At 32.8% G+C, this 121,896-nt stretch overlaps 1 protein-coding gene across 1 annotated transcript; it reads right to left on the bottom strand.

Moving 5' to 3' along the window:
- Positions 1 to 2,066: 2,066 nt before the first annotated feature.
- On the bottom strand, positions 2,067 to 78,409 carry LOC149414815 (protein obstructor-E-like). The gene is made up of 6 exons (XM_089643581.1): positions 78,045 to 78,409; positions 30,428 to 30,664; positions 19,779 to 19,967; positions 18,507 to 18,627; positions 4,866 to 4,971; positions 2,067 to 3,084 (listed from the first exon to the last, which is right to left on the bottom strand). The coding sequence occupies exons 1-6, from the start codon at positions 78,085 to 78,087 to the stop codon at positions 2,929 to 2,931; spliced, it is 852 nt and encodes a 283-aa protein (XP_089499707.1). The 5' UTR covers positions 78,088 to 78,409; the 3' UTR covers positions 2,067 to 2,928.
- Positions 78,410 to 121,896: the final 43,487 nt, after the last annotated feature.

Below are 121,896 nucleotides of genomic sequence, written 5' to 3'. Positions count from 1 at the left end.
ATAGTACACACCTGTTTATACAATTCATTGATTTACTGTTGAGTTTGTATGCCATTGCACGATAATTTCGGCAACTAAGCAAAATCGATACGACTAACTAAGCTGTCGACGTTGGTTGATTAATATCGCTAGAACGCATGGAGAGGCGTGTAATGTAATACACTAGGCATTACAGAAATTGCACATCTTCGATAATTAGTTCCGAGCGTAAGTTTATCTGAGGCAATACATGTAACCGAAGAATATTGACATCAATATTTGAAAGTATATTGAACGACCGCTTTTAAGACAATAGTTTCATTTCATAAACGATACATATTTTCTTGAAGGGGGCGTTAAAAAAATGTTGCGCTTATGCTCTTTAAAGGTGACACAAATGTAGGTAATTCAATATTCTTTGAAGAGGACACAAATGAATAATTAGCATTAGAAAACAACCTCGTAAATTGGACACCACTGCTGACGAAGCCGCTAAAGTGGTGGTGGCACTACTGCAAACAGTGTGATGTTACTCGGCAACTATTTGAATTTCGTCATTATATGTTGTCACGGCAAAACAAACACGTGCTCCGATATAGGTATTAGGATTTTACTAAAAAATTATCAGGATCCGGCCTGCAATCCCGTTTTTTCTTATTAGGAGATTCTCAATAAATTAGCTATACTCCTTTTTCTCCGAGTTTATTCTTTTATATTTTAGTCGATTTCAACTGCCAAATAAATGTCATTGATAATTTGTGGTCATGCTAGGGAGAGTCGTCTAATCACATTTGATTAAACCTTTATTTTGTCAATGTTCACAAATTATTATGGTTTTCTCATGTGAATACTGCAAAAGAGTCCAATCGCTCCAAACTGTATGGAGCCAGTGGGACTATGGCATCTCCAATTGAGGTATGTTGCGAGGCTGAAGATAGTGGGAGAGCAAGAAGAGGAGGAAAAGGAAGTTGGGGGAGTACTTGGCTACTCATATCTGGCCACAAAACACAGCCATTTCAACAACGTTTCACCTGGGCGATGCTGGGAGTATCTTCTACTCTGAAACGTGCCCCAAGTCTTCCCGGGTTACGAATAACCTGACAATATTTGAAAATCTCCAACTACCACCACATTAAGCGGAAAACATTGCTTGTGTTGCGATGGAGGACTTAGCCAGCCCAAGAATTGAACACACTACGCCTGGGTGGGAAATAAAAACGCGATGCTAACTCAGCCACTAACCGACAAGTATGCTATATATTATTTTAAATGAATAAATTGTGTAATAACACAAATTCATGAAATAAAATTTACATGTGTGTTTTGAAGTAAGAGCTTCACAGATGCACTTATAGAGGGCAGTGCATAGAGCTTGCGTGGAAGTCCGCAAGATGGCAGCTAGCAGCCAGTAGTCGCCAGAACCAGTTAGAATGCTCCCAGACAAACGAAGGACGGGTTATTTCGGGGAATTTGAACAATTAATCAAATTTCAACGTTCATTTACGGGTTCTGTGAAAGTCCTATTCAAATTCTGTTATTATATAATTATAGGCTAGTTGCTTGAAAGAACTGAAATAAAAACAGAACTTAAAAATATCTTTCACAGAACTTGAAAATAAACTTTGAAATTTGAAGAATTGTTCAAGTTCTCCGAAACAACCCGTCCTTAGTGTTCTCAGATCTCATTTAGCCAGCTTCTAGCTAGGTCGACTATCGAGACACCAATGTAATACGCGGTGTTAATAAATCCCTGATTTAACACAAAGAACCTATTATTTAAAATCTCTTCCCATGACGAGTTGGAGAACTGTTTGTGGGAACACAACAATGTGCAAGGCGGGATTTGAACCCGCGACCTCCACTTTACTAGTCGACAGCCTTGCCCCTCGGCCACGGAGGCGGTCATAAATATATATTTTTTTTAAATATTTTGTTATAAAACTATATTTGTTTATTTTTAAAGGAACCGGCAAACGCCTACATATTATTATGTAATGAGTACATGAAAAAAAATAGCGACACATGGTTCTGATCTACTAAGATGACAAATAAAACACTCACAAAGGATTTTAATTGAAACTGTATTTCACAAAATTTCACTTACACTAGGATACAGGTAATCTGTGATTTATTTTATTCAACCTTACAAAACTAACAAACTCCTTTTGTAAAATAGATTAAAAATAAAATACTGAACAAAAATCTAAAACTAGGAATAATGAATGATTGATATTTTGAATTATCAGCATTTTAGTTCAATAAATAACTTCTCGTATTTATATTCTTTGAAATACTGAATAACAATATTTTATTTAAAAGTTGCACATTCAAAATATTGCTATCTTCAAAAGATGGCAGTGAAGGACTATTTTATCGGTTTCAACATTTAAAGACATTTTTTTTCTTATTAAACGATTAGTAGATTGTACAATTTGTATCAATCAACTCTATCTATCTATTTGTATCTATCAACCTTTATCTCTTGGATAAATTATGATTATTTAGTGTATATACCTACTATATGGGAATAGCAGAAAAAATAATGGTCAAAAATTTCAAAGTTTACCTTTTACCAACGACATGTAATTTATACTAACGTTTAATTGATCATATACTTTCAACTCTATCAATTACCTCGTGAATCACAGTTGCGATATTTTTATGAGGTTAAAGGTATGTTTTTGAGGTTATAGTTATGGTTACGAACCTTACAATTTTTAACATCATTATGTAAATTATTAAATCACAAGTCGATAGCATAACGAAATATTAAAAAAAAATATTTTAAGTCTCATGTGATCTGCGCAAATGCGGAAAAATTTTCTAAATCAAAAATTTAAATGTTCTGCTCTTTCCCATTCGAGATGTGATTGTTTGTGATGATGAAAAATGAAAATTAAAATTTATGGGCTGATGATGCTAAGATATAATTATTGAATGAGGACATGTTTAGTTCCTTGTCCTCGTGCCTTGAGGACCGACGTATTCTTCCTCGTTTTTCTGTTGCTGTCTCTCTTGCTGTTGTTGCTGTCTCTCTTGAGCTTGCTGTCTCTCGTGCTGTCTCTCCTGCTGTCTTTCTTGGGAACTTTTCTTACTGGGCCTGTTCTAGAAGATGGAAAAAGATTGAGTTAGAAACATCGGACAATATAAAAAAAATCATAAAATTGAATGTTTTTCTTTATTCTGAACGATATACCTATTTGAGATTTTAATAGTGATTTATTTTTTGGGGTAACCCTACATCCTTCCTTATCCAACGTTTCGGATAGCATTACAGAGTCCATCATCAGGGCAGATGTGTAGTTTTACAGATGTGTAGAGTACTGTAGTTTTTATTTTTACTATTTTTTTATTATTTTATTTTATCTGTTTTATTTATTATTTTATTTTATTTTTATTTTATTATATTATTTATTTTAATTCTGTTCAGTTTATTTCCTGATTTTTAAAATTCGTGTAATTAAACATATTTTCAATAGTCTATTTTATTTAAACCCACAATTGTCACATATAATTGTATAATTGGAGCCTCAGCACGAGGCTCAAATTACCAAATAATATTTTATAAAAAAATATTTCTATTTGTGCCAATAAAACAATTTTAAAATGTTGTCCGAAACGTTAGCTAAAGAAGAGGAACCGCAACACGGAATAATACCTCAAAAACAAACCACTATAATGAAAATAAAAATTCACCATATAAGTCTCATAACTTGATTATTCACAATTGTGATCAAACGTGTAACTGCAACCCTTAAGAAAATGTAGACAACATCAAATACCCAGGGGGAAAAAAAGATACATTTTTCAGATGGAATGATCATGTCAAAATGTTGGTTAAATAATATTAGGAGACTTGTCTATATTTTGTTAGATCTCAAACATTAAAAAGAGTTGGTTTTACTATAATTCACTTTCGTATAATATAGTATGCTGGGGTTCCTGCCTGAAGATTGTAATAGAATCACTTAATATTGCCCAAAAACTGATTCAAAGTTATGTACAAGAAAAAAATCGGATATCGCACTCAGTTACTATACAAGGAATGCAATATTATGAATTTAAAACAACTATTTCTCACACAAACGCTTTGCCGATTTTTTAACAATATTAGTTTTGAGAAAAGAACGCACAAATTTGTACTGTAAGAATTGACTCTGATCTGAACTTTATGGCAATTCACACATAATCTTCATTTGGGCAAAAACATTATTTGTACCAGGCTCCACTTCTATTTAATAGCAGAACAGAATAAAATAAATCGTCAAATTCCTTGTGTACTTTTAAAAAGAATGTTAAATTATTTTTGCTAGCCGAGGATTTCCAACTTTTTAAAAAATCTTTGTCCTTTTAAATTATGGCATAATATGTTGTTAAAAGATATTTTTTCATCATTTTCCTTTTATAATGTTACTTTTTTTTCTTCTCTCCTTTTTAAAATATTATTTTACTATTTTTTTTGCAATTAAATATCAATGTATATCATGGGCACCCTATATGTTTACTACATTAAACTGTAATAAATTGGCTGGAATTAGATTAAAAGGTACCATGTAGGTACCCAATTCGTAGAAACGTTAATGTAACAATATTGTTCTCTTAATACGTAATCTTTGTGTTATTTTTATTATTTTGTAAAATGATCAACCTCAACACAGACTTGTCCTAGTGAGTTTAAAAATTCTAACGTAAAAAAGATACAATGTAGAATGAAATCAAAGAAAGTATAAACAATAAAATTAATTGTTGAAAGTGCTTTGCCACCCTTCAAAATCAACAAGTTTCTTGAATAGATCAAGCAAGGTTTTTCCCATCAACATATTCAAATCCAAAATGTTAACTCAAGATAAAATGTAATCACCCAACAGAAGTAGAAGTATTATTACCTGGGGGACATTCTGATTCTCTTGCAGCTCATCTTCTGGCGGGGGAGGCAGAGTTGTGGGGACATCGCAATCTTCCGTTGGTGGAACTACACATCTCAGCGATTGTCTGCAAAACAAAACATTCAAGTTATAAGACCTTGCTACGGACGTAAATAGAACGGTCATACTTGACCTGAGGTTGGGTTACTATGACAATGGCAATGCTCTAATTACGTAGAGTTACCTGCGGGACCGGATGATATCCCTACAAACCTTATCAAAGAAATTATATATATCAAAGTAATTGCTCTTCTTTTAACAAAACTTTTTAATATCTCTTTATCTGGTGGATTTTTTTCCTGAGAAGTAGAAAAGTAATTATTCACTCTAATTTTCAAAAAGGGTAACAAAAGTGATGTTTGTAATAATAACAGCTATATGTACTCAATCCACCTCTTTGAGAGTCTAATACTGGTCAAACTTTTTAAACAAAAAAACCTAACCTAACCTTACCAGTTAGATTTATGCCAGGTAAATTTCTAACTTGATTATTTATGAAAATTATATAACCAATGCTTTTAAAGAAGAAAAAAAACAATTAGACTCTGTTAATACTGATTTTATAAAAAAATGACGACCACAGAAGTATTTAATAATAGAGTTGTCAGGTCCATACTAAACTTGTTTTATTTCAAAACCCGTTCCAATTTATTTGTTATTGGAAGATGCTTTGTGAGGGAAGGGATCCATAGATTAGGTAATTTTCCTATATCCGGCTCGGTCATCTGGAATAAGCTTCCCCCAAATATTTTCACCCCTATTATCCGAGCGATGAATTCAAGCGGGTCTTAAAAAATAAATTGTTAAATAATCTCATATAAAACAGAATTTCACGTAAGTATGTAGAAATAAAATGTAAGCAATTTTAACCTCTATAACCTATTTAGTTGCGGTTTTGCTATCACGTGTGTGCCTAATATCCAACGCCCTTACTATCTAATGAACAACATACACGTAGTCATCAATATTACCTTAATAATTTTTTTTTGTTTTTATGCGAAAAAAAAAGTTCAATAAAATCACTTATTATTAATAATTGCCTGTTAGTATTTAACAATTTTATATTGATTTATTGTTATCCCTCTTGTCATTGTCAGTATGGTCACCCTATGATTGTGACTGATAAGCCAAACGCTGGTACTTTGTAATACTTACTTAATTAGTAAAATGTTATTGTTGCCAACTTTAAACTGAATTTTAGTTTGAATCACTGTAGTGTTTATTTTGTAGGTTAATACGAGTATTATCAATATTATATTGAGTTTACATGTATTTTTCATTATCTAATATATATTGATTGTTTGTTTTTGGTGGGTTGCCGGGATTTGAATTGCATACAAATCTACAGTTTTATCTCGAGGTTGATGAAAATTTGCACACTTGACCTTCAAAACAATATAGGAAGGTCACTGTTTACACGAGATTATAAAAACCAATCTGTTCCACCCCTTAAAACAATTGACTTTTTTATTTAATTTTGCACGTCGGACGTTCAAAATAAGAAGAAAATTGCTATCTCCATCTTGTTTCAAAATACTGCATAAAGTTCGGGCAACGCCGGGGATATCAGATGCACATTATTAATATCCACATTAACATAAAAAAATTAAGTTTTTTTTGTACACATCTACAGTTTAGAGTTTGATGAAATTCAGCACACTTGAACTTCAAAATACAGAAAAGATCGTTGTCCGCGTGATAATTCTAAAAACTACACCCATCCTCTGTCACCCCTGAATGCAGAATTTTAATACTTCTCGATGATTTTTTCAACATTTGACATTCAAAATCAGGGACTTAAGCTATGTATCTATCGCATTTTTCACAAAAACGACGCTATACAATTTATCCAGTTATTATTATCATTTTTATGTGTAAGTGCTTAAACTGACAAGTGTTTCCGAACAATCTTTGCCTTAAATCATAAGTAACACGATAGAATGTACTGAAAAGTTTAAGTACCGCTCAAAGGGTATTAAATAATGAAAGTTTGAATAAAACACTTGAATTAATATTACAGACACTTGCTGAACGTATAAAAGGTTTTGTTTCAAAGCTCCCTTGCTTTGTTTTACAAAACCCCTAAAATCCTTGAGCAGTAATTGGGTGTGGGAATTACATACAACTAATCTTTATTAAGTATGATGGAAATTTCAGAGCAGTTGATATAATCTTTGAGAAAATATTGGTAACCAATTTTCATTCCCTTTTAATTATTATAATACATACTTCAACCCTTAAAAACAAAGTATGTTTTATTACGACCGGTCAGTGGTTGAGTGGGCATAGCGCTTGGGTCTCACCCGAGCGTCGCGTGTTCGATTCCTCGGCTGGCTAAGTCCTCCGTCACAACACAAGCAACATTTTCGGCTTTCTGTGGTGGTAGTAGGAGATTTTCAAACATTGTTGTGTTATTCGTAACCCGGGAATGTTTGTCTTTCTTTAAAAAAAAAAAAAAAAAAATTATAACTATTTTAAATTGCATTTAAAAAACGAAAAAATAGTGATAAAAATTAGGTTTGACTGGGGATTGAACCTTCCTACTCAGGAACTGGAGTCGATAATTCTAATAACCTTGCCAAATTCGGATTGGGTAGGACCTAAACTTATTTCTAGTATTAACTGCAGTAATTTCATTCAATTTCCGAGAAATACGTATATGTGCGTCTGCGTGTGCGTGATTGCCACCAAAAGATGACAGAATGCATTGTCCTACACTCATTCATCATTCACCGAAAACCAAAGTTACTAACCTTCCATAAACCATGTGTATTTATTTCTGTGGTAGAGAGTAAGTTCTTTGGCTCTGGTCCTAGAGTTATATGGGAATACACCAGGAGGAAGATTACTGAATTTAAATTGGTCAATTCATGCATTGAAATTGTTGGGGACGGAACAGCACCGTCGCAACGCGGAATGCAATACGAATGGGAAGTTTGGATATGCCGACTTACCTTTTTCTATTCTTCCACGGTTTTCTATCTTTTGCGCTGGTTCATACACAAATCACAAAATTTCACCATAATGCGCGAGCTCACGATGGCTTTTTATTTTCGATACGGTCGATAAAGGGGGCTCCGTAATCAAACGCTGTTGACAGGACGATTTTTTCCACTCAACTAACGTTCAACTAAGTCGGCATAGGAAGAGGTAGGAGTTGGGTCGGTGGGCAACAATAATTTTGTAAAGGAGATTAAAAGGAAAGGTGTAGGTAACACAACAGAAATAATACAGTTTATTTATTGTATTATGTTTATTTCTTTGTTCTACAGGTATTTTAATGAAAAATCTAAAAACTAGGGTCATTGATCCATTCAGCCAAGGTGCGTTGTCAGGAAATACTGCAAATGCGTGCCCAACATTATATCACATGGGAACTGGTCGTTTCCACGTTCAACAGCTCGGATTTACCCGCCTCTATGTTTCCTCCGTACTTGTCTTCAAGAATCATGTCCACTCCTTATTCTCCTCAAAAGACCCTCTACACAGCATCTCCAAATATGACGTCAAAAAAAATTAACTCCACCAATATTCGCGCCTCATTCCAAGGTGGAACGTACCGATTCTATAAAGAAGCTTTTGTGTGAAACCATAAGATATAACATTGACTGAAACGACTTTAGCTATTTTAAGTGACATGATGCTTATCAACCTTTTTCTGAATATTCTTACCCTCAAAACTTCCTTTACTTTCACAACTGTCCTCAAATTGGGAACGCAATGCTTTTCTTTGTTGTGATCTTGGTGATTAAACATAGCTAAAGTCACAAAAAAGTTTTCTTTCCAACCTGCGCCTTTTAACCTTTCACTTGACTAAGAATCTATAAATATTAAATACAAAGTCTGAAAAATCTATCTTTTTAATATCGAGAGCTTCCTACCAAAAATAACGAGCTGGAATTACAAGCCGAACCGGAAAAGATTGTATTATTACTATTATTAGAAAAGAACAAAGCGGAAGAACCTACAGGAAATGATTTTCCAATATTAAGGTGGATTAGTTGAGTTTGCCCAAGCGTAATGAACTGTTTTTCAAAGGATTTTACGGTTCAGTATAAAATTGTCAGTTTTACCGCATTCGTGCCCAAAACGCATTTTAATTTATTTACGGTACAAGTTACCTTTAAGTATAGAATAAAATGCTTTTTACAAAAAAAAGATTACAAAACAATTACACAGGGTTACTATATCTATCAATTTGATAACTAAATTTAAAACTAAAATTTTCAATCAGGTTAAATAAAATGGTACAAGAAAATATAATTTTTTTTTCACATGTACGAGTATCAAATACTTTTTATAATAATTAGAATAAAATTGCTTTGTTTTTAATACGGCTTTATTAAGTATTTTTTAATATATAAAACCAACCGGTTTCGGTTCTTCCTGAACCGTTATATAAAAACATATTGTTATTTTTGTATAACCCTGATAAAGGTTCGCGGAAAACCGAAACCGATTGGTTTTATTTATTAAAATGTGTACAAAAAAGTGGCACTAAAAAAAAACTTATATTATTAGTATTAAAAGTATTATCCAAAAACAAGCACCAAAAGAAAAGGCAATTAACTGTGAACATTTTAAAATTTTGGCAAAGTCTTTAGAATTAGAAAATGATTTATAGTAAAATTCTCGTGTAATTAGATGTCAGATTCATTGTATTTTCAAAAAAGTAAAAAAGGCATTTCCTCTAAAATTCTTACATTTAATTTCGTAACACAATTTATTAATATATTGTTTAACGTATGCCTTATGTTTATTTTACAAGAATTATCGTTACGTTACTTTCTGCAAACCTTATTATTCCGTCAACACGTCATTTATAACTAGGTTAACGAGACATTTCAACAATATAAAGTGTATTAAACTGTTATATTTTGCCTTTGTTAGTGTTCTCTAGTCAATTCTCTCGTCTGGAATCCACATTACAATATTCGTGTACAAGCTATTAAGAACGAATACAAAAAAAAAATTCTTACGTTTTCTAAGTTTTAAAATCGGTATAACTACAACACTCTTTTAAATTAAATGAATATACTTAAGGCGATGCACTACGTCGTGTAATATTTTAAATTGAGCTGCTATCAATAACAACCCTTACGTAGATAGCGATAAGGTTTAAATTCCCGCTCAACACCATCCGCCTGTTTTGATTTATGCAAGAAAAAAACATGGCCAAAAAGTGCCTTTTATTTTATTTTGTGGATGTTCAGGCATAAATATTTAAAATTTTTTTCGATCATTTTATAAATAACTTAATTTTCCACACTATACAATAAAATCATAACCAAAAATGGGTTCGTAAGTAGGAGATTTTGAACTTTAAAACAGTTTTTATAGGCCTTTACATTATTTTTTTCTGGGCTTATAAAAAGACTTATCTAAAAAATACTCTACTTAAAAAAGTATTCCTAGTAAAGAAAAATTACATTTTAAAAATGTGAATTATTCATTCATTGGGACACAAAACTTTTTAAGCATCAATTTAAATCCTGGCGCTCATGAAATGAACGTGAGTATTTTAAATTCATTTCATCAACTTGGTAAATGTTATTTATTTTCTCGCAAACAGTTCAGTGCACGATAGTTAAAATGCAAATATTCTCAATAATTCAGAAACTCCTTCTTCCCATAAAGAATATAAAAATAAAACACAAACTAAAAGGGGAAACTCTTTACTTATCAAAACAGTGCTCAGCGAGTCGAGTAGCCCCTTGAGACCATCTGCCTCGACTTCCCCGTTTCTCAAGAAGCGAATAATAACAGAACCTTACTAATGGGAGCTACAGACTATTCAATTTTGTTGTGCGGTTGTATCAATATGGTTTTAGTTGAACGTACAATTGTGGAGATGCGTTGTATGCGATAAGAGGTCGTAGCTATTATGTTGAACGGTTGCACCGCCAGAGCATTCAACCACCATCCAACCACCCAACCGCCAACCAAGTTGGATCGTCTGTAGCGTGGTTGAGCGTTTGAATCATCTTTACTCGGTCTGTCTAGGGAGCTGTTGTGCTAAGTTTTCTGTGAGCGTACATTTAACATTTAAAAATATAATGATCGTGAAGTTTCGACGGGATTCTTTTTACATTATATGAAGGTTAAACTTGGTTGTGGGATACTACAAGCAAGCTGTACGCTGATAGAGATACCAGGAATAACGTTCTTGTTACCCGTTTGAAGCAGTTGTGGGACTACTTTATTTCCTCCCACATGTGCCAATACTAACGCGAATTAATCCGCTGCTATACGCAAGCGAGCATGAGAAGAGAAATCTCCATTCCTGTTTCAACGTTCGATCCAACCGCCACTATCTCTACTCTTTCTGCCACCGTCTTCGCGTCCTGTAAAATTGTAATATTCGTCCTCACGAATAAACTAAATTAATTGTGCAGACACTCGTTTCAATCTCCCATCTCCTGAACACAATTTACGGTTCGGGCAGCCGCCGTAAATTACAAATAAGTATAGCTCTCATACATACTACACGCTGCCACACAGTTAAAATGTGTTGAAAAGAAATGAATCCGTAAAAAGCTAAAATTTACGTATGACTGATTTTTTGTTTGTTCTTTGTTTCGTCTTTTTTTTCATGTTAAAAGAAAAATATGCTACTAGAGCGATCGCAATTTTTTTTAGCGAAATACATTGGTTGAACCAACCAAATTGAGTGGTCCGTATGGGGTTTAAGACTGTTCCTCTATAACACGTTGGTAGTATGGCAAAGTTCGTTGCGTCTGCCTCACTCTGAAGGAAGGTTGAGGGAAGTTTGCCAAGTTTTATGAATCAGAAAATGCAATTAAAATATTGTAGAAATGAGAACAAAATGCTGTTTGCTGAGTTTATGCAGTTTTTTTAATGTTTTTCTTTGTTGTTAACACTACAACGACCACAATTATAAATTTTTGGTGTGGCATAAAATAAATTAAACAAAAGTTATTGAAATTGATTACTTTACTTAATTAGGTACACATTTTGTATAATATAGTCTACACAAACACAAATGAAATTAATATTCGGCGACTTGAAATACGTGCGCAAAGATCAACATGAGATACAAAACTGACACCAAAAGACAGTGACCAATCAACGTACAGATCGATCTTAACCCTCTGTCTGCTGTACACTGATGATTTTACTTCTAGAAATGTGTATTATTTGTTATCACATAAAAAAAATATCGAGTTTGAATGATATGCGATACCTAAAGACAGATACAAATTAATACTGTCATTCTGCGAAGTGGAATGAGTATGTTGTAAACCTGAAGGAAAATGTTGTAAACAAACTCAGTTTAATAGCCCTAACCGTCACATTGACGGCGGCGGTCACTGAAGGTATAAATCAATTTATTTCAAAAAGTAAATAACCTACGTACCTGTTTTTTAATTAAATCAAGAATCATGAAAAGTAGAAAAATATCGAATGAATACAATACTCTAAGAAAAATAAGTCACATTCCATTGGGCAGCCGTCAAAATGACGGCTAGGGTCTTTTTAGTAGGATCAACAAAGTTGATATATATCTATAAGTTTTCTGACGAAGATTAAATATTATTTCTTTCGAATAAACTCACTCTGGTTCACATAGTGAGGACTGAAACGTAATTTTTTTTTCGAATTACTTCAAAATCTTTACTTTAAAACGGACATCTATAATGAATTTCGACTTTAATACGGACATGTGTCTAGTGTAGTAGTCGAAAAGCGTGTAAAAAACTGTATATAAATATATTTTAAGAATAAAAGAAAGAAAAAAATAAATATATCGGAATGGTGAACTCAATAATACCTTTTTTTTCAATACACTTTGTTTCAGCCTACAACGCAATTTCCATTATAAGCTATTGCTACGCTTTGAAACATCCATCTAACACTATAAAAATAAGGCAAGTTGCCATTTTTATGGCTATGTTATACAATTTAATGAACGTATTAAAAACACGGCAAGAAATTCTAGTAAAACCGGGCACTAGCTGCTGAGATTATATAAATATTTGAACTTAATTTTTATACATTTTGAAAACATATATACCTGTATTTTCATCAGTTCTCCACTGGGTTAATTTAGATATAATAAAATGATTATTTAATCCAATTAAAAAAATCCTAATTCGTATAATTTTATTACTTCCACCAAAAAGAAAGGGTATTGTTTGATATTGTTTGAAAGTTCGCGTTCTGTGATGGTGTCCATCCACAAAATTGCATTTTCATGTAAATTCTCTGGCATAAAAAAGAAAACATTAAAAAATAATACGAAAAGTTCATAGAGCTTTTCACAAACGGCGGAATTAATTTTATTCACGAAAAGGCACTGGCGTTAAATATTACTTGGAAAAAGTTCACAACGCTTACTGAAGTAGTAATTTGTACTGAACATTCGCTGTAAAATGAAAAATATTTTGAAACGGTTATCGTAAGTTACAATCTGCGATTTCTCAATTAGAATAACTGTGACAAAATCACAAATATTAAAACGTAAGAGAAGAAGTCATGTACAAAAATTTGCGACGCGCGGCCCTTGTGTATTGGATAGACCTATGGTTGAATTTGCCCTAGCAAGTCTTCAAAATAAATTGGGAATCTTAACGACCAGTGATGAAGTCGTGAACAAAACAATATTCATCAATACAAAGGGTTTATTTTAATTATTTCTGATGAATGTATTACTAAAATCTCAGATATTTCTAGAGAAATCTCTTGGAAAGTTACTAATTCATCGTCTAGAAAAATAAAATCTGGTGTTTAGCGCTAATTTTATAGTTGAAAAACGTTTTATATAATTTTAAAAAGGTTTTACATAAAATATTTCTATTTATTGTTAAAATATAGTGTGGTAAGTATTAGACATTCATTTATTATATTTAGATGAGACATGAAGCGAAAAAATGGGTTCATCCACTGAATCCGCTCTACGCGCAAAGCTTATCGTATTCTAATAGTGGAACCACGCCTCTAATTGTATAGTTCTATGGATTAAGAGGGATTTAATGAATAGTGCATTGACAACCGGCAAAATAAATACTATACAAAATAAGTTGAATTCTCGCATATAGCACCATACGATTGAAGTGGGGGACACAGTGTCAAAATTCAACATGTAAATGAAACATTTTTTTTTTTTTTGAGTTTTGATAATGGCCTCAAAAGCCGAAACATCTGTCACATTAAAAACTGTAAAAATAACAGAAATACTTGCAGAAATTAATAATTATTATTACATTATTAAATTTGGTTTATTTTAAATTTATTTAAAAAATTAAATGGAGTTCTACGAATTAAACGCCAAAAAACAATAAATAAATGAAACATCGTTGTTATGTTTTGCAAAGAAAAAAGAAACACGTTGTTCTAATAAAATCATGGACAAAACGTGTAATATCGGTGATATCTACGCTTACGACATTATAATATAGGGAATATGTGCTGAGTAACGTTAAGCTTGGCATAACCAAGTCGAGCTCAAAAGCTACTGATCTGCTTTCTTACGGAGCAATCTAAATTGAACTTTGACAATTTTGTGACCTCTGACAGTCTGTGTAAAATATATTTTATCTATGTGCAATTCCTATTGCTGGTATTAATTGTACTCCCAGAAAAAGTATAATTCTCAGTTTAATAATATTACTTACGTCAGCGACATTACATATTTTTGCTGGATACAATAATTATTAAGAGCTAACCTTTAAATACACAAGTCTTTAAATAATCGTTGTAGCAATTTAAAGTGATAGAGTTCGATATTGTAATATAAGAATTATCTGTTTATTTTGTGCACAAGACGCCTGACGAGTTGAAAGGTTCCAAGGGAATAATACAGGGCTTTCTTGGGGTCTGTTTTCAAGGTGGAAAATACAGGCATTTCAAGTCCACCCCGTCTCTTCCCCCTCTTCATGAATACCCTACTCCACCCTTCGATATAAATAAATGTGTACTATTGCTGTTCTCCGTACAACCCTCAACCCTTTGATCAATTTGAAATAAATTTATCAGTAACTCATAAGAAACCTTCTGTAAATCATGCACACCCTATTTCTTTCCCTCCTTCCGAATTGCAAATAGAAGAACCATAAAAATAAATTCCTCCTTCAAAACTAATGCCAGATTTTGACTTCTGCTCTGTGAAGTTTTGCACTCTGTTTTTCCGTATTTAATTTCCGAGAAATATTGTTGTTTACCCTTCTTTCTACCCTTGTACTGCACCCTACCCCCCTTAAGGCTTCTAGTTACTCAGCCCGCCCAACGCCAGGCACGTGCGGTCAGTTATTAGTAAAATAATTCATACAATCATACTGATAGAAAAATCATAACATACTCAAAATAAGAATACAATAGCAATGGGACTCTTTTGCGCTATTCAAATGAATTTTGACTACAGAAGGCTTATAAAAATAAAAAATACGATAACTAACTAACCTTACCATTAATACATATTTTACGATTACCTATTAAAAATATTTTATTATTGAATACAGTTTTAGGGATTCCTAAACGAAAATCTGAAACAGATGAATCTGAAAAAGATATGGTCGCATCTAGCACTCGAACCCAGGACACTTGCCTTGCCGGGGCACCGCTCTACCAACTGAGCTAATCTTTTTCCAATTTTTCTGTTTCAGATTTTCGTTTAGGAATCGCTAATATGGTCTTCAATAATTAAATATTACAATTTGAGGTTATACTCACTAAGTTATTCCAAAAAATAAATATTCATCCTAGACTTGCAGAAAAAAGTCAATAGATGTCACACATTAAAATTAAAATAAGACATGTTTATTTAAAGACACTGTCTAGATTGCATTTAGTTCGGGTTGAATCTTGCGATCATAAATAAAGATAGTTGCCAATTAAAATGTGCGTTGAGAAAAATGAAGACAATGTTGGTAGTTCTGATTCAATGTATTATACAGTTAAATATGACCGAAGGAGATAGGGTCCCATTAGCTCAGTTGGTAGAGCGGTGCCCCGGCAAGGCAAGGGTCCTGAGTTCGAGTCCTAGATGTGACAGTATCTTTTTCTGATTTTTCTGTTTCAGATTTTCGTTTAGGAATCGCTAATATTGTCTTCAATAATTAAATATTACAATTTGAGATTTTACTCACTAAGTTATTCCAAAAAAAAAATCTATTAAAAAACTTATCGACAAGAAGATAAGTCAACAAAATCGAACACTTGAATTGAAAAATGGCATCTTGAAAAACGGATTATTTTTAACGTTTACTTTTGAGGTAAAAATTCAAAATAATGGGAAAAAAATCTGTGTAAAATGTTCAAGGGCAAGAAACTGAATTATTATGCTTTCATTCGATAATACATCTTAAGTGCTTACCTTGTAAACGATGATATTTTAACTGAATGAACGTAAATTACATCGACGTAAACATCGTATCGATCCACTCTGACCTTTTAAATTATTATTTTCGTACGGTGTGGACGCAGATCAGTCAATCTCAAAGATAGAAAATTTTAAGAGGAACATAAAGTATTTTTTGCTACGTTCTGTGACTAAAACTAGTAGTTCTGTAAACGGTAGATCTTACGTCCAAAAAAGTATGTTAAGACTCGTATAATCAAACATAAGATTTGTAAGCAGATGGATTTTTTTGTTGTTTCAAATACGGAATAATACAATTTGTGGAAAGAAACGTCATTATCTCCAGGATTCTAAAGACAATTCTTCTATCAAACTTTCTTCTGGTAGTTAGGCAATGTGAATAAGAGTGTTAAAATAATCGCAACAATTTCACATTTGAAAAAAAGGATCTTTACTATACCATTAAAACGGCCACCATCTTGAAATGCAGACGGAACATACAAATAAATTTATAGACAGGCGAAATACAACACGGTCGAGTAAAAACAATAAATTTTGTCATTTCATCTTGCATTTCATTTGCACTTTTTACAGAAGAAAGCATAGATAATAGAAACAAGGGAGAGAGGCCATACACCATTTTAGCATGAAGTAGCCCGCACAAAAGTGTCACCAACAATGTTCATCCATACCATAGCAAAACGCATCTATGCATACCAAACGCATAACTTTCATTGGCTCTGCCACGTGGATTGTGCGAAGGAAAGATAGCGTTGTTGCAAAGTCCTCCAAAGAGTTGATTTTGTTGTTTGTTGCTCCCTTTGTTGTTAAAATTGGCTATAAACAACTAATAGTTTTGAAGTTACTAAAAACGTTAAATCCATTGCATATGAACGGAGACAACTTAAAGTTATTGCGTTTTAAAGCCAATGAATCCACGTCTCTTTCATCGTTTATTCCATATATTTTTAGGTTCAATAAATTTGGCACATGATGGCAAGCCATCATTCAAAACATTTTGCAAACTTTGCGTGATATGCCAAAAATCACTCGAGTGAACACAAAGTATTGCTAATTTATTAAGAATCTTATCGAAACGAATAATAAGACCAGATTTTTAATAAATTAAGAGTATTTCATATTAGTAAGTTTTCGCATTGTACTTTGGTTACTAAATCTGTTAATGGTTTGTTAAGGATGCTTACAAAGGCGCACAAATTCCCGTAACTTTGTTTTTAATCCTTTAAAATTTTCGCGAACAAGCGATATCCTATTCTCTTGTAATTCCGCAGTTCTGTGTTTGTATTTTGGTTCGTTGTCTTATTATAGCCTTCCAAGTTTGTAGAATATTCTGAAATAAAATCAAGCAAGGCTCTATTCGTAGATTTGATCATCGAAATTTTATGAAACACTTTTGAAACCATTTATGATATGCTTTGATGTCAAATTTTCGGCGAGCTTAGAAAATATTCAGTAACACTTTAAAAATCAAATGTTAACATTATTAATATAAAAATCTTAACTAAGAAACAAAGAAAGAATTTGGAAATTTGTGATGCAGCAGAAATTCTTGATAGAACACTAGTTTAGAATAGAGAATGGGTTTGGTTATGTGTGAAGTAACAAAAATTCTAGATAGAAATTTAGTTTAGAACAGAGAATGGGTTTAGTTTTGTGTGAAGCAGGAGAAATTTTAGATATACCATTAGTTTAGAAGAGAGAATTGGTTTGGTTTTGTGTGAAGCAGCAGAAACTCCATATATAACATTAGATTAGTATAGAGGATGGGTTTGGTTATTTATGAAGCAGCAGAAACTTTAGATAGACCATTAGTTTAGAACAGATAATTGGTTTGGTTTTGTGTGAAGCAGCAGAAACTCTAGATAGAACATTACTTTAGAATAGAGGATGGGTTTGGTTGTGTGTGAAGCAGCAGAAATTCTAGATAGAACATTAGTTAGTAATTTGCATTGAATTCAATTGTCATTTTCAAATTGTTCAGAAAAGCGATAAAGTAGGTTGGTACTAAAATGCAATTATTTTTACTATTGCAAAAAAGTGTATTTCTTTTGTTTAAATTATGATAGATTTATCTGACCGATGAACAAGGACACCCTAGTTCCGGACATATAATATATTATTTGTACACTCCTACACATCGGTAATCAGCTGCTTCTAACGCTCTCCATTTTGCCATTGACCATGGGTGGCACCAGGTGTGAGTTCTCAGTTTGGCGTACAAGGAAGAAGATAGCCGTATAAGAATCAAGGGTATGATATCTCACCTGTCGAACACAAGCATAGCAGGACACCTCTGCAGACGCGGGTATCCACCTTGACACTGCCAGTAGCGGTTGCAGGACTTGCCCAGTGGTACATTTCCATTAGCGTCTTCGTTGCAGAGGGCTGTAAAATAGAAAATCAGATCAGGATGGGTAGTATAGGTAGTATAAGAAACTTTATTCACCCCTTAAATTGAATATCAGTTTTTTTTAAATTTTAGCATTAAATGAAAATAACAAACTTTGGTGTCACTATTTTTAATAAAAAATACCAAAATGTTTTAAAGCAAAATGTCTTCACTAGGATACAAAGTAAACTGAAAATTGCGACATGAGAACTAGAGACATAAATATAACAATACGCAGTGGAAGAATGTAAATAATCAGTTAAAATTATTCAGTAACGTAACAATTATAGTGATTTATTTTTTGGGCGTTATGCCGTGTTGCGCTACCTCTTTCTTTAGCCAACATTTCAGACAGCATTACAGTGTTCATCATCAGCGCAGATGTGTGACGTCCAGATGATGGACACTGTAATGCTGTCCGAAATGTTGGCTAAAGAAGGAGGAAGCGCAATACGGCATAAAACCCCAAAAATAAATCACTGTAATACTTATAACCGTTAAAATCTGAAATCACATCTGTTCCATAAGAATGTTTGATTATTTTGATTTCATTTAAATGATTGCTGAAAGTGAATTTTAAAGTCTGTCAAAACGATTAAAATCTATGGCAGGTCGGGCGTGACGTCACATAGAGGCATTTTAAAGTCTGTCAAAACGATTCAAATCTATGGCAGGTCGGGCGTGACGTCACAAAGAGGCATTTTAAAGTCTGTCAAAACGATTAAAATCTATGGCAGGTCGGGCGTGACGTCACATAGAGGCATTTTAAAGTCTGTCAAAACGATTAAAATCTATGGCAGGTCGGGCGTGACGTCACAAAGAGGCATTTTAAAGTCTGTCAAAACGATTCAAAACTATGGCAGGTCGGGCGTGACGTCACATAGGGGCATTTTAAAGTCTGTCGAAACGATTTAAATCTATGGCAAGTCAGGCGTGAAGCCACATAGAGGCATTTTTAAGTTTGTCAAAACGATTCAAATCTATGGCAGGTCGGGCGTGACGTCACATAGAGCATTATGCATTTTTATTGTTTCACAGATATATAGTATTGGATTTTATGTGTCAAATTCAAGATATTATTTTTTTCCGCTTTTAATTGAAGATATATTTTTGAGACCAAGATAAGATAAATAAATAAATATGTTACGGTGTTTCTGGCAGCCTTCTACGTTCTCGGGCCAGTCGCAGCTGTGAGCGTTCTCGTTGTACAGTAACCCCCCGATGCAGAGCTGCTCCGTGGCGGTTCCGTTCCAGCAGGTCCAGTATCGGGTGCAGGATGTCTCGTGGCCGAAGATGCCGTACAGCCAATCACAGTGCTCGACGCCTATTGGGGGATCTGCAAAAAGAAAAAAAATCGTCATTAAAGTATTATCATTTCCTTAGTATAAGATACTCTCAGTATCGCCCCGGTGATTACCATTCAAAATTGATTCATTGCATAGACAGGTCCTTCCTCACCTTCATCATTCTTAATCACTGAAATAGCTGGAATGTAAGATTGCACAATGATGTAGGACTTTGCTTAAAAACAGGATTGAATCCGCGATATCTATGTGAAACTACTTAACTCAAAAACATTTTTGGGCAAAAATTATAGCTATCTTTATTTTTGCCTATTATTTAAAATATCCACAAATCTTAAACGGCTCGATTAAAAATTAGACAATAATTCCTCGAAATTTAAACACTGCGATCAATACATTGTAATATCATATTTAGATGAGACACCAAGCATAAAAATAGATTCCACTTTTTTATCTCCGACTGACCTCCAAAGCTCCAAAAGCTAAATTAAAACTATCAAATCAAGTGTACCCACCGCTTATCTCGTTCTTATATTGGAACCCTTTTTGACAAGCTATTAGTAGGCAATAGCGTCTCTAATTGTACTGCTTCATGAATCAATAACGCTCTTTGTTGAATTAAACATCAAAATATAAAAGTGAAGAGTTGTTTTTTAGCACAAAATCATTTCTGTCATAAAACCCACGGCAAAACCTTTCCAAACAGATAAAATAAAAATGGGTAACGTAATAAATCATTCCTTATAAATTCCTTTCAGACTTGTTAGGTATGAAATAAATTTTATTAACTCCACTGACATGGGAAGATGAGGTATTACAAATACTTCAAAATGATGCAAAAAGTCTGGTGGATTGTAAACTCTACTGAGAATTACAAAATTGTAGGAGAGGGCTGAACCAGGGTCATTTTAAACAAATCTATTATTTCAATTTTATTTTCTTGACTGAATTTATGAATGTAATGGAATTTTAGAAGTGGATTTGATCAAGCTGAAACTCGGCAGATATACTCGTTGTTAATTGCAATGCATTCTATCAACGGTGGCAATCACGCGTACACACGCGGATGATAACATTACAGCAATTTATTTACGAAATAAATGTCAATCATACCCGATTGTGATTTGACTTAGTTATGAGCATTGTTGAGACCAGTCCATGGGGAGGAAGGTTCAATCCTCAGTCAAACAAAAAAAAACTTTGGAATTGGCTGCTAGCCGGCCCAAGAGAATCTTTTTTTAATGTGAATTCCTTGTTCCCAATCGTTTGGAGCCAATGACACTATGGCATCCCCAATTGGGAAATGTTGCGAGTCACGACTTAATCCATTTCAAATAACGTTGCAATTCTGAATGGTGGTCTTCCACCAGGGCGATACTGAGAGGATCTTCCAATGTGGAAAGGGCCTCAAGAATACTTTATATTATTTTTAATGAATAAATTGTGAAATAAAACAAATTATTAAATTAAAATTAACTAGCGTACGCCGGGATTTGAACCGCAACCTTCGGCTCACTAGTCGAGAGCCTTATCCTCGACCACGGAGGCCGTAAAAGGGTTCCAAGAAAACTCCTCAAAATGACAATTCAACACAACTTTGAAACATGATAAGGTGATGACACTTTTATATGACTTTTCATAACTTTAAGATGTGTTGAATTGTCATTTTGATGAGTTATCCGGTCAACGTTTAAAACAAACCTAAACATTTTTTTTTTTATTTCATAATTTTTATTTTTTTTATTTTAGAATATTGATATTGTTGGTTTTATTTAATTGTAATTTTTTGTATTTTGTTACTTTCTATTGAGTTTATTATATATTAATCCGCGTTTAAGAATTTAACAATTTAATAAGCCCCGTGGGTGTATAAAAAGTAAATAAATTAATTTAAATGACCCGTCTCAAGTATTTGATTCAATTGGTCGCACTTTCTGGCACCGCTGTCATCATTCATCTGCCCCACATGTTCAAATCATATAAACGCCCCTTTCTTTATCTTGTTCATTGCGCACAGCTTCCTCTTCTTTCCCAATCTCCATTTTGTATAATTATACCACAATACGAATTGGGGATTTCATTTCTAATACTCGGGCCAATCTATTAAATTCTTTATCAATTTAAACATCATGCATCAAAATGTTGCCGAAAAACATTATTTCAAACAAAATTAAAACATGTTTCCATGATAATATTTTTAAATATATATTAAGTAAGCCAGTACAACACAGAATTGTCTTTATATAATATATATAATAAATCATTATTGAATGCTTGTTTATTATTTACTTTTTCATGCAAATAACACACAAATTTCTTAGATTACTTCATCAGGGAAGATTGCGAAAAATTGGACAAGAATGCCCTGAATTTTTGACTCTAAAGGTATATAACGAATTAACACTCAGTATCAAATAAATAAAATTAAAAATAACCGCAATAAGTTCATCAAATTTTGGATTAAGGAATTATCTAGAAAAGAACTGATTAGTTAGTATATTAAAAACGTGTGTGTTCAATTCCTCGGCTGACTAAATCAGCAATCAATCGCTGAAAACCCTCTATCCAAAACCTAATTCCCCTCTGCACAGGATTTCCTAGCCAGGACGACTGATATAATATTCTACATGTCTTTTATATTGCATATGTCTTCGTGAATTTTCTAATGTACCACTGTAGTGTGGTGTTATAAGTACATTGAACCAATTCAGTGTGGTATTATAAATATATTGAACCACTGCAATGTGGTGTTATACGTATATTGAACCACTGCGGTGTGGTGTTATAAATATATTGAATCATTGCAGTGTACAATTATATTTTCATCTAAAAAGAATAGTTATTTTGTTTATCATAAAAAACACTAATTACCTCAAACAAATACAACTTTCAGCCAGTGGGGTTAGGACGTAACGAGTTCAGGTATACTTGAGGTTGAAAGTAGTTGAGAGGGGAAGGAGATAGGAAAGAGGAGAGAAGTTTTTGAGAAGTGTCAGATTTTGTCAATAAACACGGATAAATCTATTTAGATTCTGAATGGGGGAATGAGTAAGATTAAGATACTTAGATGGTTTGGGCATGTAGAGCGAATGAACAAAGAAATTAGTGTAAGGAGAACATATGACGTAAAAGGTGAATGGTAGAAGAATCAATCAAATGAATCAGCTTCTTAAGTCGGGTCATATTAGTCAGAATAATACAGGGTTTTATTTTGATATTCAATCGTAAAAGATCAATGTTTTCGTTGCTTGTGTGGCACGTAGCGCTGACTTGTTATTAAACGTTATCTAGATCAAAATCATCCAATTCCGGCCATAAAAAATCATTAATCATCTCTCGATAGCGCAATCCACTCACCGTAACTGTTGCTCCAGCCTCATTTTCGAAAAATTAAGGTCCAATGACTCCGCCGGACCATAAACCGCACCAAACAGTCACACGTTGAGGATAGAGAGGCTTTTCAACAATAACTCTTGGGTTTTCCGAGCCCCAAATGCGACAAATTTGCTTGTTGACGAAGCCACCGAGGTGGAAATGGGCCTCATCACTCAAGATGATTTTCATTTGATTCACTCAAGTGAATTTTAATAATTTCAATGCGTTGTTGAAGCCTGTATCGTTCCATTTTTATTAATGGCGTAGTTTCTACTTGTCAAATGTCAAAAATGACAGCTTCAAAAGTAACATCTACCGAAATAGCGGGCTATTCAAAATAACACCTCTTATTGGTAAACCCTGTAGAAGAGTATGTATGACACGATGTATGAATGTGAATGAGGATAGGAGTGTGTGCCAAGACTGAGTTGTTTGGCTGTCCGTCCTCTCTCTGATGGTTAGTTAGTTAGTTATGGTGGTCTTTCGCCTGAGCCATACTGATGGTAACTTCCAAATGTTTTCTCGTCATTTGAGGTCAGAAGACGTATATTATTTAAAACTTTTAACCCCATCATTGGCTTAGGTACACCGAAAAATGTTTTTTGTGTTACATAAATCTTCTTAATACATGAAAATTCATGCCTGCGTATGTTTGTGCTTGCAAAACTCGAAAAGTGGTCAACCGATATCTATGAAAATTTCAAAGCTTGTTCTTATTAGTGGCAGGATTGTTTAAAGAGTGGTTTGAATGGTAGAAAAAGTCGGAGATGCCCCATGAATACTTAACGCAATATCTCTGTAATGCAATGAAATTCAGAGTTGAATTAAAGTCGATGTAATGTAGTTTTTTAACAGTAACATTGTGGTATACAGCAGTGAATGATGGAAGAAGAGGAGAAGGATAAATAATATTATACCAACCTCAAAATAAGGCCAGACCAAATCAGTAAAATGTGGAGTAAATAAATTCACTCAGTAAATACGCAAGACTTTTCATAACCCCCGGAAGGTATTTTTTGGAAATAATGAATTTCTCGGAGCGAAAACAACCTCGTTTGTTTTTACTACTAGAAAATCTGAATAGAATGATGAACTTTATTCCCTAGTTTGCTAATAAAAATGTTGTTCATTGAGCGCTTCATTTATTAGATTTATGAACTTATTGATTTATAATTTAGTTCTAGATTCACTACCTGATTTTTTCCTACTAACACCAGTTTATCGACATCCCCTTTCTTATTGAATAAGTGAGTGGAGTATACTTTCAGTATCGCCCTAATGAAAGATCACTATTAAAAATCAACACGTTTCTCGAAACAGATTTAGCAATGTTTGGTGACCAGATTTGTTTTTATAGATGATATTTCGTAGCACCAGAGCTTAATAAGTGCCTAAATATTTTTAGTATATATCGAATGTAATTGCTCTAATAATGAAATTCTAGTCAGGAAAAGTGTTGCAAAACTGTCACTTTGCAAAAATGCCTGTGGTCGCAAATTGTATGCAAATCAGTTTGTGGTGAACTGTAATGAATATTTTTAACGTTTTTAACTGACACAACCATTTGGGATAGCTTGTTAACAGTTATTTGTAATTGGCAAGGGAGACTGACATACCCCTGATCTTCTGAAGCACTTGCAAATTGATATTCAGTTTTATTCACAGACTCGATACTATACACAATGAGTGCCTCTAAATGTGTACTCTGCACAGGTTTTCTAGACAGAGTTGACGATTTAAAAGGAAATTATGACAAATTTCACTGATAAAGGTAATCCACACTGTCAGATACGGTCAGGTAATTGGGTAACAGGTTAGGTGGGGGAATGTAGGAACATATGATAGAGGGCGAAGCATATAATAACGTCAACAATTCCAGACGTTTTGTAGTCTATATTTTTGGTCTGTGCACGTATAGCGACATGCTATAATTTTTTTCTTGGGATCATCTCAAATGTTATTAAAAATGAACAGTGGGAATTTGCTCAAAGAGGAAAAAAGGATCATCAGAATTATTAAACCACGAAAATAATGACAAATTTTATTGCCCATTGTCTTAAAAAAAAAAAAAAAGTCAAATTTTTAAATCGTGCAGTTGGATTTGGTTTGATGGACACGCTAGGAAACTATTTTCTAAAGATCTCTGCGTTTAATAAAATAATTGATTATTTTGAAAAGCATGTAGTTACATAACATACTAACCCGGTAGGGTGGGGCTTCAAATTGTAAAGGAAATTGATGTAAATTCCTTTCCAACGCGGTTATGGTGCGGAGATTGTAAGGAAAACGATTTCTAATGTCATTTAGAATTTGGAATATGCAAAAAGAAGCAATTATTGAAGAAAAACATGAATCAGTACTTCCTTCATATGTGGTCGTTTTTTTAATCAAAATTTTTACGAAAGAAGAAAACATATTATTTTTTTAATGATAAACAAGACAAGGTTTTTAATGCATAGCACAAAGGATAACAAATTATTATAAGCAATAATTAGTCGCCTAAAAAAATATCAATACAAATTGAAAATATCCCCATAGAAAAATATATGCCGCCGGCGGGAATCGAACCTGAATTGAACCCGGAATTGAATTTAAAAATAAAGTTGGTTGTTTACAGGTGAAAAAATAAAGTAAGCAGTATTTTTTATTGAATTACTTGTACATATTGAATTATTGGCGGGTTGGGAATAAACCGAAGTAGCTCAGTGGGTTCAAAGCACCTGACCGGACATCAGAAGGTTCGGGTTCAATTCCCGTCGGCGACATTTATTTTACTCGGGAGATATTTTCAATTTGTATTGATATTTCAGCCGACTAATTATTGTTTATAATAATAAGAAAACATAGTTTGATTATGACGTATTAAATATTTAATGTATATTTAATTATAATAAGACGTGTTGTATACGTATATTGCTTAGAGCTTCTTTGAGTAGATATAAATGTTTTTTTTTTATTGTAGTTACTGTGTTAGTTTGAGGTCTGAAATTGTTGGTATACCATAGAAATTAACGTAGCCACACTGATCAAAAAAGGTTCCATAATAACATAATAACACTGTGATAATTCAACCCATCTTTAACTTCAATTTAACTTTAACCTTCAATCTAATTCTGTCGGTTTTGGGAAAAAAATCATCTACTATCCACAGAGTCAATTTGTTCGTTTTTGGGAATGGATGTTGTCTCATAGAAATCGCTGTATCTCACTTACTATCATGATTAGAAATATGATCTAAACGGTGCGGGCGTTAGAAAAAGAACACACCACGCATTTTATTAAAATTAGAAGTTAACCATGGAAGAAATAAAATTAATGTAGGTAATGAATTTTTTTATTAATTATTTTTTGAACAAAAAATTACAGTAACAATAACTTTTATGAAACATTTGTCTAATAAAGCGTATGATTTTTCGTTATCAGTATTTTTACATCAATGTTTAGACAACATCATTTAGACATTTGTTAGAACAATATAATTGTGTTTATATAAATTAGTAACTTAAAAAAAGCTATAAATAAAACTTTACGTGCGTTAAAGGTTACTGACATAGATATCCAAATTAATAGACTTGCCGCAACATGAAATCTGGGTATCATTTTGACGAGCTGGAGTCAAACCACGTGACAATATTTTTGGCACCAGAAGGGTTCGAGAATGCTATGAATACACTACTTACAACTACCGAAGAGCGAACATTGAAATAACCAAACCCTACACACAAAAATAAAGTTCACTAAATAAAGGCAAAGGTTTGCAGAGCAGTCCATTTGGGACTTTTCAGTGTAGAATTTGAATGTTCATTTTTAAACGACCCGCCTGTCGTAGCGGCACTAAAATTAAGCGTGTGAGGTAAATTATAACTCTTTTGTAAAAGGGTCTAACTGAATAGTTGAACAAAATATTAAATTTTTTAAACAAGCCCGTACTTTTGTTTACCCGATTTGGAGTTTGTAGTTAAGTTTTTACAAGCAATTGGCGCGCCATTGTAAAAATGACTATTTATTCGTAATCAGATTTTATTTTCAAGTGTTACTTAGTGGTATTACAATGCAAGTTGTGAGTATAGTAAAATTTATTTATTGAAATATCACAGAAAGGGGGACTATAACGTCGCATACCTCGCTCCGCGCAACTTGGTTTTTTCATATTTCCCTGAGTGACTGGTCTACTAATTTGAATCTCTACTATTTACTGCACAATAATTTTCTCGTGACGTTATTCTCTTCAGAGTTGTAAATTAATATGAAGTTTATTGTTATGGAGAGAAAACTAGGAAAGTCGTAAATGTGATATCACATAATATTATGTTTACGAGGAGAATGTTCATAAATTTCTACTTTACCTACCTACATAATTTATATTTAAGTACTTTATATGAGGAAAAAGTAATTATAAAATTCTTTGATAATCAGTCACGTAACTAAGCAGGGCTAACTCAACATTTTAAATTAAAAATATATAATTATTGAAGACAATATTAGCGATTTCTAAACGAAAATCTGAAACAGAAAAATCAGAAAAGGATACGGTCACATCTAGGACTCGAACCCAGGGCCCTTGCCTTGCCGGGACACCGCTCTACCACTGAGCTAATGGGACCCTATCCCCTTCGGTCACATTTAACTGTATCAAACTTCGAATAAGAACTACCAACATTGTCTTCATTTTTTCACTGCAAATTTTTATCCGCATTTATGTATCTTCGCAAGATTCAACCCGAACTAAATGCAATCTAGACAGCGTCTTTTTTTAAATAAACCTATCTTATTTTTTATTTTTTTAATGTGCGACATCTATTGACTTTTTCTGCAAGTCTAGGATGAATATTTTTATTTTTTGAAATAACTTTATTGAGTAAAACCTCAAATTCTAATATATAATCAGATTTTCGTTTACAATTTATTTTGTCTTCAATAATTAATTTCTAGATGTCTTCTGACGCCTCCAATGCCAGTTGCAGATCTTTGATCGAATACTATTTTTTTTTCAATGTGGACTCAATTTGTTATATTTATACCCTTGCTTAAGTTTTAGTTCAATCGAAAAAGCGTTACGTTTCTTGTCGATCAACATTACTTTGGAGTACAACTAATCCATAAACAAATAAAATTTGTATAGAAAACATACAAAACCTCTATATAAATATATAAAACTGAATGTTTATGTTTTGTCCTGTACGCGTTTCTATGCCATTCGTCCAATTGCGATGATATTTCAAATTTTGTTTTCAATAGTGCCAGGAATGTTTTCAATGATAGAAAAAGTCGGGGGCGCCCAGTAAAGACATAACATATTATCCCATCACTGGAATGACATACGGACTCGACTAAACGTAGTTTTTTATAGTAACAATGTGGTATACAGTAGAGAATGCTTCAAAATGTCGGGGACGCCTGAGGAAGACTTAACGCTTTATCTCTGCAATGTAATGAGATAGGTAGTCGATATCATGTAGTTTTTTAATGGTAACAATGTGTAAATGAATATTTGCATGAAGTGAATAGTAGAAATGTCGGAGACGCCTGAGGAAGACTAGATATGCCGTGGAAGTGAATGGTAGAATAAAACGAGGACGCTTGAAGAAGATACGGCACCATTAAGTTAACAAATACTTATTACAATACATGTATATTATTCCACCTTATAAATGCAGCCAGCTTTCAGGTACACTAGAATTCACAATCTTAAAACATTAGTTCAAACTTCTCATTACCCCAAGTCGCTTTTCGCTGTCCGCATCTGTCTGTTTGTGCGGTTTGTTCTTCTCAACTAAGTTTCAATTTTGATAGGATTTTCACAATCATTTAAAGAATTTCTTCCGGAAAGTTGATGAATATAATGCATGCATTTTATATTTATAGAAAGTAGAGAATAGTCGAGCAACGCCGGGATTAACGTCAGCAAGTTAATGACAGTCGCAAATATCGTACTCTGCCACTCACCGAAAATGTAAACCGCGTACAGATATTAATTCCGAAAGATAAGCACTATGAGACCTCAGATAAAAACATTTCGTTAGATGTGTCACCTGCTTCGCATTCTGACACTATTCTTCGGCATCTACATATATCGCGAAATATTCTAAATATGTATAAGGTTAAACTTGTAATAGACTATTAATGTATAACATAGTGATAAGACTGAAATTAGATCCCTGAGACGTACGTGTGGTAAAACCATGTATGATCATGTGAGAAATATGGATATACGCAAAGAATGCAAGACGCAGGCGTAATGAATGAGACTAAGAAAGAGATGCTCAGATTTGGGCACGTAGAGCGAATGAACGAAAAAAGTGTAGTGAGAATATATAATATATAGAATATATATCTGTAAAAAAATATACATTTTTAATTGTCTTAAAAAAAATTTATCCAATTTGTGTACCTGATATATTATTGTACCCTTAATTTTCTTACGCTTACTTAATCTGTAAAAAGATATATTATTTTAATCATCTTTAAAAACACATTTTTCTAATTTGTGTACCTATGTTAATATTATGTTTGTATCTATATCATAAGTTTTTGATTATTGTTTAAAAAATAATCAGAACTAAAGGTGTAATAAGAATACTCCTCCCATGAACACTAGCTCCTGGAGCTCAACTTATGGAGTAGTAGAATAATAATATGTAATGCAAAAAAATAAAATAAAATAACGGATAATATAGTCGAGGACGACCAAGAAAGACTCTCGCGATCAAGTGAACCAGATATTTGAGTCGGACTTAAGAGTCAGAATAATAGAAAAGTATGTATGAAAAACCATATGGTAACACATCTAATACTTTTTTTTTTTTAATTTTGTGTTTGTATGTAGAATTACTTTATGTTTGTGATTACTCTTATATTTGCTTCACTCAAATGTAAATTGTTAGCCTCGATACAGGCTTAGTCCTAGTGAGGTTGATTTTTATGTTAAAAAAAAGTGTTTTATGTATAGTGAGCGCCCTTGAGGTGATTTCTCACGAAAACGGCGCTATATAAATTAGCCAAATATTATTATTATTAGTGAGATGCAATAAACAAATAAATGTGAATGAGTGCAAATACCAAGTTGTTCGGCAGTCCGTCTTCTGTTAGTTAGTTATAATCGTTAAAAGTCACTTACTTATCTGCGTCTTGGGGTACTCGCAATAATTCGACCTCCAGGGGTAGTCACATCCCTCCGTCACGCCGCGATGTTTGCCTGCGAACACCAGCCCGTTGGGGCAGTCGTACTCGACCTGCTGGCCGTTGTCGCACTCCCAGAACTTGTCGCAGTGCTTGTCGTCGCCCGTCACGCGCGACTTTGTCTCGCAAGGGTCCTCAACTGGCCCAGCGAGGGTTGTGGCTAGAAGGGTTAAACCTGAAAAAAAAAACAAATATTTATTCTTCTATTTCATGAACAACATATGTTGTAAACAAATAAATATTACCTCATTATATACATATTTTATAAAAAATATTAATCGAGTGGGGTAGGTTTAAATGTTTTCTATAACAAAACATTTTTTTTCTTTTTGTAAGTTACCACAGATGTAAAACGTTTGGTGGTAGATTTATGATCTATTAAAAACCGACCTTTTTTAAAAAGTAGAGTAAGATTTTTAATTTTTACTGAATAGGTGAAAAATAAATTTTCTAACATCTAACATTTCTTTCGAGATGCTGTTATGGCCACAGGTGATTTCGAAAAAGCAGAAAACTATAAAAAAACGAAAATATCTCTCCTGCTATCTTCTGGTGCAATTGAACCATTGTGTTTTTTTAAAACTTAACTTGTTTCGTATATTTTAAAATCCACTAACTAAAATTGCATATTTACAAAGGCTTTCGTATTTGTTGATGTTATTCCACTATGGTGTTGAACTACTGTAAATTTTATTAAAAAATCCTTTAATATTTACATTTCTATAAGTTTACTGCAGAGGCCCCTTTTTAAAATCTCTACAAGTTCATAAATCAGATATTTTTTGAATTTCTGACATAAACCATTTTGGTATTACCATTTAAAAACCTTTGTACGATATCAGTGTCATCAATTTGTATCTACTATTAATTTCAAACTGTGCCTAAGGTAAAATTTCAAATATTTAAGGTTATACCTGGCAACACCGAGAATAAACTCATTATCAAGTCTGTTACAGCCTTTGAATGGGCGATTTTACAAAGAGATGTCATTGTTGATTTGACAAGTCATTCTAATCGTTATTTCGAAATGCTTTATGATTGCCCCATAAATCAACTGAAAGGTTAAGTTGGGCTGTTGTTGTTGATAAATTTGATGACATTAAACTATTGACGTTAGTCATATTGAGTACAGCTCGATACGCTTAACTTTGTAGGCGACTGAAAGAGAAACTAAAAAACGCACAAAATTTTATTTAATGTTGCGTACTGCCTTTTTATCACGTCAGAGTTCATATAAGCGTGTATTTTTCTATGATTCATTAAATCTAAGTAATCTATATGGTACCTACCTACTTCCTAAGGAAAATTTTGAAAAAAGAATTATATTTGAGACAGTGAGGTTTATGTGGATAAATTGTACGATTTCCTATTTGAAATAGTAAGGTTTGTGGATAAAATGTACAATTTCCTATTTTAAATAGTAAATTTTATGTGGATAAATTGTATAATTTCCTTTTTAAATAGTGAGGTTTGTGGATAACTTATACAATTTCCTATTTGAAATAGTGAGGTTTATGTGGATAAATTGTACAATTTCGTATTTGAAATAGTAAGGTTTATGTTGATAAATTGTACAATTTTCTATTTGAAATAGTGAGGTTTGTGGATAAATTGAACAATTCCCTATTTTAAATAGTGAGGTTAAGGTTGATAAATTGTACGATTTCCTATTTTAAATAGTAAATTTTATGTGGATAAATTGTACCCTATTTGAAATAGTGAATTTTATTTTGATAAATTTTACAATTTCCTATTTTAAAAAGTGAAAATTTAATATGGAAACATAGTCTTTGTTTAAAATTATGTAGGTACACGGAGAAAAAAGAGTATTGCTAATTTATTAAAAATCAATTATACTACAAACTATTGGTAATCCGGTTAAAAACTAGATTGCAGACCGTTTCCTAGTTACTTTTAGTAAATTCCTCTCCATATATATAAATGCGGAAATTTTAAAATTTTTATGAACACCGTGATAATATATGATCGTATTTTTAAAAATATGTACTAGAAAACTTATCATTTCATTCGTTAAGGGCCTGCAATCCCCTTTTTAACTGGATTACGAAAACTTTGGAGAGATTCCCAATATTTTCTCCGTTAAATTATTTAAGAACCTATTTACAAATCTTTAGATTTCAGAGTAAATTTTGGTTTCGATTATTAAATTATAGAAAATTATAAAATTGATTTTTTGGACGCGACGTCAACTGTTTACAGAACTACTAGTTATTACAATATGAAAGTACGCAGAAATAATGATGTTATCATGAGATAAGAGTTGTGTAGTGTGACAGTTAAATTGCGTACATCTAAATAAAGATTCAAAAACAAAAACAAAAGTTTAACAGAAAGCAAACAACAAGAAAGCGTGCGTCTAAATAACTTAAAGTTTATTTTTTTCATTTTGACATTTTTTAACAAAAAGAAATTCAAAATCGCGATTAGATAAAATTGTTTTGGAAAATCAATAAGTAATACGGGTGGGGTGTGCTTTTGGAAGAAAATAAATCCCCTGTTATCCACTCAATAGCAATCTTTGTATTATTTCCCCCGCGGTAATAAATAATAAAGTTGGCTGGTACAAGTAATAATTTAAGCTTGTCATTATGAGACCTGGCAACTTTATCGCGGTTGCAACGTGCGAGGAATGAATATAAGGACTTAACCCATCCCAGCGTTGGGTCAGATATGGTCCTAACTCATCCCCTGCATTGGGTCAGATACGGCCCAGGCGTACATCAAAAGTAATGTATTAGAAATTTTGTTATGTCGTTTAGTATTAAATTTAATGTTTCCAAACAATTTGAGATGCAAAATTTTACATCATTGGAACGAGTTTATTTTTGAAAAATTTTACTGCAAACTTCCAAAAAGACTACAACAAGATGTTGCCACGATGGAATTGTCATTAAAATGTTTTATCTTCTAAAATTTTCGTTAAATATTACCTACTTATTCCACCAATTGGTGTCATGTACACACTTTTACCATATTATTTGATTAATACCATTCCTCATAATATTAAACTGCTTAAAGCCGATGTATCCACATAAATTTCACCGTCCATCCCATATTTTTAGGTTCTATAAATTGCACACATTACAGCGAGCGACTCAACACGTTTCTCAAATCTCTCGTGGCTACCTAAGGCGCTTTACTAAGGTAGGAAATATCTTAAATTACCATGTTATATGATTGTATCGCAATAAATGTTATAATAATCTAAAATAATATTCACACAAAATAAACGAATCTTCTGAAAGCGTGATTCAAATACTATATTTTACTTCATACTTCAATAGTTAGTATAATATTCTAAGTTAAACTTTTATTCAAAGTTTAAAGTTTATGACGGTTAAAAATGGTAGAGACGCTCGTACATGCAAACAGGTATGTTATACGTACCGTACGTTCGCGTTGTACATTTATCAGAGTCGTACGTAAATACGTTTATTATTATTCCATTGTCTCCGAACTACGTTCATTACAAACAAATGTTGTTTATATTATATTATACTTAATAATGTGAGATTTAACGGCCCTCGCTACTAAATGTTTCTAGCGCGAATTCGAATATCTAACTCGCTGCACCTGGCAGCTGGCCGGTGCGTTCCATTCAATACAAGACACGCACAGAGCAAAACAAATTATTATTAATTAAAGATATTGTGATTATGAAAATTATGTTAAAATATATTTTAGAATGTAATGCAATATTACAATAGCTTGATTCATGGAGGAGGTTCTCAGTAACAACATTTAATATAACTTTTTATTTGGATTTTTTTTTTGATAAATACAATTATAAAGAGTTACAAAAGGCTTCCCTTTGTTCCAGCCTGGTTTCGCAGTGCGGCGGGGCACTGTTAATACTAAATTGTATAGTTTAATTTGAGGTCACGGGTTCAAAAGCCGGCGAGGACAAAACAAATTTAATTTAATTTATATAAGTATGTCATATTATAGAATTAAAATAAATTTTATATAGTTACATATAATGAATCTGTACCTCGTTCAAAAGTGGAAGATACGTTCAGTATCACCCTGGTGAGAGACCATAATTCAGGATTGAAAGTTGCTTGAGAACGGCGTAGATATGTTTAGTGACTAGATCTGAATAGCCTGGAACTTTCCAACCCCCCATCTTCCCTATCTCTAAAAATGTAGACCACATACATAAGGAATATAAATGAAATTTCTTTTCAGGACACTTCAATGAAAATGTTATTGATCTTCTTAAAAATTCTTACATGTTTTGGTTTTAACTGAAACCAATTTTACTTTACTTATTTTCGGTATTATGCACTTTGAATTACTCAGGATTTATAATAGGCATGCAGCGATTATGTCCAGGATCAATTAATTCGGGTAGCATGCAAAAATTGTAAAAGCGATTCAGCTGTTCAACCATATTAGTCTGCCGAAATTCGTCATCCCGTAAAATTTTTTCGATTTTTATCCGAGTTCAGTCCATACAACAAACTTACAAATAGCTTTTTTTGTTACATGTAATTGGCCCTGAACCTGGTAAAACCAATCGTGAGATGTATTTACCAGAATTTCTCCATTTTTGCTAACATAATTTTTTTGGATTTTACTGCTTCTTATATGAGCATGCTGCGTGCTGCGAAAGGACATTTAATTTCAATCAAGGTGTATTCAGAAGAAATTCCATCTGGTGTCGCACCCATATACGGATACTCTTCATGTATGAAAAGACCACACTTTTCTATGGTAATGCTTTCTAGTTCTGCAAGCTCCTTCAGGACATTGTATTCATGTTTGACTTTGACTTTGGACAATACCCTCAACACTACATCACTTGTTCCTGTATTCTCTCTGAAACCAAACTGATTGCTAGAGAGTATATTATATGTTTCTAAGAATGATACCAATCTCGACATAGCTAATCTCTCTATTACTTTTGAAAGAGTATTGAGTAAGAATATAGGTCTGTAATTATTAACATCTAGACGATCTCCATATTTAAAAAGGGGAATTACTTTAGCTTTCTTACAATGAGAAGGGAACATCCCACTCTCGAAGCTAATACAGTGTTTTCCAATAAGAGGTGTTATTTTGAATAGCCCGCTATTTCGGTAGATGTTACTTTTGAAGCTGTCATTTTTTTACATTTGACAAGTAGAAACAACGCCATTAATAAAATGGAACGATACACGCTTCAACAACGCATTGAACTTATTAAAATTCACTTGAGTGAATCAAATGCAAATCATTTTGAGTGATGAGGCCCATTTCCACCTCGGTGGCTTCGTCAACACGCAAAATCGTCGCATCTGAGGCTCGAAAAACCCAAGAGTTATTGTTAAAAAGCCTCTTTACACTCAACGTGTGACTGTTTGGTGCGGTTTATGGTCCGGCGGAGTCATTGGACCTTACTTTTTTGAAAATGAGGCTGGAGCAACAGAATGGACAACAGTGAATGGACTGCGCTACTGAAAAAAAATTAATGATGTTTTATGGCTGGAATCGGATGGTATTAATCTGGACAACGTTTACTTTCAACAAGACGGCGCTACGTGCCACACAAGCAACGAAACCATTGATATTTTACGATTAAATATCAAAATTACACCTCTTATTGGAAAACTCCTGTATTTACAAGGTGAGATATGAGACAAGCTAATTCGGATACATGCATTTTATACACCATAACACTTAAAGAATCAATACCGCACGAGAAAGACATTTTTAAATCATTTATCACATTTGTGACTTCAGAAATGCTAGTTGGTTTAAAATAAAAATTGTCCCCTGTAACGTGAAGTTCAGATTTAAAATCATTCACCAGACACATCTCAATAGTTTTATTAGCACTGCACAAATTACTAGCGAAGCTTGGACCAATGTCACTGAAGAAGTAATTTATATGATTAGTAATTATATTTGGACTCTCTTCTATTGAAGTAATAATACTATTAATTTTCAATTTTTTAAGGTAGTTTGTTTCTTTAGTTGTTTAGTGACTAGATCTGAATAGCCAGGAACTTTCCAACCCTCCTTTTCCCTATTTCTAAAAATGTGGACTACATACATTAGGAATATAAATGAAATTTCTTCTGAAGACACTTCAATGAAATAAAATGTTATTGATTTCTTCGAAACAATTCCTTTTTACATGTTTTGGTTTTAGCTGAAACCAATTTTACTTTGTTTCTTTTCGCTATTATGCACTTTTCTAAATACTCAGGATTTCTAATAGGCATGCAGCGATTGTGTCGAGGATCAATTAATTCGGGTAGCATGCAAAAATTGTAAAAGCGTTTCTTGACATTATCAAGCTCGAAGTCATATTGGGTACGTAATTAGTGTCGCCAGTATCCCGTTTGCAAAAGTATGCCCGTTCCTTGCATAGTGAGTGGTCTCCAAATACATGTTTTGAACCATTCAATATATCCAAATAAAACTGTTTTATTTTTCCTAATTCAAAGTCTTCCGGTACGTTATTGCACAACGTACAGCCGTTCTCAGGCGTAAAATACGGCTTGACACAATCTTCCTCAATGCTAAGGGATACTTCTAACAGTGATTTAAGTTTTTTGCAATAATTTCGAAGTAAGTGATTTCGGCATTCGATCTTTTCGACTGAAACATTTTTATACGATGTGCTTCTTTTATTTTATTGTAAGTGCTGGAATATTTTATATACTTTTATATTTTAAAAACATCAAATTGTTTATTACTATATTTATTAGAAACCCGAAAAAAAGTTAACAATAAATTAATTCTTAATAATATGAAATTGTTTATTACCTAGAAACCCGAAAAAATGTTAACAATATATTAAGTCTTAATAATATTAAATTGTTTATTACCTAGAAACCCAAAAAAATGTTAACAATAAATTGATTCTTAATAATACTATTTGACACTACACAGCTTCGACGGAAACGCACAGATGAAACATAAAAAAAGGCGACACACTATTATAGTCCCTACGCGCAACGCATAGAGTGGAATATTATTGAAACGTCTCATGGAAGTGTAATAATTACGCGGAATTTCGAACTTTGAAAAAATATTGACACGACGGACCGTAGAAAGCGTGCATTCACGGCCACCTCATAGAGCCGAATGAGTAGGAGAATTCTTCGATGTTCATTATATAGTATTTAACGAAAATAAATTGTTAGTAAAAACATATATCTCGACAGAAAAATGTATTTATGATAGCCTAGCGTAGCTACATTATCGATATTTTGACGATTAATAACTTAGATTGTCGTTTGAATCTGACAATTCATGATTCTTCATACAACGATTGAGATCGCTAGTAAGGAAGGCCCTTAACTGGGTTTATTATTAGATTACAATATCGGACTGGGAATAAAGGAGTTACGTAAATTAAGCCCCCACATACCCAATTTCTATCGATTTATAATATTAGCGCGCTTCCTCTAACATTCGTATTTGCATATCTCTCTTTCAAACCATCTTTGAACGCTTACTACGGAGTCTTAAGTAATGTAAGTTTAAAAAAATAACCCGAATGCCATGAACGGAGTAGCTCTGAAATTTTTTTATCGTGTCAGTGTCCTTTTCGTCTTACAGTTACTTTAAACTTCGTTCGTGACACTGAAATAAATAAAACGTATCTAAAATATTATTTTTGGCTCGCTTTTTTATTATATGTATATTTTGGGGTCAAATTTGAACCAGTATTGCTGGAAGGGTTTCCGTTTGAACTCGGAGAGCTTTAAGAGTAACGGCAAACTTTGATCGTTGACTGAACTTCGTACTTTCATAGAAAGCAACTACAGGCTCCCTACAAAGAAGTTATTTTACAAAATACTCTCAAATTGACTGAGCTTTGAGAATTAGCTACTTAAAAGTAGTTTGTGCATAAATTACAAGAAGTTTCGACTGTACAATGTTTCACTATTTTCTCTCACCATGTAGCAAATTTTTAAAAGCCTTGGTTCTAGTTTCATAGATGTAAATAACGCAAGAGTCTCAAGTGCTCCCTGATAACTGGAGCCAGTGGGACTATGGCATCCCCAATTGGGGTGTGTTGTGAAGCTGAAGAGGGGAAGGTGTTGGGGAAGAGGAAGGAGCGAGTACCTGGCTATTAAGATCTGGTCACCAAACACGGCTAAAGCCAATCCAAGCAAAGTTTCGTTTCTAAAAAAAGGTCTTTCACTAAAGCGATGCAGATAAGATCTATCACATTGATGGGAATACGGTGAACTATATTAAATAGACTAAGCCACACTCAAGGGAATGAGGTTATTTTAGGACCTAACTGCTTATGGAAGCTGTACAGAACACGTATCATTAATAATGTATGGAAAAGATAGAAGAATACTGAAAAATCTGTTCTATTGAGAATTGAAAACCAAACATGACTCTAGCCACTTCAAAGTTCGTTTTTCGAATAGTGGCTATCCACTAGGTTAATACTTTTTTTTTTTCTAAATATACATGCAAGTAAAATTCTTTTTGTGTTTTGGAATTTTAAGTTTTGAAGCGGTATCAAATGCCTCACCATTTCAAAATATATGAAAATGCACCATTTGATGACGATTTTCAAAGTAAGGTAAAACCAGCCAAATCAAAGTAATACACAGGTAATTAGATTAACGTTGCATAATCGACCATTAATAAAATTTTAAATATAATAGATTTGTGTAATGAAAAATGTTTCATCGTGACTTTGAATCGGGTCGACTAACACAATAACGTATTCTGAATGTTCACGGTCTCGCTAAAGTTTAACAAAGTTCTTTATGAAACTGATATATACGTTCATGGTAGCAATCTCTTATTCACCCCCACAGTGCTAATTATTAAACGCTTCCGACATAAAGCCTACGAAATTAGAAAAATTAAAAACAGCAAAAAATAAAAGTGACTTACTTTAAAGAAGAGTCTTTGGAGTCATCCGAGGAAATATAAGGAGGACAGATTACGTCCAAGAAATACACTGTTTTATTTCTCTAGAATTCTCCAGAGTTATGTATTTAGTTAAATGTGGGTCTTGAGTGATGAATATGCTATCACTTACCACAAATTATTTTCTGCCATAAAACACTGTTTCGTGTATACTCTTTAAAAAAAATCAAACCATCAAAAAAAAAAAGATTTTAATAATAATAAGTGTAATACTGTAATGTATGGAGTATTATCGTGCCTTTATTGTAGCGTTTCGGGTAGTATGCAATAATACGCTTAGGTGATCTATGTACCTACTGGTATTTATTGGGAAGCTGCTTGTAGCAAAAAAGGGCGCACAACTAACGTGCATCGCATTTTATGAAATCTTGCAAGCATTCCATCTCGCTTGCACTCATCCACATTCATACAGACATCACAAATACATACATTTTTATTTATTAATATAAGTAAGTTTTTATTTATTAAACATACAAAAATGCGTATGTGCGCTTTGTATTCATGAATAACACTAAAAAAGAATGAATTTTCACCATGATAATGAGTTTCTCTGTCGATTTTCAGCTCAATCGGATGTCGATTAAGTTACAATTCCAATTCCAAGATTCCACTTCATTCATTAGGTGTTTTTAAAAACGAGAACGTGTTTATTTACAATAAAAAAAGTCCAGAATGTATGCTGGTAACATTCGTCGAAGTATTTATTTACCTGTACAGAACACGGTCAAATTTTACGTCATTCTAAAACGTTTGAACACCATTTTCTGGAATTTTGCATTTTAAAGTCACGTTTAATATACTTTCCGGGTATACTAAATTCGTTACTTATTTATACCTGTCCTGAGAAGGCTAACAAGGTGAAAAGATTTTTAAGGTATTTGAATAAATTTTAGACGCCGATAGCAAAATACACGAGCATTAGGATGAAACGAAAAAAAAGATTTACGTGAAAAATAGATGTGCCATTTTTTCCAAACTTTACAAAAAATTGCCCACAATCAAGACATTTATCTAAATTTAACCCTTCAGGTTTTAAAATATTTTTACCAATATGTTCCAACGACATGGTGAAATTTCATGGAATTTCAGTGTTTTCCCGAGATATAGCACATTTTACTTATTTTTGAGGTTAACTAGAATAAATTATCTTTGAAATATGTGTTTTTGAAAAAAACTTGTGATGATTGCACCATATCATTAAATACGGTCACTTATCCTTATTCCGCGAATGCTTAATGCAATGTTGCCAAACACTTTAACAACTGTGAAAACCAAATAATATTGTAAAAAAATACGTAGAACTGTTAACCATTGTTAAAAATAAAACAATTACTATCGTACATTATGATCATAAGCATTATAATAATTAGTAATTATTTTTATATTAGATATATACTATTAAGTAAATATTATGTATTACGCATCAAGATATCATGTTGAGATTTAAATATATTATTATTAGCAAATAAATAGGAAAAGTGAGAGATTTCTTACAATTAAACTGATTGATCAGTTTTGTAGGATTTAAGTAAGATAAAATATTGTACAAATAGAAAAACTGAATAAACACATTATAATTTTTTTTTTTTAAAACTATCTGACAACAAATAATGAGAGTAGATATGTTTGTACGAGAACTATTTCAAACTAGCTAATAGTCTAAATTCATCATAAATCAGTTGCAATTGTGAAATAAAATATTATACGAATTATAGGAAAGTACTGGCTTGTCTGAATTCTTTACAAAATTTGTTCCGATTTTAAAATCACACTTATATTCAAAGCAAACAAATTTAAGTACATTAAATAAGATTTCAAAAAATAGTTTGTTTGACTAGCGCAGTCCCACGAAAAATCACGGGATAGGCTTAATTCTTACCAAATAAGTTTCAATTTTGATAAGGTAAATTTAAATAATATCTGTTAAAATTGATAGATACCTGCTTGGAGGCTTGTCTGAATTCTTTACACACCTGATTCCAACACTCAAATTCAAAACAAATTGAACCAGCTTTCACGGAGAAGGATTTAACGCAGATCAAACATTTCATGCACAGACATCAGAAATAAGTACTTTTGCATAGAGCTGTACAATTAGAGGCGCTATTGAATACTAATATGTCGTCGAAAGGTGTTCAACCAGATGCGTATTTACTTTTCCGTGTTCAATAGGAGGCAGTATTGCTTTGAAACACGCACGGGCTTGTTACGCTAATTTTTTTTTCTAAACTATCTCTATTTTGCCTCCTATTGAACATGGAAAAGTAGATACGCAGACCGGATTCGGTAGTTTTAGTTGACAACCTTGGAGGTCGATTGGAGGTCAAAAAGTAGAACCCATTTTTTCCATTCATGTCATATCTAAATATAATACATCAATGTACTCTTTATGCTCTTTGGTTGAGCGAACAAGGCTTCGTTACCCGCAAATGTTTAGTGAATTATGTTTAATTCTTGAGGTCGGGTTGGAATTAGTACTAACCGCTTTGCCTGGAGTCATTTCTACCCTTACACGAAGGAGGATGGGGGATGTTACATTCACGGATACACTTAGAGTTATTTTGTAAATGTTTATTTAGTACCTACTTAGTTAAATGTGTAGTTAACGATAATTTTGTAATACACAATTACATGATATAAGCATCGAGTTATATACATAAATAGAGTCTACATTCCTTGCAATATCAGTGTGAAATATTGTAAGTAGAAAGGGGATGTGGCGGCCGTCGATGTCACCCGAATCCTTCCGACCCCGAACGTACTCAACGAACGAGTCGAAGGTATCCGGCATTTAACATTAATAAGTCAATTTATACGACTACTGATTATGGTAAAACCCTACTAACAGATGAAAGGTTATACCATTGCTTTCCCTATATTTTCTAGTACGACTTGTACAATATCTCAGCGTGCATGTCGGCATTTTGAAGTTATTGCCGGAGACCTGTACCCAGCGAGCGCTTGTAACCGCCTGATGCCCGAGATATCTTACAGTGGACAATGATCCGATATGCGTGGCCCATACTTTAACATAAAGCTGGCTCTATCTATATACCTCAATGGATATAAGTAATCGACGACCAAAATTGTAATTGAAGTTAAACCGAATTTATCGTTTTACGCAAATTTTCACAACGCTAAAAATACTCGTACTTCGGTTAGTATTTATTAAACGGTTGCGATTTCAAACGCGAAACTCGGCCAAAAGCCTGAGGCGTAATAGCTATTTATTGGTAGGCAAATCCAATTTTAGTTCCATTTATCGCCGCTTCCGTTCAATTAGTTCCGCGATTTCCATTCACTCGAAACGCCAACTCTTTTCTGTGGAATACGATTTGTGGAATTGTCGGGTCATTGGTAACTTGTGGAAATATAAATGTAATATTTTCAAGTCAAAAATAAGAGATAAACACTGAAAAATAATATGATAGCACCTTAAATAAATAAAGTATATTATTTCTATGAATATATCTACACGTGGTATAATATTTTTTCAAGGATAGCGTAGGCATTAGAAAATCGAACAGTAAAATAAAGAGAAGCGAAACTAATTATTATTATTTTATTGAAAAAAAAATTTATTCATTCAAAAAACTTTGTTACGCGAAAACATTTAAAAAAATATTATTTCACTCGCCAAGGGGATGTCCCTGCGTTATGGCGGGTGAAATTTACAGATTGAAGATTTTCTAACTAACTCACTAACCATCACGACGTTTCCCCGCAGGGGTAGGCAGAGAGGACGGACCGCCAAACTACTCGGTCTTGGCACACACTTCTTGCCCCATTCACATTCATACATCGTCTCATACATACTCTTCTATTATTCTGACTCTTGACATGGCCCGACTCGAGTATCTGATTCACTTGATCGTGCCATGTCTTCCTCGGGCGTGCCCGACTTCTGCTACTATTCGCATTTGCATCATATATCCTCCTTACACTCCTATCTTCGTTCATTCGCTCTACTGCCCAAACCATCTAAGCGTCCTTTTCTTAATCTTACTCATTACGCTTACATCAGCCTTGCACTCTTTGAGGATCTCCACATTCCTCACACGATCAAACATGGTTTTACAACACATACGCCTCAAGGATCTCATTTCAACAGCATTCAATCTACTTTCATCTTTTCTTTGCCAGTTCCATGCTTCACTTCCATACATCAGGGTAGGTACCAGCACTCCGTTGTGGACTGCTAACTTCGCTTCTTTGGACAATTTTTTGTTAGCGCCAAGTACGTTCAGTCCTCCATTAACGGAATTACCTGCATTTATACTTCTTTCAATATCTCTGTCAGCCTCCCCATCAGATTTTCATAATAATTTTTTTTTATTTTTATTTTTATTTTTTTTTTTTTATTATTATTTTTTTTTATTTTTTTTTTATTGAATAAATAGTTAATACATAATATCAAAAAACAAGTCCTGCTAAGCCGATTGAATTGGCTTGTCAACAGGTGCTTAAAGTTAGTTTCAAATACATTTTTTAAAGTTATAATTTACATCTTATATCTACAGAATTAACAATTTTTTCATACAATATTTCATACATATTAAAATAAATATTTTTTTTCCGATAGCCAATTTTTCACCATATATTTAACCTTATTCATAGATTTACATTGCTTTATAGTGTCAGGTAATAAATTAAATATCTTCGGTATGTTGTATTCAAACGTTCTCTGTCCGTATTTATTATTAAATTTCGGAACTATTAACCCGTCATTGCGCGTGAATCTAGTACTGTATTTATGTTCTAATTTTTCTTTATGCTGCGGGGTAAATATATACTGAATTATGATTTTTTGCCATAGTATAGCCTTAACAGGTAAAATTTTGGCACTCTGAAACAGCAACGGTGTATTATGTCTCTGTTTAAAAATATTAGGGACGACTAGTAATTTTACAATTGCGTTTTGTACAACTTGGACTTGTTTCAGATTGGTTATACTAGTATTTCCCCATATGGTTAATCCATATCTTATAATAGATTCTGCCATTGACATATAAATTATTTTAAGTGTTTCAATTGATAGGAAAAAATTTAATGTGTACATTCTGCCAGCAATTGATCTGAGTCTTTTACAGGTTTTTTTAATATGTTTGTCCCATTTGAAAAAGCAATCTACTGTAACACCAAGATAGACATATTCTGTAACTAATTCTAAGCTTTCACATTTACAATTAGTCGGGATATTTTTATGGATGCAATTAAAACTATGAGAAATAATATTAGGATTAAATTGAAATCTGGCATTAGGTGATCTTATATGCATAACTTTGGTTTTTTTAGCATTTATTAATAGTCCTGCATCATGTGACCATTTACAAAGTTGATTAAAGTCAATTTGCATGAGTTCAATTGCAATTTTTAGATCTTTATGTGATATGACCAATGCCGTATCATCTGCAAATACAAAATGTTTAACAAAAGAGAAAAGTTTTTTCATTATAGTTACATAAATTATATATAGTGTAGGTCCCAATATGGAACCTTGTGGAACTCCTGCAGATACATTCTTTGTTTTACTAAAAGTATTATTTATTTTGGTACATATTTTTCTATTTCTAAGATAATCTTTAAATAAATTTAACACATTTCCTCTTATTCCAATTTTTTCTAAGGTTTCTAGCAGTTTTTTAGAGTTAATTGTGTCAAAAGCTTTAGAGTTATCGATAAATAACACAATAACATGTAATTTATTATTTAATTGATTATTTATGTAATTGGAAAAATCTTGCAGTAATTTTTCAGTATTTTTTTTTCTTTGAAAGCCATATTGATTTGGATCTATGATAGCGAATTTTTCAATGTAATTATTTAATTTATTTGATAAAAATTTTTCGAGAATTTTTTCTAACGCAGGTAGTATACTAATAGGCCTATAATTTCCCAGTTCAATGTGTTTTCCACCTTTAAATATTGGTCTAGTAATGCTACATTTAAATTCTTGTGGAATTTTTGCTTGCTTTATTATCGTATTGATTAAATGAGTAATTATTGGCCCAAGAGTTTTTATATTTCTTTTTAAATCAAACATTCTTATATTGTCAATACCTGTGCTTTTAGAGTTTTTCATTTTTTTAACAATGTTTTCAATATCAGTTATAGTAGCTCTTGGTATAAATAAACTGTGAGGCAGTTCTTCCAGTACAATATTAGTAGCTTTGTGATTGCATTTATGTAACATGTTGCTGATGCTATCCGAGAAGTAATTCACAAAATCATTTGACACAGAATCCTCAGTTCTATCTTTTAACATATATCGTGTTATTGTTTCATCACAATCGTTTTTGGGTTTACGTCCTAAAATATTATTTATCACATCCCAGGTTTTTTTTGTATCATTAAAACAGTTTTTAAATTTATTATTATAGTAGTTAGGTTTATCTTTATTTATAATTTTATTGACAAGGTTTCGTGATTTTTTGTATTCTGTTTCATATGTTTTGTTTGTTGGTGTACTTTTCCATTTTTTATATTGTTTATCCCTTTTATTTATTTGACATAATAATTCACTGCTTACCCATTCATTTATTGCATAAGGTCGTGTTTTCGGGTTTTGCACTATCGTTTTAGAACTACTCTTGTAAAATTTATTAAATAAAGATTTTATTTTTTCATATAATGAAATACAATCCTTATCCTCTATAAGTTTACTCCAGTTATAATCTCTGATATGTCTATCAATATCCTTTTGTGAGATGATTTGAATATACTTATTTGCAAAGTCTACCTGACGTTTATGACATTTTATATTAATAGCAGTGATAAAATGATCGGCAATATTATTTTCACAGACGCAAGCTGTTATTTTCTTGCCTCTAAATTTGGCAAATATATGGTCAATACACGTGCGAGTAATTTGTCCATTTGATACAGCTTCTCTGGTTACTACATTGATGCATTTAGTTAAATAATGGTTAGTAAGTAAGTTTTCATACGAAGTTACAATATTATCTTGTTCATCAAGCAAATTAAGATTTATATCTCCAAGTAAGATAATATTTTCCTTACTATTAATTGTCTCAAGATATGATGATAATTCCGTCAGAAATGAAGATTTACTGAAATTAGGAGGTCTATAGATAGCTATTATATTGACTTTAGTTTTGTCCTGGAGTATGAGCTTTCCTGATATATTTTCAAAATGTATTGATTTTAATGTTTTTAGTCTAAATTCAAATTTGTTTCTTATATACAATATAATTCCTCCTCCTGACTTATCAGTCCTGCAGTAGTTATATGCATTATATCCAGGAATATTGTAAATACACATACTTTCAGTTTGAATAGATGTTTCACATAGCATCAGAATGTCAATATGCTTCAAACAATTAATTAAATATATATGCAATACATCCCAATATTTTTGTATAGATCTAATATTTAATTGAATACAAACAAGATTATCAGACGAATTTATGTTTTGTTTTTTTATCCAATCTTCTAAATTATTTACTGTACTACTTTCTATTTCATTATCATTATCTATATAAGAAAAATTATTCTGCGCCATTTAATTCGTGATGGTAATTAATTGTTTTCTTGTTTTGTTTAACAGACATATTTTGAGTATAAATTGAACAATTTAATGTTAAATATTTAACAAAATAAAAGTGATTGTATTTGAAGCTAATTGGTACAAGTAATTTTTGATAAAGGCTTAATAAATATAAAATAAACTGTATGTTCACATCTAGTGTTATTTCAGAATATTTTTCATATTTAAAAAAAAATTTAAAAGCTGTTTTTATAATTATGAATGTGAAATATAGTACACAGTGAAAAAATGCATGTTTAAGTAAACAAAAAAATGTTTTTGAAGGTGACGTTATGATGTTACTATTAAAAAAATAATGTAATATAATAATGTTATTTTTGTTAGTTAATTTGTGATTTTTTATAATTTTTATAACGATATTTATGTAATAAAATGTAATAACACTAAATCTATTTTGAGACAGGTTTAATCTTATTTCTAGTCAATATTCTATTTTTTCTTTTGCTAAAAAGCTCATTTTTTTATACACAATACATTTCGTTTTATCGTTTGCAGAATGCCTGATGTCAATATTCCAGTTCATTTTTTTATTTTTTTTATCACAATTTTTACATTTAGGTTCTTTATCTTTGTTAGCACAATCTTTGTAGGAATGATCACCAGCACAGTGTGTACACAATGGTTTGTCCTTTTCTTTATGAAGACACCTGACAGAAGTATGTCCAAAGCCCAGGCAGTGATAGCATTGCACTAGAGGATGGGCATCCTCTACTTGTATTCTCTGGTATCCCACATAGATTTTACCGGTATATACTAGCCTTCTTCTTATTTCAGTACTAACTTCTATTATGTAATTAGATGTGTTATTATATTTGTTTTTCAAGATATTTTTTAACGTCATCTCAATTTCTGGTTTATCTATCATCACATCCTTGATATCTTCATTCTGTTCGATTATATCTTGTATAATATCATCCTTATTATAGTCATTAGCAATGCCCTTAAGTATTATAGTTGGTCTTTTCTTTTTAATTTCTGTAGCGCTGATGTCTTTGAACTCGTCTCCAATAGCTTTACTCATTTTTTCCGCATCGTACTTTGTCGAACATTTTATAAGTATTCTATTTTTAGATATCGCATTAACACCAATCACTTTTGCACCAATCTTACTTAAGTTAATTTTCTTCCTGATTTTATTTTGTATATTTTCTGAAGATTCGTCAGCATTGTTCGATGAAACTATTAATTTGTAATCACTTTCCAATGTTTTATTTTGGTTTTCAGCTACTTTGCCGTATCCAAATGTTGGTTCGACTATTTTTCCCTTTGCTTCAGATAACTGAAGAGTTAGATGTCCCATCCAGTTAAATATAGCACTTGTTTTTGTTGTAATTAAGTTAATTTGTTCTTTATTAAATTTATTCACTTTATCTTGGACACAATTCAATAAATCATCAATTGCCTCCTTCGCAGAATCCATGAATTGATGTGGATTCATATTTTTTTAAAGTAAAAAACACCGTTTTTTAATAAAAACCTTAATAGGTTCTAGATATTTAGGATAAACTTTAAATTTCGTTATGTTTCACTGTTTGTTAATTGTTTAATTCACTAAATTGTTGTGTCTTATTGTCCTTTTTTCACAAACAATGAAATAGAGCACAGATTCACTTTTTTTAAGTTTGAAAACACACAAACAACACACGATCGTGAAATCAATGTATTCTGCACTTTTTTACTGCTTAAATATAGCTTTATTTGCGTTTATTTCTTTAAATTAGTATGAGCAAGGATGAAACGTCAAGTCTGTAGGTAGATTACGGAAATAGAAAATATAAAATAAAATAGTAAACAGAAAAACGAAAATAAAAAAGAGTAAAGAAGAATAAGACATGACATTATAAAATAGAAAACAGAAAGAAAAAAAAAAAAAATAGATAGATGATAATTGATAGGGATTGTGTGATATGATACAATACCAAATGTCAATGATATATTTAAGCAAGCTTCCATTATAAAAATGTACAAAGAAAAAAATAACAAAGAATACCAAGAATTGAGTTACAAACTAATGAGAAATGGAAATCAATTTATTACACCTAATTTTAAAACAACACAAATGCAAAACCATTATATGTATTTACCAAGCCATAAAAAACTACAATAATCTCCATTCTGAACTGCGTTGTATTGTCAACCAATCAGAACAAATAAATTAAATTAAACATTAATTTAACATAAAACTTATGTAAGAATCGTAGCTTCTTTATCAGACACAAGAACCCCTCTTTTCTGATAAAGTATACATAACCAATGATGATCTAAAATGTCATATTGTTAAATGTTTATGTATCTATATTCCTTACATTACAATAAAAAAATATGTCTGAAGGGTGCTTTAGGGTGTGTTAGAGTGTAGAATGTACGGGTATTATGAGTGAGATATATTGCGGATGTAATCGTTGAGTTGGGTTTCGGGTTATCAGTTATCAGAGAAAAGGTTGAAGATTTTAGGATCTAGGCAGATGAATTGTCTTTGAGCTTACGTAGTATCTAGTTCAAATTTTTTGTAGTGTAGCTCGGTTATAGTTCTGGTGGTGTAATTGTGTTTTAAGAGAGTTTTTGTTGTTGTTGTATTTTTAGAAGAAATATGTTGACAAGAATTTTAGATGGATTTGACATATATTTAGTTGGTCTTATCGCATGTGGAAGTTTATGTGGTTCCATTATAATTCCAGTCCTCATGGCACAAAACAATTTTTTGATAATTATACTGATAGTCCCCATCAAAACCCCCAAAGACTTTATTTTTAACTCCCTGAATTAAATGTCTCTAAAACAAATATGTTCAAAAGATATTTTAATTTATGCATAACGCACACACAAACTTATATTTAACCAACCTACAAATAAAACAACTTTTGGGCAAAGAAATTTCCAATATTTCTCTATAAAACTATTTTATTCTCCATCTTGCAATGAAAACCATTAAAAAAATAACCAACTTCAAAAGAAGTATTAAGATATGGATTATGGACACGGGAAGGAAGAATATAAATACAATGTTGCAATCTAACAATGATTAAAGCTGTTATGTTTTTCTTCTGTATGCTTTTCTATTTTTAATTTTTCTTCTATAATGCTATTTTTTTCTATAATTTTGGCGTATAATTTTCCACTCGTTTTATTTTGGAACCCATACAAAACCTTGTTTAAAAAAATTACAATAAAACTTGAGCAAATTTACAATTCACACCATGTACAATGTGACCTTATAAAAGAGTACCCCAGTAGGGTCACATTTTTTGAGCGTAATCAAAAAGTGGTAGATTCTTTCAGTATCGCCCTGGTTATAAAACTTGATCCAGAAACGAAAAGTTGCTTGAAAACATATTTGGTGACCACATCTGAATGACCAAGAACTTCCCAACCTTCATATATCTCACCTTACCTTCCCACTGTCTTCAGCCTCACAATGTCCTCAAATTGGGGTTACCACAATCCTACTGACTCCATTTCAAAAACATGACTTATTTGGTAATTGTGATAAACTCAACTTATCGAAAAGTATTCGTAACACAATTATTTCAAAGAGATCTATTTCATGTTACGACAGAGTTAGTTTTCGATTGATTTTTCGAACCACTCTTGGTTCAAATGAGTTCAGAAAATCGACAATTCACCGTACAAATATAAATACCAGACTACATCAAACACGAATCGCTAGTCTCATAATATGGTATATAATAGTCTATGCCCTATAACATTTCTCTTTGAACCCAAGTTGTACCATTTCTCCGTAGAGTATTCTGCTCCTATGTGAACTTATAAACAATTCTCTTAGTTTCTGCTACCATGCACAGCTTTCTCTCTAAATCTATGTTCATATACGACCATGCAACAAACTTCTCTCTGAATTCGTTTGTCTCTCTGAGATGAAGGAAACTAGTCTCATTAGTCCTATACTATTTTGATATCGTGTTACATTAAACCACAGAGTGAACAATTAACTACGCCATTTCATTTCATACAGTGGCGGTTTTCCCTAAGGTGCACTTATGCAGGAAGCTCATATAAAAAATAATAGAAAATAAGATGAACCTGTACTATAATAAACAGCGCGCCATCAAATTCTATCTTTAAAAATCCACTCGTCCGAACTTTACTGCCAAGGGCGAGTCCGAAATGAAATCCATTTGTGCGTTATTGATATCAGCGACTATGGGACTTTCCGCTCTAAGAAATGTTTCAGGCAAAAGTGCAGGTAGATGTGTGCAGCAAATGTGGTAGATGTGTGCAGCAAATATGTGTGTTTTTTATCAACAAATTTGGACAGAATTTGCAAGAATTAACAGATTTTTCGAAAAGCGATTATTGTTGTGTAGTTATCGCTACAAGTTCATTACTTAAGATGTTAATTTTTAAGTGCGTCTATTTGATTATCAATTTTGTTTTCGTGAAATAATTCAAATCTTGTAAGTGGAAATTAACCCACTTCCCGACATTCGATCGAGCTAAAACTCGGCAGATAGATTGGTTGTCGATGACTATGCATTCAATCAATTTTTGGTGGCAATCAAACATACACACTCGTTTTTCTAAAATTGCTCGTATCAAAGTTTTTGTTTTGCAACGAATTTGAGATATTGCTATGTAGGATTTGCTTCTGTGTTGTTGGAAGATGCAAGTGTGATGATTCGTTATTGAAGAAAATATTAACGACTCTCAAACAAAAGATATGAAATAGTAAAAGATTCAGTGGGTTAAGTTATAAAAATATTCATATTCGACTTGTAGAGTCAATGGATGTCAAACATAAAGATTGCAGCCATAAAATATGAGTTAAGAAAATGAAGAGAACTTTGGTAGTATAGTGACGTAAATAGATACGGTCGAATGAGCTCAGTTCAGAGCACTTCACCGGCAAGGAAGAGTTCCTGGATTAAATTTCTAGATGTATAGCTGCGACTGAATCATTTTCTGTCTTTTCTGTTTAACATCTTTCGTTTAAGAGTGGTTAATATTAATTAATACTGGTTAATATAATGAAATATTACAAATGGAGGTTTTACTCATCAATATAAACATGTAATAATTCATATTGAATTTATCTTTTAGGAGATGATTTTCTGTGCCACAAATAATGATTTTCGCAACTGAGAGATTTGTCCATCTTTGAGTCTTCATGTGATGGTACCTAATTTGATGCAATTGAGTGTTTTAATGGTTGGTACCTACCGTACCGAACCAGATCAACACAAAGATGGCAATTTGAACCATCGTTAATACTTACTTATACTTGTCTAATAGTGGATCTATTCCGATAATTAATTTTAAGGAACTTGAAGGTAGCTGTATCTAATATGTAATTTAGTTAGGAAGTCAAAGTCATTGAATTATACTTCAATGTTATTACAGAACTTTAATTAAAGGAATAAGCCATAGACTAGTAAATAGTCATAGATGGAAATCAATCCGAGCTCTTTGAAGCGGTGAAAATGTGATTGTCATCTATAAAACGAATTTAAAAGCGATTAAGTCAAATCATGTGTTTTTGGTTTGAAAATTTGATCGCTTAGTAATATTTAAGATGCATATTTAAATACTGCGAGTAGAATGTTTTTTAAATAATCTCGAATTTTTCAAGGTCTTTTTAATAAACCCAGAAAAAAAAGTATTAGGCCTTTAAAAACTGCTTTAAAGTTTAAAATATCTTTCTTGGGAACCCCTTTTCATTTAAGGTTTTTTGCATTATGTTTTTAATATCGTAAAGCATTTAAATACGTGTGCCTAAACTTCGCAAAATAAAATAAAACATAATTTTTTGGCAATGTTTTTTTTTTGCATACATCAAAACAGACGGCTGCTGCTAAGCGGGAATTCAAACCTTTTCGCCATCTACATAAGTATTGTTATTGTAAGCGTACCAATTCCAAAAGTTACACGACATGGTGCATCGGCTTAACTTATTAGACAATTTTGTGTGAAATGAATAGATTTTCCTAGTATAAACTATTTACTAACGAGCACTTATGTCACAAGAACAACATCTAAAAACAAGCGATAAATAAAATATTTACCGGTATTTAACTTTAAAAATATTGCGCAAAGTTACGAAGAAAAGAACACGCCATGAGGCCATTATAAAACGCAAAGTTTCTAAACGCGTATTTATCTTATATAAATCTGGTCCAGACTGATAGTTACTGGTTCACATGTCGGATGCTGTACTCTTGTACTCTAGTAGGAGTAGGAAGTGACTGCAGAGACCGGATGGAGATCTAATCTGATTATTACGACAGAAAAGAAAGAGATCATAATCCAATCTCTCTGGAAAATGGTACTTACTTCATTGCCTTGTGTTGTGCAGGGCTGTGCAAAGTGCCAATTCATTTTATGTTAATGGAGGATATTGTTAAAATGATCTATTAATTCTGTACCTTGGGATATTGTTGAGGTAAGGATTGAAGTTTTAAATACATCTATTTCAATTTCAATTTTGTTTTCGGTAATAAATTAATACAAATCTTGTAAGCGGAAATTAACCCACTTTCCGACATCTGATCTAGATAAAACTTGGCAGATAGGATCTTTATCGGTGACAATGCATTTAATCGACTTTTTGTGACAATTTAAAATCATTACATCAGATAATATATGAAGAAAATGTCAGTCCTACTCGATCGGTATTTTGCGAGGTTTTTAGTGCTGTTGACTCCAGTCCCCGAGAAGTAAGGCACAATCCTCAGACAAACCATTTTTTAGTTATAAAATATATATAAAAATAGGTACATGATGGTAAAAAAAACTTTCAAGTGTGGGTATCTTTGGAAGCAAAAGACCAACATTGCTTTGGGCTAGTAAAAGGATGTTAAAGGTAGAAAAACTTTAAAAAATGGGCTGTAATAAAATAACTTATTAAATGTAATTAATAAATTATTTTATTTTATTAATGTTTATTAAATGTAATTCGTGGTTAACTTTTACTTAAGGCGAAGCTTAATGCTAAATCACTATTTTGACTTATCTTTATAACGAATTGGTGTACATTATGAATACCAAAAAATATACTTTAGTTAAATTGAACGTTTTCCTATCGTTTCGCTTGAGTAGAATACAAATAAAAAAATAAATTACTCAATAAAAAAATATACATGTAAACTCCTAAAAAAATTTTGTTTTTAATAAAATGTATGAACGCGTAAAGGAAACAACTTTTAAAAAATACGGTATTTTAGCTAAGATTATCTGTGACAGTTTTACTTGATTAACTTTTTTTCTTTCTTATCAAATTATTTACAACATAAATGAAAACCAGTTTTGTGCTTGAAATCGAACGTTTCTAGAATCCGTTTGTCAAGCGATTTTAATGCCTATTACTTACAATATAATGTATGCAAAGAATATATATATTTTTGCTTGTAGCTTCCTCTTAACCTAGAGTTAGCTCAGTATTGTGAAAGCGGCGCTTTATGTTAGGAATAATATATTAATTTTTCACTTGTAGCAAACACTTTGTGGGTATACATAATTATAATAATTAAAATAAAATAACTTTGTTTAAATACCACTTTATTGTATATATTTATAACCGACCGGTTTCAGTTCAGCCCGAACCTTCATCAGGGTTAATAAAAACATATTGTATAATATGTTTTTGTATTGTATAATATGTTTTTATTAACCCTGATGAAGGTTCGGGCTGAACTGAAACCGGTCGGTTATAAATATATACAATAAAGTGGTATTTAAACAAAGTTATTTTATTTTAATTATAATAATATATTACTATATTCACTAAGTGACTACACCGTACCAATGTTATCTTCTTACTGGCGAATGAACTCGAGCAAAATAATTTACTTTCAATCACCATTTCATGAGATACGAAAATCTAATCCCCGATGCTTTCGGATGGTAAACATACCAACATTGTACAGGGTGACTCGTGCATGGTGTGAAATATTCATGCACAGAATGGATGAGACGTTATCTTTAAAATACATCTGAATTTTGATTTTGTTTTCGTGAAGAGAATAGAGTGGAAATCTGGGATGTGGAAATTAACCCACTTTCCGACATCCGATCGAGCTGAAACTCGGCAGATAGGCTCGTTGTCGATGACAGGTGCGTTCTATCAACAATCCCAATGGTGGCAATCACGCACGCACACGCAGACATACCTTTTTCCTTTCTAGAATTTTCTATCCTTCCTTTTCTAACAAAGGCCTTCCACAGAGCATCGCCAAAGATTTCACACAGGAGACCCTGAGGTAAATTATTTACCTTAGGACCTCCTGTATGTAACGTAAAAAAATGCGCAGTAATGTGGTGAGATTTGCAACATTTGCTTAATACAATTACCTACACGTCTTTATTCAATTAATTTTACCTAATACAATACCTCTATTCAATTAAATTTGCTTAATACAATACCTACACGTCTCTTTTCAATTAGATTTACTTAATACAATACTAAAACGTATTTTTTCAATTAGATTTGCGTAATACAATAACCTACACATCTCTTTGCAATTAGATTTACGTAATACAATATCTACATGTCTCCTTTCAATCAGATTTGCTTAATATAATACCTACAAGTCCCCTTTTAATTAGATTTGCTTAATATAATACTTACACGTCCCCTTGCAATTAGATTTGCTAAATACAGTACCAACACATCTCCTATGAATTATATTTACTTAATACAATACCTACACGTCTCCATTCAATTAAATTTGCTTAATACAATACCTACACGTTTCTTTTCAATTGGATATTCTTAATACAATACCTACAAGTCTCCATTCAATTAGATTTGCTTAATACAATACCTACATGCGTATTTCATACATAGGTACATATCCTTTCAAGTAGGTACCAGTCGCTCTCATTATCTATATTGTTAGGTTAATGATTTAAAAAAAGTTCTATTAATTCTCTCATATTATATGACCATCTTTGGTATTTCCATCTTGGATATGAACATATTTTACATTCATTTTGTAATCAGCGTTACTATAAAATATTGTAGGTACGTAGGTGTTACATAATACGTCATCTAAGTAACATGGCTTGGGTAAGGCCTTTAAACTCAATTTATAGAGGAGACAAATTATTGCTGTAGGTTTTGAGAGTTTGATATTTACGGCACAGAAAATGACACTGCCGAAAATGAAGAGATACTCGCATGCTAGTAGCTCGTATGCCATTCAATCCCACGGCGTTATATTTTTCGTGTGCCAGTGGCATGCCCTGTTAAGTGGTGGGGACGCTCAGCCTGTCTGAACACCCTCTGCCAGTAACTAGTAGAGTGAAAACATGTATGCGTTTTATTTTTATGTGAAAATTGATATTTTCGCGATCAGAATGGCTCGGTAGGACGATGAAAACATTCATAACATCATTATGCACCATCACAGCTACAAGTGCTCACAGAATACAGGTTCCTCGCTTTACAAAAATAAAATTGCAGTTAGTCTTTTCTATGTCTTCCGGGACCTCCATCTAAGACAGCTACGTACATGAAACTAAATATGTGATAGGCTAGCATGCATGTATCTAGAGTGTGTATACTGACCTACAAGCTCGCGAGTAATTAGCGTGCCAGCTACTCGCCAAAAGCATGCTTTGTAACTAGCTTGCTGAAATCTAAGCAATTATTAATAAATGGGACTTTTCAATGACGGGGGGAATGATGTTTATTTTGATAGAGCGCATATGCGCCATAGATAGGCTCCATTGACGCAATTGAATGAACTTTTCGTTGTGTGGTTGATAATAGTTAATCTATTCATTCAATTGGAATTCAGTTTCACCGCGGAGCGAGATTTAAAATCATAACATAACGTCAACAAAGCAATTGGGGCGAAAATATTGACAGTTCGATTGAAAATCTATCCAACTCACTTCAATGCTCATTGTCAATGATGCAAGCACATTGAAAATTAACATTGATTGTCTCTGGAGGCGTTTTTTTTCTTCGGTAATACTTATGACCGAGATTATTACACAAGCTCCACCCCGCCATGTGTTGCTGTGGCAGAGTCTGTCTGTTAAGATAGAGAAACAATACCGCATACTGCTTTTACGTCCAACAATTGGCGCTGTTTTTCATAAAAGTATGTTTTTACCTGTCACAGGTGACATCTTTATAAAATAGGTATACAAAAACAGAAGCATATTCGAATGCAACGTTGTGTTGTTAGTATTTCTAAGCACGATTGCTTAGAAATTTTGACACAACGTTAACGTTAAACGTCACCGGTGTGACGAACTTTCGAACACTTATGATTTTGAAGAAACGAACATTTATATTTTTAATAAAATAAAATACTTTTTTGTTTTAAAACCACGATATTTATTAATTTAAGAACCGACCGGTTTCGCTTTACTTAAGCATCATCAGGGTACAAATTAATACTAAACAAGAAGTACATAATGTGTGTATATATATAACAAAATATAGAGGGAGACAACATGATACAAATATAAGCAACACAAAGACGGTCATAAAATACATTAACATAAGTGCACAAGTAATGGAAAAACCGCTAGATAATTATGTAGACTAATGGGTTATATCAATAAATCGGGAGAAACAAAGCATCAACTGGCATGGTGGTAAGGAGGTAAGGAGAACTGGGATTTTTTTATGGGTTTATTGGAAACAGACCTAATATTGGACTACTTGATATGTCTAATTGATTATTAAGTATCTGACTTTTGGTTTTGCTCCAAGTATAAAAAACCAAAACCAAAACCAAATACTTGGAGCAGGTGGATGAGTTTGTGTATTTAGGAAGTATGTTTACGAGAGATGGGAAGGCTGACAGAGATATCGAAAGAAGGGTAAATGCAGGTAATTCCGTTAATGGAGGACTAAACGCCGTAGGCGCTAACAAAAAATTGTCCAAAGAAGCGAAGTTAGCAGTCCACAACGGAGTGCTGGTACCTACCTTGATGTATGGAAGTGAGGCATGGAACTGGCAAAGAAAGGATGAAAGTAGATTAAATGCTGTTGAAATGAGATCCCTGAGGCGTATGTGTGGTAAAACCATGTTTGATCGTGTGAGGAATGTGGAGATCCGCAAAGAGTGCAAGGCTGATGTAAGCGTAATGAGTAAGATTAAGAAAGGGACGCTTAGATGGTTTGGGCATGTAGAGCGAATGAGCGAAGATAGGAGTGTAAGGAGGATATATGATGCAAATGTGAATGGTAGCAGAAGTCGGGGACGCCCGAGGAAGACATGGCACGATCAAGTGAATCAGATACTCGAGTCGGGCCATGTCAAGAGTCAGAATAATAGAAGAGTATGTATGAGACGATGTATGAATGTGAATGAGGCAAGGAGTGTGTGCCAAGACCGAGTTGTTTGGCGGTCCGTCCTCTCTGCCTACCCCTGCGGGGAAACGGCGTGATGGTTAGTTAGTTAGTTAGTTAGTTAGACTTTTGGTTTTTACAGCTTTTTTAATTTCTAGTGCCTCTAAGTTGTTTAGTCTGTTACCATGCCCGTTTTTATGTAAGATGTTAGCACCGGTGCTATAACAGAATGTATGATCTTTATCGATCAAATGATTTGCGAATTCGGAAAACCCATTATTATTGAGGCAACGAAGATGTTCCTTTATCTTAATATTAACATTACGTGATGTCTTACCGATATAGAAAGCCGAACAATTATTGCAATTTGATTTATAAATCCCCGAATGACTTAATTTATCGTCCTTATCTTTAGAATTAATTAGAAATTTACCTATATTGTTATTGGTATAAAAGGCCGGTTTGACTTCGTCTTTAAATATCGTGGTTTTAAAACAAAAAAGTATTTTATTTTATTAAATATGTCAAACCACAAAGTGATTGCTTTCTACAATAATATTTATATTTTTATTTATCTATAGATGTCTATAGGTGTCTATTTATTAACATACAGTATACACGGTTCCACGATAACTCAACGCAATGAAAATTCAACACGCTTTTAAAAAGTGATATAAAGTCATTAGAAAAGATGAAAAAAAATTAACCTAACCTAACCTAACCTACTTAATCCAGTTAATAAAGGTTTTGTTTCATCACTTTCCAAGACTTTATATAACTTTTTGATGATTTATCCGGTCACCAGTATACACAATTAGTACGGTTAAAAAAGGATATTAAAAGTCAGTATCTGTGTGGATTAGTCGGAGTGTTTTGTGAAAACTCACTAGGAGAACCTGTGCTGAGGTGTTCGCATGTATTAGGAAAGTTTTATTATGCCATCATAAGTCAAAACACATCATCGTCCTTGAGATCCTCAAGGAGGATATTGTGGTTCCACCCATACAGGCACCATTAATTACACCACAATATTACATAATACATGGACATTATTTAGTGAACAGAAAAGTATACTGCCTGGAGTGTATTTATAGAGACAATTAAAAAGAAAGAGAATAAAACAAAGCAGAAGTAGATAAAATGAATGTATTTAAAACATTACCCAATAATGATACAACAATAATCTACTTCCTTGCCGATTAAATAATAATATGATCCATGAAATCTTCGGTAATACATTTGAGACAGGCGCGTATTGGGCACACTTACGGTTTGAAATCCCGCAATCACGAATCCGGCAATCCCACGGGATTTAAGCAAAAAATTTTCCCCAGATTTGAGGGATTGAAAAAATACTAAATTTACACCAAAAACATGCATGTTTTGATTTGCCGTTCACGTATGGGTGATAGGACTCTCCGTAGTCTATAATTTTTAACGATCTTATTTTTTATTAATGTCTTCTTAAAATGCATATTTTCGTAAGTTTTTTGCACTATTACCAGTATCAAAGTGGTACATTGCTATGAAAAGTTTTCTAACGACTTAGTATGTAACATTTAACTTTTTTATTATGTAGTGTTAGTATTAAAGATAATTGACACCAAATAACAAAAAAATGGCACTATTTTTATCGCTCTATGAAAATCCCGCGATTCACGCGGAATCCCGCAACATTTCCAAATTTTATCCCGCAATCCTGCGGGATTTGAAAAAGGTACGGGATTTGTAAACCCTAGGCACGCTGTTAAAATCGCATATGTTATGCTACAGACGTTCTTCCAACTTATTTCCTCAAAGCTTTTCTGTTCGAGTTAATCAAACATTTGTTAATATAATATTAATTTGGAGTCAATTCAATTAAATTAATTCATAATGGGTTTAACCATAGATATTATAATTAATGATGTCTATGGGTTTAACGCACTCTCGAGAAGTGGCAGAGCCTCAACCTAGTTCTGGTCCGGTTTGAAATCAAAGCAAAGACTGTTATGGATGTATTATATTCTCAGTACCTACTCTGGGAGATAATCCACTTTCTTATTTATAAGTCTCTGAAGTAGGCTGATACGACGTACGCCAAGACCTACGTATAGCTTAGGAAATACTGGATAATTTTTTGATAATTAATGTACACAACAGAAAGGAGTTAAAATAATTTTTAAAAAACTACAAAGAATAAATACCAACCGTCCCATAAAGCTATACAACAACATGTAAACATAAAACAAATTTGTAAAATAATAACAACAAAAAAACAACAATACAAGAGACAATAAAGTTTCAGTAAAATGAAGTCAAGTTAAGTTCTTGTGGCTATTGCAAAATATTTCCAGAATCTGAGTGATATACATACATATATTTAATAAAATAAAAATCATCGGGCCGTTTTTTACACTCGTGGTTTTTTGTAACAACATTTAATACCCTTGAAAACATGCCACGTACAATGATTGTTTCCATCGAAACTTCTGATTGTTCTGACAGGTAAATTACCAGCGGGATAACGCAGTTTCGGAAGGAAAACAAGATTTAAAAAATGGGAAAGAGCGAAAGGTCAGAGATTGGTCAAACATCAAAGGTTAAATATGTTCTCGTGCAATTTGAGTATAATACATTGAATTTAAACATTCGGCAATATACGGTACCGAATTTTTTTGCATTTGCAATTACTTTTGTAATTTCTGGAACAACGCGAAAAATATTCGCAGCTGTAGGATCTTACCGAATATCGTCAGTCACTGTACCGAATTATAAAAAATATTATTATTAGCTGTATTTTTCGCATCTTCTTTTTCAAATTTTAGAAAATGAAATATGTAGCAATGTTTGTGGTAGTTTATATAATAAAACAACTTATATAAGATGAATTTAATAATTAGGTGCATGGAAATAAGTAAAAACGGGTTGAAAAGTGCAGATAGCTACGGAAATCAGCGGAAGAAGCTTTTCCTGGAAGAATGTATATAATAATGAATTTTCGTAAAACAACGTTACGAGTTGCCGGTTTAAAATTGAGATTAAATAAGATGTTATACATGTCATAATTGTTGTAATTTTTTTACACTGTTTTAATTGTTGTAATTTATGTATTTAATTATCGAAATTAATATACTTGGTGCAATTGAGGTAATTGTTGTAGTTGTTTTAGGTATTTATCGTCCTTGTCAAAATTTACTGCAATTGTTGTACTTGTTGTGTTTGTTATAATTTTTGTTATTCTTGTAACTGCTGTAATTGTTGTAATTTCTGTCATTACATTAACCGTTGTAATTGTTGTAGTTATTTTGCTGTAGAAATTGTTATGTTACTTGGCAGCTTTTGTGGTCGCAGAAATGATATTCGTCTACAGAAGTGCTACAGAACGTTCTTACAAGAACGAGGGAGATTCTGCACGATGCTTCAGGACGTTCAATATACAGTGATACGATATAATACTATATATTATATTCGTGATGATATACACTGCCATAGTTGTATGCCCTGTTCATATTGAACGGGGAAAAACCCTGGCGCCTCTTCTTAAGCCAATGAAAACTTGTCGTGGCAACAAAGGAGACTATTGGCATCACTTGGCGATGCAACAGGTCGTGTAACATTGGGAATCGGACCGCTAAAAATAACGCTTCTTCTGTAGATGTCGATAAGGATTAAATTCCCGCTTAACACCAGCCTCCGGTTTTTGTTTATGCATGAAAAAAATATCGCCAAAAAGTGTGTTTTATTTAATTTTGCGAAGTTCAGGCACAAATATTTAAAGGTTTTAGTATCATTTTCTAAAGAACTTATTTTGCTACATTATACAATATAATCATAACCGAAAAATTGTTAAGTAGGAGATTTTGAATTCTAAGGCAGTTTTTATGGGCCTGATACTATTTATTTTTCTGGGGTTATGAAAATATACTCGATTATTTCGAAGGCCAAGATGTGTTGATTATTGTATTAAATCATCTCAAATGTTTCTAAGCTATCAAATTTTAAAAACCAAAAATATATGATTTTGCATTTTTGTAAAGAAAATTTGCTTAAAAAAATCATTTCTCTAAATATACATAGCTATTCTGGAGAAACTACATATTGCAAATAATATAATATTTTCTAAATGTATAAACACATTATATGGTGAGATGATATAATTTACAAAAACATCATTTTGCATAAAACATGCAAGTTATATCGAAAATAGAATCAGATGGTGCAAGGCGAAAATTTTGCGTTAAAGATCACAGTTTAAGGATAAAATCGTTAACCCACTTCAAATATTGTATTAAAACATCACCAACTGAAAAAAAAATTACAACATTTTCAAACATGATGTTTTTATCTGATTTTGAAATCAAAACATCATTCGAAACAAAAACTTTTTATACTTTTTCAAATCTTTAAAATCGACCCAGTTTTCAGGTACTCAAGAATTCATAACCTCAAAACTTTACTCCAAGCCTTCCATAACTCCGAGTAACGTCGGGTACAAGTCAACTAGTTATTATTATAAAATCAAACAAACTCCATGTACACATTTCAAAATCAATGTCAAAATATAATCAACACCCAAGCGCAGACTATTCGCCATACATTTAACATGACATCATTGTTTCGGATGTCTAGTGTGACGTCACGAAATGAAAGTAGATTTACATCAATGAAGATCCGCGTGTTTAAACGCTAACAATGACATTGTTGCATAATTTAAAAGCAAACGTCTATCTGTTGCAATTGAAATTATTCTGAAGATCTGATATCGTTATTTAACGGTGCAATTTATTTCTAGTGGAGCAAGAGAATACAATATTATACTCTGATTATTATTATATTCTGATATTACTCTGAGAAGAATGATCCTGTTAAATAAGTGATGGCATGACAACTTCCTGATACATTAGTCATTCAGAATATATCGAGAATACGTGTTCTTTTCAAAATAAATATCATGACGGAATTCTACAATATTAGTATGTCAATATAAATACAAGGTGGGGCAAAAGTAATCACCTTATTGAAAAACGCTATAACTTTTGCAAATAGCGCCAAATGTCAATTCGGACATTGTAAAGTAAACAAACGTAGAATACAAAACACATAAATCGGTTTACTCCACAAGAACGCGGAATAACTAGCAGTACCAAAGTTTATCATTAAAAAAAAAAATACGGCAAAAGAACATCGAGTGATTACTTTTGCCCCACCCTGTATCAATATTTGTGTGAACACGTGTTCCGCTGTCATAATAAAACATCCGCTTTTAACGAATGCTTTGTTAGGAACTCTGTCAATTAATTCGTTAAAGGTCTGCAGTCCCGTTTTTAACGGGCAAACGAATAAGTTTTCATCGTGAAAGTAACACTTTGGCAGAACAGTAAACTCCGTGGCTCTGATTCCAGAGTCTGGGACTCTAATCCCCGCGTCGTCAAATAAATAGAATAAAGGGAACAAACAACTGTATTGTTTAAATCAAGAGCTATTTTTAAGGTTCTGATTTATGCCTGATAGCTGTTTCGTCTTCCAAAGGCATCGAGAAACTGTGGTGAAGTTACTGACTTTATTTACCACAAAAAGGTAGTTTTTGTTGGTTTTTACTTTTGGAAAAACAATAAATAAGTATTTATTGTTATATTTGCATTTCGTTCCACAGTGCAAGACGTTGTCAGCATCGTTCTGGTGAATGACCACCGTTCAGAACCGATACGTTACTTGATTGTCGGTACTTCACAACCATATTTACATTCGTCAAAGAAGGGATGCCATAGAACCAATGGTTCCTAGCGTTTGTGCAATTAAAAACATGTTTTTGTTTTTACAATAACTCCCCACACAGGAGGCCCTGACGAAAATAATTCCCCTCGTGGCCTATGTCATCTTTGGGGAAGTTATGCTGAAGGTATTTTAGGAAAGGAAGTATAGGAAGTTGTGGAAAGGAAAAAGGGTAACAGGGGTGGGTAGTGATCTGGGGTGGTCAGTGGGTGACTGATGTATGAATCCTTCCTCCCACTGCTATACAAGGCGATATTCCGAGAGAGTCCTGCTGTAGAAGTCAAAAGATCTCCCTCATCCATTGCCATGCAGTTGGTGGGAAGACCGCCACCAAGATATTTTAAGTCTTTTTTATTCGTTCTCTTTATTGGGGGTGACATAGTTCCACTGTCTCCGGGCAGTTGGAGCAGTGGCACTGGCAGGCATTGTTAGATTTTTTACAATTTTTGCAACCACAAAAATGTTATATTTTGATCAATAGAATACCTATTTAGTTTTGTTTATCAATTAAATAATTGTCTTGGTATAAACGAGTATTTCTTGTTTATTTTTTTATGGTGTTTATGGTTTTTATTTTTGTACAGTGTCAACCTCAAGTACGAATTCAATCTAAAAAATGACATTCAAAGACAGTGAGTGCACAAAAAGCTTGGCTGCGACTATTTTTTAGAATAAATTAATTACTTTTTAAAATATTTACAGACCAATGTTCTATTATTTATTAAAAAGTTATGATTGTTAAATCACAGGAAACTATAAAAAAATAAGTAGGTATTTTCGGTCTTGGAAAAAAATCATTATTTTGCCATGAAGATGTTGGTAAATAAATAAAAATATTCGATGAGCCATCGTGCTGGGATTTTTTTCGAATTTTCGTATTTGTTGATGCTATTTGTTGTTTATTGTTGTTGTTGTTATCGCCGTTATTATCTTTATTGTTATTGTTTTTGTTTTTCGGTGTTGCTACACGAAGAAAACTTTTCTCCGTCTATTGATAATGTTATTTTTATCGTCGTTGCTATCATTATTATTACCGTTGTTGCTATAAATGAAGTTGTTCTTATTGTTGTTATCGTTGTTGTTATTTATTATTCGCGAGAAAGATAAGTACTCTGAAATAGCATACACATATGAAAATGAGGGAGAGATGTACCCCAAACTAATTAAGGATTGATAAATGTTTTTATCGTCGGTGTTATCGTTATTGTTATCATTGTTGTGGTTTTATCACTTATTTTAGTTGCTATTGCAATATCAGTGCTAATTTTCAAAACCTTATTTGCACAACATTTTATCGATAATTAGCGTACAGACCTGACAATATATTCCCCGTGTATTTTAAAATTTTGGCGGAAAATATATATCCGTTCGTTAATAATTCATTTTACGAAATAATTAATCAGATAATCGATTCAGCGCTGCACTGAATTTCGGTTGAGTTAACTGTGTAATTATCATTTAACAGTTTCGGGTGAACAGTTTGAAGTAATTATCTGTCTATTAGAAGGCGGATGTTAAATGAATCAGGCGTTGTTGTAGTATTCAATTAAATTAAAAGAGGTAACTTTTGTGTTTCGTCTAATTATTATAATAATCAATGCATTTTAAAATACATTTTTGTTGTTTTATTGGTGGGTTTATAAGTGATCCTTGGGGAAAACCTTATTTCCAATAATTACGTGTGAGACTCTGTTTTTTATTTGAATTTCGCATTTACCAATACATAATTCATATCTTGATATCTTGTTTTCCGACGTAATGTGTCCTTGACTTTTTGTTGATTACATGATAGGGCGAAACTAGAAGTACATGCTTCCACTTTGCATTGCACGCAGAGAAAGTGATGAATTGTATAACATTTAAAATCTGCGTAATAATACGATAGTAAATAACAATTTCACTGTCTGATGTTAGTTATTAGCATTTGGAAAGTGAATTAACTTCATTGTTTTTCAAGAAACACTGATATTAACTTTGCTGTTTGGATGAATTTATCTGAAATCCGTGAATTAATTATTCATCAAAAGAAATTAATGTATTACCTGCCTACACTTGCAAATGCAAATTCATAATTGATGACTTTCTATAATTAATCACCATAGTTTTGCGATAAAATTATATCATGCTTATCAATTATGTGAAAATATAGTTTTGGTTATGATAAGTAAGAAGTCCAGCTTGACGGTTGCGTTCACCAATCGAAACCGAGCAAACGCTTAGCCTAGTGACAATCAATGATAACACATAAGTTTTTAATTTCGTTTACGTTTTTTTACGTTATGCTACGCAAAAATTTCTAACTGCGCCGAGACAGTTGGAAAATAATATTTAGGCTGTAATAACACTTTTGAATCTGGAAAATGTATGGATACGTAGGGTAAGGTTGATTAAAAAAAAATAGTGCGGAAGTTGGAAGTAAATCATCTTACATGAATATACATTAAATAATATTAAATCAATACCAGTGTCACAAATTCGTGACTTGGGTGTAATATTCGATGAAAACTTGTCATTCATTGCACACATCAACTATATAACTAATAAGGCTTTAAAGATGCTTGGCTTCCTTTGCAGAACTTTAACTGATTTTAAGTCCATAGATTGTATGAGAACCCTCTATATTTCATTAGTCATAAGTCAATTGGAGTATAATTCACCTATTTGGTCCCCTTATATAAAGTTCACTCCCATAATATAGAAAAAGTTCAACACAAATTTCTTAAGTACGTAAATTTTAAGCTCAGAATTCCTATTGATTACATTAATTATGTCAGTTTGATGAATCAATTGCATCTAATAACACTGTCTAACAGGAGAATTTTTAAAGACCTGGTTGTGTTACACAGAGTCATTAACAACTTAATTGATAGCCCTGTTACTCTTACGTTTTACTAATATTGCTTCATATATAGTTTTTTTATAATTATTTCTTAATATTTTCTCATTTTACTTGTAATCACAATTTTACAATTGTGTATTTTGTACCTACATAACATTGGATTCCATCTATTTACTGTCAGTATCTCCTGTATATTCTCCTATGTACACTGCATCGTGTATCACTTTTATATAAAAAGCCTTTTTAGGCTTATATAAATAAATAAATATAGTTAAGGCCATTTCAAGCGAGCAGCAAAAATAGAAATCGACCAACTTCCTGAAACAACGCATTAAGCCCTCGCATCCCGAATTTGCATATGTTCATTTTTAAGATAATCTTTATTTAGGCGCAGAGTTAAAAAGTAATTATATGAAATTCCTTCAACAGAAAAAAATCGCAAAGAATGCCGTAGGTGTAAAATGAACAGTGTTTCTTTCAACGCTACTTAACTCAGATGTCGAGAGATTTTTGCTTGATTTAAAATAGAAAGTCGTGTTTTGTTTCAACATTTTCATTTTTTTGTTAACCATTGTTTACGTCCATTCATTACATTTTTATTTATTGCGCTAGCGCGTTCTCTCTACCATTTTTATTAACATATCTTATTATCGAAACATATTCATTTTTTCTCAACTCTACTTTACAGACCCCAAAAAACAACGATGAAAAATGTGATGTTCGCCTAAAAATTGGACATTCATCATAAAAGAAACAAAATCAACCAGAAAAAAATAATAAAAATAACTCCTTCCGATATCTAAATGCTAAATAGCTAGGTAAGCAGTTTAGTTTCTGAATAAAAAAATATCTGCAGAAAAATTCATTAATTCATTGTTCTCGGGAAAAATTTTACCCAATCCGCATTCCATTGTATGATTTTTTATTACAATGTAACTATTTTAAAACCTTAAAAAAAATAATAATGTTGGTAGTGACTCAGGATTGTACCTTCCTTCCCAGGGACTGTTGCTGTAGTCAACCGCGCTAACAACCTCGCCAAATGCCGATCGGATAGGACCGACAATAATTTCATATATTAACTGCTGCAATGTCATCCGATTTTAGAAAAATGTTTATACGTCCGCGTATACGTACTCGATTGAAATAACGTGTATATAGAATTCATTGTCATCGACAACGAGTCTATCTCAGAGAGATTTTACAATCGCAAAATCTCGGAGAAATTGTACCGCTCTGCCAGGAAACCCAATGGCATTCATGTTTGGTAACATCTTCAATAAACTGCGCAATTTTATCGATCCTAAAAGCAGTCCATCTATAAATGTTGATTGCTCCATGTATATTTAGAGAAACTTGTCAAGAAGCTACTTCTAGATTTGCAATGCGGAATGCAGTTTGCTTTTCGAACTGTGATATAATTTAAAATGCAATTTTCCCACGCTCTCTGCATAACTGTATGGAGACGGGTTGCAACGTTGCACCGGTAAGTAGATGCTATGTATTCATGGCATATTTAAACCAAGTATAAAATATAATGATGCATAGTGGTGTACTGGAAAATATATATACAGGTGTAACAGACAGACCAATTGAACCATTTATTAAGTCGGCTGGTAGTCGATTTCAAAGATTTTTTGGTTTGACTGAGGATTGAACTTTAATCCCCAGATACTGAAGTTAACCGCAAAAACAATTGCGCCAAATCCCGATTTGGTTCCACCGACATTTATTTCGTATGTTATGTCATCCAATTTCAGAGAAATTCGTATATGTCCACGTGTGTATACGGAATTGGCACTAAAAGTTGACAGAATGCATTGTCATCTACATCGAGTCTACCTGCTGAGTTTCAGCTAGATCGGATTTTGGAAAGTGGGTTAATTTCCACTTCAAAAGTTTGCATTAATTCATTCACGAGAAACAAAATTTAAATTCAAATTGATTATTTTTCTCTCCGGTTGACACCGGACACATATTGACATATTATTATCGATTTTACAAAATATATGTTTTACTTTCACGAGCTATCATTTCCATCATTCGCCTGTAAAGTCTGGCCTAGCTAAAAATTGTTTAAATCCATTTTTGGTTTTTATTTGGAAAATAAAAGTCAAAGGTGACCAAAATTGCATCTACAATTTATATATCCAAATCAGCTTGGGAAACCCTTATTAAAACTTGTCGGGTGCTTTTTTTACACCCTGTATAATCTGGCATTCTAAAAATCATACTGTTAGTGTTAAGTACCCGAGTAATGCATTTTTACGCAGGAACGTCATATTTCAAGTTGTGTTTATAAAAAACAAGTTTTCTCAAAATGGGTGTAATTTGTTTCGTAATATTAAAGGTACTTATCCTGTTGTCGGTGGTGAAATCATTACACATCAGATGCATCGAGACCACTTAATAATAATTAATTATATAATATATTACTGCATTTCATAGAAAAAAGAAACAAACGTGAAATGCCACTTGGGTATATTTCAATCATTAATGAACTTGGTTCCACATAGAAAAAAGAATAATACAATAAGTGACTTGTGGGCGTATTTTGTGATCCTAATATTTTCCTAATCGAAGCTAAAATTTTCAATACAAAATTCAAATGGAACGGAGATCTGGGAACTGGGAGCGCTGGACCATAATTAGCTTAAATGTAATATTTGTTGCGATTCAAATTTGTAAACGGAGAAAAAAGAGTATTGCTGATTTATTAAAAATTTCTTCTAACTATTCGTAAAAAACAGTTAAAAACGGGATTGCAGGCTGTTTCCTGATAAAGTTGCATAGTATTTCGGAACTCGAAATGCGAAAATATTATGATTTTTATGAATACGTGTTCCGATATCGTGATAATCCATTCCTCTTTATGAACACGTGTTACGATATCGTGATAATCCATTCCTCTTTATGAACACCTGTTACGATATCGTGATAATACATTCCTCTTTATGAAAACGTTTTCCGATATCGTGAAAAAAAAATCCTCTTTTACTAAAATTTTAACAGAAAACCCATCCATTCATTAGTTAAGGGTCATGCAATCCCGTTTTTAAACGGATTACGTATAATTTAAAGAGAAGTCACTTTTAGTGTTATCCTTATTATGATTATTAAAACTATTTTTGAAATAACCCAACACATATAAATCAAACGTTATTTGCCTGATTTTGAAATCGCAACTTTTATGTGCGGACGCAAGGGGCTTATACTATATAGCTCGGATGTTGTCATATTAATAATTAAAATCATAATTTATTTTAATGATTGTCTTTTTAGGATAGTTATAAACCTAACTAGCATGAACAGTAAAGAGACATTTCGTTAGTTCATAAATACGGATGGTTGGTACTTAAAATAACGTGGGTAGTAAAGAAGTTTACGACGAACCTTTGACGGTTCATGAAAAAGTCATTATCCTTGCCAAAGTTATTAATGAAAACTGTCCGAAAATCCAATCTTAACTTCGATTACATGTGTGAAGAATAATAATATACCAAAACTTACTAAGAACCTACCTACTACTAATTAAATTTTGCTTGATAGCTATATTTTCAAATTTGTCAATCAATTTTTTGATTGATGTTATAGCTAATTTTCCCCAATTTGAGCCATAATTATGACGATGATGAAATGTTTTTTAAACTCCATTTAATACGAGTGTAATGACCAAAATCACACTTGCACATACTGATATATCTTTGACCTTTGACTCTCTCAATATGATTATCATATGCTTAAATGCCAAGGACATTTCGGTAAAATATTGTGTAAATGTTACAGATAAGTAGATTAATGTAGATACCGCCTTATTCGGAAGAATGGCTGTTGATTACCATCTTGAAGAACTAAGAAACATAACTAAAAACCCGATGTTTTCTTCCTTGTGAACTTTTTATTAAGTGGTCAACTAACTAACTAACTAATTTACCATCACGCCGATTTCACGCAAGGGTAGGCAGAGAGGACGGACCGCCAAACAACTCGGTCTTGTCACACACTCCTTGCCTCATTCACATTCATAAATACTTTTCTGTCATTCTGAATCTTGACATGGCCCGACTCAAGTTCACTTGGTTGCAAACCATCTGAGCATCCATAAATTATTATGTATCCATATTTATTTACTATTCCTTTACTAGTGCTCGTTTTAGGGGCTTTTACGTATGAATAGTAAAAAATAAATATATTAATAGAATACATATTTATTATACATAACTAAACTGTCTCCGTAAAAATCTTTTGTGTATGTCAAAAATGTCCTCTGACTCGGTACACAAATTTCTAAGCAAACAAACTTACAAACTTTTTTAAGCTGTCATACCCTTAAATTAAATACACCATTCCTGAGAGAAAGTCCAGTTATATCCAATTATGTCCTAAATCCTTTATCCAAATTTCGCTAATAAACAATTAGTTAATGTTAATTAAGTGTTAATCTCAAGAGACCTACCAGGTAAGTATTGTACTGTATATTATCTCCATATATAGTTAGTAATAACATAGATCATAGAAGAAATGTATTATATACTTGTACAGCGCCCTTGAGGTGATTTTGCATAAAAACGGCGCTATAAAAATCATCAAAATATTATTATTATTATTGTAACATATTATAATATGGCCTCAGTGTGTCGGGAGCTACTTATACCGTCTCACTACGATATAAAAAAATGTATTATTTACTAATTAAATGTTAAGGCCTTTCTAAATGGTGGAGGTTTGTTGAAATGTTATTATACGTAATTAAGCCATCATCATTAGCGAAATCATCAATTACAATAATTGTGAGTATTATTAAATGATATTAAAAGTATTAATATCATTGTTTGCATGAATGGAAATGAAAAGTCATGACTGATTACCGAATTTGAAAAGTGGATTCATTTCATCAATTATTGATGCTGATTATGCGAGCAAGACGAAGGTGAAGCAGAACTTGCTTTTAATAAACTGTTTTTTTTTAATAATAATACTGGGAAGGCCTGGGCAAACGTTGTCCTGCAACAGACCGCCTTCTATGTATCGGGTCCAAAACTATCCTATATTTTAAACCGGAATCAACCATATACATTAACAAAATTTCATTGACATCGGTTTGGCGGTTTCGGAGATTAGCGTGTACCAACACAATTACACGTGATTGTTTTATATTAAGAAGAATATTGAATGCATAAAAGAAAAACTCAATTGGCCTGATTAAGTTTGAAGTCCTGCTGCTCGTACTGTCATAATTAACATTATTCTGCAATACATACACGACCAAATATCAGACACTCTCACTGACCAATAGGATCAAAGATATTAGAAGAACGAGATATGCTATGTTGGCCGCCGGACCGTAGCCGAAGTACTACCTAATTAGGGTACTTTGAACGGTATCGGGACGTGTACGCACAGAAATCTGTTCTATGTATTAGTGCGGATACCTTAGCGTAAGCGAAGGTGTGCAGTAGTATTGGTGAACAAAACCGGCGACACTCGGCAAAACAATTCCACTCAGTACGAACTGCGCATAGCACATCTCGTTCTTCTAATATCTTTGAATAGGATGTATTATGGGGGTGCAATTGATTTATTTATTGACTCAATTTATAAAATTAAGCATAATCAATACCAACAATTTGTGAAATCCTACAAATTACAGTAGCGTTGGTAAATTAGTTTTAATGTTTTGTCTTATATGTAGTGTTGTTGTCATTCCCTTTTTACTATATGTTACTCTTACATTTTACTAATATTGCTTCATATTTCTTTTTTATTTTTAAATTTTTTTTTAAAATATTTTCTCACTATACTTGTAATATCAATTTTACAATTGTGTATTTTGTACCTTCTTTACAATGGATAACATCTATTTACTGTCAATATCTCCTGTATAATACAGATATTTTCTTATGTACACTGCACCATGTATCACTTCTATGTAAAAGCCTTTTTAGGCGTAAATATAAATAATCAAATAAATAATTATAAACATAATATCATTTTTGTGTAACGATGGACTTTTCTAGGTTAGAACCACTGACTGTATTTGCTTTAAAATGTATTAAAAAACATATGTAAAAAACTGGATAATTTGAAGACTTATTACAATTATTTTACATTTAAAAAACATAAGATGTAAATTCAACAACCGTGAATTATTGTAAATATTTCTTACAAAATGGCCACTTCTCTTCTTCATTTGTTGATTCATAAATGGTTAACCGCATAATTAAGCAATTAATTCGATCCGAAAGTAAATGAAAACTCAAATCGCCAGAGCATGACATGTTTTGTATTTGTAAACGCGATCTATTAAAGACAATACACTGAACTGATACATTTTTAGATTGTATACAAAACACAGTTTTTCATCTCACGCGATGGTTGAAGCGCGTTCATTGCTGTCTTTCAAACTTTCGACGTAAATTTTCCCACCTTCCTCTTTCCCATCTTTTTATCCTTCCCACTACCTTTAGCCTAACAATATACCCCAATTAGGGATGCCATGGTCTCATTGACTCCAGACAGTTGAAAGCAGTTAGTATTTTCCCGACCTTATTCCGCCTCACAACGCCGCCCAACCGGGTGGTGACATAGTTCCCCTGTCTGTACACTGCACAGGCAGGGACGCTCTTGTGAGGTGTCACATAAAAAAATTTTTAAAAAAAGTATTCTTGTGCGGTTTCACATTAAAATTATAGTAGCAATAATAGGATTTTTTTATACAGCGCCGTTTTTTGTGGAAAATCACTTCAAAGGAACATGTTTCCAATCTAAGAGTCGACCTCAACTTGAAACCATCAAAATTTAACTTGATTTTTTCTAACCTCTCGAGCGATGGGGTAGTTACAAAGAACGATTTCCGAAAATTCTGTTTTGGATTCGGCAGCGCTCATTCAAAAAATCATACCTCCGTATATTAACACTAAAACATATGAACTGCTTGCTGTTATTTATAGTCAATGAATTCTTCTATACAGGGTGTATCGGCACTAACCCGACAAACTTTAACCAGCTATTCCTTAGCACATTTGGAGTAAAAAATGTTATGGGCACTTTGCTGTCCGGTAGCATTTTTTTTTCAATTAAAAACAAAAAAATTTAAAATTTCCACACTACATCACTGTCATTGGCATTGCGTTTCGTGTTAAACAGCTGTTATAAGCAAGTATGTCAAAAAGCGTCTTCGCTCTTTCGCACACACTAAATAATAATAGTTAAAAATGAGACGAATGGTGCCGTGCTATTTCGTTGTGACTGTAAACGTGCGCCAATATAGGTACACACGTGCATTATTCAACGGAATTCGAATAAAATATTTGCCAGATGGGTTTTCGAACTTTGTCAAAGGATAAAACAGTGGTGACATGTGGTGAAAATATGAATAATAAAATTTTTATTAAAAAAAAACGTTACCGGACAGCAAAGTGCACATAAGATTTTTTACTCCAAATATGCTAAGGAATAGCTGGTTAAAGTTTGTCGGGTACGTGCCGATACACCCTGTATTTCATCCTTCATTTCGTGTGCGTAGGTTTATTAATAATGAATAAAAATTATAAAAAATTGTCTACCTTAATTTAGGTTCCCATCGCTCAAGACCAAGAGCGATAGACCTAAATATGGGTAGCCTGACTTGAGAAACTTCTTTTGTCTTAGGTCCTACCGTATCATATTGTAAATATTATTTCACATAATTGTACATTTAACCAAAGTTAAAGCAATAAAAGCTCACGGTTCTCCAAATGAGCGCGATATGTATTACGAAATCTGCGATTAAATTGAAGATTTTATCCAATAAAACAAATTTTCATAAAAAAATTCGCTCGATCTGTGCACCTTTTTCAATTTAAATATATATTTATACCGGGCAACTTCGGGAAAGTACCGTTGTTAAATATACTAAAATATTAAACAATTCTGAATGAGTAACATTTTTGCACGTACTTAAATGCAATTCAGCGTTCATAAAAACTTAAGTACTGCATCAAAATATTCAACTTTACGTAACAAAACATTAAAATATGCAGAACATCTTCTGGGAAATTTCGTTGTGGCAAGTTTTTTTAAATTTAATAAAGAATGAAGGTTGCTGTTTCTTTGTTTTTATTATTTAAATAAAGAATGAATATTGCTTATTTCTTGCGAGGTCAAATAACCAGAATGATAATTGCATTTTGAAGAGAAACAGTGTATGTCGTAATAACATTTCAACGTTGTCGTTTGCAGCAGGTGCAATTTAAATATGTTCTAATTTCAAGGACAATACGATATCAATTTCTTTTTTAAAATATGATTGTTGAAAATAGTGACCTACGAAACTTTATACGAGGTACTTTAATAATTTATTTACACCGGTCAGTGGCCGAGTTGGCATCGCGTCTGGTCTCACACAAGACGTCGTGAGTTAGATTAGTCCTGCGTCACGAAACAAGCAGTATTTTCCGCTTACTGTGATCTTAGTAGGAGATTTACAAATTTTGTCAGGTTATTCGTAATCTAGGAATGTTTATCTTTCTTTTAAAAAAAATGCTCGTTCATTTTTTAGCATCTCAAAAATACATGTCAAAGGTTTGTCCGAAGAAAGATTCGTTTTCGCTGTATTCCTCTCTGTATGTCTCTATCTTCTATATAACTAAATAAAGAGGATTGTCTGTGGCGGGCGAGCGGTGTGGATTGGGTTACTGTACGAATTCATAGTCTTATTCGGAGATTGAGGAAATGTTGCACACTTGGTCTACAAAACAAGAGAAAGGTCACTGTCTACACAAGATTTCTAAAAACCAATCGTCATCCCCTTTAGAAGAATTTTAAAACTTCTTGATGCAATTTTCCACACTTGACGTTAAAAATAAAAGGAAAATTACTAATGTTTACATCTGATTTTGAACAAAATCTGCGTGAAGCCCGCTCTACACCTGAGTTTTTTTTCATTATTTCAGTTTTGTGAAACAACTGGCCAATAATAATATAAGAACAGAACTTGAATAGAACCTTCACAGATCGTTAAAATCAACTTTGAAATTTGAGGAATTGTTCAAATTCTGTGAAACAAGCCGTCCTTAGAGCCACATTTTTTCTTGAACAAATGCTCATCTAGCTGAAGTCCCCGGCGTTACCCGGGCAGTTTCTCTTGTTTTGTAGGCAAAGTGTGCAAAATTTCATTAATCTCGGAATAAAACTGTAGATTTGTGTAAAAATCAACCGTGCCCGCTCCTCGACAATTAAACAATCTACCACAGATAGTTTAACAATCATTAAAACGATATAATTATTACATTTGATCGTGCAATTATTATGGCTATTTTAAAAACACAGCAATACAATTTTGATTAAAGTAATTTATATTAAATACTCGTTGCACTGGTAACATTTAGCGTGCATTCTGCATTTAATGCGCCCATTTATCCATATCTAATCACTAAACACATCTTCCACTTTCATTCACCCAGTCATGTAATCGCCTTTCAAATCGGATTTCTAAGTCAACGAACATCGGAGAAGAGGCCACGAGAAGAAAGAAGAGGCGAAGGAGGAGTGATGGTTTATATAAGTTAATTTATATCAAAAACCTCTCTAAAATTTAATAAACTGTTAGTTGTTTATGGTTTGCACCTCAATATTACAATAACTAACTAGTAGTTACAAGTTACTACCCGATTTCGCCCAAGAGTGAAAACACTTACTTCAAAAGATAAAGTTTTTATACATTTAAGAGATTTTTTAAAGCTCAAAACTTTCATAGAAAGCTGGCAATTTCCATGTTTTATTGGGATATAGTAAACTTAAAAAAAATTGGTAAAGGAATTTTAATATCAAATATAAATAAATATGATAATGGATAGATTATTTAGAAATCAATATCAATAGTTTATAGCTATCGAGGAATCCAGAACTACAACTCAAGGTTAGAGAATTGTACGTGGAATCACTTGCAGTGTAGATCTATAAGTGTATGCTGCGTAGGACGGTATAGCTTTGCAATAAGTCGAGTGATTCGTTTGTAAAATTTCGTGTACTAAGTTCTTATTAAAAAAATGTTTATATTTGATTAGTGGAAAACAAGAAATCGAAAAGATGACTGTAAATCAGATTTGGAGTCTCGAAGATTGCTTAGCTTGTTCTAACTGGATTTTCTTGGTCAATGCAATTATGTTCAGCTCGTAACGTTATAACCATGATGTGCATTCAAAGAACTTTGAAAAATGCAATTATTTGCCAAAAAATAATCCAAAGACTTTCAATGTGTTTTCTTTCAATACTGCATTCAAAGTTGAAAGTCATTGAAATTTGAAGGCGAAACAACAAACACACAAAACTTACTAAATATTTAACAGAAAAACCACGACAATTTTTTTTTCTATAATTGAAATCCGGTTTGAAACTGGATTATCACAGAACAGTTGCTGTGGCTCATTCTGTCTGTGCAGATAGAGAAACAATATCACGTGTTGCTTTTACGTCTGCAGATTGCACTGTTTTTCAAAAAAGCATGTTTGTCCAACAGATGGCGCTGTTTTTAAAAAAAATCATGTTTTTACCTGTCACAGGTGACATCTATATAATATAGGTATATAAAAACACAGACGCATTCGAATGCGACGTTGTGTCAAAATTTCAAAGCAATCAGTGAAAAACTTTCGAAGATTTAACATTTTTGAACAAACGAAAATTAACATTTTATTTCATATTTATTATTTAATAGATTTTTGAATGGGTTATTGTATATTAGGTGCTTAAAAATTATCTGCAGAATAACATAGGAGCAACATGTTTGTTTTAATTTATCGGTACATACTCTATATAGTCCTTAAATGTAACCCGGTATATATATTATTAATTAATCCAGTTTACAGGGTAAATACTTTTGCTATCTTTGGTTTTATGTTTCATCAAAGTAATACAATACACTATCATAATAATTTAATAGCTGCCAAACTTAATCTTTTAAATTATCAGGATTTAATCTAATTGAAATATTATTTAATCACTAAAAAAATATTATATAATAACAACTCTCAATGAAAATATGAAAACAGAAAAAATTCCGAAAATTTAAAAAAAAGATGACGGTCGCAAAAAATTAGTTTAATCAAGAATCATAACATGTTGTACGTAGGAAACTTACTTAATTAGTACCTATGTATTATTAAATTCACATGTTTAATTACTTGTTGCAGTAAAATTAAAACGAGTCTTATATCATGAAAATATCCACTTACCCATGAATACGAAGATTCTACCGTGCGTCTCCATTGCTAGCATCTTTCACTCTTGGCACTAGACTGTGATAGTCTCTTTCCCCGTTTCTACACCTACTGGACTACCGGATCACCCCCTCCAACACAGCGAGCTGCAGAACCAACAACCGGACGAACCACTTGTGTTTTCAATCCGACCTTTACGCGTCCAGTCGGTGATGTTAATGCAACGAGAACTTTCTACCGACAAACGCCCCAGGACACTTACAAAAGGCAACGTATTCGCAATAATTATTACCACTCGAAAGATGCCACTCAAGTCTTTTTAGTATAACTTTCAGGCTGTTGCAGGCTTCGCTAGTCGTTCAAGACTGCCTGATCATGGCCGAGTGGTTTGTTTATACAAGATGCAGTGTGAAATGCACGGAGGGAGGGAATTGTGTTCGTATACCGGTGAGGGCCGGTTTACAAAAGAGTTCTACCAAGAAGACAGTGGATGTCTGATTTGCTGTAGATCAGAAATAGAGAAGGTGCGGAAGTTGAGAGGGAATGTTAGTATCGATATACGATGTGTTTGTTTGTATCTGCCTGTCTATGGATCTGATGTTTAAAATAGCAATTTTAATCATACATATTTGGAGGAATGTAAAAGCAAGCACAACAAATCAATTTAAAGGTTTTTAGTATCATGAACACTGTTATGTGATTTTTAAACAGCAACAAAAACATCTTGAGACCATTTTCTTGACTTTTATCAATAAATTCTCGAAAGAAAGGTGAATTATTTAGCAATTATTGTAATTTGTATTTTTTACATAATTTTGTTTGTAACTTATAGTGTTGTTATTTGGATGTAGTTTCGATACCGCCTACTAGATGTAGATAGAGTGTATAGATTTAAGTTATAATTATCCATTTAAAACGTCACATGACAGAGATAGCATGCCGGTTGTACTCGAATTTGTACGAGTTGAAAATTTTATTTGATTCACATATTATGTACGTACCTACTTACATAAATAACACGATAATGATTATAATTTATGCAGAGTGACTCAGTTCCCAGATAAACAGAAAAAAATCATTTACAGAAACTCGCACAAATGAATATTACAAAGTATTTGTTGTACTTCAACAAAATATGGAAACAACTCTTAAATCTTCTGGATTCAACACACCTTTAAAGGGGTTGTTATGTGGACATATTCAGAGACATTATTTCCACTACCTCTTTTCGAATTAATCATCTGTCAACATTTTCATCGGTTCATAGATTCTACTCTGTCACGATGACTGATCTATTAATAATCTCACATCATTTTATGTATTCAATAGGCATACTATAATGACAATGACACTAGTTTATCTTTATTTTGGAAAATTTTATATCTAATTTTATATCTATCATCAACTAAACTGTTAAATTATTGAAGACAATCTTAGAGATTTTTAAACGAAAATTTGAAATAGAAAAAGATACAGTCATACCTAGGACTTGAACCCAGTACCTACGCCTTGCCGGGGCGCGTGCGCACAGATTGAGCGTAGTAAAGTCCTGCTTTAACTCAACCGTTTTGCATTTAATCTCTTTGTAATTTTTTTGTGTGAATACCGCACAAGAGTCCCATCTGCTCCTAATCTTCTGAAGACAGTGAGATTCCCCAATTGGATTATGTTGTGAGCAGGGGAAGAAAGGAAGTACCTAGATTTTTAGATCTGGTCACCAAAAATGGCTAAAGCCAATTCAAACAATGTTTCAATTCTGAATGGTGCTCTTTAACCAGAACGATACTGAGAATATTTTCCATTCTGGATAAAATAAACCTTACCCCTCGACCACCGAGGCCGTTATGTACGTTCCGTTTAGACATGGTTGCTGTTTTGATGATTTAGTAAAGATTCGTTTTTAAATGTGATATCGTCATGTTTATTTGGACTTTCTTACCCGAAGAAAACATGAAAAAAGAAATGTCTTTGGTATAGTGACGTTTCTTTAGACAAATTGTATGATGCTCAACAATTCTTACTTGTTTTTAGCAATAGCAGGACTTTTCTAAATCTGTATAAATTATCGAAAAAAATGTCTACTTCATGCATCTGATCCTTCCAATACGTCCCTGCACATGTAGGGCTATGAACTAGAGTCACATAGTGAATGGTGCGAACGTTTGCCGGCCTCTACAGATGGCCATACAATGCTTTACCGTTTCTCACGATGGTTCTCAAACATCAGATCGTGAACATCATTGTAATACATGATTCGACTCATTACTTATTTTCTTGAATGATTATTATTTAAAGCCTAATACACCGCTCGTAAGTTATACAAGAGTAGTTTGTCTGCAGGTTAGTTAACTAAATGGTTCTGTATGTATAAAACTGAATTCATTCAAGAGTATCTTACACATACAATATTGGTTTGAATCACAGATACACTGATACCCTTTGATGTTTCTGCAACCCCCATCAATGCATTCATTTTTTATTTATGATACTCACAGAGTTTTAAAGGTACTAAAACTCTGTGATATTCCTTCTACGAGGCGGATTGAAGTTTGTTGTATGGGTGTTACATCATGATTTTCTCATCTTCAATACAAAATCTTCTTGATTGTTGACTATAAATAGATTGTATTGATGCTGCTTTATAATTTTAATGATTTTCTTATCTCCACGTTTAGTTACCCATATTTTGATGTCGATCTTTAACTTTTTTAATCTCCATGGTGTTTTAAATTTCATTTAGACGGGCATTATATTGTTTCATAGCATAGAAATTATGACAAATAATTTTAAGGACGGGTTGTTTCGGAGAATTTGAACAATTCTTCAAATTTCAAAGTTAATTTTCAAGTACTGTAAAAGTTTTTTTCAAGTTTTGTTATTATTTCAATTTTGTCAAGCAACTAGCCTATAATGATATAATAACAGAACTTGAATAGGACTTTTACAGAACCCATAAATGAACGTTGAAATTTGATGAATTGTTCAAATTCTCTGAAACAACCCGTCCTAAGTAATAATTAGTCGCCTGAAATATCAATACAAACTTAAAATATCTTCCTAGTAAAAATAAATGCTGCCAACGGGAATTGAACCCATACCTTCTGATGTCCGGTCAGGTGTTCTGAACTACCAAGCTATGTCGGCTTATTTCCAACCCGCCAAATAATTCAATATTTACTAGTACCTCAATCAACAATTACTGCTTATTATATGTTTTCACCTGTAAAAAATCTTTATTTTTACTCGGGAGATATTTTCAATTTGTTTTGATATTTCTATTATAACTTATAATTATTTGTTATCGTATATATGCTATGCATAAAACCTTGTCTTAGTTTATCATTAAAAATAATAATATTTGACAAGTCATAATATTTCACCAACAAATGCAGATATAATATGTCTCGACGCCATCTAGTGGGAAATTTAGCACTAACAAAGCCTTTCCTACAAAAATAGAGTTGGTTGTTTACAGATGAAAAAAATATTATAAGCAGTAATTGTTGATTGAGGTACTAGTACATATTGAATTATTTGGCGGGTTGGAAATAAGCCGACATATCTCAGTAGTTTAGAGCACCTTACCGGACATCAGAAAATATGAAATCATTTATTTTTACTATGGAGATATTTTCAATTTGTTTTGATATTTCAGGCGACTAATAATTATTTTATAATTATTTGTTATAAACATTAGTTTATCATTAAAAATAATATAAATTATGGTTTTACTTGCCAAAAGATGTATTTAATTATGGGATTTTCTGTAGATTTGAGGTTTTGTCCGTACAGTGAACGTGTGTTGGTTAACAGGGTTCTTATGGGTACTTTCAGGATTATTTTTACCCTTTTGTGCTTTAACGAGCTGTTTAATGTGGGTGTTTGATCCCCATTCAATAATCCCATATTCTACTTAATTTTTACGTAGTATATTGCGAATTTTTCTAATGTAGTGCATGAGCTTTGTAAGTTTCTTTGTTATGATTTCAATGCCAAGATATTTAACGCTTCCAGAGTGTGTCATAGTGAGGCAGTGATATGATTGGGTTTGTTTTTCCCACCATGTGTAATTAAATAGCCTCATATCTTTCAAACTGGTAAACAGTTACCATAATTTTATCAGACCACTATAAACGCGACACTTTGAGCAGCGCGGTTTTAGCTAATTACTATGTACATCAGGCCCGGTACTGTACCTAGTGCTGTATCGTAGTGTGCCTAGCGCGGTTCTGCGTTGTCACTTCACCGCTATCGACGCTTCGCTGCGGCTAAGAATTGGCGTTAACTTCTGGTGCATGTACGCTTGAACACTGAACATGTACAGAGTGGCCAATTACTCCGTTGTTACAAGTGCGTAATAAAGAATGGTAATTTTTAATGCATCATTAAATTCAATTTTTTATTGGAAAAACTTTGAAGGTTGTACCCATCAATATAGTATATCATTGAAAAAGAAAATAATACTTGTAAATAAATTTCAAAAATTGGATATGTTTATCCGAGACACTATCTAGATTAAAAAACAATTATTTAGAACTTTCTAATCATTAAAAAAGATAGCTGGCAAAAAATATGAAAAAAAATTGTTGGATGATAATATTGTTAATTCTGAATTTGAAATATGAGATCGACAAACTGACGGATATTAATTTGGGTTCAATTTTTCGAGTGGTTAGAGGCGTTGTCCCAGTAAAACCAAGAACCTGGATTCGATTTCCAGTTGAGACCGTTATCTTTTTATTTTCTGTGTCTTGTTCTATTTCATATTTCATTTAGGTTTATTAGTTTTATCTTCTTCTTCAATCATCAGTAATTTTTTTTTATTAAAACAATTTTTCGAAATTCTTTCTTCCTTCATTCTTCAACTTTCGGGCATTTCATCATACGTTTGTTGTCCTCTATATACAGCAGTTCTGTGACTGTTTTTCTCTTAAGCGGTAAAATAATTCCATTTACATTTCAGGTTATGTATATATTTTTAAAAACTATTTCATCCTTAGAGTATTTCGACATTTGGTTATTGTGATGTATGGTAATTAGGTTGAGTAGTTAATCGGTAGATGGCGGTAGACATAAAGCCTACGCCAGGGCGTGTATCGCAGGTACTTGCAACAGATATTATCGGACGCATCTGGGCCCGCAAAGATTTATCTACCCTACATGTAGCTAGCCAAACAGGTTACTGTAACGTAAATAAACACTATATTTAGAAACTTTTACTATTTTTAAGAGTTCCCAACTCCCGAAGTCTGCTTAAGTAAAGGCAGATATAAAAGTTATTCATAATTTTAGTATTAGTTGGTGTTAGAACCTGCTTCTGGAATGAACCCCACTAGTAATTGTTGTTGGAAGGTGTTGCTGGAATAACTCCTATGCAACATACCCGAAGGACCAGTCCCAGAACTATGTTTATTGCAATTATGTTATTTGGGACAATCGATTATTATGCATCCGATAAACTTGATGGACAGTATTCCCTAGTGTTACATAAGATAAACCCAGATTGGAGTATAGAAAAAAATAGAACTTACCTGTCGCAGTTGGGGCCACAAAGTCTGCAAGATTCTGGATTTTCCCACGAAATATGAATGTTAAATATAAAATTCGTCATATTGTATTCCGCGGTTGTAGTTATATGATACATCAATCCACCTGAGGCATTAAATTAGCCTGAGCTCTGCTAAACTTTATTGACATCTTGCAACAATAATAACATTGTGACATTTAAGGATGGGTAAATTGGGTAGGTAGAACAAATGCAAGATTTCATATTGAGATTACCTATCCACCAAGACTGCATGCCTACAAATTCCGTACAATCCCATAAATATGGCGTGAACAGCAGTCTCTTTTTTTGTAATCAAATTCAGCTCTTTTTCATCATTTGATTAATATTAGCATTTTTGTCTTTCCTTCATATACATCTCACACGTATCATCGACGGCCTCCGTGGTCGAGGGGTAAGGCTCTTGACTAGCAAGCCGAAGGTCCTGGATTCAAATCCCGGCGTTTTTTGTTGTTGTTGATTAGTTTGGTCTCACTGGCTCTAGACGGTTGGGAGCAGTTAGGATTGTTTTTCACATAAAAAGAAGGCTATAATAATATATCTCAATAAAAAATAATAATCAAGGTAAGCAAAATACTATTCTTCTGTATTTGTACTTCATGATTACTGTTCCACTAAATTATTATGTACATATCACGTGTTTGTAAAAGCCAGTACGGGTGTATAATATAAATAAATCATGAAGTATAATTTTGTCCACACTACACCATAGCGGTTCAACGCTCAAGTTTAAACCACTGCGAATACTGTTAAATAGGCTAGTCGGTATGTAAATGGAAATAATTCATTACTATTTTGATATTAGAATTTCTAGAATCAAGTGATTTATGACCAACCAGTAGTGGTCTCTATCCACTGTCGTGCTAATAATAATATAATGATTAAATAATGCTTCTATATGTATAAATAATTGCATTCGTGCACTGTACAGACGATGCCATTCTCAAACCAGTAGGCAAATGGGGCAGAGTCATGGACAACAATCCAAATGTGCAAAGATGAGACAATACCTTAACATAAAGACGTAAGTGAACTTGCCGTGCACAAAAATATTCGACGCACGGCCCTGGTGCATTGTACAGAACTACTGTTGAATTTGCCTTATTGGATTGGATCTCTAAAATAAAGTGGGAATTTTAACGACAAAAGAGATGAAGTCATGTAAAAACAATCTTCGGCGAGCGGATTTGCGTAATGTACGGACCTACTGTCGATTTTGCCCTAGCAGGCTTAGAAAATCTATCTCTCCGTGGGGTTTATTTTAATTATTTCTAATTAACGTATTACTAAAATCTCAAATGTATCTAGAGGGATCTCTCGGGATGTTACTAATTGACTGTTTAAAAAAATAAAATCTGGTGCTCACCGCTAATTTTATTTATTTATTTATTTATTCATTTTTGGGAAAATCAACAGTTTACATTTTTACAGATTGTACATAAGTAAAATAGCCAAAATAAAACCAATTACGGATTTCCTCCTTGTGATTTTACGTAAGACAGCATTAGAAGAAATAATTAAATTTATGAGAAATGTGAAGTTATAATTATATAAAATAAAAGAATTGTATAAAATAATAGAAAAAAATAATACAACAAAAATAAAAATAAAGGGGAAAAAAAAAAAACTAAAATTTATATAAAATAAAAGATTATCGATACATTGGTAACCATAAGAATACAAACAATATTGTGCATATAAATCATATCATAACCATAACCATAAGAAGACAATGTTGTGCAAAAACGTTTTATAAAATTTTCAAACCATTTTACATAAAATATTTTAATGATAAGGTCCTGTTTTTAATAATCTTACAAATAAATAATTACATCCCTAGGGATCCCTCTGGAAACATTTGATATTTTAGTAATACATTCATCGGAGGAATTATGTCGCCTCAATATTTTTGATTTATTTTCATACTGACAATAATTCGTAATGGAGTTCCACTACAATATGATATAGAAACAATTTTAAACTTTTGATATTTTCACGGCCATATTATAGTTATTTATTTTTGGGGTATTATGCCGAGTTGCGCTACCTCCATCTTTATCCAACGTTTAGGACAGCAATACAGTGTCCATCAGGGCAGATATGTAAAGATTGCGGTGAAGGTGCTATGTAAATGTGATACCGTGTTGCCACGGTACGCCTCCAATCCTCTAAGAGCTGGTATTACAGTAAAATATTTATTTTATTTTTATTAAAATTTGTTGTCTATTTTGGTTTTAGTTTTGGTGTAGCCGTCAATTACCGGATACCAAGAACTATTAAGCTTATCCCCGTCGTCTTTTTTAATATTAAGTTATATTATACATAAGTTTATAGTTATTTTATAGATGAGTTTCGATTGCCTGTGTAATAAAGCGTACTTCCAGTTCTTCCCAGGACTTCAAGAACAAATCCAAAGTAATGGCCAACTTCGGTAAAATGAACGGCTATTGCCGATTTGTCAGGTCGGCCGAGTTTACGTACTCAAAAGTGTTCGATATCCTTTTGGATATTTTCCGTTCTGTTTTGGTTTATCCACTTATTATATTTTTTTACCGTTACCGGTTTCAGCTTAATATAGCCATTTGTGACTGGCACATTTTTTTTCTGAAACTAAGGCAATTATGCCGGTAATAACCAAATAATTTAAAATTCAGCTGTGAAACACAACGCAACACCACTACGAAGCGTAGAAAATACCATAACCTCTCCTAAAGTGTTGTGGATATAAACAATAAGTATTGCTATTTTTTTAATAATATGAATTGCTTGCGAAAATGTTAAAAAAGATTTTTATGAACACGTATTCCAACATCGTGACAATACATTGATATTTTACGTTTATCAGGAAACTTATCAATTCATTCGTTGAGGGCCTGCAATCCCGTTTATAACCGGATTACGAATAAAAAAAAATAATCGTGTAGCTTTAGGAATAATTGTACAAGTTTGAAGATGACTATTATAAGCTGAAGTCGGTAACGGTCAAAAAATAAAATAAGTCGAACAAAGATTAAAATTGCTTTGATATATCATAACACATCTTCTTGTTGAAATATTATTTACCACACATAGGTTTAAGCATTTCTCTAATTGCTTTGATTTTAGTAGATATTAACCCATTTCTGACACCATGTTTACTGTGTTGTTGGTTTAGTAAAATGATAAAATCTGGTGGATGAGTCATAATACTGATTAATAGTAATAGTTACTGGACCATTTCACATGTTATCGATAGTATTGTTGAGACAAGCGAGATCGGATGTATAGACAGTCAACATAGATGGAGACAGCAATTATAAATAGACAATGATAATAGTAATAATTACTGGACCATTTCACATGTTATCGATAGTATTGTTGAGACAAGAGAGATCGGAAGTGTAGATAGCCAACATAGATAGAGACAGCGATTATAAATAGACAATGATAATAGTAATAATTACTGGACCATTTCACATGTTATCGATAGTATTGTTGAGACAAGAGAGATCGGAGGTATAGATAGTCAACATAGATGGAGACAGCAATTATAAATAGAAAATGATAATAGTAATAATTACTGGACCATTTCACATGTTATCGATAGTATTGTTGAGACAAGAGAGATCGGAAGTGTAGATAGCCAACATAGATAGAGACAGCAATTATAAATAGACAATGTAGAGCGTCATCGACTGTCCTGTTTGAACTCGACTAGTTGGAATTACATCTGTCTGTAAATTTGTTTGTAACGGTCTTGTTCCGGTAAGTTTTTAGATTCTCACGGCCAAAAGCATTTTTGTTGTTTGTTTTTGGGGTGTTATGCCGTGTTGCGCTAACTCCTTCTTTAGCCAGGCTAAAGAAGGAGTTAGCGCAACACGGCATAACACCCCAAAAACAAACAACAAAAAAGGTCTTGTTCCGGTTTTAGATGGTGGCTTTGTTGGATATTACCTTTTAAACCCGCCAGAGTTCGCATGTTGGTGGTTCCTACTATGAGCTGTCAAATTGGAATAATCAATATTACGGTACTACCGTCCCGAAGAAAGTTAAAAAAAAAATGTCATTTGGATGGTGCCATTTCTTTGGACATATTCTATGGTACTTAATATCTAAATAGTACGAAATAAATAAATGCGTTTACTGCCTGGTATTTGTGGTGTCTTTGTCCAAAACTTGTGCTTATCGACGGAGTTTTTATATTTTGTGTGTACGCTCGTCTAACTGGCCTATTAGTGTTTGTTGGAATTTAGTTTTTGGTCAAAAAACCTTTATTACAATGGAAGATACTTCGAGGAACTAGTGTCATTAATCCTTTTGGTCCGGTGAATACCCGAGAAACACGCCAAATGCGCGCGCAACATATGTACACGGTTGGCATTTGTCACATGATAACGGGTAGCTTCTACGACAGTTCTTGAGTTCTGCAGCTCAGCTGTGGAACGATATCATCCAATTCCGGCCATCAAAAATCATTAATCATCTCTCGATAGCGCAATCCATTCACCGTAACTGTTGCTCCAGCCTCATTTTCGAAAAAGCAAGGTCCAATGACTCCGCCGGACCATAAACCGCACCAAACAGTCACACGTTGAAGATAGAAAGGCTTTTCAACAATAACTCTTCGGTTTTCCAAGCCCCAGATGCGACAATTTTGCTTGTTGACTAAGCCACCGAGGTGGAAATGGGCCTCGTCACTCAAGATGATTTGCATTGATTCACTTAAGTGAATTTTAATCATTTTAATACGTAGTTGAAGCATGTATCGTCCCATTTTTATTAATAACGTAGTTTCTACTTGTCAAATGTTAAAAAATGACAGCTTTAAAAGTAACATCTACCGAAATAGAGGGCTATTCAAAATAACACCTCTTATTGGAAAACCCCGTAGTTAGAATGTAGTCGAAATTTTCACTATTGTTTTGGCTATTAGAAGTCTATGTTTACCTATTTATATTTAAAAATGTCACCTACCATATTTTCACTTGGGTTATCTTGTATTTATCGCTCCTCAAAAAAATAAATTTAAATTTTCCACTTTTTACAAGTACAGTATCTGACGGAGAACTTCTTATCTTGATATTTTATCTGTCGGGGTTATTTTGGGAATTCTCTTTCAGATATGTTGGTAGTTCAAAGATGCTTGATTTAGTTTTTTTTTTTTTTTTTTTTTTTTTAAAAGAAAGACAAACATTCCCGGGTTACGAAAAATAAAATCAAAGTTTCCAGGCTGTAAAGAGAAATAGAAAAAAAAAACAACGAACTATTATAATTCTCTAATTTAGTCTTAGGTCACGGTCGTCGGTCATGTAGTTTTTTTATCCAATGCTTCAGAAGAATTAGGTTTCATAAAACAATAACGTATATGTAAATAAAACGTATCACGCTGGGTGCTATTTTCCATCGTGCATTGTACAGAGTGTAATGACATTTAATGCTAACTTCCTGCACGTTCAAATATATGACACAATCATTTAAAGGTGAATCCGTTATTGCATTGTCTCAAAACGACAAGTTACTAGTTGTCAAATATTCAGTAAATCGAACAGTTATTTTTTATGGGTTAACCTTCCAGATCACGCGCCACCGAATAATTTGTACTTGAGAATTAGTAATAAGTTTTATTTTGGATAATACAATCATTTGTATTAATATTTTTTAGTTCAAATGAAGATTAAATCTTCCTCCCCAGAGACTGGTTCTAAACCGATGTGAACTTTTAAAATGTTTAAAAAAAATGGTTTAACTAAGGATTGAGCCTGTCAATATTTAAGCCAAATTCTAATTGAAGAGTACCGACATTTATTTCGTGTATTAATAGCTCTATATTTTTGTCAGAGAGTTTGTCATATTAAACGTTTTATTTCAGTGGGTTAAAAATATAGAAATTCGTAAATAACGCAAGATTGAGCGGTCGGTGGCTGAGTTGACATCGCGTTTGGGTCCTACCCAGGTGTAGTGTGTTCAATTCCCCGGCAGTCCTCTATCACAACACAAGCAATATTTTCCGCCTACTGTGGTGGTAGTAGGAGATTTTCAAATATTGTCAGGTTATTCGCAACCCGGGAATGTTTGTCTTTCCTTAATTTTTTTAATGATGTAAGCGTAATGGATAAGATTAAGAAAGGGACACTTAGATGGCTTGGGTATGCAGAGAGAATAAATGAATAACGGAGTGTATAATACGATAATGCGGAAGATAATGGTGAAATAAATCGTGGACGTCGGAGGAAGACACAGCACTACTAAGTGAATTAAATTCTTGACTCGGGCCATGTCAAGATTCAGATTAACGGAGAGTTTGAATTAATTGGATAGAAGCGCCGAGTGTGCGCCAAGACATGTCTATAGAGTAGTATATACTCTTAGGTTAGTTTGTTAGTACTAGGCAATAATGTACAGTAGATTATAGAACAACTGGAAGGTATTCAATTATTGGTTGTACTGCAGCGTGCGGTCAGCTGCAATCTCCGAAGGTGTTCCAAAGTTATTTGCGGTCTACCAAAACCCCATGACTAGATTATTGGTCAGGTCAAGATTGGTTTACGACCACTTAAATTTAAATACTAAGCGAGTGTTGCTTTAAGATTGTGGTTATTTAAATTTTGCATCGAGTTTAACAAGTGTAGGTACAAATTTAATAAATTACGATTGACCGCACGCTTATATTCTATTATCTTTGACCGCACGCTTTAACCCTCCAGGCTTTTAAATACATTTACCGGCAAGTCCCAATTACAGTGAAGATGTTCATGGAATTTCGGAATGCTTTCGAGGTATTTTAAATGTGAAGTTGTTGTAAAAACAAATATTATTTTAGAAACTAGATGAAATTATCTTTCCTATGTTTATATTTGAAACAAACATTGTTATTTATGAATAATAAAATTTTAATATCAAACACGAAAATGTAAAAAAAAAACATTGTTATTGAAATAAACATTGATATTTTTAAAAATGCTCTTAAATGACAGATATATTATTGCACTCAACGCTTCATACAGCTGAAATATACAATCATTATTTTTATTAATTAAGGAAATTTAAATGTCAAACATGAAAATGATAAAAAAAACCTTTTTACTAGGAACGTCCATAATTTTAGAAAATACATTCCTTTTTGTGTTGGGAATTAGTTAGAAATTTTTATACCGTTGATACATTAAAAAATATATATAATTTTTAAACTTCCAACAATCATCAAAAAATACCGCAATTTTGTAATCACACACTTGCAATTTTTTCTGTATTTTATCTACGAAATCAAGTATAAATATTTGTGACAAACTGAAGAGAACACTTATTTCTAATTATTGATAGAAATTGACGAACAAACACCTTTCATTAACGATTCACATATATTACCAATAATGTCCGCATAGACCGCACTCTGTTGAATTGAATTTTCTCTGTAGACCGCAAAAAATACATACTCGTAGTGTAAACGTCTCGAAAGACCGCACTTTATTGAAAAAAATCCGTCAGACCGCTCGCTATTCATTTACAGTGGCTGTTTGATTTTGAAATGAGAATATGCTTAGTTCCTACCGCGATGTCATTTATCCAGTTCCTACCTCTCCCTAACCATCATATTGCTGGAAAAGTATTTGAAATTAAAAACAACGGCAAGAATATAGTGAGAATTCGAGTGAATTTGTTTTGAAAATAAAATAAGGCTTGGGGCTAACTTGGAAGTAAGTTGTTGGTGTTTTTCGAATGAATTAGCAGGTTTCCTGATAAACTTTTAGTAAACTGCGAATACGTTATCACGGAACATATGAATTTTACTAATAGTTTGTCAGGAAACCTATTAATTCAATAGTTAAATTTCATTTTTAACCAGATTACCAGTAATTTGAAGAGATTCTTGAAAAATTAGCAATACTCATTTTAAGTACTTATTCGTCTTGTTGTGGCGATAATTACCTCGAGGTATGGCGGTGGAACTCATTATACTGTGATTGTGCTGTGTGCTGATACGCACCGATATAGTAGTAAGTGATTGGTCATCCGTTTTCCTTCTTTCCATGCCTTGTTCATTCCTACACATACTATCGCCCAATTACAGCAAACACCAATTCATTTCGTCTCGTTTAAAATATTTACAGTCCACTTTCATGTTAATCTGAAGCTGTAATTCGTAAGCAATTTCAGATGCAACAGTGCCAAACACAATATTGTAATAAATCTTCATTTAATAAATTTAAATAAACGATAAATTTCTCTTCTGTTTTAGAACGGACCGGGTTTACCCTACCACGAGCGTCTTTAGATACATAAGCTGGTTCTTAATTCTACTTAATGTTGACCTGTGTATTGTTTAATTTACCTACTTTGGATTAATGATCTAATATTATCATGATTTGATTATTACCAGAATTATTTATTTATAAATTATTCACAACAAACCAGGCGAAAGCTCGTAATATGTTGGTACAAAATAATAACCCGTTTTAAAAAACATTTTTTTTGTAAAATACATCGATTTAAAAAAGTCTTTTAAAAATTGAATAAAAATAAATTGGTTTGGCTGACGATGGAATTTTCCTATCCAGTAAATGGAGTAGACATCTCTATCAACCTCGCTAAATGCCGATCGGGTAGGACCGACATTTTTTTCGTATATTAACTGCTGTAATGTCCGCGTATTTACGTGATTGTCACGGAAATTTGGTAGAATATATTATCATCGACAACGAGTTTATCTGCTGAATTTCATCTAGATCCAATGACGGAAAGTGTGTTCATTTCCGCTTCCAAGATTTGCATTCATTCACTATCGAAAACGAATTCAAATAGATACATATAAAACTAGGAATAATATAGTTAAAATAAATGAAAATTTATGGTAATAATAACAACAACGAAAATATTATTATTCGACATCTCCGTTACATTATTTTTCAACCGTTCAGTTATTGTTGTTAATTAATTTTGAACTCAGTAATTCTATAATTCAGTAATCAGTTGAGTATTTTCATAGAATATCACCTCAGTTTTAACAAATCAGAAATAGTACCTTAACCTAAAACAATATTTTATTTACGCATTGAAAGCTCAAAAATCGTCCTTACTCTTACTACTATATTACCTTACGTAAAGATGTCCAATTTAGAAAATTAACTATGATATTTCTGATAAATTCAAATAATAAAATAAATTCATTTTGCCACCATTGAAAGGAATATGCTACAGCGCCTCTATCGACCAGAATCATTGATATTGCCAAAGTTTTACTGGAGTCGAACTTATTATCAACATTACATGATGTTTAGTAATAGGTAGGTACTAATGAACATAGCACCAACTTCAATCACACAATTTTCGACTTATCATGACAGTGTAATAATTATTACAAAATAATCAATACATCATATTTCTACTAAAAGACTTAGGTACATTCTTATACACCTTCTGAAATAAAACATCAGTAATTTCATTCAGAGAATCAGATGTTTAAGTGTTATTAATAATGATTAGAGAGGCGTGTCGGATCTGCATCTTTCTCACAATATCCAAACAACAAAAGGTTACCCAATTCGCTGTCGAAATATGTTACCTTGATTTTGTAGCATTACCTAGAACAATAATAGTTCTTTCAAGCGATGCTAATTAAAGTATTTCTTAATAAATAACGAATCACCTACGCAACTAGTTGTAAATCAGATGTAAACGAATAGAAGTGACTAATCAAAATGTGGGAGTTTAGTGTTTTACCGGATGACTAATAACCACTCATACTATGGCAAGTTTGCAAAACGTCTTGAGCGATCGCTTGCCATAAAGTGCCAATTTTTTTGTATGTCAATACCGCACAAGAGTCCCAACTGCTCCCAACCGTCAGGAGCCAGTGAGACTATGGCGTCCCCAACTGGGATAGGTTGTGAGGTTAAAGAATAGTGGGAAGGGAAAAAAATGAGGAGAGAAAGATGAGGGAGAACCTGACTATTCAGATCTGGTCACCAAATACGGCTGAAGCCATTTCAAGCAACGTTTCATTTCTGAATCCTGGTGGTCTTACACCAGGGCGATACTGAGAGTATCTTCCAGTCTGGAACGAGCCGCAAGTATACTACATATTGTGAAAAAATCACAAATCAATCAAATAAAATTTACTTGCGCACGCCAGGATTCGAACCTGCGACCTTCGGCTTGCTAGTCGAGTGCCTTACCACTCGACCGCTGAGGCCGTCCAACTAATAAAAATATGTGATAAACGGTGAAATCTAACTGGATTCATTGGCTTTAAACCGCAGTAAGCAGTTCATAATATGTTTTTCATTTTAATATTTTGAGGAATTATATTAATTAAATCGAATGGTTAAATTGAATACCGAGCACCCTTCGCTCGAGTGGTTATATAATACTGGAATGTGTTAAATGCCCAAATAATTAGAAACCAGGGAGATGGGCCATTTACCATTTTTAGAATGAAGTCATTTGCACAGCGCCATGCACGGAGAAAACTTACAAAATATTGATAATTTATTAAGAATCTCGAATTATTCGGATAACAGGCCTTTCATGAATGAATTCAACGCTAGATTTCCTAATACACTTTAAGTAAAACACGAACGGAAAACGTGTTCCTCAAAATTCCAATATTTTCGCATTTTTTATTCATTGCATATTATCAGGATAAATGCAAGTGAGTGAACGCGTGTTCCGATATATTAGGAATATACTTAAAGTTGAACAGGAAACAGCCTGCAATTCCGTTTTTAACAGGCTTGTAATAAATCAGCATTTGTCTGGCGTGTGGCGGCCGGCTCCGCCTTGATAGTCCGTGCAGTTTGGTCGTAGTTTGGCGACAGTCGGAACGCTTCTATTTATTTCCGTTTGTTTCTTTATCTTCGTTAATAATAATATTTGGATGATTTGTATAGCGCCGTTTTAGTGCAAAATCACCTCGAGGGCGCTGTACAAATATATAATACATTTCTACAATGATCTATGTTATTAGTAACTATATATGGAGATAATATACAGTACAATACTTATCTGGTAGGTCACTTGAGATTAACACTTAATTAACATTAACTTTTGTTTATTAGAGAAATTTAGGACATAATTGGAATATTGGATATATGGGGATATATTGGATATGTTCTGGAATGTTTTCAATCCGACTTCAAACCGGTGATGGAATGATATCTATTTATGAAGACTCAAAATCTTGGTCAGGTTGCCCATCATGAACGCCTTAAAATTGTCAACATTGACTCGATATAAGTCTTCATCATCAGTGATTAGTCGAGTTTCGCTGTCATTCTAATGAATTGGATTGTAACCTAAATAGTGACTCAAATAAACATATCCGATTTTTATTTATATGGGACACCTATTGACTTTTTTTCTGTAAATATCAATGAATATTCGTTGTTTATTTAATAACAACTTTTGATTTTTTTATTGCCGGTAACCCGGTCGTTTATTGACATCAGTGGTTATTTACAAATCATGTGCGTTACCCGACTCACTAGACAATATCTGTTCTGAGCCGGGTAGCAGTATTATTACATACAGCTTTGTAAATAAATCAGAACTTAACAAAAAATCCAAAAGAATGCATAAAATAATCGAGATATAAAATATTACATACATATTTAAAAAAATTGAACAAACTTTAGTGAGGGAGTTCTTATTGAGATGGAGTACCCTATAAAAACTTATCATACGTATAGAGTAAAGTTGTATTTCAAAATAAAAATAAGTAGGAAAAATTCTAGCAATTGCATTTATAACATTTGAAACAGTATAATAGTCAGTGTAGGTGTAAAAATAAAAATAAATGAAATACTAACACGCTCAATTGCTTAACATTAATGATGTACCCATAATAAATACAATGCAAGACTGAAAGAAAAAAATGCAACAAAGAAAAAAGAAAAAAATAGTGAGATATATCAATTAGGTCCCTATGGTCGAGTGGACAAACACTTTGTCCCGGTAAGACAGAGATCCTGGGTTCGATTCTCAGTTCTGACCGTTATCTTTTGTATTTTCTGTGTTTTGTTCTGTTTCATGTTCCGTTTCGATTTGTTAGTATTTTATTCTTCTTCAATTATATTGGAGGGGACTCCGCCATTTTCCCAACGGCATTATAAGGAAACATATGGTTTCTTCCTTCAGCGCACACTTCAAGACTCTATTTTTATTTCTCCATTTTTTAACGACTCTAGACCCAAGACTCTAGAAGTTAAAGTTAAGTTGTTCCTGAACGACCTTCTGCTATAAACTGCTCCTTTTATAGCCCAGGACGATGACACAAGTTATGGCACCTGTAAAGAATATACGCGCAACATATTTTTTAACTTCCCATGCTCTGTATCGTTTATGAAATTAAACTATTGTCTGATGGTACGGAGTTAAATGTATTTTCAATTGATATCGACTGCACAGTGCAGGGAATAAATATCACATGAACACCAATATCACATGAATGTCTATCAGCCTATAAAAACATTGTTATTAAATTTGTATGTCTATCTTGATAGCTTTGTAATGTTTATAAATTTTCAATGTATCCAAATTTATAGGAATGTGCATTCTATAGTTTACTCTGTTTGTTGCTTTAAGTTAATATTTCTATATTTGGTACATATTTTATTGTTATATCTCTTTTACTCTCTGATTATATCAAATGTATTTTTAATTGTACAGGGTTTTCCAATAAGAGGTGTTATTTTGATATTCAATCGTAAAAGATCAATGGTTTCGTTGCTTGTGTGGCACGTAGCGACGTCTTGTTGAAATCAAACGTTGTCCAGATCAATACCATCCAATTCCGGCCATAAAAAATCATTAATCATCTCTCGATAGCGCAATCCATTCACCGTAACTGTTGTTCCAGCCTCATTTTCGAAAAATTAAGGTCCAATGACTCCGCCAGACCATAAACCGCACCAAACAGTCACACGTTGAGGATAGAGAGGCTTTTCAACAATAACTCTTGGGTTTTCCGAGCCCCAGATGCGACAATTTTGCTTGTTGACGAAGCAACCGAGGTGGAAATGGGCCTCATCACTCAAGATAATTTGCATTTGATTCACTCAAGTGAACTTTAATAATTTCAATGCGTTGTTGAAGCGTGTTTCGTTCCATTTTTATTAATAATGTAGTTTCTACTTGTCAAATGTTTAAAAATGACAGCTTCAAAAGTAAAATAAGCGGGCTATTTAAAATAACACCTCTTATTGGAAAACCCTGTATCATATGTAAAAGCCCTAATTGGGCGTGTACAAATAAATAAATATTGTTTGGGTTAGATGTATTGGCTCGGGGATAAATAATTACTCTGGAAAACTTATTTTCGAAGATGTGCGATTTTTTTAATGCCGAATGTATATCAAATGTGTCAATGTTTTCAAAGCCAGCTTACGATATTGGTACTCGTAAATTTCGACAGCTTACCTTGTCATATAGAATACTTTTAGCTGTCATCCTTGTTATGTTTTTTGTCATCCGAACTATCTTAAACCAAATTTAGTTCACCTAATCGAAGTCCTACTGTAATACCACAATGATAATCATAAACTATTGACCCCTCAGGCCTCTGGCATATTTTGTTAGAAGCGCGGAGTATTTCCACTTTACAATTAAATCTAATTTGTTTATTATTATTTATTATAGATGTAAGTGGATACAGTGGCGTTAAATAAATCGGTACAAAATATATTTATAATCGAAATCTTACCAAAGACGAAACTGGTTCTTTTGATTGGTGAGCCAGTTACACTAATTATAAGGAAAATAGAATAACATTATATGTTGGGAAGTAAGAGCTTCACAGATGCACTCATGCAGTGCATAGAGCTTGCGTAGAAGTCCGCAAGATGGCAGCTAGCAGCCAGTAGTCGCCAGGACCAGTTAGAATGCTCCCAGACAATCTTACTGTTCCCAGATCACATTTAGCCAGCTTCTAGTTTGGTCGACTATCAAGTCACCATTGTCATACGCGAACTATTAATAAATCTCTGATTCATAACAAAGAACCATTTATTTATAATTTCCCTCCACGACGAGTAGGAGAACTGTTTGTGAGAACACAACATTATGCAATAGGTAAGTATATATAATAGGAACAATAAAAACTTCTGGATCATCTATATGTGTAGGTATACAATATATAGGATTCTGTTACATACTAAATATTGAGCAATTAAGAGATTAGAAACATCTAAATAAAAAAGAGATGAATATAGACTGATAATAAATATAAAGAAAGAAAAAACAGGCAATTATTTAGTTAATTATTCCTGACAAGTATAACTTCAGTTTAATGGAATTAAATTATATTTTAATAAATATTTATTTATTTTATTTTATTTTTTTAATTAATAATAGTATCCAAAATTTAAAAACTATCTTTGAAAGGTAATGAAATTCACTTTCAAAATGTATTATTAGATACAAACATAAAATTTTTGAAATATTTGAATTTTGAGTACAAATATAATAAAATATATAAAATGGCTCACTTGATTTATTTTAAAAACTAAAATTACAGATAGCTAAAAAAATATTTTTAAAAAAACACAATCATTTTATTAGACAAATATATTGCAAACTTTACTTTCACCTCACTTTTTCTAAAAAAATATTTCATATAAAATAAAATAATAAGATATTCACAAAGTTTCATAGTCTTTTTTTTTTAAATCCCGGTCGTAACCTTTCATTTCATAGAGGTGTACATGTTAATTCTACCGCGGTTAACTTCTGGATTTACAGAAAAATCATGGTTTTCACTTTCTAACACCGCGGCATCGTTTCGATCATATTTCTCACCATGAAATCAAGGGAGACCCAACGATTACTATGAGCCGTTCCCAAAAGCGAACAAATTAAAAAGGGTTAAAATAATACCAAATTCCTTAGATTTTACGAACCTTATTCATAATTATTAGGAAACTAATTAATTAAAACACTTTTACAATGTATGTTCGCAGCACCCCGGTGGAAACGGCCCAGAAGTCTTCAGAGGGAGGTTCTACTATTTCAAGGGCGGCTTTCAACTCATTAAAAGCCTCCGTAAAATAATAATAAGATCTAATTTCATATTCTCCGAGTGCTCGGGGCTATAATTCGTAAGGTAACTCAATTTTCCGGTAGACAAGCACTGCAAACTCCAATCAAAACCTGCTTGAATCAACCTCAGTGAATGGTTAATAATCAAATTACGTCTAATTATAGATTTATAAAAACGTTTGCTATTTTGGGGTAAAGGCGAAACAATTATAATGCAACTTAACCTAAAGAGTAGCGTTCTGTAGGAGTACTAAAACGATATTTTATTAATTAGTCTAAAGTGGAAATTCTGTTTTTGGAAGCAGCGGAATCTGGCGTCATAAATTTATCATAACATTATCTGAAAATGTTGCTAAATGCAGTCATTTTTAGGTCGCGTCGTTATATGCATCAGAAAGTTAATAGTAGAAAGAGTCGGGGACGCCTGAGGAAGAGGTACGATCAAGCGAATCAAATTAGTCATTAATTTGGTAGGCGGGTCATTCATTTGGAAGGCAGATCATTCATTTGGGAGGAAGTTCATTAATTTGGGAGGCAGCTCATTCGTTTGGTCGCAGGTCATTCATTTGGTAGGCAGGTAACTTATTTGGGAGGCAGGTCATTCATTTGGGACGCAGCTCATTCATTTGGGAGGCAGCTAATAAATTTGGTAGGCAGGTCATATATTTGGGAAGCAGCTCATTTGTTTGGTCGCAGGTCATTCATTTGGGAAGCAGTTCATTAATTTGGTAGGCAGGTCATTCATTTGGGAGGCAGCTCATTCATTAAGGAGGCAGGTCGTTCATTTGGGAGGCAGGTCATTCATTTGGGAGGCAGGTCATTCATTTGGGAGGCAGGTCATTCATTTGGAAGGCAGGTCATTCATTTGGGAGGCAGCTCATTCATTTGGTAGGCAGGTCATTCATTTGGGAGGCAGCTCATTCATTTGGTAGGCAGGTCATTCATTTGGGAGGCAGTTCATTCATTCGGGAGGCAGGTCATTCATTTGGAAGGCAGGTAATTCATTTGGGAGGCAGGTCATTCATTTGGGAGGAGGGTGTGGATACCGCCGCTCCGGGAACCATTTATTGGAAAATAGCATAGGTCACCAAGTGGTTTTTTCCTTCTCAGAACTTCCTCTTCTTCCTTTACTAAAATGACCCTTCACACAGCATCCCCGAAAATAACAAGGCCTTGACGGGAATAATTATGTATAAAATATATATATAGGTTTCATGGCAAATTTTTTCAGTATTTTTATGTTGGCAATTTTGTCGCTTTCTACAATTTTAGTTTTAACGAGCTTTAACATTTAGGTAAAATTGTACATTTTTCTGCGAAGCTTCGTTAAGAGTGGTGAAACCAAGTAATATAGTGGTAACATTTTGTTATAAGTACTTACTCCATGGAGTACGCCGAAAATGTTCTTAGGGGTGCTGTATTGCTTGTATGGAGGTTAATGTCAATACTAGGAAGGAGTGTCCGATGTTGCACGATGAAGAAAACACAAAAAACTAGATCACAGAATGAGTCGTAAAGATAACCCGTTCTTAAAAAGAGATTGTTAATGCTTATATTATTAAAATGTTTCCGTTGAAGTAATGTCGGGTCTAACGACCAAATGTTTTCAAAACATCGGACAAAAACAAAAACATTGGGTCGGGGCCACAACGTTTTGTTTTCATCGGCCATGGAAAACAAAAACATTGTGTCCCTGCCCCAATGCATCATGTTTGCACAAACATTATGTTCAATGTTTGTGGTAAAATTGTCGCTGGAGACGCGTCTTAGCAAGATTTTAATGTGCCATCTAATTTAAAACAAAGTAGTAGTTATTTAGCGAAATATTTAGACTGAAGTATTTGGTATCCTTCATTTGTGTGTTGTCTGTGTGTTAGTCGTGCGAAATCCGGTTCAATTAACTCAATCATTAAAATTGGAACTGACTGTTTGAACAAATCAAACAAATGATTTATCTTGTTTGATTTCTTAACCTCCTACGGTACAATATTTTTAATTGGAAATAATTTTAATTATCATTTTAATATTTAGAATGATTTGTGAGGAATTTAGACTATCCCGTGATTTTCACGAGTGTATAAATAAGTTATAAATAAATCTGGATTGTAAACGAGTTGTCAACGTGTACGTTTTACGTACAACACAATAATTGTCACAGAATTCTTCAATAGAATTATTTTTTTCATTAACTATGCATTTTTACCTGCGGCGCTTATTTTTTCGAAGATTTGATAATTCTCAAACATGCATGTCTTTTCACTAAGCATTGCTGTCAAACGTAGTGGATACCTTTTTATCTCACGGTACGGAAACTATTTTAAATAATACTTGCCCGTAAAAACCTAAATTTATCTTTCGCTTATAATAAATAGTGGATCAATATTACAATTCTTCAATCATTGGAAATCTCAAATTTATTATTTACTGAGAATTTAAATTCTCTATGTAATTTATATCCGGAATGAGTGTAATTTTTATTATTTACTATGAATTGGAATTCTCTGTGTAATTTATACCCGGATGAATGAATTCAGTGTAATTTTCAAATTATCACTTACCTCAAAGGCAAACGAATTCTAATATATTGGAAAAGGTTAACAAGATTAGCTCTTGGGAATAATACTAGACTCAAATATATATCTTGAAGAAAATACCAATTTTATTGAAAGAAAGACTAAAAGGTGTCATTCTTTTGAAGGATTAGGAAAAATTTATACAATAATAAATTGCTTTTATACAATGAATAATAAAAAAATATACAGTATTTATTAAACATAACTAATCTGCATCAAGAATGATATTTTGTATTTGTATTTTGTAGTTGCGGTACCTCCTTCTTTAGCCAACAATAAACCTTGTTGTTTCGGAATACAGTGTCCATCACACGTCAGGCACACATCTAGCCTATAAATACAATATTGTATCGGTGATTCAATCGAATATTGTATTTGTACAAATTATTCATATTCATATTGCATATTTACGGGTGCAAACAAAAAAGTTGTAAATTGTAAAACGTAACTTACGAAAAGCGTCTCTTAATAAAATAATTAAATTAACTCCATCTACGTACATGTAGAATATAACATCGCGTTTAACCTTAGCCTTAAAGCACTTGCTTACTATTCTCTGATTTTGGCAAATGACTGCATGGTAAAGGTCAAAGTGAAACTAATCTATGAAATTAAAATCATTTTCGTTTTTTTGCAGTTTTATAAAATAATTCAAATATATTCTAGTCCTCAAATTAAGACAAAATAATTTTACATCAATGATCGTGCCATGTTTTTCTAGGACATCCTCGACTTTGTTTCCTTTCACATGGCTATCAAACGCAATAATGTCTTCCTCAAGACTTTAAACTGATCTACTATTGGGAAGTGGAAAACAAGAGTGAGTTCATTAATCATGACTGCTTTCGCAATGTCAAGAACATGACCATAGACTGAATTGATTGAAATGTAAAGGCCAGTGCCATTTCAAACAACGTGTAAGTTGTGAATGGTTCTCTTTCACCAAAGCAATACTGAGAGTACCTTCCACTCTGCACATACCTTCTACCTTCCTCCAGTAATCCGAACCACCTGGTAACGGGGGAGGGGAGGGTGGGTGGAAAATAAGATTACACGACGTCAACCATTGAAGAAGATCAAAATTTAAAAAAACTCAAAACAAATACATTTAGTATACTATTTACATTGAGTATCCTTGCATATAGCACAAGGCGGATTAACGTGGGAAACTTTATCAAAAATCAATTCAAAATTATTGAAAACGCGTAAAAATAAACTTACAGAATGGTTAATATTGTTTGGTTTTTCAAAGAAAAAAGAAACACGTTGCTCAAATAAAATCATATACAATATTGGCGATATATATGCCACTTATATAGTGTGGCTTAGCACATATATGTATATGTGCATATATGTGCACATATATGTATATTTAAAAATTGTACATTAATACAGAAGATATTTACTATGCATAACTAAACAATCTTTTGTATTTGTTTAGTGATAAATTAACGATGTCCACTCAATAATTATTCCCCTCCATAAGTATTCTGGGCAATGAGCAATTCTAAAGAACGTTGTTATTGTTTCAGAATTTCTGCAATGAAATAAATTCCTCCTTCTAATATTACGTAGTATGAATCCGAAAGCTTGTCAACGCAAATAATTCTGCACTATCAAATGCATAATTAAGATTTATATATAGAAATACAAAATCAGTGAGAATCCTTTTATCCAACAATTTAAGCATATTAATTTAATTTAAGACAATATTTTACTTTTAAAAATAGTGGATTGCCATAATTCTATATCTAAGTAATTTAGGTGACTTAAAAAAAACTCCAAATAATTCAGAAAAAATCAATGTGACAAATTTTGTAGTGTGATAAATATAAATCAATTGAAAAATTCTCAACAAATTAGATATAATTTGGTTAAACAAAGAATTTTTACTTGTTAAAATTTTTATCTACAGAGTTTTGGACAATTTACTACCAAATTACTTTAACGGCAAAACACATTATACAATAAACACTTTTATACATACACCATTACAAGACAGAAAATATTACACTAAAAAGAATTAACAAATCAAAAACACAAAATTGATGTCATGAAATATCTGATGCTGAGCCCTATTTACGAATATGCCCAGGGTGTATTTAACATGCATGCTGCGCCACTTTACCCATATTCTATCACACAACTAATAAAGTGTTCCACGTTAAAATATTAATAACAATAATAACATTAAATAGCCATTAACAAACAACTCATGGGAAAATGCCATTAAGGTTTGTTCCTGATAATTTTACGGCGCCATTCATCACAGTATTAATGCGAAGGTCAAAGGCATGAATCTTGCCATTGCGAAAATTGTCGATAATGTTTTTTTAACTTCTATTCAAAGCCGTGAGAACGCTTCAATGTTTGTTTCGTGTTTGCTCTGGCATTTGAAAACGATGATTTAAATATGCCTACTTAAATGCATAGATACAATCTGGTTAAATTATTTTCGATAATAATGTAGTGCAATATCAATGTATTCAAGACTACATTCCTTGGCTATAAAATTGATTCAGATTGAGTGGGTGTTTCAGAATTAACGATGTTGTTATATGATTATGATATGTTTTATTAAAAACTTAACTAGGGTTCAACAATACAAAAAAACGATCCCACTAGACTAAAATGTGCATATGTTTTGAGCAGTGTAAGACTAGCTATTGATGTATGAAGGAAAAATCAGAGGATGAGTAATCCTATGGGTTGCAGGTTAGAAACCCAATTGTAATCATAGATTTTTTTTAACATTTTATTTTTATTTTTATTATTGATACATTATTTTACAGTATTTCATATTTTAATTCAGTAATGTTGGCCTCACTGGGTTGTTTACCCGTGCTGAGGCCCCCATTTTATAATAGAAGAATTTATTCATTTAAACAAAAAAACAACATTAAAATAAAGATAAATTTAAACTAAAAATAAAGATTAGAAATTAAAATCTAATTATCACACTAAAAGAAAAATATTAAAAGAGAATGGAAATCGGCATTTATAATGATTTATGTGTTTGTGCGTGTTGCGTGTTTTATATATATATTTTTTTGTGTTGCGTGTATATGTTTTATTCTTTTATGTTATAGAATTTTGGAAATATTGTCTTTTTTGTTATTTAATCCATTTTTTTATTTTGTGTTTTTAATTTTTAATTTTTTTTTTTTTAATTTATTTTTATTTACATTAACTCCACATAGGAGGTCCCAAAGGCCCTAAGATGCCCCGAGGAAAATAAATTCCGTCAGAGCTTATGTTATCTTTGGGGATGCTGTATAGGGGGTATTTTTCAAGGAAAGGAAGGAGATGAAGTTCTGGGAAGGTAAATGCAATGAGGGTTGGGTAGGATCAGTGTATCCAGGAGTGAAGGACAAATGAATATATCCCTCCCATTGGGGCACAAGGCAATGGTTCAAGAGACCAGTTGGAGAGGTCAAAGGGTCTCCTCAAACCAGCCTCTCCCGATCTGGCACGCCACGCAGTTGGTGGGCAAGCGCATCCTGAACACACCTCACCCGATGAACCAGGGCACCCCTGCTAAAACACCAAACGTAGCGATCAACTTGTTGTGACCTACGGCAGAGGTTTCGGTTATTCAATAAATTGTAAAGAGAGTCGCCAACGTCTAAGGTTTCTATATATAAGGTTTTATCTCCACCATACACACCAAACGCATACATTTTATTGGCTCATCCACTTTGATAGTCTGTGCAGTTTGGTCGTAGTTATAGGTATATAGGCGTATACTATATCTTCGTGAGTTTCTATTATTCATGGTTGTTAGACACGAATTTTTTATTTTGATTTTATGGATTCTTTCGTAATCCTCTAACTAGCTAGGGCTCACAACAATACACTTTCATGTGTCTAACTAACTAGTACTGCTGTTCATTTGGCCTTATGGTTATTACCATCGGTTTGGTGTATTTATTTGACTGATCTTACGCTATATTAATATGTTTTATGAGGAAAAATTGGATAAAAACTGGATAAAAAACCTAAGTAAGTACTAAAAAAATAAGTGATATAAAATATTAATAATTTATTAGGAATCTCTTAAAATTCTTCGTAATCCGGTTAAAAACGGACTGCAGGACGTTAAGAGGAAGATACAAGACAAAAATGTGTATATTCTTGGTATACCTTATATTGTAGGTAATAGGCATTAAAATCGCTTGACAAGCGGAGTCTAGTAACGTTCGATTTCAAGCACAAAACTGTTTTTTATTTATTTTATAAGAGAGCAAAAAAAATTGTTCAAGTGAAACTGTCACAGATAATCTTAGCTATAATAATGTTTTTTAAGTTGTTTTCTTTACGCGTTCATACATTTCTATAGAAAAAAATATTTTTTTGTAGTTTACATTTATATTTTTGGTTAAGTATTTCTTGTTTTCAATTTATCTAAAGCATTTTTTTGGTATTCATAATGTACACCAATTCGTTATAAAGTTTAATCAAAATAATGATTTAGCATTAAGGTGCATGAACACGTGTTCCCATATATTAGGAATGTCCTAAAAGCTTAACAGGGAACGGCCTGCAATTCCGTTTCTAACCGGATATTTACAAATCAGCAATACTCATTTTATTCTGTGGACCAGTCAAAGAAAATTTATTGCTTTACAATGTTGTGGTAGGTATAAATATAAGTAGGTACCTACAAGTATAAATTTAGATTGACCATTGCATAAATGTTTCTACTCAAACAATAAATTACAATTCAATCTAAACCACCTGCATTATCGAAAGCATTGCATTTTTTGTGTTGTTTTTTATGGCATCATATTACGAATTAAGTGTTATTTAAATTGAACGCTAATTTTAGGTAAATATTTAAATTTATGCGATATTATATTTGTTTATCGTCCTTGAACTGGCCGGTGATTTTAAATAATTCATAACAATCTTACCATGTTAAAAAATCACAGATGAGGTGACTTCGATCGCCAGTTAAACGATTTCTGCACAACATTATGTACGTTCGGTAATAGTTCAGTAGATAGCCCATTCTTTTTCGTACTAAGTACCTACTGCTCATTTTTATTCTTCAGCAGAACTGGCTTGTTTTAACTTGCATGAGTTCTAACTTTCAGGATGTGAAGAGGATGAGAAGCGAAATAGGAAGGTTTGAAAGTTAGGTTAAAATTAGAAGGCAATTGATTATATTAATATGTTTACATAAAATAATTGCAGTATTGACGCAAATGTTTTAAATTCCTATTATAAGACACCACAGCGTGTTTCACCTGAATTCATTCAACATAATAACAATGCCTATTTTAGTCCTCTCACCCAAATGTGTCGACCATATTAGAGTGTGCTCTAATTTAAATAATTGGTTCAGTATCATAAAAAAAATTCTCATCACTGCTCAAAAATAACAAAGTAACGATTGTTGGGATAATTATGTATCAATTGTGTATTTTGTGTGTCTTATGTCTCTTGTGTCTCTTGTGTCTATTGTGTCTTTTGTGTGTTTTGTGTCTCTAATGTCTCTTGGATCTCTTTTGTATTCTTGTGTCTCTTGTGTCTCTTGAATCTCTTGTGTCTCTTGTTTCTTGTGTGTCTCTTGTGACTCCTGTGTCTCTAGTATATCCTGTGCCGCCTGTTTATCCTGTGTCTCTTGTTACTCTTGTGTCTCTTGTTTCTCTTGCATTTCTTCTGTCTCTCATGTCACTTGTGTTGTTTCTCCGGTGTCTTTGGTTTCCCTTTGTAGTATTTGTCATTTGAGTAAGTATAATAATTGAATGTATTTATAATTTTACATATACATTATGTTTCCTTTAATTGAGTAGGTTTTTGTAATTTCGTAACACTATCTGAGTTCTCATAGTTGTGATTATAATTTATTTTAATTAATAAAATTAGTTTTGATGTTTTATTTATAATTATTTCAGATCAACACTATTTAATATATTTATAATAACTTTATATTATCCAGACTACTAAATGTTAATAATATGGAAGCACCCAGTATAAATATAAATAATGTACCTACCTTCCTATTCAGGTCTATTCAGACCTTTTCAGAACTTTGCTACATTGTTCGCCCTAGTATCTTGAAGTTGTATTCTATTGTTGAAGGGCGCCAGTTCGCAAACAAATTATGGAAAATCGCGTTTCGTACCAAATAATAATACGACCTTCTACTATTCATAGGTAAATTCTATTGTACTCTTTAACTCCTCAGGACTCGGACATATTCTGTCAGGGGTGGAGTATTTCTGCTTCCCAATAAATCAAAATTAATGGAATATTTTTGAACGTATCCGAAAACCGTGTGTGAAATGATATTACGGGTGGAACGCTTTCAAATTGTATTATTTGAAATAAACGTATATTTTGTTAAGTGTTCAAATTTTGAATGCAAACATTAAAAAAAAGGCTAGAAAAATTCATAAAAACACACTTATTTTATAACAGAAATTTTTAACAAACTTTTATGTCACTTTTTCGTATTATAATAATTAATAAAAATTCTCACTTTTTTTCAAATTCTTGTCCGTTATCTTTGGTTTCAGAAATGTGCATATTTTAATTCTTCTGTGGTTAATTTCTAGGTTTAAATATAAAACGTGGTGTTTTTTCTTACAAATTTCGTTTAAATCATATTTTTCACCAGAATAGTAAGGAAGAAACAATGATTTTTGTGAGCCCATACGAGTTGCTCCCAAAAGCGAACATATAAGCCTGAAGTGTTGAAATAATTTAGTGCGGAATTGAGTGAGAAATTCAGTTTATGCCTGTATACCAATTTTCACCCTCATAAAGCTTTTCAGTGAACATTCGCATTGTTTAAAAGGAATTTAATATGAAATCGACTATTTTCACGTAGTATTTTATGAATATATTTTGCACGAAATCAAATATACAACTAAGCCAATATTTCCATATCAAGCTTTGTTGAAGTTATTTGAGATTTTTTTATCATTATTTATATTGAGCCTCGATGCTTTTCAACATGGTGGAATTAATTTATTGACTGAACGTTGTGATGTTCTGTTTTAACTTGACCGTTTTGCATTTCGTCTGTCTTTAAATTTATTTGCACGTGTTTCGAGGTCAAGATTTTGGCAGTTTTAATCGTTCGGTAAAGATTTTTTTTAAATAAAATCGTTGTTTGTACTTAGACCTAAATGCCTGAATAATGTTTGAAATCGAATTGTCATTGAGATAGTGACGTTTCTTTGGATAAATTGTATAAAACCTAATTTGTAATTTTAAACTATGTTACGTAAAATACGAGGCTTATAATTATGTACGTAGATATTTAAATACCTACGTACAAATGTGTTATTTTCAGAGAAATTTTTTGTTTTGATTTATTAAATATGAGAATATTCACAGTTACTACTGTCGTTGCGTGGTTATTTTCAGTGTTGCGTTGGTGACTGACCAATAATTTTTATTAGCTGTATAGTTTAATATTCAACGAATTCTGCACATCGTTGTACACGTCAGAACTGTAGCTAGATTACACTGCATCCCACTGGAATAAGCAAAAATTCGCTTACAATAATTCTTATAGCCAACTATTCCGCCTACCGACATATTGCAGCGCCACGTAAATATTCCTGGAGGGACGAGTGCACACCTTCATAGCATTTCTCAGCTAAAGGATGGGAAACTTTTGGTGCAGACTACGCCAATCCAAGAATACCTTCATCTGGTTGCCAGGATGGAGTGGCCTCCTGATAGCGGGATAGGAGACTGAAGATGGTCAAATGTTTATATATGATATTTTTTCACTTCTTTTTTATTTATTTAATATCAACGGTATAAATATACCATAAACAATGATAACATGTCACAGAAATCAATCAAAATCAATCAATCAAAATCAAAAATCAATCAATCGTAGAAATATTTAAAAAAAGAATTTCAAATATATGTGGCATTTGATTGTGAAATGACATTAGAGAGTAAGTAAGTAAGTAAACAAGAGATACAAGTACATAAGTTTCTATAGTGCAAATAAGGTAGAATTAGATTAAATTAATATTGATTGAAAAGATTTGATAGCATAGCCCTCTTGTACCTACCTTGCGTGCAGTTAAATAGATCTGCCACATCTGCGTATCTATTACTAACTTCATGCAACCTAGGTACAAGCGAGTGTTTGGAATACTCAGTCCTGATATTGTTGCATTTAAACAAAATTTTAGAACGAGTAGCTCTCGTGGGTATATGAAATTCAATGAGGTTAATTAATTCAGGACTGTCTATACTACCATTTACAATTTTGAACATAAATATTAAGTCGGATATAATTCTTCGATCTGAGAGTTTTAATAAATTTAGATTTTTCATCAAGTAATTATAATTTATATTTTCAATGGGAATACCGAGTTTAAAATTAATGTGTCTTAGGAATTTATGTTGAATTTTTTCGATTGAATCTGAATGTAATTCGTAGTGGGGGGACCAGATCGAGGAGTTATATTCGACTTGACTACGAACCAGGGATGTAGACAAAATTTTTAATGTTGAAATATTCTTGAAACCTCTGGAATTTCGAAGAATGAAGCCTAGCATTTTCATTCCTTTATTATTAATATTATTTATATGCGATATAAAGTTTAATTTAGTGTCGAAAGTTATCCCCAGGTCATTAATTTCTTCGACAGAGGTAAGGATTGAGTTGTTGAGTTTATATGAATGAATAATTGGTTGATTTATTCTGTAAAATTTAATTGAATAACACTTATTTATGTTCAGATGAAGTTTGTTAAGAGAACACCAATTAATTAACCTGTTCAAATTATTTTGTAGACAGATACAATCTTCAGCGCTTTTGATTATTTTAAATATTTTTTAAATCATCTGCGAAAAGTAACGTATTAATATCTTCATCAAATATATTTACAATATCATTTATGAACAGTAAGAATAATATTGGGCCTAAATGAGACCCCTGTGGTACACCACTGGTAGCTATAAATTGATTGGAAATGAACAAATTGATTTTTACAAGTAAAACTCTATCAGTTAGATAGCTAGCAAACCATTGTAAAAGTTTTCCGTCAATACCGAGCTTACGTAGTTTGATCAGGAGAATTTTATGGCATACTTTGTCAAAGGCCTTGATAAAGTCCGTATATATGGAATCGACTTGAGTTCTGTTAGCTAATGCGTTTGATATATAGTTTTCATATAACGAGAGATTTGTCAGAGTTGATCTACCCGACAAAAATCCGTGTTGATTCTGAACAATGAGTTAATACATGGTGAAATTTTATCAAGTAATAGTTTTTCAAAAAGTTTAGGAATTACAGATAGCTTACATATTGGTCTATAGTTAGTAACATCACTTTTATTACCCTTTTTAAATATAGGAGTTAGATAACAACGTTTTCAGATATCAGGGAAGCACCCTGTGTCAAGGGATTGATTAAACAATAGAAAAATCGGATCAGCCAGTGAAGTAATGCAATTTTTTATTCTTATTGAAAGTTACAAACAAGCAGTACACTATGTATAAAGATTAAAAACTTCTTTAAATGGAGTATGAATGTACAAATACGTGTTTGTCGTGTTAGTAAGTAAATTATTTTATTTAGAATATTTCGAATGTTCTTTGTTTCAGTCAACCACTTTACAAATCGTAGAACAGCCAATTCAAATTAAGTTTTTGTTTGTGCAGTATTTATTTTTGCTCTTGTGTTTTGCGAGTGAGGTATGTTGTGAGGTAATGTTTCGATTTTATGTATTGTTTTTTTTTTCTATTTTAAATTACTTTTGGAGTGTATTGCATTGTACTACCGTTGCATACATTCAGGAATAAACTATTATTATAAGAAGTAAGTTAGTTACACGCTCATATATAGTTTTTTTTGCTTTAACCCTACGCAGGAGGCCCTGAGAAAAATATTTTCCCTCAGGGCCTATGTCATATCTGGAGATGTTGTGTGGGGGGCCTTTTTGAGTAGGGGAAGGATTGAACACGAGTCTTGAAGATCTGAAATCTTTCCACAGCCGAGGTTTTTAACTCAAGAACGAGTCGTAGAAGCGACCCGGTCTCCTGTGACAAATGTTTTTCTATGAAAAAATTTCTAAAAAATCTATATATGCAACCAACACAGTAATTTATGCAATAAGCAAACCAACCCGTGAGAAAATCCGTTCCAATCTGGTACTACAACAATCAGAAGAATCAATTTAACCGATTTATTAAGCATATCAGATTTAAAAAATAAGAAACAAGAATACACAGACAAGAATGAGTTTATTTCTCACGCTGTGTCTTAATACGTGCTTAGCCCAAAATGTTTTTCTCTTGCAAATATTAGATATACAATATACATGCAATCTGGTAAGATTTAGATGCATTTACTTTTACTGAAGTTGGTGTGACTTGTACAGTACTGTTTGCTGATAGTTAAGCAAATACTGGTCTAGCTGGCCAATCTCAAAATCTGTAGAGAAATAAAATATTGGGATTCAGCGCTTCACAGATGTTCGCAAAGGGAAGGGTGCATGTGTTAGCTACCTTGATGCGCAACAGAGCAGCCGGGACGACTGAGCGCTACCGGAGATCGGGAAACACTCTCGTCCAGGTCGTCGCCCAGCGGCAGGGCGCGACCCTACACCATAGATGGAGAATTTCTTTCAAGCCACCGTACTATTTATGCTAAATATGTTTATCATTTTATTTTATTTAGATGCATGACTTTATATGGCAGACATTGTATTTCACTCACCACTCTGTTGAGCTGAAATAAAAAACATTATTATTATGATTATTATTTACAAATCAGGAAAGATGATGCATTTTTAAAACTTTAATTAAACTCTTTTGTTCCTCATTATTTGAAGCAGCAAAATGTGAGCTCTGGCACTATGAAAATTTATACAGCTTTTTCAAGTATGTGTGGCTGATCTATACATTTTTTTATGTCGAAACGTTAATTATATGAAATTCCATCTTCATAAAAAAACGCAAAGTAAGATCCGAAAATTATTAAAAACACATTTTGTTCTGTTATTTAATATGTTACAGGCATGGCTATATTTTCACAATTTTCGCTTAAGTATTTTTGATATTAGCGCGCTCCCTCTAACATTCGATTTACATATCTCCCTTTCAAACCATCTTTAAATGGTTACTACGGGGCTTTAAGGTTTTCTTCGACATATATGTACTGTAACTACCATAACAATAGAATGTACAAATACAGTGCCTATTTATTCAACAGAAATTCATAATGCAAACAGAAAACAAATAAAAACAAATACATATCTACGGTTGTATTTTGTACTACTAACGGAAAGGCGAAAAAATGGCGGCCTTTGTTGGCGGGAAACGGTTCGCATTGTTTATGAATGACTCCATTGTCCCTGGCTTTTGGCATTGTGTATTATTTTAGGTTTTGTTTTAGTGCATTTGGTCGCTGCGTTCGTTTGATTCGTTGTACTTTCCATGGTCCTGATTGGCATTCGGAGTTAAGACGGTGCAGAACAAAGAACGAAGCTGAAAATTTGTAAAAGAAATGCGCAGAATTCACACACAGATTCACCGGTACACTCCTGCGACGCGACGGACAGATCGGCTCGGTACATCGGTCCGCTGTTTCCGTCTCGAGCCGATCCGTGTGTGGATGTACGCAACGGATGATCTCATTAGCAGTCGATGAGCATGACGTCATTCAGTGATGGTACACCATTTTTTCCTTATATTTCAGAACGAAATATTTCCAAATTTCCTAGTTTTGGCTTGAGAATTTTGACTTCAAAATTAGATATAGGGAAATTCCGTCACAAACCATCACGGACAAATCCGTTGAGTAGATCCGTGTGTGTATTCCGCGCATAAGCCACTCTCTTCTCGTTCTTATTTAAACTAAAATTGCTGTCAAGTAACTTTGATGAAATACAAGAAATATTTTGAGGTTTTCGGAAAGACTCTGTCGCCTAAGACTTTGTCAGAACCAACCGACCGACCGACGATTGTAACGGTACCTTCTTAAACCAGAGTTCGTGATGTATCGTATCACGTTCGGCTTTACCCGGGTTCTTGCGTATGCATAACTAAATCCCCCCTGTTTTTGAATGAGCTGTTATAAAATAAATATTGTCTTAAAGTTTATCGTTTAAATAATAGTCAGTTACCTACTGTATAACTATTATTTGTTATTGGGTACAAAGACTAGACTGACTTATTTGTTAGTCCCATAACCTCCACCCTTCCTTTGGTCCTCCCCCAACCCCTCCCCCTATCCCTTCCCCATCCCCTCCACCAACCAGTCTCTGATGTTCTCTCCCTCTACTACATACTTTCTCTTTCTTTTATGTTTACCTTATACCTTACTCTGTATTATAATTTAGTATTATATTTTATTGTCCTGATGAAGATTGAGTCCAATCGAAACCGGTCGACTAATATAACTCGAAATTAAAGTGGTTTAAAACTAAGTGTTTGTTTCATTTTGTATAATGTCAAGCCACAAAGTGTTTGCTTTCTTCGATAATTATTTGTTAGTATTTTAAAGATATTTTGTATTTTTGTTAGGACACCTATAGTGTATATTGCAGAACTGTTAGAAAAAACGATCCAAAGAGCGCTAAAAGTTAACCAATTTACCCATTAAATTTATGTATTTAATTTCGTTGTGCGTTTTATTTAATGTTTAACAATAATGAACTCTTACAAGTTTAACAATAAAAAAGCGTAATTCGGTGTATAAAGTGAATTTTAACTTATTTAGATAAGTTACGGTTTTGGCTGATAATTTAATTTCGGTCGGTCACTATTTATTAGATTTTCAAAGAAAAATTATAAATTAACTAAAATTTTGAGTTTCATCTGCAAAGATAGAGTTCTTCACGCTTCTTAGCAGAGCAAAGAAGATCCTTGTTTCCGAGCACAAAATATATGGATGGATCAAAATTCTTAGGTCATATAAGCCGGTTACTAGATAACTTAGTGGTCTATAGCGACAGGTTTCCCCACAGGAGTCGCGGGTTCAATCCTGTGCCAGCTAAGTTCTCGATCACTGCACTGCAACATATTCTTAGTAGGGAATGTTTAAATGTTTTCAAGATATTCGTAACCTGATTTATGAGGCGGGTATGGGTACCGCCGCCCCGGGAACCTTTCATTGGTTAACCGACATCTTTCTCATAGGTCGCCCGAAGTGGTTCAGTATTTGGTAACTCAGCAGGGGTGTCCAGTTTCATGGGGTGAGGTTCGTACAGGTATTGGTGGCGGATACGTCTGCCCACCAACAGCGTGGCGGGCATGATCAGGGAGGCCGGTTGCGGGAGACCCTTTAATCTCTCCAGCCAGACTCTCTCTACCCAATGCGATGGATGAATTCATACGTCCGACACTCCTGGACATAATGACACCCAGGTTCCTGCACGGAGAAAAATGAGTATTGCTGTTTTATTAAAATCCTGCCAAAAACGTGATAGCAAGCCGCTTCCTGATAAACTTTAATTCCTTTCATAATATATCAAAACAAGTGTTCATGCAGCTGCGTTTGTGCTAATAATATACAACGACGAAATGCAAAAAAATATATATATTTATTTTTAATGTGAATACCGCACAAGAGTCCCAACTGCTCCCAACCGTCTGGAGCCAGTGAGACTATGGCATCCCCAATTGGGGTACGTTGCGAAGCTGAAGGTAGTGGGAGGGGAAGAAGATGGGGAATAGGATGGTGAGAAAGTATCTGGCTTTTCAGATCTGGTAACCAAACATGGCTAAAACCATTTCAAGCAACCTATAATTTCTGAATTTCTGAATGAAATGAATTTCTGAAGTGGGTCTTACTTACAACAGGGAGATACTGAGAGTATCTGCCACTCTAGAAATGGTCGCAAATATACCTTATATAATTAAAATGATCAAATTGTGAAATAATACACCAATTACTTTACTTTACTTGCGCACGCCAGGATTTGAACCCGCGACCTTCGGATCACTAGTCGAGAGACTTACCCCTCGACCTCGGAGACGTCAAAATATAATAATTTTACATCATTTTTTACTGAAAATCTATTAGGAAATATATCAATCCATTCGTTAGAGACCTGCAATTTTATATCAGTAAGTTTTTTCTATGTGCAAACAATTTATATTTTATTCCTTCCCAGAACTTCCTCCTCTTAATTCTCTTAAAAAGATCACTCATTCAGCAATCCCAAAAATTACATAGGCTCCGAGGGTAATCATTTTCACGATGGCCTCCATTGTGGAGACAATGTAAAAAAACAACAAAAAAATAAAAACAATACGGGGATGATTGTCTTTCTTTAACACAATCAGAGATGTGCTTTATTTCAAATAAATCCATTTCAAATGGAAATGCAAAATGCAAAATGGGTATTTTCCATTTTGCATTTTAAATGCTTTTCTAAAAACCATTTTGCATTTTCCATTTTAAATGCATTATTCCTACTATCACTCATCTTTTTTTCATAAGCCCCAAATATCAGTCGGTCCTCAACCTCGCTATGAGAGATAATTTACATTTGTCAAGTTGCTCCCTGGTAGGAGAACTGGCAATTGAGTGATACCATTACAAAAAATACTGATTCAAATACTGAACATGGGGCCATGACGCTGTAATATTAAACGTTAGATAGCAGTTTCTATGTTTTTACGTTGGCAACATTAGTCCCGCGCAAATTTTTTGTGGTTTCATAATCTGTAGTCGTGGTGTTTTTGGATTTACTTTCATGTAATATCTTTGTTCTACATTGATGTCCATTATTAAATGGCAAAATTGTTTAAAACTTCTATAATTATTTTAATTGTTTGACGTGAGAAACCATTTTGCATTTTCAATACATTTTGAAAATAGGTATTTTGCATTTTGCATTTGAAATGCTTTTCTAAAAACCATTTTGCATTTTGCATTTTCAAATGGAAAAGTTTTGACCCATTTCATTTTGCATTTCAAATGGTTTTGGGTACCCATTTTGCACATCTCTGAACACAATTGTAAATCTATTGCTTCTGTGAATAGAGGTATATGAACGTATTGGTCTAAAAATGTCGTCCGCCCAGGTCGCCCTGGTAATTTAAATTCAGTTATTGATGCTTCTGCAAGGTGATTTGCGATTTGTATGCCGGTTGACGCGCGTCAGCAACGGTACTCCACGTCAAACTAAAAACGTGATGCAAATTAATGTGATCCATGACTACTTAATATCAATAGCATATTGAGATGTGGACATTTTGAAAATATTATTCAATATCCCGCCACTATGCAAGTATTCTATTTAATTAATTTGTTTTGCTTCACAATTAATTATTTTAAAATAATAATACTGTACTGCGAAATACATTTTGAAAATGAAATATTTTAACTGTTAAAGGAACTAAATTGCCTAACAGTGAAACCTAATAGACCTTGAAAGCGATGATATTTATAGATATAATAATAAACAACCTGTTACCAAAATACTTGTCAAAAAACATTATATTCAACAAAGATATTCAGAGACATAAGACAAAGGACGTGCAATGAAATCAGACTTCCAAAAACGGACAAAGCTAATACGCAAAATAATTTACTCTACAAAGGGATGAAATATTATAATGGGCTGCCGGAAAGTATAAAGTCTGCCAGTTGGTAGATTCAAGATGGATTGTAGGAGCCAGCGAAGCTATGTAAAATCACTATTTTGATTAATCTTTATAACGAATTGGTATACAGTATACACTATGAATACCAAAAAATATGATTTAGATAAATTGAAGGTTTTTCTATTGTTTCGCTTGAGTAGAATACAAATAAAAAATAAATTACTCAATAAAACCACATAAATGTAAACTACTAAAAAAATATATTTATAATGCGTAAATGAAACAACATTTAAAAACTACAGTATAATAGCTAAGATTATCTGTGACAGTTTCATTTGATTAAATTTTTTGCTTTCTTATAAAATTATTTACAAAATAAATAGAAACCAGTTTTGTGCTTAAAGTCAAACGTTTCTAGATTCCGTTGCCTATTACCTACAATATAAGGTATACCAAGAATATCCACATTTTTGGCTTGTAGCTTCCTCTTAAGCTAGATAAAATGCAATAGTATGTACCTTGTAATAAATTGTTCATTTGTAAACTTATTAGAACAAAATGGTGAAATAAAGTTATAAAATAAATATTCTCTTTAATCCGAACCATTTAAAACTGAGCCTACTTGGTTTATCGAAATTTTAAGATTACTTGAATCTGAAACAGATGGATTTACGGAACATGTGAGAGTTTGGCGTTTTCCGGAAACTTTTAATATTCTTGCTATATTGTCGAATATTTTCGTACAACTTTCTCCACTAAGACTCGGTATATCAGTTGCTTTTAAGCTCAGCTTGGTTAAAAACATAAAGTAGTTATGACTACTGATGTATTCCTCATTGCAGAGAATACTTATGGAGGGAAATATGTATACCGAGTCAGTGGACTTGTTTAATTTCTCACTTAACAAATACAAAAGATTGTTACTGAGGCAGTTTACTGAGGCAGACTGTATTAATATATAATTTTTACTAATCATATGTAAAATTCGGTTAAAAAGGGCGCTAATAAAGTAATAATGGCTCAGCACATAAATCCTTATATAAGTGGTAAGGATATAATATATCCCCAATATTTCATGTGGTGTATATGATTTTATTTCAGTGTTTCTTTTTTCTTTACTGTTGGGAAGTAAGAGCTTTATAGATACACGCACAGATGGCAGTGCATAGAGTTTGCGTAGAAGTCCGTAAGATGCAGCCAGTGGCCAGTAGTCGCCAGGGCCAGTGGGAAGGCTCCCAGAGAAACTCACTGTTTCTGTTTTTGGCCGTGAAAATCTTAAATCATGTCGAATATATTCATATTAATTTCGCGTAGGGTGTAAACAAACAATTAGTGCTAATATTTTAAAGGATAACTTGCAAAAAGTGTACTTTTATAAAATAATTAAATAAATTCAATCTATGGACGCGTAGATTATAACATATGTGACGTTTACATTGATATAAAAAAAAAATGTTTTAACCTTTCCCTCTCGGTGCTAGACATTCTGCGCGTTCCGATTTGTAGGAGACAATTCATTATAGCTAATCATAACCCTAAAATTCAAAGATGGTTTGAAAGGGAGATAATTAAATATGAATGTTAGAGGGAGAGCGCTAACATTAAAAACCGATAGAAATTATGCGATAATTGTGAAAATATTTAATAAACAAGACTCGTTTGGAATGGAGCGAAAATCTCTCGACAAATACTTACATGTAAATAGTTACATTTAAAGATACACTGTGTGTTTTTTTCATGCCTATAAAATGTTAAATAACAGAATAAAACGTGTTTTTAATCATTTTCGGAGCTTACTTTGCGATTTTTTTCTATCGATGGAATTTCAAGTAATTAACGTTTCGGCATAACCAATATCTTCAAAAATAACTTTTTGTTTGAAACCCAAAAAATTTAAAGAAATAAACAGAAGCTTGTTATAAATCGGTAGACATTAAGAATGCATGGGCTTAACCTGAAAATTGAGAATGCGGGGCTTAACCTGAAAATTGAGAATGCGGGGCTTAACCTGAAAATTGAGAATGCCGGGGCTTAACCAGAAAATTAAAATAACTAAAACTTTTCTCAACGACTTGAGTTTTACAAGTATTCGTCATAATTCATTTAATTATGCTGGAAAAAAATCACTCATGATTGTTGACGTTGACCCATGGCTCGGGTCAATTTAAACAATGGAACAGTATGAAAATCCACCAAATTAAGTGCCTAACATTTTGCAAAAGCTGCAATGATAAAAGTTCATAACACATCCCATGGATTACGCAGACATAACTTTAATAATGTAATTGTTCGTAAATAATACACCCATTGTTTGTTTTTTACGTTTCCACACGACTGTAATCAGAGCCGGATTATTATGAGAGCAGATGGAACGTTTTTAACTTTTGCGCATTTTTGCGTGAGAAAGACGTTATTAAAGCGAAAAAAAAACAGATATATCTAAAAAGAACCCGTGGCTTTCCGCTTTCCATTTATTTTTAACTGTCATCCATGAAAATACATTGTATTATTTAGAGTAGTTAGAGCATATTGACTGAGCATTTAGAGTATATTCACTGAGCACGCGTGACTTTCCTGAACCACTCAAGTCAGCTGTAGTTACACCAATACTTAAAAATTCACAACTAGACGCCGATAACTTAGGTAATTATCGACATGTTTCAAACTTACCATTCATTTCAAAAATCCTTGTGAAAATTGCTGCCGCACAAATAACCAGTCACTTGAATTCAAATAAATTATTCGCAAATCGTCAATCTGCGTACAGAAAGTTCCACTCAATTAAAACCGGACTACTTCGTATGCTATCGACAAAACTCTTGCCGTAGAGTCAGGTAAGTTATCACTTATTCCACTTCTAGACATGAGTGCAGCGTTTGACACGATTGATCACGAATTCCTCATTAAGAGATTAGAAGAAACATTTGGTTTTGAATTCCGACATCAAAAATTGGCTGGTATCCTATTTATCCAATCGGTTACAAGCCGTGAGGTTTGGAAAAAAATTATCTAACTTCGCAACACTTTCTTCAGGGGTTTCCCAGGGATCCGTTTTGGGTCCACTTCTCTTCATCCTTTTTACAAATGATGTCGTCAAAATAATCGAGTCATTTAGTCTCTTGACTCACTGCTACGCTGACGATCAGCAAGTTTATTTTTACTGCGCTCTAAACGAAATTAATAGTCTCAAGATCCGTATAACTGAATGTCTAGAAGCAATAACTCGTTGGATGTCTTCAAACAAGCTGAAGCTGAATCCATCTAAGACTGAGTTTCTCTGGGTGGCCACAAACAAACGTCAACATTTCATAGACGATTCACCTATTTCTATTTCCGGCAGCGATATCATCCCAAAAACAACAGTCAAACTTCTCGGTGTCAATTTAGATTCAGAATTTTCGTTTAAATCAAATAAATAGGACTGTAAGCACCGGTTTTTTTTCACCTAAGACAACTCAAGTCTGCCCGAAGAAATCTTCCTACAGAAGCAACAAAACTACTTATCAACTCTTACGTAGTCTCACATATCGATTAGTGCAACGGCATTTATGCCAACCTTCCAAAATATCAAATTGACAAACTTCAATGAGTGTTTAATGCAGCAGCATGGCACATAACCGGGGTTTCATAATATTTGCACATTTCAGAACACCTTCTTAACTTTCACTGGCTCAAGTGCACTGAAAGAACCCAGTACAAATTGTGCTGGATGGTGTTTAAATCCATCAATGAAATGGCTCCACCCTACATCTCTGAACTATGCCTCCCGGAAAACACTGGTCTGAGGCACTCAACTCTTAGATCAGCAACATCATCATCTGTAGGCAGACTGCTAAGTTTAGTGATCGCGCTTTCGGAGTATCAGGGCCGAAGGCTTGGAATAAACTTCCTCCGGAACTAAGATATATAACAAGTCCAACAGAATTCTGGTCTAAACTAAAAACTTACCTTTTTAAGCTGTCATACCCTTAAATTAAATATACTATTCCTGAGAAAAAGTCCAGTTATATCCAATTTTCCAATTCTGTCCTAAATCCTGTATTTAAATTTCGCTAATAAACAATTAGTTAATGTTAATTAAGTGTTAATCTCAAGTGACCTACCAGGTAAGTATTGTACTGTATATTATCTCCATATATAGGTAGTAATAACATAGATCATTGTAGAAATGTATTATAAATTTGTACAGTGCCCTTGAGGTGATTTTGCACAGAAACGGCGCTATACAAATCATCCAAATATTATTATTACTATTCCACCATACCAATATCACACTAATACCTTAATGTAAAGTGCGATTAGATAAAAGGAAAATCATTATACTAATAATTTTCATTTATATTTATTTTCTATATATACGTAATACTCTCAGTATCGCCTTTGTGTAAGATCACCATTCAGAATTGAAACGTTGCCCGAAATGGCTTTGGTCTCGTTTGGTAACCAGATCTGAATAGCCAGGTACTCCCAACCTTCCCCTTCCCTATCTCCTTCCCCTCTCCACTACTTGTAGCCTCACAACATACCCCAATTGGAGATGCCATAGTCTCACTGCCTCCACTGGGACTCTTGTGCGGTTTTACATTTAAAAACATATATATTAACAATCTATCTGATAGCTTCCGTTGCCGAGCTGCTACAGACAAATAAATTTATATAAATTTGAAAATTTTAATTCACGTTTAATTGCCATTAAATAGTTTGGGATGTATTTACTGCATGTTGCAGATTAGTAGGTACTATCAGTATCGCCCTATTCGAAGATCACCGTTCAGAATCAAAACGTTATTTGAAATAGCCATGTTTAGTGACCAGATCTGAAAAGAAAATTTCTTCGCAACCTTTCCCTTTCCTGTCTCCTTCGTCTATGTATTTTCTTCAGCCTCACAGCACGCCCTAATGGGAGGTGTCATAGTGCAACTGGTTACGACGGGCTGTTACTATATTTATTATTATTTTTTTTAATTAATTTTTCGTCAAATTAACTATCCATTTATAGTACTTACAGCAAAGATTTCTTATTTTCAAGTTTTTAACATTTTGAAAGATTTAAATTTTCTAAGTTTTTTTTTACAATTAACAATAATAACAACATGAAGATTTTAAATGGTTCCATGATAACTCAACACCGACACACTTTTAAAAAGTGATATAAAGTCATTAGAAACGATGAAAAAA

The sequence above is a fragment of the Hesperophylax consimilis genome, chromosome 19 (genome assembly GCF_061612785.1).
Source record: "Hesperophylax consimilis isolate HC1 chromosome 19, BYU_Hcon_1.0, whole genome shotgun sequence".
Lineage (NCBI taxonomy): Eukaryota > Metazoa > Arthropoda > Insecta > Trichoptera > Limnephilidae > Hesperophylax > Hesperophylax consimilis.
The sequence above is the reverse complement of the archived record's forward strand: the minus strand, read 5'-3'. Positions and strand labels throughout refer to the sequence as shown.

What these genes read in the sequence shown, in the direction of transcription:
- LOC149414815 (XM_089643581.1), bottom strand. Translation starts at nt 78,087, where the DNA reads ATGCTAGCAATGGAGACGCACGGTAGAATCTTCGTATTCATGG. An exon ending in TAGAATCTTCGTATTCATGG is followed by an intron (nt 30,665 to 78,044) that starts GTAAGTGGATAT and finishes TTTTTTTTTCAG; the next exon opens with GTTTAACCCTTCTAGCCACA. An exon ending in AGAATCAGAATGTCCCCCAG is followed by an intron (nt 3,085 to 4,865) that starts GTAATAATACTT and finishes TCCATCTTCTAG; the next exon opens with AACAGGCCCAGTAAGAAAAG.